At 43.7% G+C, this 144,179-nt stretch overlaps 2 protein-coding genes, 1 non-coding gene and 1 pseudogene across 3 annotated transcripts; 2 read left to right on the forward strand and 2 right to left on the reverse strand.

Moving 5' to 3' along the window:
• Positions 1 to 15,114: 15,114 nt before the first annotated feature.
• LOC123586410 lies at positions 15,115 to 17,491 on the reverse strand (annotated as a pseudogene).
• A 17,452-nt stretch (positions 17,492 to 34,943) lies between these two features.
• Positions 34,944 to 36,206, forward strand: CLDN23 (claudin 23). Its single transcript, XM_045455621.1, has one exon. It carries the CDS (start codon positions 35,217 to 35,219, stop codon positions 36,090 to 36,092), a length of 876 nt encoding a protein of 291 aa, XP_045311577.1. The 5' UTR covers positions 34,944 to 35,216; the 3' UTR covers positions 36,093 to 36,206.
• Positions 36,207 to 44,135: 7,929 nt separating this feature from the next.
• On the reverse strand, positions 44,136 to 88,793 carry LOC123586418 (low-density lipoprotein receptor-related protein 2-like). Its single transcript, XM_045455647.1, has 33 exons — positions 88,611 to 88,793; positions 85,739 to 85,852; positions 83,720 to 83,839; positions 83,090 to 83,329; positions 82,107 to 82,220; positions 80,751 to 80,870; positions 79,493 to 79,618; positions 78,712 to 78,915; positions 77,849 to 78,017; positions 77,381 to 77,549; positions 75,997 to 76,222; positions 75,065 to 75,190; positions 72,991 to 73,215; positions 67,279 to 67,590; positions 66,455 to 66,667; positions 65,031 to 65,225; positions 63,777 to 63,992; positions 61,773 to 62,011; positions 59,820 to 59,949; positions 59,419 to 59,603; positions 57,993 to 58,179; positions 57,198 to 57,416; positions 56,620 to 56,803; positions 54,992 to 55,193; positions 54,741 to 54,905; positions 54,364 to 54,564; positions 52,365 to 52,914; positions 51,818 to 51,943; positions 50,607 to 50,717; positions 49,079 to 49,315; positions 46,743 to 47,220; positions 45,017 to 45,125; positions 44,136 to 44,297 (listed from the first exon to the last, which is right to left on the reverse strand). Exons 1-33 carry the CDS (start codon positions 88,684 to 88,686, stop codon positions 44,271 to 44,273), a joined length of 6,315 nt encoding a protein of 2,104 aa, XP_045311603.1. The 5' UTR covers positions 88,687 to 88,793; the 3' UTR covers positions 44,136 to 44,270.
• A 10,751-nt stretch (positions 88,794 to 99,544) lies between these two features.
• On the forward strand, positions 99,545 to 99,651 carry LOC123596539. Its single transcript, XR_006711715.1, has one exon. It is a non-coding gene; the product is annotated as a U6 spliceosomal RNA (small nuclear RNA).
• The last annotated feature ends 44,528 nt before the right edge of the window (positions 99,652 to 144,179 follow it).

The following is a 144,179-nucleotide window of genomic DNA, read 5'->3' on the forward strand; positions in this document are numbered from 1 at the left end:
AGGGCAAAACTAAGGGTACTAGCATGAGGAGTCTCCTCCAAGAAAATAGTGCAGCAAGATCATCCTACAAGGAAGACTACCTGTGAACACAGAGCTCTAGCAAACAGCTGTTTAGTACCTCATGCATAAACATGAGCAGAATGCAGGGATCACTAGACATTTGAGGAAATCATATAAAATAAAATACAAAGACTTAAACAAATCTGTATTTTTTAAACTTTTTTAATGCTTATTTATTTTTGAGAGACAGAGCACAAGCTGGGAAGGGGCAGAGAGAGAGGGAGACACAGAATTCCAAGCAGGCTCCAGGTTCTGAGCTGTCAGCACAGAGCCTGACATGGGGCTCGAACTCACAAACCATGAGATCATGGCCTGAGCGGAAGTCAGACACTTAACCAACTGAGCCACCCAGGCATCCCACACACCTGTATTTTAAAGGAACTTAGAGGAAGCAAAGTTTAGATGGGGGTAAGAAAAAAGTATTTAATTAATATGAATATTCTCAGAGAGAGAAGACAATATATTGGATCCATAAAGAAAGAATGGATGATATACAAAATGAGCATTTGGGACACATAATTGATTTCATTCATATAATAGAGTTATATAAGGCAATGAGACTGAATAATTATTACTGTGTATTGTGATGAATCTCACAAACATGATGTTGAATAAAAGAAGCCAGACACACAAAAAAGTATATATTCTGTGATTCCACCTATATAATGTTCACCAAAAAAGTCGACAGTGATAAAAGCCAGCATGATGGTTACTCTTTAGAGAGAAGGTGTGGAGAAAGTCTTCAGTTTCTAATACAAAAATAAAAATAAAACAGGTTTTATACAAAGGATGGGGAATCACATTGATACTGAATTTCTCAACAGCGACTGAAAGGTAGAAGATAATAAAGCGATGCCCTCAAATTTCTGAAGGAAAGTGACCTCCGTATCCTGCTAAGTTATCAATTAATTGTGAAGTCACACTAAAGATATTTTCGAACATACAAAGTCTTTAAAGATTTACCTTCCTTTTACCTTTTTTTCAGGCAAGCAACCAGAAGCTCTCAGAAGCTAGATACACCAGAAATATGCCCAGGAAAAGGGATACAAGAAATCCAGGAAATAGATGCACCAATGGAAGAAAAAAGCAATGGTAAGTCCCCAGATGGCAGCCAAGAAGAAGCTTAAGGTGACAGGTATGCAGCAAGCCTAGAGAGCTAGCATACAGTGATGTCCTCGTGATTAACTGACAGAATATAGAGAGGGGAGATTTACACAATTAGGGAAAGTTTAAGATTAAGTATATGTATGTTAGATATGTACTATTGTATATACATTTTTTAGTTGTTTATGTATATTGTAACTAATATATTATGCACATTATGGAACAAAGTATAAATCAGACAGGGTGAAAGAAAAATGAATATACATAAGAATTCTCTTATTTTCTTCCCTTACCCTAGTCAGGATCTGACACCACCCACTGCACCCTTAACACGAGGGATAACTTTCTTGTATTGGTTGGTCAGATTAGCTGGGGGAGATGGGACCTTGAGGAAATAGGTCATGAGAAAGGTCAACATTGACAACTGGGAGAGAAGATCAAACACTGGTAGGGTCTTGCCGGGCACCACAAGCGGGGTTCTGGGTGGCCCCCACCAGCAAAAGGAGATCACCGTCCTCCATTGCCTGATAGCCAGCGTCTTGGCTGGTTGCGCCATATATTTGCTTTTTGTCTGTTTGTGTGTGTGTGTGTGTGTGTGTGTGTGTGTGTGTGTGTGTGTGTGTCTTTCAGGCAGCAGGCAAAATCTGTCCTTTTGACTCCATCTTGAGTGGAATTCCTCTCAAAAGGTGTGGCTTGAGCATCAGAGAATCATAAACTCTTGGGAAAAGCAATTGCCTTTAAGACCATCTCAGTTATAGATCTCAGTTTACCAGTGAGAATAATTTATACTTCAGAATCTTGCTTATGTCTAGTTCTAAATCCACTTAACATAGCTACATTTTATGAATGCCCAAATGAAGGTACGAAAAGCAAATATAAAGAATTTTTTTTTAATTTTTAAGTAATCTCCACACCCAACGTGGGGCTGGAATTTACAATCCTGAGATTAAGAGTCACATGCTCGGGGCGCCTGGGTGGCGCAGTCGGTTAAGCGTCCGACTTCAGCCAGGTCACGATCTCGCGGTCCGTGAGTTCGAGCCCCGCGTCGGGCTCTGGGCTGATGGCTCAGGGCCTGGAGCCTGTTTCTGATTCTGTGTCTCCCTCTCTCTCTGCCCCTCCCCCGTTCATGCTCTGTCTCTCTCTGTCCCAAAAATAAATAAAAAAAAAACGTTGGAAAAAAAAAAAAAAAAAAGAGTCACATGCTCTACCGACTGAGCCAGACAGGTGCCCCACATATATGAAGAAATCTGCTGTGTGTTTAATTTCTTGTCCTAATTGTCTCCCACTGCCTACCCATGCCACCAACTCTCCTGTTTGCCACTGTCCAGGATACAAGGTTTCTCCTATCCATGAGTCTGCAGTTCCTATATAGGCTCTGGGCCTGAGCTGGGTGGGTTCTTCAGAAAACATCCTCTGAAATATGTCTGAAGAGCTTCACAGAGTCTTTGTTATCTAGTAAATAGGCCAAAAATCTGACTGCAGGCACGTTTTCCTTTTTTGTTCCATCAAAGGAAAATAGAAATGAAGACTTTTTATAAGTGCTTATGTCTCATTAGGATATTTTTAAAGTAAATAGCTTTAGTTATAAATGTTACAGGCAATCTGCCTAAAACAGAGGTATATTTAAGTGGCTAGATTTAATAAATTCCAGTTTACAAATTGAACTCATTGACCATAATTGCTTGCAGCAGTTGGCCCTAAACAAAGAGATTAGCATAATTGCGATTGCAACTCCTATTAGCATTTATAAATATGATTAGAGCCAAGCATTGGGCTGAGTTGGAAAGATTCCACTGAAATTTCTCTCATGAAGACATGAGAAGCACATGTTCTCCACCAGGAGGCAGCATCATGATTAGGGGATGGGTCGGTTTGTGACCTTTAACCTCTCCATTTCCCACTTTCTCATCAGCAAAACACTGTGATTATTCAGTATGCACTGGAAAAGAGTACTGGTTGAGAAATTCCACTCAAGATGGAGTCAAAAGGACAGATTTTTGCCTGCTGCCTGAAAGACACACACACACACACACACAGACAAAAAGCAAATATATGGCGCAACCAGCCAAGATGCTGGCTATCAGGCAATGGAGGACGGTGATCTCTGAAAGACAGGAAATGCATTCAGAGAGCTCTGCAATTGCCCCAGCTTACTACCTTGAGAGAGCTTTTAAGCTTCAGCCTAGGAGGGGGAGCCCAAAGGAAGGCAGAGCCTGGTGGATTCCTGGAGATGAAAAGATGCAGACGAGAATCCAGGGAGACCAGGCAGCTAGAATGTACAGAATACCAGACAGGAGACCGTGGCACCAAGAGAGAATGCTGGAGATCTGGAGGGGGTCCCCTCGAAGATTCAGCAGAGTTCTCACCATTACACACATGCGAACATACTACCCGATGCCAGAGGAAGAAAGAATATGATAGGATCAGGTAAAGGCACCTGGCATCCCCAAAGGGCCAAGAACATAGCCTGTTCCTGCAGTCGGCCGAGAAAAAAATCAGACGTTTCAGGACACTGGGCAGAGTACCCCTGAAGGTTGTGCCTCAGTAGTGAGAAATATTTAGACCCGACCAAACACTGACTCAGATCCACCTCATAAATCAGAAAGTAGATCTGAAGAGCTCAAACTGTTTCTAAGTAATTTAATGGCATCCCAGAGCAAAGCTCAAGAAGGGCTATAGGAAAACAAAATATCTCGCATCCAAAGAAAGTAATGACACAATGGCTGGCATCCAATCAAAAACTGCCAGACATTCAAAGTATAAGGAAAATGTAACCCATAATGGGAATAATCCATCAAAACTGACGCAGAACTGACATAGATATTAGATTAGCTATTAGACAAGAATATTAAAAGTTATTATAACTGTGATTAAGATATTAACAAAGTTAAGTAGACATAAAGAATGTTTTCAGAAAAGCACACCCAAATTGAACTACAGATGAAAACTGCAATATCTGAAATGTTGAACTGATGGAATTAATAGATAAAACATTGCATAAGAAGACATTAGTAAGCTTGGAAACATGGCAATAGCAACTATGCAAAATAAAACCCCCCAAAAAAAAATCTGAAAAAAAAATTAAGAGTATCAAGTGGCTTAAGGTATGTGTAATTGGAGTTGCCAAAGGAAAGCAGAGAGAAAGAGAGTTGATGGGACAAATATTTGAAGAAATAAGACCAAAAATATTCTCGATTAAACTTGTGAACCAATGTCTTTATTCCTATTTTTTGCCATCTTTTGGATTGATTTTTTGTATGTGTGCTTCCTGTATCTTGGTGTCTTGTCTTTTTTCATATGGATAGAGGTTTTTGTAGTTCTTCATTTGTCAGGTAATTTTGTTTCTCATCCTGAAAGTTTTAAGTATTATGCTACGAGGCGATCTTATTGATATCTGCTAGTTTGACAATACTTAGAATTCCAGGCTCCTCCCCAATGTGCCTGCTGACTTATTTTTCAGAGTTCCCAAATAGCTGTTCTTGTATTCTGTCCAGGTTTTATAGTTGAGTTTAGTAGAAAATAAAGGGAGATGTGTGTTAATTTCACATGATCCATAGACTTCTATAATAGGTCCCAAGATTCCTACCCCAATGTAGATGCCCTTTATAATCTCCCCCACCCCTTGACTATGAGCAGGATTCATAAATATGATGGAATATCACTCCCATGAGTAATATTTTATGATTTTTTGAATTTTGGTGTAGTCCCGTAATTCTTTGTATTTCTTTTTTAAGTAAACTCTGGGCCCAACATGGGGCTTGAACTCACAACCCCAAGATCAAGAGTCACATGCTCTACTGACTGAGCTATCCAGGGTCTCAGATTATGTTACTTTATGGCAGTAGGGATCTTGCAAATGTAATTAAGGTCCCTAATCAGTTGACTTTAAATGAATCAAAAGAGACGATTAGATCAGGATGTTCCTGATCTAATTAGAAGAGCACTTAAAAGTTGTCAAAGAGATTCAAAGCCAGATAGATTCTCTGGCTAACCTTGAAGATGCAGGTAGAATGTGGCTGAATTCTGCAGCTGCAAGGATATGAATTCTGCCAACAGCCATATGAACTTGAAAGAAGACTTCAAGCCTCAGATGAGACCTCAACCCCAGCCGAAACTTTAATTGCAGTCTTGTGAGACCCTGAACAGAGAACTCCGTTGAGCCCTGCTTGGATTTGTGACTTACAGAAACTGTGACACAGTCCATAGCTTGCTTTAAGCCTCCGTGTTTGCCATCATTGTTACACTGCAAATATCTAACATACTTTCTCTTACCTGGAACAGCGTTGGAAACGAAGTGTAGGTACAAATGTTACTCTAAAAGTGCTGATTATTTCTCAATATGTTTGTTTGGTTTTCAATATGTTTGTTTGTTTGTTTGTTTGTTTGTTTTTTAACAAAGCTCTTTGTTGGATTTTCCTTTCTCTGAATTCCCGGTATAGTATTAGAGGGATATCTCTACATTTCAGGTCTTTCTGGCAGAGTTCTATGTGGCAACTCATCTCTGTGCAATCAGAAGCTGCTTTATTACTTTTGTTTCCTTGGCACCTCTCGGTTCATCAAGTTCACCGAGTTTTAGGCAAGAAAAGTTAATTTTACTGTATGACTTTATTAATTATTACATCCCCAACAGGGACAAATAGCGAGCCTGGTATAATTAGTAACCTAGAAGAAGTAACCGTTTATAGCCATCCATCAGATAGGCCAAGTGAAAGTCACCATGAACTGACAGGTTCCCCCGCTCCCCAAATTTGACAGTTGTCAAAAGAAAGCATGATCTCCTGGTGAGAGATGAGTCATGTCATACCCATCTAATCCACATATGGGAACATGGGACACATAGAAGCAAGAGAGCCTATCTTTTGAGAAAAACCAAAAAACGAAAAACCTCTACTCACATATTTGGAAAACACTAAATACAAACAAGCCCCTCTTAGAGATTCACAACACTTAATAAAGTCAATCCAGGTTTGTACAGTAAAGAAACCTATTTAAGTTAGTTTATGCCAGAATTTCCCAAACTTATTAGCTATGTATCCTGTCCAGGTTTTGTAGTTGAGTTCGCTGGGGGGCAAACGGGTGCGTGTTTAATTCCCATGGCAGACAGAATCATTTCTTTGGCACACCTATGAATCCCTAGAAATTCAAACTTTTTTGCACGGGAAATGTGGATCTACAGATTTCATTTAATTGTGTGTTTATTTATCCTGTCCCCCTCTTTCTGATGATATTCCACACTAGGCCAAGTGTTGATAACATGTGAATTGATGAGAAAAATTCCCAGCATAACTACTCTCAAATAGAAATTGCCACCCCAACCTCACCTCAAGCTGACGTAAAGCACTAAATGCTCCTGAGATAAAACGCATCCTCTGTGACTCAGAAATTTCAGGCATCACTGATCAGTCATGACTTATCACACCAAATTCAACAGACATCGGTTCAGCACCTACTTTGTGCTAGGCTCAGTGCATTTACTGGCATGCCAGCAGCACGTTGGCTTTGCAAGTTCACAGAAGATGTAGCCGTAACTCAGCCCTCAGAGGCTTTTGGGGGAAAGAAAATGAGCAGCCAGGCTTGAAGGTGACATTCAGCCCCAGTACAGAGAACCTCAAGCAAGATAGTGGGGTGAGAGTTGCCCTGACTGCCCAAACAGGGCCCTGGATGGGACTGGATGGGATAGAGAACTCGTGCCCAAAGAGCAAAGCCAACTTATGGCAGATACTAGGTTACACCAACCCCTGAAGGAAATTTCTTCAAATTAAGAGGGGGAGAAAAAAAGAATAGGAAAGAGAGAACGGAAAGAATAAATTACTTTCCATTTTGCATTGATTCCAAGATGCGCATTTTTTTCATACATTAACATCTCTACAGCTTGACATTGGAATGTATCTTCTGATCCAAAACATCTTACAATTGCTGTCCTCCGGTGTCAACGTGACTTGCATGTGCCAACTCGTTCACAGCTGTTGCTGTTGTCATCACGTCAGTGGGATTATGTGTATTGTTGGTACTACATGTGCAGGGCTTAATTGTCGTGTAAAATGTCTTCAGAAAGATTACACCACGATTCGGTCCCGAAAGGAAAACTTACGAGGCGACAGAGCAGTGAGGCATATGTTTGTTATTTGTGAAGTGAATGTTCATTACAGAAGAAATGCTTGCAGTTCCGTTATTTCTTGCAAAACCAACCGAGTGCTTTACACTTGCCACGGAGACTGTGGTCCACGATCGAGCAGCATCACCTGGGAGGTCGTTAGAAATGCCGAATCTTTGGCTCTACCCTAAACCTACTGAATCGGGAGCTGGGTTAGAGCAAAATCCCCAGGTGACTGCGCGTCAGAGTTTGAGAACTGCTTTAAAGGACATAATGTGAAGCTAAATTACACTGAATTATTGAGATGCATGCAAAGTAATGCTCATCGAAAGCCAAGCAGCGCAGCTGAAGACGGGGAGACTGTCAGGTGGTGCAGAATCGATGAAAGAAATTTCAACACGAGAGGCCCATGTGACCATTTCGCTCACAGGCAGGGCTGTCATGAAGACACAGTGTCACAGCCTCGGCAGTTTTTTTTCTCTCTTTGAGGTACATAAAGGAATGATATGACTTAAAATGGAGGGCATTTTAGATTCGATTAAAGGTGGCAAGGAACGCTTCTCCAGGGGCATGTAAGAAATTAACATAAAGGGGCGGCTGAGTCAGTCAAGCCTCCGACTCTTGACTTTGGCTCAGGTCATGATCTTGCGGTTCGCGGACAGTGCAGAGCCTGCTTGGGATTCTCTCTCTCTCCTTCTCTTTCTGCCCCTCCCCCCTCTCAAAATAAATGAAAATAAACTTAAAAAAATTTTTTTAAATTTAAAATAAAGGCATTGCCCTCAGTGAGGGGGAACTAGCAGTCAGCAGAACAGGGATAATGGAACTGGAAATCTGAGAGAATTAAGGACACCAAGAAACTTTTAAGCCCCCTGAGCCTGGCTGGGGGAAGGGAGGGCCTGAGGTCCCTGGGGTGCTGCTGGGCATGAGCCATCCTGTCTGCACGCGGCTGTAGCTGTGGGCTCCAGGGCTGCGAAGGACCCTCCAACCAATGACAGAAATGACATTTGACACCTTAGCCTTTCAAGTAATTTTTATATCCACTAGTTTGTATTTTTTCTTTAATAGCTGTTAGTGTGTTTTATCATCTCGCCGAGTCTCACAGCAATCCCTGGGGAGATGTGGCATGAGCTGGAATTCTGAAGTTTGGGGCGATACTGTCCTTTCCATGGCAGAGATGAGGAAAATGGGTCCACAATTGCCCTGCTGGTAAATAGCAGAACTGGGATTAGAACCTCAGGCTTCTGACTATACTTGGAAAACTCTAACAGGTGGGGTGCCTGGGTGGCTCAGTTGGTTAAACCTCTGACTCTTGGCTTTGGCTCAGGTCATGATCTCATGGTTTGTGAGGTCGAGCCCTGCATCGGGCTCTGCTCTGACACCTCAGAGCCTGCATGGGCTTCTCTCTCTCTCTGCCCCTCCCCTGTTCATGCTGTCTCTGTCTCTCTCAAAATAAATAAATAAAACTTAAAAAAAATTCTAACAGGAAAACAGGTATTATTAGCATTTTGTGCAAGGAAAAAACAGGTCTCCAAAAGTTCAAGGGACTCGCCCACGCATGGCACTGTGACAGTGTGGGGACTACAGCCCAGTTATCCTGGCATCTAACTCGCTGATCTTTCTTCTATTCCTGACTCCTTGGCAAAAGCTGCTTAGTTATTAGTGATTTGAAGAGCTTTCTGTTATGGCTGTAAAGTAAATCGCTTAGCGGCTATGTTAACTTTACTAAAGACAATAGGTATTATTTGAAAATACTGAGGGTAGTCACCAGGGAGGTGTGTCACTCACAGGGACCTTTGAAAGCACTTAGTGCCAGGAGTGTTGTGGGTGCAGAGTTTGCACCTGCCACATCTTTGATCCCCTGCAGCTTCTATGTGGTTTTTGTTTTTAATTTTTGAGAGAGAGAGAGAGAGCATGAGCAGGGTTGGAGCAGAGAGAGAGAGAGAGAGAGAGAGAGAGAGAGGGAGACAGACAGAGGAGCCGAAGCAGGCTCTCTGCTGATAGCAGGGAGCCCAATGTGGGGCTTGAACTCATGAACTACGAGATAAGACGGGAGCCAAAGTCGGATGCTTAATCGACTAAGCCACCTGGCGTATGTATGTATGTAGTATGTATGTATTTGCTTATGGAGGTCCAGTCGCTCTGGAGCCATCTTCTCAAAAGGCTACTTGTAGATCTTCTCTTGATTCTGCACTTTTGTTGAAAATCAGTGGGGTATATTCGTGTGTATCAGTTTCTGCATTCTCTCTCCTCTCGCAGTGATCTATACGTCTATCCCCTGCCCTTACTACAGTTTTGCTTACTGTAGCTATAAAGCGTGTCTCAAATTTAGGTAGGCTGATTCCTCCCACTTTATCCTTTTTCAAAGTTGTTTTCAATATTTTCATTCCTTTTCTGTGTGAATTTTAGAATAATTTTGTCATCTACAAAAGTATCTTGCTAGGATTTTGTTAGGAATTATGTTGAACCTGTAAATCAATTTGGAGATATTCACACCTTTACCAAATTCCATCTTCCAATTTGTGAACACAGTATATCTCTCCATTTATTTCTACCTTTTTTGCCTTTTTTATTAGTACCTGTTGCTTTTCACATACAAGTCTTGTACATATTTTGCTAGATTTCTACCTGTTTTTCTGTCTCTCTCTCTCTCCCTCCTTTTTAGCAAATGGTAAAGTAGTGTGTACTTTAGCAAGTAGCGTGTTTTTAATGCCAGTGCCCCCTTGTTCATCTTTAGTACACAGAGATAAAATTGCTTTTTGTATTGTGATCTTATATCTTGTAGCCTTGCTAAGTACACTCATAAGTTTTAGGAGTATTTTTTAGATGTGGGGAGATTTTCTGTTGGAGATGTTCTAGCACCACGTTGAGTAAGTCATGAAAGCGAACATTCTTGCTTCATTGTTTCTTTCCTTCTGATTTCCCAAGTTTTATCATTTTGTCATTTCTTTCATGTTTGGAGAACTTCCTTCAGCCATTCTCTGAGGGTAAGTCTGAATTTATTTTACAAAAATCAGAGCAGAGGTATAGTCCTTTCTTTACGTATTGTCTGTAGCTCCTTCACCACTCTAGTGGCACAGTTGAGTAATCGGAGGCAATGTTTGTCGAACCCTGTTCCACTCCGTGCATTGGCCCAGATTGCAGACTTTGAGGGCCTCTGTGCAAGGCATTCCATTTCTTCACAGAAATATTCCATGCCCCTAACATTTCTTCCATTCCCACATTTGCCAAGCCGGAAAGTTTCTTGCAACTCCCCGAACACCCCCTATCTTGGAATGGAGGAAGAGAGAGATTACTGCACAATCTCTGCTCAGGTAACCTCACTTCCTGCATCCTGGGGGTCATGCCCGGGCCTCAAAGAGCGCACTCGCTAATCCCCTCTGCGGGGGGCTGACAACTGGTTTCCCAAAGATGTCAGGTCCTCATCTCTGGAACCCACAAAGGTCACCTTATATGGCAAGTCTTTGCAGATGTGATTAAGGACCATGAGATTGAGAGATCTCACGGAGGGATTATCTGGGTGGGCCCTACGTACAAACACACATTTCCGTATTAGAGAGAGGCAGAGAGCGAGTCTGCACACAGAGGAGAAAAAGGCAATGTGACCCTGAAGCAGAGTGGCCTGGAGTGGTGTTGCCACCAGCCGAAGAATGGAGAACAGCCCTGCCAGATTTCAGGCTTCCAGCTTTCAGACTGTAAAGCAATAAACCTCTGTGGTAATTTGTTGTGGCCACTATAGGGGATTAATAAACCCTTCTATGACTTATCTATGCAGAGACTATAGATTACGTTTTTAATGTAAATTGATCTGTTGTCAGCTCAATGAATGAGAGGAGGCAGTCACTGATGTTTCTCCCCGCCATTTTTTTTTTTTTTTTTTTTTTTTTTTTTTACCAACACTCTGCTTCCAGGGTGCAATAGGGAAGTATAGGAAGCTAACACATTCTATGGCATCTTATCCTGAGAGGTTGGTAGGGTTTGTTCTCATTTTTACAGGCGGGGTAGTGGTGGCTCAGAGTTTAAGACACTTAAGTAACAAAAGTGACGAGGCCCCTGAAAGACTTGCGCTGATATTTAGACCGCGATCTCAAGCCATGTCTCAAGGACGACACTCTCTCTCTTTTAAGGAAGCGCACTCCGATATAGGCACAATTGGTACATCACTGCCCATTTTCTTCATCCGTGTCCTCTCCTCCCCAATTTTGTGACAAAAGACTGCATCTTGGTACAGTGCATTTTACTCCCTGAGATTTGCCGACACCTGCTGACAAGTGGAAGAATAGCATAGGGTAAAGAAGGTTTTGTGAAAAGGCGACCGAGCAGCTGTGCAAAGCCAGAGGCCAGAGGTGGACGTAAACTTCACCGAAGAAGGCAATGAAGATAAAAGCAGAGAGCACTAGAAAAGTCACCAGGAGCTCTGAGCCCGCCCACTGGTCTCAGGCCAAGCAGTTAGAGCCACAGGACTCCCAGTTGTGCCAGATAAACACTGTATTACCTGTGGGATGGTCTGACGTGAAGTCTCGGGGTTTCTGTGTCCTGGGCAGCATGGAATAGATGATTAGTTTCTTGCAAGACAAGTATTAAACTCACTGAGTAACCCTGGGCAAATTACTGCAGTCCCTTGCCTCTGCTTTCCTGTAGCACGCATATGAGACACATTCTAGAGTTATCCTAACTAAATTCTTAATGATACAAGGCACGTTTAGATTAAGAACAACCATAGACATAAACATACAAACACCACCCCATTTACAATTGGGTCTAAAGACAACCACTATGTCTGGCTTTTAAGACAATGAAATACCACTTCACTCCATTAGGTGGAGCCAAAAGATCAGTCGAAGCATATCTTGGGCCTTGACAAGTATTTTCCAGCAACAATCATATTTGGTGGGATCAGTGAACAAGGTTTTACGAAGCCCATATCCATCCTCATTTGTAGGCGCCCCACATCGATCATCCTTTTAGGCATAACTTTCGCCTCCACCAAGTCACCCCCTGTATATAGATGGGAGTGCGGACCACCCATGCCTTGCCTCCCTCCTGGTTATTCTCACCAAGTACATCTCTCTCTAATCTCAGCCCTAAAATTGGCAAATCATGGTATCAAAATACCAAAATATTCCACCTCGTAGATGCTACTTCTACCTCAACCGTGGTGACCTAACAGAGTCAATCACTCAATCAAGGAAAGAAACTAATGTTTCTTGAGTACCTGCTATATTTCAGGCATTTTCACATGCCATCCACAGGTGAACGGATAAGCAAATAAGCAATCCGGATAAGCAATAAGTATTCCACATACAGTGGAATACTATTCATAAAAAGGAATGAAATTGTGATAAGTGCTACAACATGGGTGAACCTTGCAAACGTTATGTTCCGTGAAATAAGCTAGACACAGAGAACGAATATTACACGATTTCACTTATAGGAGGTACCTGGAATAGGCAACCTCACAGAGACAGGAAGTAGAAGAGAGGTAACCTGGGATCGGGGTGGGGGGAATTATTGTTTAATTGGTACAGAGTTGTGGCAGGATGACGAGAACTCTGGAGAGAGAGCGGTTGAACAACATTGCGAATGTACTTAATGCCCCTGAATTGTACACTTACGAATGGTTAAAATGATCAATATCATATTATGTATAATAAACACATATATATATTTACACAATTTTTAAAAACGTCTGTTTATGTGCCTACCTCACCTACTAGATTACACCTTCCCAAAGGACCAGATTTCACTCATTTTGAGATCCTCACCCCCTAGCCTAGACCCTAACACGTGGAGACTACAATAAAGGGCAGCATAATAAAAATATACAAAGAGAAGTCAGAGGTTTTAAATTTATTCCCCCAAAATAAAGGACAGGAGGAGACAAATCTACTGAATGCTTACTGTTTATCGGCATTTTAAAAGTTTCACTCATCCCACACAAATGTCATGAGCCTGTCCTCTGTGTATCGTGTAGAATATGGATTTCTCTGTCCGTTCCATGGATCGGAAACATAACATTGTCACACTGTCACATAAAGAGAGAAGTACCACGTATAGTGTCAGATGGAGCTGTATTCTGAGAAGAGGGTAAAATGAGGTAATGGAAAGCGTTGAAATGGGGTGGAAGGCCCTTCCTGCCAGGCACGTCGGGACAGTCTCTGAGCAGGAACCATCGAAGACCTACATCATAAGGAGAGAGCACACGACAGTCTCAGGGAGAGAGTTCCTGCAGAGAAGAGAAGTGCAGAGGTGCTAAGGAAGGAAGAAGCATGACACGTGAGGGAGACAGACCGGTGGCCACTGAAGCTGGGTCTGGATGGATGAGGAGGAAATGCTAAAGATTCAGGTGGAGAACAAGATGGGTGCCGGGTCGTGTCAGAACTACAGGCCAGGCCAAGGACTTCGTATTCCATTCTGGCGGCAGTAAGAGCTACTGGGAGGCTTTAAGCAGGAGAGTGACGTCATCTGATTCTCGCTTTCTGTGTGGATAATGGACTCTCGGGTGACCAGCCACCAGGCAGACACCAGGTGGAGTCATGATGGTGTTTGGCATTACAGTTTTAGCCACGGAGATGATGGGAAGTGGTTGGATTCAAGATACATTCTGGAAGCAACCCTGATACAACTTTGATGGGTCGGACATGGAAAGGGACAGAATGGAGTCCAGGATGGCTTCTAGGTTCTTTCCCCAGCAACTTGATGGAAGGGACACCAATGGAGTCAGAAGAGGAAGACTCGTGGAGGGCGATGAAGACTGGCGGAGGTTCAGTGGGGCTCTGGGTTATGTTAAGGTTGAAGTATCCTATTGACCTCCGGGTGGACGTGGCCACATGTAATTCCCAGGGTAAGGCAACGGACCAAGAGTCGTTAGCATATGCGTGAGATGACCTGATGGCCTAGGCAGGGAGGGGAGGACAGGAGAAGGCTGTTCCCGAGCGGGGGCCTGGAGTACTCTCCCGCTTAGAAGTCCACAAGGAGAAGAAAACTACAGAGACACGAAAAAGGACTGTGCAGTGAGGGGAATTCCAGACAACTGTGAAGTCCTGGAAGCCTGGAGAAACGTGTTGTCAGAAGGGCAGAGCGCTCAGCTGGGAAATGTTGCTCTAAGGACAGAAGGCTGAGCATGAGGTAGCAGATGGAAGTAACTGGTGAACTTCACGGGGGCCGTGCCTGCAGAATTCCAGGGACAGAGAACTGACTGGAGTAGGGTGGGAAAGGACCTGGGTGAGAGCGTAGGTGTGGTGGCAACTCTTTTGAGACTTACCCTGGTAGGAGGCCAAGTCCTGGGCCAGTCTCTGAAAGGAGAGGTGGGTGGGATCAGAGGACGAAAAAAAGATGACGGTGTGTACTGTTCTAGCACAGTTGCCATCGTGTAGTGCATATATCCGTAATGCCGATGTCATTGTCTTCGCTTAATGCACGAGAAAACTCAAAGCAGGAAAGTTTATTTCCCACCCGCCAAAAAAATTTTTTTTAATTGTTTATTTATTTTTGACACAGAGAGAGAGAGACAGAGCATGAGTGGGCTCATGCCCCAGGAGGGGCAGAGAGACAGGGAGACACAGAATCCAAAGCAGGCTCCAGGCTCTGAGCTGTCAGCACAGAGCCCAACGCGGGGCTCGAACTCACAGATCGCGAGATCATGACCTGAGCCGAAGTCGGACACTCAACCAACTGAGCCACCCAGGCGCCCCTACCCGCCAAAATTTTTAAATGAACAAACAGCAAATGCTAGTATTATACAAGACCCAAATTATTTCCTCTAGATCCAGTCACCTCCCATCAAAATACAAAAAAAACAAAGGTTAAGTACCTTTGTTTTCCTGTTTAGCACGATGACACGGTTGAATGCCAAGCAGTGTAAATGGCTGTATTTTTTATATTCCTGTTATTTGTTGACGTGGAACCATTCATTAAATACAGAAAGGTTTTTGTCACATTTTAATCACTACCCCGTGTTTGGTTTACAAGCTGGCAGTCCCCCCCCACCCCCACCTCTAGCTTTACCTCTCAAATCTTTTATAGGAAACAACACAAGTTTTTAAGGCATCAGAAATTTCTTGTTGAAGTCCACCTGGGTGGCTCAGCCGGTTACGCATCTGACTCTTGATCTCAGCTCAGGTCTTGATCTCAGGGTCATGGGTTCAAGCCCCACACTGGGCTCCATTGCTGTCTTAATTCGTAAAAGTAGTGATCTTCATTCCACTCAAGATTTCAAGGCTCACACAGTCAAATGTTGCCTTAAGAGTTATTTATTCGTGTGTTTATATAGCAGCCTCTGTATAGCAGGTACGGTGTTAGATGCAGCAGGAGGTACACACAAGTTCACGGTGCTCCTGCAGAAGTGGGAAGGAGGTGCCTCAGGAGCACCTCTGAGAACGAGCCAGAGAGTCTGCCAAGGCTTCAGTGGCACAGATCGGAACACGTCCTTCCCAGAGAGCCGTGGATCACGTCCACCGCTCCCAAAGGCTAAGCCCAAAACTTCCTGTTGGCATTTGCACCACATAAAGCACCCGGTACTTCTGGCATCATCTGCTTTCTGGGCCATGAGATCCAGCTGGCTTTCTAGGGGACTGGAAACTTTTATTTTACGATCCCCATTATCGATCTCAACTCCGCCAGCTATTTCCTCAAGCAGGGCAGCCTCCTGATCAATGTGGACATCAACATCTTTTTCTGGCAGCGATTTTGTACATAGGAATCGCTTTCTGCACTGCGGCCTTTACCGGAGGGAAATCCTGTTTCTGCAGCGAACGGTCATTCGGAGCGCCGACAGTTGGTACAAACCTGGAGGACCGGGCCATCCAGGATCACCCGGTGCCTGGTTGTATCCTTTACCAGTTTGCCGAGTCTCTGTTTTGCTCCATTCAGCAGGTCTGTAATTAGGTCACCTCTCACTCTGAGGACTTTGAGCCTAGCTTGATTCACTAAATTAGACATCTGAATTTTCGTCTGCTGCTCAGTCTGCTTTTCTTTCTTCTCACAGTAGTCCATCCTTTTCAGTCTTTGGGTTTGCGCAAGACGACCTTTCTCAATGATGAGCTCTTCCTTTGCATCAATTTCTTCTGCTTTCTCATCAGCTTCTTGTTCAATAAAAGCCATCACATGCTTAATCTGCTTCTGCACATCAGCATCGCTGAGGGCCACTGGCTGGAGAAGAGGTTAGAAGGAGGCGGTGGAAGGAAGGGCTAAATGGTTTTAATTTTGGATAACAAACGTAATCGGTCCTTCTTGGGAAAATGCCACAAACTGTCAGTGCTGGAATGCCACCTGACCGTGGCTCCCAGATGGGGTCCCTCTCTGCTGCTGTCCTCTGGTCGGTGCACAGCCCCGATTGCTCCATTCAACCCGCTAGCATGCGTCTCGGTCATACTCAGCAGAGATAGGGTGTGATTGCCAGGAGTGACTTTCCACAACTGCCATTCAGAGACCGATTTCAACCCACGTCCATTTTGCCAACTCTGTCCAAAGCAGCATACAGAGGGCCGGGTTGGTTGGCAATGTGTTTCTGAGGCATTCCCGTGCTGCTCTGGCACCCTGGGGACTTTCTCACTCCCCTGCTCCTTTCTCTGCCTCTGCTCTATCCTGAAGTGTTTTTCTTCCAGCTCAAGTCAAATGGTTGACATTTATAAAGTAAAGATTCTAGGAGGGATACCCTACATAATTCAGGGCCAGCAATGGATGAAATCCCTTGTGTCTTGGTGGGGGATCTGATGCCCAGCGGTAGAGCAGACAGAACGGGCCCCCAGGAGAAGGCAGGCTTCAGAGGCAACCTTAGATTTCTTCACAGAGAAGAAATTCTGCTTCCAAGTGGACTGGAAACGTGATTGATTATTGCTATGGGTTGAATTGTGTCCCCTCCTCGCCCGACAAAAAAAGATATGTTGAAGTCTTAACCCTCAGTATCTCAAAATGTGACCTTCTTTAAAAATAGGGTCCTTGCAGGTGTAATTAACTGCGTTAAGATGAAGTCATACCAGAGAAGGATTGGCCCTTAATGCAATATGACCGGTGCCTTTATAAAAGGTGGGAAATTTGTGCACGGACACACAGGGAGAAAGCCACGTGATGATGGACGTAGAGACTGGAGTCATGCTGTCAGAAGCCGAGGAACACGTGGGGCCACCAGAAGCTGGAAGATGCAAGGAAGGATCCTTCCCTCTGCTTCAGAGAAGGCACAGCCCTGCCAACACATTGACTGCAGACTTCTGGCCTCCAGAACTGTGAGAGAATAGATTTCTGTTGTTTTAAGCCGCCCAGTTTGTGTTACTTTGTCACGGCAGCCGTAGGAAACTAATTAAGAGTTAACTGAAAATTAACAAACTCCAAATGCCAACATTACACAAGAGCGCTACAAGAAATAAAAAAGCTGTGGGGACAGCGGGGAGACCTGCATAGCTCAGTAGATTAAGCGTCCAACTTCAGCTCAGGTCATGATTTCATGGCTCATGAGTTGGAGTCCCAGGGCTCTGGGCTGACAGCTCAGAGCCTCGAGCCTGTTTTAGATTCTGTGTCTCCCTCGCTCTCTGCTCCTCCCTCACTCACGCTGTGTCTCTCTCTGTCTCTGAAAAATGAATAAACCTTAAAAATAATTTTTAAAAAAATCTGGGGGGTAGGGGGTGTTCATAAGCTAGCGTCACGCTATCCTTGTATTTCTTATTCTAGGGAAATGTTAAGAATATACTACTTTGCCACTTTTCTTCACTGGGCCTATTTACCAATTCAGATGGGAAAATGGACTTTTGCAGTTGTGGGGTCACCTGAGCCTTTGCTCCAAACTCTGGGAACCAAAAAGGACTCGTGTAGAGTCTGAGGGGCTTTGGTTTTCCTAAGAAATAAAACTTGAGCTAAACCGAACCATACAACAGATCAAGTCTGACACGCTTATAAAGAACATGGCTCTCTATCACGACATAAAATTGCTGAATGACAAACTCAAGCTGTGATTTTTCTCAGTGGATTTTTTCACTTTGTCTTGCAGGTGGGTGATGGGTGACGGTGGCAGAACAGGTTCTACAGAAATGTCTGGCATCCCTTGTTCCCAAGCTTTGAAGCCTCTGCCAAATACATAGAGACGTCACATTTAACATCCTGTTACAAAGGCGTAGAATGAGTGGGTGTGAGCTAAGGATTTAGCGCCGGACTGGCACACGGGTAGGCACCCAGAAAATGGGAGCCATTGTTCTTTCTTCATGAAAGATATATAATCTCAATTTTATAAGAGGCCGAAATTCACCAAACTCTTTAACCGTGCCTATAATCTGCAATTCTACTGCCTGAATAATAAAGTTTTGGTGTATCTCTTTGTTTCAGGGATCAACGAATGGGGATGAAAATGCTATCACTTGCTCTTAGCCAAAAGGCCGAGAAGCGATGAAAATGCTATCAATCTGAGCTCCCAATGCTTCAAGGAGACACCTAAAGAAGAGGAGAGTTAAGTTTTTCTGTCCCACTGCCTCCCAGAGGTGGTAGTTGACCAACCCTGCAGAACACAGATGGGAAAGATGTCCCATACTCTTACCCTCTAAGTGGAAGATTGGAAAAGAATATCGAGAGAGGGAAAAGAAGTGGATACATACGAGCTATGGGTGTAAAGGTAAAAACAGAGCAAGGGAGATAGGAAAACTGACGGCTCTATACTCTTCAAAATATATATATATAGTTTATATATATATAGTTTATATATATATAGTTTATATATATAGTTTACATATATATATAGTTTATATATATATAGTTTATATATATATAGTTTATATATATATATATAGTTTATATATATATATAGTATATATATATATATATATATATATATATATATATATATAGTTACATTAGTCACTTTTATTTGCAAGTGAATTGACCTGCTATTTTGTTCCATTTCACTTTAAATATTAGGGGCACCTGGGTGGCTCAGTCAGTTGAGCGACCGACTTCAGCTCAGGTCACGACCTCACAGCTAGTGAGTTCGAGCCCCGCGTCGGGCTCTGTGCTGACAGCTCAGAGCCCGGAGCCTGCTTCTGATTCTGTGTCTCCCTCTCTTTCTGCCCCTAACCCACTCACATTCTGTCTCTGTCTCTCTCAAAAATAAATAAACATTAAAAAAACTGTGTAATTTTATTGTTGTATACAGAAAGCAACACTAAAAACCTAGGGGACTATAAGTTGACAGCGAGATCACCCGAACAGGTGAAGGAAAGTCTGAAGAGGTTGGCAGACCTAAGGGGTACTGAGCTGGCTGGAACCAAAGGCATCACACCTCAGCCTGATCCCTGTTAGATCTCTGAGTCATCTATGGAATCTTTTTCTTTTTTAATTCATTTTTTAAAAATTTTAACTCCAATACACTTAACCTACAGTGTTATATTAGTTTCAGGTGTAAAATGCAGGCTCCAAGAATTCTCTACGTGACTCTGCTCATCTGGGAGGTGCACCCTGAATCCCTTTCACTTATTTCGTCTCTTTTTTCTTTGCTTGTTTTGTTTCTTAAATTCTGCCTATGAGTGAAGTCATATGGTATTTGTCTTTCTCTGACTGATTATTTCACCTAGCATTTTACTCTCTAGCTCCATCCACGTTATTGCGAGTGGCAAGGTTTCATTCTTTTTTATGGCTGAATAATATTCCCTTACGTATATATGCCACCTCGTCTTTATCCATTCATGTATCAGTGGTCACTTGGGCTGCTTCCGTAATTTGGGTCTTGTAAATAATGTTGCTATAAACATAGGGGTGTGTGTAGTCTTTTGAATTAGTGTTTTTGTATTTTTTGCTCAATACCCAGCAATGCAATACTGGATTGTTGGGTACCTCTATGTTTTAACATTTTGAGAAATCTCCATACCATTTTCCACAGTGGCTGCACCAGTTTGCATTCCCAACAAGAGTGCAAGAGGGTTCTTTTTTCTCCACATCCTCACCAACACTTGGTTTTTCTTTGTGTTTTTTATTTTATTATTTTTTTAATGTTTATTTTTGAGAGAGAGAGAGAGAGCGAGAGAGCAGGGGAGGGGCAGAGAGAGAGGGAGACACAGAATCTGAAGCAGGCTCCGGGCTCTGAGCTGTCAGCACAGAGCCCAACACGGGGCTCAAACCCACCAACCTCGAGATCGTGACCTGAGTTGCAGTTGGACGCTTAACCGACTGAGCCACCCAGGCGCCCCCATATTTTTTTATTTTAGCCATTCTGACAGGCGTGAGGTGATAGCTCACTGTAGTTTAGCTTGCATTTCCCTAATGATGAATGATGTTGAGCATATAGAATCTTTTTTTTTTTTTAACCTCCAAAGTCTCCAAAGGCAAATTTACCCACACCCACATCTCAAGCCCTGGCCGTCTTCCTTCACCAACACCCCAGCATCGAGTCCCCATCTTAACTCTTGGACGTGGCTTTCACCATTCACCCAGACACCAGGCTAAGCATCACCCTCACCCTTCCCCCACCACGTTAATTTTGCTTTTCTCTTCTCCAGTACGATCGCTTCTGTCCCAAGTCTGACACCTATCACCTGCAGCATTACAAAATCAGCCTCCTAGCCAGTCTCTCTGCCGTGTTCCCTCGGTCCTGCTGGCAAGATGGCTCAAAACTAAGTCAGGCATTCCCTTTCCAGCCGCGGTACTTTTCTTGCCTGCAGAATGAAGACTACGCCCCTCAGATGGCAGCTTCTTCCAGAAGACATCTTAGCTGCTGCTGCTCATGAGATCACACGTGCACACATTTACACCAACACACATTCACTGATTCTCAAGAACCACTCCATGGTCTTGCGCCTGCCGGTTCCTCTGCCTGACACCCTTTCCCCTTTACCTGCCCGAAGTCTCATCTTCCAAGGACCGGTTCACTGTGTGTCCTCTCACTGGCTTCCCTCAGGCCACCCCCTGCCCCCTCCCCTCTAGGAAGGGGGCTCACGGCCCTGCGTGACAGGTAGGCATTGTTCCTCCTGAGGACCCCACGCGGTACCAGACAGAATCAGTGTGTGCGCCTTGGGATGGCGGTGGCCTGGGGTGGATTATGCCACTAAAGAAAGTCCAAGAAACAAGAGAACATCGTTTTCAAGTGACAAGCATGGAAGCAAACGAAATGAATAAGGAAAGAGTCACTGAAATGAGAAGAAAGAAGTATGTGGGACAATGGGCACATACGTTCAGCTCACCAAATGAGATGAGATGGTGTCACGTCCTTCGTTGTTTTCAAGTGGCTTGACATGACATTCTGTCCAATTTGACTTTAAGCACTGGAATAGTACAACATATCCTTTAAAAAAAAAGAGAGAGCCATTTATTTCCATATTCACCAGGAGCTGGTAATTGGTCCGGTGCTCAGAAAAGAACCTGATTCCCTTGATACGGCCAACAGTTCAACTTCTGAATGAGGATGTGGGTTGAGTAAAAAGAAGAACAATGTTTGATACATTTTTTCCTTTTTATCTGCAGGAATAAACAGATTAGCTAGACTATAGATTGGAATTTTATTGATTTTTTTTTTCAACATTTATTTATTTTTGGGACAGAGAGAGACAGAGCATGAACAAGGGAGGGGCAGAGAGAGGGAGACACAGAATCGGAAACAGGCTCCAGGCTCCGAGCCATCAGCCCAGAGCCCGACGCGGGGCTCGAACTCACGGACCGCGAGATCGTGACCTGGCTGAAGTCGGACGCTTAACCGACTGCGCCACCCAGGCGCCCCTATAGATTGGAATTTTAAAACTCCCAGGAAACACATTTCCTTAGTTACATATCTAGACAATGAGAAACCCTTGACACTGGGCCACATTCCAAACAGTGATGTTCAGACGCACTGCAAGGAAGTTCAAGGGCATGCTTTGATGACAAAGAGGAATGTGCTGAAGCAGATAGGGGGCGAATTTATAAGGTTCTCCTCTTCTGCCCAGCAGGAAATCCATCTGTTCATTTCCCAAGGGCACATCATCTCCAAAAGTCATGCTGGGAATTATGTTCACCTGTCCCTTAGGACAAAGTTAATCAGCAGTGAAATTTATGTCTTATTGAAGAGAGAACAGCAGAAAAGAGACCAAGTGTAAATCCTGAACCCCTAACAAAATATTACAAGAGTTGTCCTTTTAACTTTACAGGCCCTGGCTGGAACTTTTTGCCAAAGGGATGGTGAAGAGGTAGCTGCAAGTAGGATTCTTGGGGGGAAGTCAATCCAAAGTGGGTTGGAAGAACGAGGCCTGCAACAAGCAGGTAATAGCCCCAGTTTGTTCTCATCTCTCTCTATCCATGCCCTGGGCAATCCCTTCCCACACTCACTCTGGCCTTGCCCGTGTGACTTGACAAAAGCGAGCAGAGACTTGCAGAGTACTGGTGCATTAGAGCGGCCCCCTCTTGCTGCCGGAACCCCAGAACCACACACAAAGTGCCCCTGGCAGCCTCCAAGATGCCGAAAGACCCTAAGGACAGGCCAGGCTGTGTGGACACCTCAGCTGCCCCAGCAGCCCCCAGCCCCCATGTCAGAGGGTAAGGCCAGCAGAAGCGTCACCCAGCCAAGCCACAGAATGAAGAGAAATAATAAGTTATTGTTGTAAGCCATGGATTCTTGATGTACTCTTTATGCAGCCAAAGCCCACTGATTCAGTACTTTCAGGCTTGAAGATAGAAATCATGCTGTACGTAAGTGCAGATTAGTCATAATTCAGTTATATGTGAATGGAAAACTCATTGTCAGATTCTCTAAAGTCTACAGATGGATTTTAAAGTAGCCAAATCTCTCACCAGGATGTCATTTCTTACCAATGTCCTCCCTTACTTTTACCTGCCTTATCATGCAGTTCAAAATTCAAATACTTTATAGGTCTCCCTTAAGGAACTTCCTCTTCTCCTAACCATTTATAGATAAGAACTCTTGCCTCCAGGAGGTGAGTTTTATTGCCCCCACAATAAGCAATAAGCAACGTGTTACAGGTGATGTGACTAACAAGTGGCACAGCCGGGGCTTCTAAATCCTGTGTCATTGCTTCCCCTGGGAATCTTCCAGCTGACCAATCCCCCAGTCAGCCCCCTCTCAAAGGGATCAGTGCGTGTTCCCCCAGCCAAAGTGGGGGCACCTTTTCCAGTTAATTAAGACTGTTATTTACCACACAGCCAGAAGCCATTCGGAATATCGTGATGAGTATTGTTCATGAATTGCACTCTAGTAAAACCAAATGCCCAAGAAATTTTAAATACATTTAAATCAAAACACAAACAACATGTGGCTGGGGTTTGATAATAGCATAGGGCATCAACTGACCATCTTTCTAGCGATCATGCAGAAAGATTCCAATTCTGATGGGGTCATTTTCTTTTGATTCACTGCCTTCCTCATTCTACCGACTGTATCTTATGTATCCTCAACAAAGTGCTATTCCAATTTAGAATTTACATTTGTAGTCTCCAATTATATAGCAACATTCTACTTTAGAAATGCTCTATTACATTTTCAGTGACCAAGAAAAAATATTTTTATTATTATTTTTAAATTTTTTAAAAAAACATTTATTCATTTTAGAGAGATCTTGAGCAGGGAGAGGCAGAGACAGAAGGAGACACAGAATCTGAAGCAGGCTCTAGGCTCTGAGCTGTCAACAGAGAGCCCAACGTGGGGCTCAAACCTTCGAGCCATGAGATCGTGACCTGAGCCAAAGTCAGACAGTTAACCTACTGAGCCACCCAGGTGCCCTGAGAAAAAATATTTTTAATCAGCTTTAGAGTTCTGTATCAAAATTAGACTGAACCAACTTCTAAGATTTTTTATGTAACTCCTTCTGCAAAACTAACTGAATTTTAAAAGTGTCTAGGTTTTCAACACTTGCATTGGACTTACAGAATGACTAACTCGAGTCTAAAGACAAATGGAGCAGGGGCTAAGGATTTGGGTTATCGTTAATGCTACATTGGTTTGTGGACTGGACACACTTTTTTTTAAATGTTTATTTTTGAGAGAGAGAGAGAGAGAGTGTGTGAGCAGGGAAGGAGCAGAGAGAGAAGGAGACACAGAATCCAAAGCAGGCTCCAGGCTCTGAGCTGTCAGCACGGAGCCCGACGCGGGGCTTGAACTCAACGAGCTGCAAGATCATGACCCCAACTGAAGTCGGACGCTCAACCGACTGAGCCACCCAGGAGCCCCTAAACACACTTGTTTTAATGCCACTGCCTCATGTGTTGGCTCTTGACCTTATATTCCGTAGCTGGAATTAGAGAGATAGATATACCTAGAGAACTAGATGCACCTAAATGCCACCTTTTGTTTCGAGTCACTACCACGTCATCACTGTGAGCACACTACTTCCTCTCTGTTACGCTCTGGAGACTTACAGGTTCCCTTCTTTATTATATTTTTGAAATGCTCCGGGCGCCTGGGTGGCGCAGTCGGTTAAGCGTCCGACTTCAGCCAGGTCACGATCTCGCGTTCCGGGAGTTCGAGCCCCGCATCGGGCTCTGTGCTGACAGCTCAGAGCCTGGAGCCTGTTTCCGATTCTGTGTCTCCCTCTCTCTCTGCCCCTCCCCCGTTCATGCTCTGTCTCTCTCTCTGTCCCAAAAATAAATAAACGTTGAAAAAAAAAAATTAAAAAAAAAAAAAAAGAAATGCTAGGGAAGGAGTATCATGGGGTTCAATCTCTACGATCACCCAGATACAGATGAATCTAGTCTCATCGATGTTAATAAAAAATACTATTTTAAACTGCCTAGTATATGTTACATATATTATGAAGGTTCGTTAACTCATTCATCTTTGTAACACTCCGGTTGAGTAGGAGCTAATCGCTCCATTTTATACTTGGAGAAAAAAGTTAAGACCCTGAGAGCCGAATGTGCCCAAAGGCAAACGAAGCATGGCCGAGCCAGGCTTACACTCACGTCTGTTCAGTGTCAGAGCTGGCACTGACTGTCTTCACTCTATAGGTCTGAAAGTCGCTTCTCCTCTCCACACCTCTGAATCCACATCAGGAAAATAAGAAGATTGGAGCCCACCTTCTCATGGCCCTTCCAGCCCCAACAAGTGTTTCTTTGGACACACCATGGTAGGCTCGTCCATTTCCCCCTTGTTGGGTTTTGTCCGGGTCAAGAACTGAAGTGTACCTGCTCTGTTGTTAACATGATGTGTTGTTATTGATCCAGGTGAACCGAAAAGTTGATAAAATGCCTGACCGATGACATCCAACTTCACAGACAACTGACAAGTTTTACAAGTTTAACAGGTTCTGTTTTGAATGGCTTCTACCAAATGGAGGTGGAGGAGAATGTTGGCCTGATGGGAAAATGAACTTTTTCTCAAAAGCTCATGCTCAGAAATTGTTCTGTGTTACAGCATTCATTTTCTAGCTCCTGAGCTAACCAAATCCCATGCAAACCAGAGGTGAGCAATACACATTTCTGCACCTTTCTCAACGATGTGCATGTGAAATTACTATTCACATGTCAGTGATACATAACCTCTCTGTTCCTCATACTCAAGTTGCCTCAGTGAAATTCACCCCATCTCTGTCTGTTGATGTGAAACATAACTGTGAAAAGGAGCAAGATAGGACACAGAACTTTCCAGGGCGGTCTAGAGTGTTTTCTCCTTTTAGCAGTGAGTGGCAGAGAACAGAAATACAGACAAGAGAGTTTGCCAAATTTATTAACTTTTACTTTATGCATATAAATTAAATCCTATGGAATGGGGCAACAGTTCCTTTTAAAGCACTATAGCTTTGATATCTTTAGGCTAAAACTTCCCCTTGAATCTAGGGGCGCCTGGGTGGCTCGGTTGGTTGAGCTTCCGACTTCGGCTCAGGTCATGATCTCACGGTTTGTGGGTCTAAGCCCCACGTCGGGCTCTGTGCTGACACTTCGGAGCCTGGAGCTTGCTTCAGATTCTGTGTCTCCTTCTCTCTCTGCCCCCCCCCCCCCTGCTCACACTCTGCCTCTCTGTCTCTCAAAAATGAATAAATGTTAAAAAAAAAGATTAAAAAAAATTTTTAAAAACTTCCCCTTTAATTTAAACTTCCTAATTGAAGCTTAATGTCCAGCAGTATACAGTTTTTGCCTGTTACTGGGTTTAAGGGACTTCCCACACGTATTTAGACATAAAATAATATGGTAAACAAAACATTGAGTCATTCATAGACTTGTACTATCTGCTTAGCAACCATAGGAAGTGTATTCAGAGATCCAGGAAGAAAAAGAGAGAATGTGTTTCTTACTATTTGTAAGCATACAACATTGACTACAGTTACAGCCATGATATTATTAAAAATGACCTTCCAAAAGAAGAAATAATGTAAAAATAGGAAAATGGGATATAAGGTCATCTGTTTACCAATCTACACTATAGTTACCAAATATATTCTGGAAGTTCAAAGTGAAGTTCGAATGTAAATTTTGAGGCTCATGACTGATTTAAGTGTTGAATTTTGCCCTTGCTGTTTGTCACTATGTAAAGAGTGCTTCTATATCATGCATAAACATGAAAAACACTTGGAAATATAGAAAAATAGCACCCAATTTTCTTCCTGAAATAAGTGCATATCATTTCTTGTGTGTGCATTTCTGGGAACAACTGAACGTCACGTCACAATAGAATTCAGCTTTATTTTTCATCTAAGAGTAGGTCTAGTTGTGGCCATTTTAAAAGATGGTGCATTCACAATTATGGAAGAGATGTTTGTGTCAGAAGAATGCGCAACTTGACTTTCAAAGTCCGAAAAATGGAGAAACTTAACTGACTGTAAACTTGCAAAAGTTGAGTTTTTCAAATTGGGTTGGGGTGCCTGGGTGGCTCAGTTGGTTGAGCATCCAACTCTTGGTTTCTGCTTAGGTCATGACCTCATGGTTCATGGGTTCTAGCCTCTTGTTGGGCTTTGTGCTGGCAGTTGGAGCCTGCCTGGGATCCTTTCTCTCCCTCTCTCTGCCTCTCTCCTGCTTGTGCCCTATCTCTCTCAAAATAAATAAGTAAACTTTTTTAAACTCTAAAAAATAAAATAAATAAAATAAATTCTACAGAAAGGAAAAATTGAAAATGTATAAAATCTCAAAGAAAATAAAAAGCAATAGTAAATCACACCTCTTCAAGAACAGTTAATATTTTAGTGTATCTCCTTCTACTATTTTCCAATACACGTATATATCTTTTTAACCTAATTGGTTTCATATTGCAATTTGATTTTATAATGTGTTTATTATAAAGGGTACTACAGTGGACATCCTTATAGCTACATCTTCCCACATCCTTAGTTTATTTCCTTGAAGCAAATACCTAGAATGTTAATTGATAAATCATTGAGACAGCACACATCTAAGTCTTTAAAAAAAACAAACTGCAACATCACCTCTGCAAAAATTCACTATTTACTTTCCCTTCGGTAATGACTTTTTCCCCAACTCTAGCCAAGATTGGGTAGTATTTTTCCCCTTAACATTTCCAGCTCAAGAAGAGAAAACTGGGGACACCTGGGTGGCTCAGTTGGTTAAGCATCTGACTTCAGCTCAGGTCATGGTCTCAAGGTTCTTGAGTTCGAGGCCCACATCAGGCTCTGTGCCAACAGCTCAGAGCCTGGAGCCTGCTTCAGATTCTGTGTCTCCCTCTCTCTCTCTGCCCCTCTCCCGCTCATTCTCTGTCTCTCTCTCCTTCAAAATAAACATTAAAATTTTTTTTTTTTTTAAAAAGAAGAGAAAACTGGCTTCCCCATGTTTGGTTTTGGATTTATGTGAATAAAAGAGTCATTTAATTGATCACTTTTTAATTCTTATTTTATTTTATTTTTTTAGAGAGAGATGGAAAGTGTGAATGGGGGAGAGGGGCAGAGAGAGAGAATCCTGAGCACTCCACACTCAGCGCAGAGACCGATGCCACAACCATGAGATCATGACCTGGAGTCGAAATCAAGAGTCAGACGCCCAAACGACTGAGCCATTCAGGTGCCCCTAACTGAACACTTTTGACTATACTTATAGGTGTTTATTTACTTCTATGACTGTGCATTTTCTTTGCCCAGTTTTCACAGGGGTATTAAGTGTTCCTATTGACTTGCCATATAGACGTAAAATGTCGACTACTCTTCTGCTACAAAAACTGAAAAAAAATGTGTCCAAATTTTGAGGCATTACTAAAGTTAAAATGTTAAGCTTCCATACAGTTAAGTCTGCCAAGCCTTTTCTCTATAATTGCCATCTTTGATGTTTTGCTTAGAAAGCCTTTGCACAGCCTATACATTTAATCCCCTACTTCCTTCCACTTCTTTCAGAATTCCTTTTTGTATGTAACAATATGGTCCACCTAAACTTGTTTTCCTTGGTTCTCTATGTATTTTGTGATGCAGACATACGTCTTTTTTCTTCTCCCAAAACTCAGGGGTTGCCACAACACAATTGAATTTTCATGCCTTTCTCTATAAGTTGAAATTCCACCTTATCAAATTATAAGTTTATATATAAGTAGGATCTGTGTTTTTTACTATATTTTATACTTTATTTAAAAAAATTTTTAATGTTTCTTTATTTTGAGAGAGACATGGAGTGAGAGCGGGTGAGGGGCAGAGAGAGAAGGAGACACAGAATCCGAAGCAGGCTCTAGGCCCCGAGATGTCAGCACAGAGCCCAACGTGGGGCTCGAACTCACAGACTGTGAGATCATGACCGGAGCTAAAGTCAGATGCTTAACGGACTGAGCCACACAGGCACCCCTTGACTATTTTTATTAATCTGTCTTCCTATTCTAGTACTACATTCACACTTGAATTATTAATTAGACCTTTATAGCACATTTAACAGCCAGCATGCATGCACTTTACATTTTGCTCTTTCAGAAATTTCTTAATGTATTTCATTCATTTATATTTCCAAATGAGCTTTGCAATTACCTATTCAGTCTTAGCATGACTTTTTATTGGATTTGCACAGAATCTTTACATGAATTTGGAAAGCATCACTATCATTATAGTTCTCGGTTTTTCCATTTAGGAGTTTGCCATGGTTGTTAATTTTTGCACATGCACACACACACGTGTGCACACATACATGAACTTGTAAATAAGAAAATACCCAATCTCAAAATGAAAACTATGTCAAAGACCTACAGGAGTCTAGTCCATGGCATGGCAAATATGTTTGCTCTGCAGTAGACAGGAATGGACAGGGTTGAAGAGAAGCAGGCTGTGTAAGATAGCAAATGGCAACTGGGTCCTGGGAACACCCCACCCATACCATGCAGCCTTATCTTTGTAAAGCAGCATCCTAATGCTAAGCCAAGAAAGGTTTGGAGCCCTCAGAAGATAAAACTTAAGCAAGCTTTTTTTCCTATGTGGCATGATACCCCAGAATGCCTTCTGATACATATGAGAGGGATGGAAAATAGATTCATGCTTTTGTTTGTTTTTGTGAGAGAGAGCATGAGTAGGGGAGGGGCAGAGAGAGAGGGAGAGACAGAATCCCAAGCAGACTCCACGCCCAGCAGGGGTGCAAACGTGGGGCTTGATCTCATGACCATGAGATCATGACCTGAGCCAAAATCAAAAGTCAGACACTTAACCAACTGAGCCACTCAGGGCCTCCAATTCTTGCTTTAGGTAGGTAGTCACCATACAGAGTGAAATAGGATAGATTAGAAGTGATATACCATCATAGGAGCCTTATTCACAAAAGCCAAAAGGTGGACACAACCCAAATGTCTATTGACAGGTGACTAGATACACAAAAGGTGGCATACACATACAATGAAATATTAACTCAGCTTTTAAAAAGAAAGAAAACTCTGGAGGCACCTGGGTGACTCCATCAGTTAAGCATCTGTCTCTTTATTTCCACTCACCTTGTGATCTGGCGGTTCATGGGATCAAGCCCCAAATCAAGCCCTGCTTGGGATTCTCTCTCTCTGCCCCTCCCCCACTCACGCTCACTCACACTCTCTCTGTGCCCCCCCAAATAAATAAATAAAGTTTTAAAAATCAACAAAAAGAAAGAAAATCCTGATGGATGAACCTTGAGGACATTATGCTAAGAGAAATAAGTCAGTTATGAAAAGACAAATAGTGTAGAATTCCTAAGGTGCACAGAGTAGTCAAATTCACAGATTTTTTTTTTAAGTGATGAATGCTGTAACCTCCATATGTGTTATAGTGTGGGAATTTTATGAAACTTCTTTCATCTATGTAGTACACATTTATTGAGTACCTACTGTGAGCTAGGCAGTATCCTCGGTGCTGAGATACAGCCACGGCCAAGTGTAGCGAGGTTCCTAGTGTTTGGATCCTCCAATGCAATGGGAGAAACACAGACTATAAACAGGTCAATACATAATTAATTTGAAAAGTTTTGGTAGTGATAAGTTCCACAAAGAAAACAAATCTGGGTTATGTGATACTGAGCTGACTGGGCACCACTTTAAATGAGACACCAAAAGTTATATATTTTTTACAACTTTGGGCACAAAGGCTAGAAAAATCACTGTTGGGCTAGTTGCCAACAAGGTAAGCTGATGCTAATATCAAAGGGACCCAGTTCAGCTCAGGCTGTTTTAATGCTGTTTTACAATAGAGAATGATTATAATTTAATTTTTGATCAGTTATTTTTTATTCTATAACCTACTGAAGTGGATTGGCCGTTGAAAGACTAGTGACAGTGTTTAGGGCCTTCGTCTGTGGGAGTAAAGTATAAGGACCTTGTATAGGGACTCTGAGGACACCTCTGGGAACCTCTTGGCCTGCTGAAGTCTGTAACGTGACTTCCAAGATAAGGCACTGCAGAAGACTGGGATTTTGTACTAGTTGTTATCTGTGAGCCACTCTGTGAAGGCCGACAGAACACCTAGCCTTAGTCCCTTTAGAATTAATGGCTGGGAACTCACTATTCATCTGGAAACCTAGGGCACTGTAAATAGAGTCTTGTCTTACCATAGGGCCCGTCTTCAGAAAAGAAAGCTATTATAGGGTCTGGGGATCAGCTTACACTGACAGGTACTAATCTTAGCAATAATTCATTCCATGCCACGATTCGTGCTTTGTGTCTCACTCAGCCTTACGGTGAACTTTGGAGCCCACAGAACAAAGAACTCAGGTCTATAATCAGATACTACACTAAGTGCTATCATTTCTTTCTCTTATTATCATAGAGAGTTACCCCCACAGGGCTCCACTTCATCGTCCTAAATACCTGGAGCTATCCTATATTTCCTTGTTTTCTATGCTGAGGATTAGTAAGCATTCAAGCAACAAACAAGCAAATTTCTTTGCGGAGATGCGTTGACAACCTGTTTTGGCCAGACAGTCATCTGTAAGAGCAGTCTGTGGATACGATGTCTAAGAGTGCAGGACAGAAGGAGATACAATTGATTTGTGAAGTGGATACGGTAGCCAGGCTCTAAGATGGATTTCAGGGCAGAACAGAACAAGAGGAAAATGACCCCTGCCCTCAAAGAATTTACAACCTAGCTAGACAACCAGGTGATTCAAGTAATGAGGAATTGTGGCAGGTGCTATAATAGAAAAGGGTGTATGGCAGGACCCAATAGGAAAAGTTAACTCAATCCAGGAGACTGAGAAGCCCTCCCAGGAAAAATAGCATTTAAGCAAAGGTCTGAAGGGTACCTTGGGGTTGGGAAAGGGCAGGCAGGACTCTAGGAAAAGAAAACAGAAGAGGCAAAGATCTTGGGACAAAAGGGAACACAATGCTTTGGAAAAGAACGGGGTAAAAATCCAGTTTTGGGGGGTAATGGTGTGAGGAGGAGATAGGGAGAAGGGAGACGGGTAGGAGTGGGTAGCTGGGGCTGCATTGTAGATGGCATTAAAAGGGGTTAATTTAGGCACAAGATTCAGCTTTGAAGGCCGGTGTGGCTAAGAGAAAGGGAGAGAGGAAGCACGGGTGTAGGAAACGAGTTAGAAGCCAGTTTAAGGGAAGATGGGAGAACGTCACAGGCTTAGGTAGAGGTAGTGGGAAAGGCGGAGGAATGGAAGGGCAGGAGACAGATATAGGAGGCAGAACATACCGACTCTGGCCCTCCCAGGTCACACAGCCTGGACTTCATTCAATCCACACAGGAATCTACATGAGAAGGTGATTCAGATCCCATAAAGTCTTTATGAAGTCTCTTTGCTGTCCTATACAACAAAAAGTTAGGTTCCAAGGTAAAGGCAAACTGTGAAATGCATTCAACAGAAAAAATATCCTCTCAGAGCTGAAAAGGATTTCAATTGTGGTTTTTGTTTTTTGTTTTCTTTTTGGCTGCACTGGCTTTGTGCCCTGTACTTCCCTAAGCCTAAGAACTCTGTGGGGCTTGTAAACACAAATGTCATCACATTACCCAGAGGAGTCCCATTCAGTGGGAATCTGTGTTTTCCGCAAGTGATGTCCACAGGTGATCTTTAGTTCAGACAAATTAGGGAGCTGCTGGGCCATGGGAGACGTGCTATATTCTCTTGTATGTGGTCTTTATTATTGGACTCCACTTACACAAAACTCTAGAAAATGCAAACCAATCTATAGAGACAGAAAGCAGATCAGTGGTTGCCTGGAAATAGGGGTGGCAGGCAGAGATGCGAGGGAGGAGTACCAAGGGCAGAAAGAAACTTCTGTTCGTAGTGGATAGGTTTGCCATCTTGATTAGGGTGATGGTTTCACAGGTGTGTGTACATGTTGAAATCAAGGCTGGGGCAATATTCTTGCAGGTATTGGGTGTCCTGATTCCAACACCTGTATCTGGAGGGGCAAGGATGCCTTGTTGGTATATCTAGCCGACCCACAAATCTCAGACAGGAATGATTTTACCAGTGAAAGAGTATTAGTAACAGGAACTATGTTCATCATCAAAGTCTCTGATTGGAGACTGGAGACAAACATAGGTAAATAGCTGAAGACAGCTGAAGTGTGTATATTCTGGAGTGTGACTTTGACTCAAGGCTCTCTAATGTCATCTAATCACCGTTAGAGCAACTGAGAAGGTGGGAGCAATCAAACTGTGCATCAAAGGATGAATGGATAAACCAAATGGGGCATATGGATACAGTGCGATATTATTTAGCCATACAAAGGAAGGAAATTCTGGTACGTGCTACGACATGGATGAATCGTAAGGACATTATCCTAAGTGAAATGGGCCAATCATAAATACTATATGATTTCACTCATATGAAGTGTCTCTCGTACTCAAATTCACAGGGACAGAAAGTGGGATGGTGGTTGCCGGGGCTGGAAGCCTGAGGACCGGTGGTGGGATGAGTAGTTTTCAGCCAATGGGTAGAGTTTCAGTGTGGGAAGATGAAAAAGTTCAAGAGATGGTTGGTGGTGAGAGCAACATAACAGTCTGAATGAACTTAATGTCGACGGGCCGTGTACTTAAAAATGGTTAAGATGGTAAATTCCATGCCATGTGTATTTTACCACAACTTAAAAAATACTTAAAGTTTCTTTATTTTGAGAGAGAGAGATCAGAGGGGAGCAAAGAGAGAGGGAGAGAGAGAACCCCACGCAGGCTCCTCACTGTCAGTGCAGAGCCTGACGCGGGGCTCAATCTCGTGAACCAGGAGATCACGACCTGAGCCAAACCAAGCATCAGCTGCTTAACCGACAGAGCCATCCAGGTGCCCCTAAAAAAATTTTTAAGACATGAGACGTGATTCCTTTCCCTGGTATTATCCACACTAGAATGCTCAAAATTGTTTCAAATCAACACTTAACTTTGATTCTTAGAAGTTTTAATTTTAACCAAGTATAAAGCTAGTGCACTTCCATTGTAAGAAATAGGGGAACTGAGAAAAACATTAAGAAGAATTTTTAGTAAAATGTAAGATCATGACTCTCACACAAATATAAAATGAACAGGTGTCAAAGATGTTGTTTACTTTATTATTAGTAAGAGAAGAAGTATGTTACATTGACAGGTAAACAGCTAACATGAATTTACAAATTGGTCAGTATCGACTAGGCAATAATCACTTAGGTTCTACTGACACAAACTTACTTGCATTAGGACCCTGTGGTAGATACAACTGAAAAGTGTGCTAGACAGGACACCCAGTAGCACCCTTCCCTTGTTTGGTCTCTTCAAAATCTTCCACGGGGCTAAAACAACAACATCAACATCATCATCATCATCATCCTCCTCCTCCAACTCCTCCTCCTCCTCCTCCTCCTCCTCCTCCTCCTCCTTTGGAAACCCTCATCCCAGGAAAACACTCCCTTTGATTCTTTTCAGTCAAACTTAAACCGGAGCATGAAGCTTTTACGAAGCACACTGAACAAGTGTTATTAAGCAAATGAAGTGCCTTCCCTGACGGCCTACTCGACCGGACCCTCCGTGCGCACCTGCCAGCGCCTCTCCCGAAGGGCAGGGAGCGATGGCGCCGCCCACTCGGCCTCGAGCGCCCGAAAGGCAACGGCCCAAAACTTGGAGCTGACACCGGACCCCGCCGGGAGCGGAGCGGGGAGAGGCTGGCTGCGCAGGGCCCTCGGGCGGGAACGGGAGAGACTCTGGCGAACCCAGATCGGCCGCGAAGGAGGGCAGCGGCGCGGCCACCGAGCCTGGTGGGGCCGTCCGGGCGGCGCCGCCTCTTCCCTCCCCCGCGCTAGGCCGGCGGGGCCGCGGAGCCGCGCGAGGAGCAGGGGCGGGGCGACCTTTGCTCCGTCCCCGGAGACTGCGGGGCGGGGTGTCGGCGCCGCCAGGAGCCGGCCGCGCGCGAGGTTCCCCGCCGCCTCCCGCTCGCACCCCCTCCGCCCCTCCCACCGGGACCTGCTTGGCCGCGGCGGCCGCCTCCGGGCGTCCGCACCTCGGCCCTCGGTTTCGGTCAGACCCGCCCGCTAGCTGGTTTCGATTGGGGACGGGAGGCCGGAGCGGCCGGGACGCGCGGAGGGAAGCAGAAGCGAGCCGCGGAGTGGGGACGGTCCGGCGCCGGAGACAAAGGGCGCACGGGAAGGAGCGGGGCGCCCGCGCTCGCTTCGGGGGCCGGAGCCGGGGGCGCAGGGGCGGCCAAGGAGGCAGGTGCGGGCCCCGGGATGCGGACGCCGGTGGTGATGACGCTGGGCATGGTGCTTGCGCCCTGCGGGCTGCTACTCAACCTGACGGCCACGCTGGCGCCCGGCTGGAGGCTGGTGAAGGGCTTCCTCAACCAGCCCGTGGACTTGGAGCTGTACCAGGGCCTGTGGGACATATGCCGCGAGCAGACCAGCCGCGAGCGCCAGTGCGGCCAGCCCGACGTGTGGGGCTACTTCGAGGCCGAGCTCGTGCTCGTGGCGCGGGGACTCATGGTCACGTCGCTGGCCGCCACGGCCCTGGGGCTGCTGCTGGCGTCGCTCGGCGTGCGCTGCTGGCAGGAGCGGCCGCGCTTCGCTCTGGCCGGCCTCTCGGGCGTGGTGCTCTTCGCCGCCGGCCTCCTCAGCCTCATCCCGGTCTCCTGGTACAACCACTTCTTGGAGGACCGCACCGTCCTGCCCGCCGACGCCAGCCCGGTCACGGTGCACGTCAGCTACAGCCTGGTGCTGGGCTACCTGGGCAGTTGCCTGCTGCTGCTGGGCGGCTTCTCGCTGGCGCTCAGCTTCGCGCCCTGGTGCGAGGAGCGCTGCCGCAGCTGCCGCAAGGCGCCCCCTGGCAGCCCGCGCCGCGGCAGCATCAGCACCGTGCACGTCGACTGGCCCGAGCCCGCGCTCGCGCCCGCCATCAAGTACTACAGCGACGGCCAGCACCTGCCGCGGCCCGCCGACCTCGGCGCCGCCCGCAAGCCCAGGGTCGGCTTCCCCATGCCGCGGCCTCGGCCCAGCGCCTACACCAACCAGGTGGACGTGCTCCGCGGGGAGAGGGCCGACACCCCCGACGCCTCCTTGCCGAGCACCGGGTGCTGCCAAGGCTCGCTGCCCTGCGACTCCGACCTGTAGACGGCGGCCCCCCTACCTGCTCTGGCCAGGCTCTGCCCGGACAGAGGACTCGCTCCACCACGTCCAGCCTTGAACTTGTCTGTTACCTTGTAGCCGGAAACACCTGGCTCAGAGTCTGAACTCGGACACGTTCCTGTAACCGGTTTGGAGGGTGATGCTCCTTTCTTGTGGCCAAAGTAGACTCCTTGGACAATTAGTTCAGGGTTTGTTTGGTTTTCTTTTTGTAGAGTTTAGTCTTCCTCTCCGAGGGATCAGGGTCCTCATATGGAGTGACGCGTTTTTCATACTTTAAGCTGAAGGAGATATAGAAAGGGTGCTTTTGCCTCGTGTTGACGTGGGACAATAACAAAACGTCAAAATCAGCAAACAGAGGCCCCAAAACCCTGTTTTAACACCTCGAAACAGTATCCGGAAATACCAGTGAACCTTACATCAATATAATTTTTTTTTCTGCTGTATATAATGTATTCTTATGCAAACTCTCAAGAGACCAATATACTGGCTATGTTTGAACGAAGCTCTTAAAATAAATGTAGAGCCATGCAAATACCGGCAGTTTTTGTGGCTTTCATGGAATAACTTGTTTAACTCATATTTACATTTCTTCAAGTATGCATAGGATTTGTCTTTATTACTTTTTTTTTTTTTGGTGGTCACTGCAGAGTTTCTGTATTAGAAGCCAGGTGGGATTGAACAGACTAACCTTATATTGCTCTATTCCTTGGCTACCTCACCCTGGACTTAGAGGACCATAAATTAAATATTTGGTACCAAGTGGAATCTGTTAATCACATCGGATTAAGGAACATGGCATACATCTCTCATTTATGAATAAAAGCTGAAAACAAGAGTTTCAGTATATTCCCTCAAGCTGTTTTGTCTCCAGTACAACCTTTAGGAGTTTAATCATTCATTGCTAACAATTTCCTGGCTGCTTAAGCACTGTTTCTGAAATCTAGCACTCAGATCTTTGCCCCTCTTAGCATAGGATTACTAAAAGGAGCCAAACCCCCCCCCCCACCACCACCACCACCACCACACACACACTAAATCCCTGATTGCTTTATTTTCAGGTTCGGGCTGGTTTCTGGGCAAAGCCAGGTCTATTGTTGAAAAAACTAGAAGCACCAGTTTCCGACACGAAGTGAGCCTAGAAATCTTTTCCTTTCGTAACAGCGGTGCCTAAAATCACAGGTAGGCTGCGAAGTGTTCCATGAGGGAGACTAAATCTCCAACAGGGCCGGCTCTCATTTCAAGCTGTTGATTTAAGGGTGCCTTTTATTGAGCCGAATCTCATCTTTAAAAGTTACCCTTGGCATCCAATCCAGAGGTAGGAATGTTCAGTTCAGTAGTGAACTGGTAACAGAGAGCTGTACCGTAAGTAACTAAACGGCACCTGCTGCTTATTAGCAGTGGAAAGGATAATATAAATTCGCTTCCTTTGCCATTTTGTACCAGAATCACCTGTTTTTTGAGATCAAGCCTTAAAGTGCAGGCGTATCGTTTGGTGACCTCTTTCAAATGCAAATTCTCATTGAGTAGGTCTGGAGTGAGGCCTGGAACTGATTTCCTAAGGAGCTCCCAGGAGGTGCCAGAGCTGATGGGAGGCCCCCACTTGGGGCTGCAAAGGCTTTCGTTGGGACTGTGCCTGGCTCAAATTGCAATCCTTCCCAACTGGCAGCACAGAATCAGACCTTTGAGAGCTTGCCCCCTAGGAGAGCTAGGGCACTTGCTCCGGGGAACGGGGCCCAGATGGAGAAAAGGCAACACTGCTTTCTCAGCTAACACCTCAAAAGGCAGGGATTAAGGGCCTGGGAAATCAGGACCTAGCAGACAACAAACATAAAGATACTGGGTTTCTAGCAAGTATTGAATTCACTGAATCCTGCCTGCATAATAATTCCAAATATTTCTTAGAGAAGCCTGAGTGGAAACAAAACTAGTGTTTTGTATGTTTTCACTTTTCCTCCCTGCCCAATTATTCTCCTGTGGCTTGTATTCAAAACAGTTCCCTTCTGGTGATTGAGACTTTGTTTTCAAGAATTAGAGCTCCATTTTTGCCCTAGCACAGAAATGAAACCAAAACTGCTTTTAAAAATGCAAACTGGCTTTTGCTATAAAAATATTCAAGAAAGCCTGGAAAGGCACTCCTGCATCGGGCTGGGATCTGTTTGGAGACACACGGGTCATTCTGTGCCACAGCAGCATAAACGGACAATGGCTTTGACACACAAGACGCTGGACCAGGCTGGAGCCTCAGGAGTGGCTGTTGTGGGCCTGAACTTCCTATGGACTAGCCAGGCGATCTCCCCGCAGGGAAGACACTAATGGGGAACAGCACAGCTGCTCTGCCTCAAGCCTCCCCCTCCCCCACCACCATGTACCAACACAGCTTGTTCTGAATAATCCCAATCACATACAAAGTATGTGTCCCCAGTTACTGGCTGAAGTCTTCTCAAGATTACTCCAATTATGCCTGGAGGGCGGGGAAACACGTGGAAGTGGAGGAGATACTGCGTTAACAGGCTTCCGGCTCTACCTGTTCTGCAGTGAGGCTCTTCTGGGAGCATGCCCTCACTAAGGAGGGGTGAGGTTTTAGCACACAAGCTGTCGAGCCTTTATGGAGGCTGTTGGAGGGCCGCAGCGATGCTTTGCAAACCACTCTCCACTGCATAGATCGCCCAACTGATAGATTTGGGGATGCCTGTCACCTCGTCAGCACCTTTGTGAACACTTTGGAAAACCACCGTTCCAGGCTCTGCGTTTGTGGAACTTACACACTCTAGCAGGAGAGCTGTGTACAAGGAAAATGAATAACAGACCAGAGCCAAGGGCTGGGGGAAAAGAAGAGTGGGATTTTAGGAAAGGCAGCCAGGAAGGGGGTGATGGCTTGACCGGAGAATGGAAAGAAGGGAGAGGGGAACGTTGCAGGCCGAGAGAACAGTGATGGCGCACCAGTCCAGGCACCAGGGTGGTTTGCTTCTGTCTCACTCCAGAACAATCTGCTAAGGACAGGAAGAAGCAGGAGGTACCTTTGAGCAAGCCTTGGGAAATCATGCCCTCTCCCTGTTGTCAGGTTAACTGCTTCTCTAGGAGGGAATACAGTCTGGAACAAACGCAGTCTTTTACAGAACGTTGTCCGAATCAAGGGGCACCTGGGGGGCTCCGTCGGTTAAGCGGCTCACTTGGTTTCAGCTCAAATCAAGAACTCATGTTTTGTGAGCTCAAGCCCTGCGTCGGGCTCTGCACTCACAAAATGTGTTCAGAATCAAATACAATTCAATTTGTGACTAACTGGTGAGAAACATCCTGTTCTGTTGATGTATATAGATAGCCCACAACGCAGCAGGCAGAGAAAGGCATTCGAATCTCAGGGCCGCATCACATCCCCAGGGTTCTGGATCTTACCCCTGTATCTTCAGTCCCATCTTCTTAAAATGAAGACCTGTCAATCATGTCTTTAAAAGCCTCAGGATGTTCCTTATGTGTCATCCACTCTTAGCTTAAATGCCATTCATGGCTTGGCTAAGGCCTGTGTTTTTTCATAGTTTTCCCCTGTCCCATCGCACCCTAAATGGCTGCTCTCCCCCATCAGCTTCAAGGTGTCCTATTTGAACACATCATCCACATGTTCAAGTGTGTCATTTTCTTGGGGCACTTTCCTGTTTCACCTCTAAATTGAAGGTAAGGGCATGGTTTCTATGCATGTTTATAGTCCCAGAATGGGTACTAACACTTGTTTAGGGCCTGTTAGCAATTTATTAAGTTAGGACTGCCTGGGTGGCTCAGTTGGTTGAGCGTCTCACTTCAGCTCAGGTCATTATCTTGCGGTGCATGAGTTCGAGCCCTGCATTGGGCTCTGTCCTGACAGCTCAGAGCCTGGAGCCTGCTTTGGATTCTGTGTCTCCCTCTCTGTTCCTCCTCTGCTCACAATCTCGCCATCATTATTCCAAATGAAAGCTTGTGTGAGGGGCCAGGGAGGAAAAAACAAAAACAAAAACACAACTTGTGTGCAATTCTCATCCAGTCTTCCCTATGACCTCCACCCACATTCCTCTCTCCTCACACTGCAAGCAGTGAAATGAGCCCCTCCAGTAAATCTCCATTACACAGGACTGAACACAGGAAAACAAGGGCTTTGGTCCAAATCAAGGAAGATACAGACAAGGCGTTTTGGAGTGGGGGTGGGCGTAGGGCCTGGGAGAGGCAGCGCTGACTAGGGAGAGGAGGTGTTGGTGTGTGGAGAGGAGGGCTTAAACCTTGAGGTAGACACAGTTCTACAGCACTCTTGTCCCACCGGCCTGCCCAACACGTGTGACAGGGAGGCGGGCGCCGCTGGGGGGTTTTGGGGTAACGGTGGGGTTTGGAGCTGATGGCCAAGAAAGAATTCTTGAACATGTCTTTGGTGCAAAAAGGTGATTTTATTAAAGCACAGGGACAGGGCCTGTGACAGAGCTGCATGGGGGTTGTGAAGAGTGACTGGTTATATGCTATGGAGTTGGGAGGTAAAGTCAAAAGGAAGTTTCTTAGAAGGATTTCCATATGCTAAAGACTCACATTACTGGAGGCCTTGCTATTGTCAAGCTAAGGTCAGTTTTTTTTCCCCCTCTAGCAAAGCATTATGATTAAGACCTAAGAAATGGTATAGTCTGTATTTGCCTCAAGTATTTGTCAATGGGCTGCAGGTTATGAGGAAATTTAACTTAACCTTCCAGTTCCTTCTTGCCTTTTTTCCCCCCATCATTATGGAGGGGAGGGTGATGTTGGGGCTCCAGGAAGCTGAGTCTGTAGGTTTCTGAAGATTAGGCTATGGATAAGATTGCCTTTTTCTTATAATTTACTAAGATATTTGTGAACTGATGGAGACTCAGATCCTGCATGACTATGCTCTCTATCAGGTAACCATTGGCTTTCTTTCCTTTCCTTTGTTCTTGGGCAGGCAGGGGTCCCTGAGGAATATCCCACATAGCCCACCTGGGGGACGGGTGTGCTAGCTTGTGCTTGGCCCTCCGCTTGTCTTATGCTCCCTCATCACAGCCACATTCATAAAACAGCGTGAGGTCCAGGCACAGAGCCAGGCAGGGCAGGCCAACTCACCGGTGAGGAGCACCTCTGCCATTCAACATGGCCACCACCGCTCTCCCCCAACCACCTTGGCTCCCAATCGTGCCAGTGCCCCCCAAAGAGCTGCCATTCATCACAGGGCTGAGAGTCCCGGCAGTTTTACTAGAATTTGGGGGTGGGGGGTGGCTGGCATATGCTTCCTAATAACGTAAAGAACCTGCCCTTGCTGGACTTCCTAATAACGTAAGCAACCTGCCCTTGCTGGACTTTGGCTTTCTTGTCTGTATCTGTACAACGGGGAAGAATGGATTCGATGTGATCAGAGGGCCTTTCTAAATTTAGTATCTTGAGAGTGAAAGGTAAGAGTTAGGTGCAGTGAAGAAGAGAAAAATAAGTAAACAGTGAAGGCTTAGGAAGCTCATTGACCTGTAAATTGCCTGATGGCAACTAACTCCATGTTCTGGCTCTTGGTTTCTCTTGAATTTCAGAAGGCTTTCAGCAGTTTAAATAGTAGGAACTCGATGGATCCCTCCCATTATCAATGATCCCCCATTTATTTCCTAAAGAGAGTATACAGTGTTTAACTGCTGGCTATAAACATAAAAGGTCAAGTTTTGCATAGGGCTCCTTGACTCTAAAGCATGAACCAGTTAACTTTGGTAAAGCTCCTTGGTCTCTCCAGAAGAGAACCCAAACCTCCCAACAGATTATAGATGTTGAATTCCTATAAGGAAATTCAAATTTTATATCTGCCACGGGGTTTACTACTCCAGCTCTTTACGTGGAGAAAAAATTAAGAAATTAACACCTAATACAGAGACCATCACAAAAGGCGGCTCTTAGAGTTAATATGCCATTGCTCCAAACAGGTAAGATTATGAAACTGATATAATTAAACCCAATTCTGGGGATAGGGATGGTTAGGAATTGTTCACCTTATGAATGGGTACTTAACATTTATACTTAAGTCTTTCCGGTTAAAAGGACATTCAGATGTGTCTTGTAAACTCTTAATTATAGGGAAAGCGTAACAGGATGTGTTGAACTAGATTCAAGTGGCATAATACTTAGACACACATTCATAGGGGAACAAAGAGAAAAGACATAACTGAGCCAGGGCAGAAGGTGGAGGGAAGGGGTGCATCCACGGACACACAGATTTGGCTGCAGTCAGCAACCCTTTTCCCCACGAAGAGGAAATGGAGGTCCTATCTGGGATCTAGCCTGGAAGCGAGGCCCGCAGGTTAGAAGGTGCGGCCAGGAGTTGCACTCTAGTGGACAGCTTGCAGAAGTAGGAAGTAGACGGAGCTGGCCAGAACACGAGCCTTGGAAGTCCCATGGAGGCTTGAGGTCCACAGGAGGTGAAGGCGACGGCTTAAGTGTGTCCAGGCAAAGTGTTAATACTGCCACAGGTCATCCGTGCATGGTTTCAAACCAGATTCTTGTGTGGCATTTTTACTCACTTTTGCACAGAGAGGCAGAGCCTTGCCAATGGCCAACTTGGCAGTGAGATGGTTCTCGGGAGAGGTAGCAAGAGAAATCTAAGATTCCCTCTGTGGATGAGAGAGGTCTCAGGCACTTTGGTGCTGAAATGGTTTTTGCCAAATACAGCTAAACACCCGATCAACTTAATGCTGCTCTGTGCGTCTCCCAGGATCAGGAAAGGCGGAGCCCACAGTGGTTGTTTATTTGGTCAAGTACTTGGGAATTTTTATACTTGACTGCAAAGCACAGTCTGTTTTACGTACCACACTCACAGTAAGAAGCCCAGGACTTCTCTTTATGCTCGGTGGCCTATACAAACCCATTTTGTAAGAAACTAAACTAAACATTTCTCAGTCTCTAGTGTGCAGGCATTTTTGTATTTTCATGGGATGTTCGATTGGCCTGAGAGAGGTTCTGTTAACCCCCTTGTTATCACTGGGGAAACAGTTTCATGATTAAGTGATTTGCCCAAGGTTGCTATTGAATTTTAGACAATACTGCAGTTACCCGTCTCCCATCACTGATACAGTGCCCTTGATACCTTACATAAGTGTGAAGGAAGATGTCATCTCGAAGGCAAGCGGAAGTATTAGTGGTCCAAGGGACTTTGGGATCTAAGTAGCATCTACATGTTTCCCCGGCAGGCAAGAGCTGTTTGAAATGCATCCTGGTCCACACCTGTAACTCTGTGTTGAGAACAGTTTCCACCCACTTTACTTCAGGAAGCCTTAGACAAATCGTCTGGTCGCATTTCTACATCTGTGAAGTAGATTCACCTGTACAGTTGATTCTTGAGCAAACAGAGGTTGGGGTGCCCTCCCCCGGCAGTAGAGAATCCACATATAACTGGGCTCCCTCAAGACTTAACAGCCTCTTGTTGACCAGAAGCCTTACCCATAACAGTCAATTAACATATTTTGTACATTGTATGTTTTATATGCTGTAACCTGACAAAATAAGCTAGAAAAAAGAGTTACTAAGAAAATCATAAGAGAAAACACCTTCACAATATTGTACTTATTGGAAAAATCTGCACCTAAGTGGACGCATAAGTGCAGTTCAAACCTGTGTTGTTCAAGAGTCAACTGTACTTGGTTTTAGAGTCAAATGAGAGCATTAACGGTTTTTATAAATTTTCAACAAAAGCGAGTGCTAAGTTTGTAGGTATCAGAGAGTGGTAAAGAACTAATACTTGAACGCTTGCTACACTGCAGAAACTTGACCTTTACCTGAAAGGTAAAGATTCGAGAGAGATCATTCCCGTTTGCAAGACTGAGAAACCGGTTCAGAGCAATTAACTACACCTCAAAGTTAGTGACAGAGAGAAGATTCAAATTCAGAACCTCTGACTAGAACTGGGGCCAGGCACACGGGGATTAGAAAGTTTCTGTGAACAAGCCACGACCTAAATCACTTGGGGCCTGTACTGACGTCCACCCCCGCTGGTGATGAGTCTGCCAACACCCACTAACAAAACCAGATGAACTCTCCCAATTTTAAAGAGCAGTTATTTTAATAAATTACCATTTTAGCACATGCAGTTACAGTAAGTTGCAGATGTTAAAACAGCACACAATACAATGTATAAACCATTTTTATTGAGATGTTCCAGCTCCTGTATTCATCAGGTTAGTCAGTTTGTAAAGTTAACAGTTCCTGTTGAAAAAGAGACTTGAAGTTAGAGAATACCCACTATAGTAGTTTTGTGGCAGGGGTTGCGGGGAGGGGGAGTTAAGATTTTATTTGTAAGTAATCTCTGCACCCAACATGGGACTCAAACTCACATCCCCGAGATCAAGAGTCATATGCCCCACTGATTGAGCCAGCCAGGTGTCCCTTAATATATATATATATATTTTTTTTAATTAATTATTTTTAAGTAAGTTCTACACCCAATGTGGGGCTTGCACTCATGACCTTGAGATTAGGAGTCACGTGCTTTACTGACTGAGCCAGCCAGGCGCCCAAGAATACTCACTATGTTAAAACCAAGCAAAACACAGAGGTGGTCAAACAACAAAGATGTTAGCAGAGCTCACAGAGGGATGTAAATTGTAGGGGTAACTCCAGCTAACTCTAATGACATCCCACCCCACCATATGACTGAGCTCCTTGTGGAAGTTCACCAAAAGCTGAACGTCTAGATTACTATTTCATGCATATTTCACTTCAGTTTGAACTAGAGATTGAACAGAGTCTAAACATAAACAAGGGACTGGACATCCATTTGACACACATAATGGCATCATTCACCAATTACAAAAAGCTCTGTAACTTACCACTGCCTAGTTTTGCCCAGCTAGGATTTTTGAGAAGGGACCTTCTTTCACTGTACCCCACAATCTGTTTTCCCCAAAGACACTTCCCAGGCATACCTGCTCGTCATAGGCTTCATTGACAAAAGTCTCACTATTCATTAGATTTTCCTCTTCTTGGCCATTTTCATTATGGTGGGTCAGATTTCTTGATGCTGCTGTACTATTTCTAAAAATCAAAGAAACAGTCATCAGAGTTGTTCCTGGAGATTGAAGCTGGGATCGGGCTATGATTAGAAAGGGCCAACTCATCCCCTATCAAACAAAGGCTATCATTATGGAAATGATGTTCTATTTTGTCTTTTGAATGAATCAAATGATCTAGAATGGGCAATACTTGAGTCAATTGTGATTTGTTACCAGGCATTCACTTAATTTCCAAAATAATACATCTTCTCAACTGGGGGAAACTAGGTAATTGGGGTCAATGAGAGGTCAGACATAGGTGACTTAAGAAAGCAGATTAATGGAGCACTTGGGTAGCTCAGTGGGTTAAGCATCCAGCTTTGGCTCAGGTCATGATCTCATGGCTTGTGGGTTCAAAACCTGTGGCCCTGCACTGGGCTCTGTGCTGATGGCTCAGAGCCTGGAGCCTGCTTCAGATTCTGTCTCCCTCTCTCTCTGACCCTCCCCCACTCATGCCCTATCTCTCTCAAAAATAAACATTAAAAAAAATTTTTTTAAGTAAACATTTTTTTAAAAAAGCCAATTAATGTGGTAGAAAGACCTGAGGTGACCATCAGTATCCCAAGGGTAGAATTTCAGTCTGTTTTAACATTAGTAAGCTATTAGCCAGTGTTACCTTGGGCAAAGATACACCATTTCTCCTGGCCTTCTCTTCATTGTGTGAATGCTGGACAGAGACATAACTTTTAAAACTTTCCTTCTCTCCATATTTTTTGATACACAGGCTGCTTAATGTCTCGGCCCAGTATGTGTAACCTAATCAGTTTCTTCAGTTTCTATAACTTCCTATACTTAAGCCGATTTTGTCATCCTTTCTACCCTTAGCCAGCAATTTGTTATCCTTATTTGTTTCTTTAATCCTGTGACTCTCTTGCTTTTAGGCAAAACTTTTTGTTTGCTTTAAATCTTTCTGGAATTGATTTCACCTCCTGTTAGGGGCTGAGTTGCGTCCTGTCCAAATTCAAATGTTGAAGTCCTAATCCCCAAGCACCCCAAGAGAGTCTTTAAAGAGGTAATTATGCTAAAGTGAGGTCATTAGTTTCGGCCCCAATGCAATATGACTGGTGTCCTGATAAGAAGAGATTAGGACACAGACATGTAGAGGGAAGACCATGTGAAGACACAGGGAGAAGTCTGCATCCATAATTCAAGGAGAAACCAACTCCACGGACACATGGATCTCACACTTCCAGCCTCCAGAACTGAGAAAGTAAATTTGTTAAGACACCCAGTCTGGCAAACTAACACACCTCTGAATTTGCCTCCAAACAATCATTGGCACTAACTCTGCCTCGTTGGTAAAGAATCCCATCACTCCATCCCTGAGATTATTATGCCACTAATGGCTGTTGAGGGCAGTCTTACCTCCATCAGTGCCTCATACATCCCTTACAATCTCATTTGCCCCAGGTCTGACTCAAAGACGTCGCCTCTGTTGTTTTTCTGTAGGTCATCTAACAGGTGAGGGCTGCTTCATCACCCAAATCCTTTCTCAGAGGACAGGCTTCTAGGATGGAGCCATACCTCCGACCCCATTAATCTTATTTTATAAGCCTTCTTGGGAATAAACTCTCCCGTGAGGACATTAATAACTGCTCACCTTTTTAATTTGTGTTCTTTTCTGAAATAGACAAATGCTCCCAGAGCTACCAGGACAACTGATAAGGCAATGGTTACGCCGAGGGCGATGTGGCCAGGGGCGGGTCCACGTGCTGGCTCTTCACAGAACTCTCCACCATATTCCATCAGACAGCTGCACTTTCTTAGCTCTCCTACCACCGTACAGACTCCCCGCCCATTACAGTAGTCGGTGCTACACGGCAGATGTTTTGCCCTCTGTGAGTCCTTGGGATGAACAGGCTCGCCTTTTCCCTTGGTCTCTGAGGTCTTGCTTTCTCTAGCAGAAATTGGAGGGATGGGTGTTTTTCTGAGAGGATAATTCATCCCTTCTGGCCCCGGATATCTAGCCTTGGGAGACTCAGTAGCTTGGAGAGGTAGCTCAGCTTTTAGGGTCCACCTTTTACCGGCCTCTGCATTTTTCGATGTTGGTGCTGAATGGGTTTTATCTGGATAGGTACCTACAAAAACAGGTAGGAGTGTGGGTATATACACATGTGTCAGTTGAGAACTATTTCAGAAGAGCAAGAATTCCAGAAGACTTAACCAGAGAAGTCTGAACTTATCATTACCATAACCTTTGGACAGAAAATTAAAAACATACAAAAACCTGCATATGGTAAGGCACTTAAAATGTTTGGTTTCAGGAGCAGCCTATCATACTAATCTATTTATAAATGACGGTGTGCCCACTTTTAGCCAAGGTAGACCACCTCCATGACCAAAATGTTTTATTCTATAAGGAATAGTGTGGTGGATCTAAATGGTAAATCTCTAGAAAGATTTTTAAGATGTAAGTTTATCTGTAAACATGATTTTTTTTTTTTGAGCCCAAGTAAACTGTTGGCTTAGCGAGATCTACTAGCTGCAAATATTGGATTGGACTTGGTGGCAGTGGTGGGCACGAGAGGGTGGGCAACAGGGCGCTTCTCACCAACAGTCTGAAAGTTGGGTTTGCGTTGAAGACGTTTCACCATATTCTCCATCCCTGTGGGCACAAGCATTATTCCACACGAAACTGCTAAAGACCAGACTCCTGGGAGGGAAGACAGCAGCACCTGCTGTGTCTGCCTTAGCTGGTGTTACAGGCGTGTTTCCGCTCCTGGGCAGTTTAGGGTCTTTGACAGTTGGGTATATCCAGAGGAAGCCAGTCTAGCTTTATGTGCCCAATACCATCCCCTCCAAAGAAGCTTCATGTGAAAGTCAGGGTGAAATACTGATTGAGGAGTAGAGCCAACGCTTTGTCATCAGGACGGGAGACAGGAGAGTGTATGTTAGGTTTCCGGTTTAGTTTTAAACCCAGATGGTGAGGGCGATGCATTTCTCACTCACTGACGTGTGTGCTTGAGTCACTGTAACACAGGCATTTTGTAAAACCATTCTCATTAACTAGACCATAGAATCAACTCTGGGAGTCAAAACCTATTAACTTTCCAATTTAAGATGAATTGATTAGGGATAACAACTGGTATTCCATCTAGTCAGCTTTCAGGAAGATGAAGGTTTAAATTGAGCAATAAGAACCCTTGGCTATAAGACTCCTTTTCCAGTTTGTTTTCTTACTAGTTATGATGGGTTTCAGTGCTGAGCTCACTGTTTCTTCAATTCTACAGCTCACGTGACTTGAATACCATTGGAGCCAAAGCTGTAGATTTGAGGATAGTGACTGCCACAGAATTAGATATCACAGTCGCTTAGCTGACTGGCCAGGACAACAACTTTCCATGAAGGCCCTATGTGGCAGCAGCATTTCTGTAACGACCATCTACCAGCTAGCATTTAAGAACTAACATGACAACAGTATGTACTAAGATGGCGGCTTTATTTGCATGCTCTTGTATTCCTTAACTCTTTGACATAGAAAAGTGCTTTTTCCACATTAACAGTGGGGAACTGAACCAAGACAGGTCAAATCATTTGCCCAACCTCCTCCTCCTGGGCTATGCTCACTATGTGATCAATTTTAAATGCACAGAATCAAATCTAGATTGAATGAATGTTCTTTCAGACAACATACAAACTGTCGGACTCCTTGCAGCTACCATAATGCCTGTTCTAAAACTGAATGGGAGGACACATTAGCTTTCCAGAAGGTGTCTATATAATTTGATATCCAATTTCCCATAGAAGTTTTATGTTGTTGTTCAGTTTAAAAGTGCCTGTAATAACAAAGCTATGGTCTAGAGGATAAAAGCTTGAGGGATACTACAGAATTAGATATTAAGAATTAGATTGAGATATTAAGAATTATTTTATTAAATATTGAAAGTATGTCATGCGTGGTGATGAACAGTGGGGTCCTGGATAGGAATTACTCACAGCCCATTTCATCAGATCCATCCAGACAGTCAATATGACCATCACAAACTTGCTTCATGGAAATGCACTTCTGACCATCCTGACAGGATTGTGATGGCTCAGAGCACTGGACAGCTTTAACACATCTGCTTATGTTAGCCAAGTAGTACCCACTGGGACATTTACAAGTTGGTCCTTCAGGGTTTGGCAAACAGATATGGCTGCACCCTCCGTTGTCCTTTGAGCAGCTGTTACTACCTGTAGATCCCCCCCCCCCAAAAAAAAAAAAAACATTGATTTAGATGGTTTCAGAAGGGTCTTCTGCAGACGTTCTACAGACTATCAGAGTTATGGGACCCAGATGTTTTTTTCCAGAGTAGATAGCTTTTTAGTTTAACTCCTTTTGGTCAACCAGGTGCTGAGTGTTTGGTGATTCTTCTTCATGGATAATGATGACTTCAGAAGGCTAAGAGTTCAGGCAAGTGAGAAGCTTAAGAAAAATTGCGCTGAACTCTGGCCCATCCAAGACCCCCTTGTGAGTTCTCCTTTTTCCCTCACATCAAGCACCCAACAATAACACTAGAAGGGCCTTAGAAATAAAGCTGTCTTTAGATGAAAACATGAAGGCTGTGGTGTCTATTCTCCCTCTGTAAGATTCTGAGTAGAAGTCAGCCATTTATAGCTGATCGTGGTTTTGCAAGGCTTAGATCTTAAGCTTTAACCTCTAGTAAGGTTTTATTTTGAGATATTCCAGGAATAGTAGACTAGGTATGTATATAGTGCAGATAAAACTTGCTTCAGGAGTGACAGGGACCCTTCTGCTGCTTCTCAGACCTAAGCCACAGATTATTATCACTTGGGTGACCATTAATCCACACTGAAGAATTCTGAAAAGGTTCTCTCTGGAAAGCCTTCAGAAGTTTAAGCATGACTAACACCAGTTTTAGTCATGTTTAGCTTTCCAAAGCAAAGCAATGGGGCAGCAATCACTTAAGACCAAAATACTCAATATACACGGCAGTGGTAGATGTGGTTAACTATTCGAGCTCACATTGTTGGTGTTAATCTCAACTAGGAAAAGACTTTTATCTATTACTATTTTAACTAAGTCCATCATCACTGTACCCAAACACTGGAGGAAAGAAAACATCTGGGCGCCCCCAGGTTGGTATTCCAAGGATTAGTTAACACCACAAGTAGATACAAGTGACAACAAGTAGAATAAAGACCAGTTCCACTGCAGAGATAAAAGACAATTCCCATTTTACCACAGATGTAATTCCATCCACGATAGAACCCAAGTATACCAAACCCCAGCCCAATATACTTACCACTGTGTTTTATCTCCTCAATAAGTAACAGGACTAGTTATGCAGAACTATACTGCATAGAACTTCATAAAGACAAGAGAGTTATGCAGATCCACAAGAATTTGCCAAAGTAATTTAATGGGAAACACAGAGTTATTTCAAGGAGATATTGTGGGATGGAAGGTCCCCTTCGTGGGGGAACCACGGCAGGCTTCAGTGCTGTCATAATTTTTGCTTACCCTGTTGACTAAGTTTGCTGGAAACTTTTAAATCTACAATCTTCTGGTCTGTTTGGAACCACCGGTTTTCAGAAAGTTCTGCCTTGCTGTACCAAACTTTAGTGATTTGGGCTGAAACAAAAGCCAGTGAAATATCATGAAGAAAAGCAAATTTTAAATTTTTTTTTTAAGAAAAGCACATTACTTCTAAGACAACTTCCTGTGCAAAAGAAATTGCTCAGTGTGGAAACTGTCGCCCATCTGCATCAACTCCAGTTGAGTAACAAGAGTTTTACCAGAGAGACAGGTGTTTTTCTAAATCTTGTTTCTGGGAAGAAATTTAAGATAAATAAAAACAGTTCTATGCCTTCCTGCAAAATAAAGTCAGGTGTAAATTATGTTGAGCACATTCGTACACATCCTGATATACAAAGACAGAAAATTAGGACATGAGACATTTAAATATAGCCCATGCGAATAATGGGTAATGATTTTAAACACTGTTCTAAAACATTTCTGAAAATGGTTTTCTGCGATAAGCATCACCAGGGGATCTTACAACAGAAAGCAAAGATCTCACTACATACCTAATAAATTAGCATCTCTGGGGTAGGATCTGAAAACTCGTTTTTGCAGTTGTGATGTGGCCAGCCCAAGTGGTCAATGGACCAGCACTGGGAAATTATAAAAGAGACAGCTTTTAAATAGCGTTTTCCAGTTTTACCAAATCTGGATGCTAGCCAGAAACGACATACTGGAACACTGTGGTTTAGGACAGTCGCTTTAAATTCTAGAAATTCCCTGCAAGTGCAGAATGTTCTGTAATTCGCTTAGTACCTCCATGCATATTTAGTCAAGTGAGTCATGTACTGTCCTCATTTTACAGGTAAGGTGTTATAGCTACCAAGCAGCATAGCAGTTATACTACCTGGTTCCAATTCCTGGCCCAGTTCTCTCTGTACCATATCACAATGTCCTCTAAGGCAGAGAGCTTTTAATGAAAGCCAGAAATTTCAGGTAGAACAGGACTAAGCCTGTTCGTATATAAAGAATAATATTTTTTCACATAAAAGCTTCCCCAAGTCATAGAATCTCTGTTACATATACACGTTAGATTAGAGAAGTTGCTTAACTATTCTTCCAGAAGAAAGACCCTACCAAAGATCAATGGTAAGCATTAACAGATTTGCTTTAGAGATCCAGGAGTAAATTCAGATCACAAAGACACCCACCATCATCAACTGTTGTCCAGAACATCATGCCTTGGCCATATGTAAAGAGGTTAAGGCCCTCAATTCCTCTGCGGTCTACTCTGTATCTAGAGCCATCTTGTTGAATACTTTCTATGAGTCCTCTCCCTAGGAAGAGAGGCTTAGTTAATCTCACTTAGCCTAAACAACCATACTCTATCCTGTAGCTCTTTGGGTCTTGTCCTGCCTCCCCTCCAGGAGGATATGATCTACCATGCATTTTCTGAAGGACAGCTCTCCTTCATTCACTCCAACAGAGATACACCACGATTTGCTCGTGCACATTTGTTAAGTTCTTGATTTTATTCCTTCACAAAGGGGCAACTGCATGATTCTGGGGCCTATTACTTTCTACTCAGAATGGGGAATCATTGTGTTTGTTTGGAAGGTGGTACAGAATATATAAACTCAGACCTAAATGCTATTTGAAGGTCCTCATGGCTGAAACCAGAAAGCAGGACATCACTATTTCACTCTGGCCAAAGAGTCCTTCGGACTCACATTTAGGGCATAGGTTATAATTGCTTACCAGTGTCAGCCCAGTACACTCGGGTCCCCGAATCCGAAAAGGTCAGGCCTGCAGGGACCTGGGATTTCTGCCACAGCACCTTCCTCCTGCTGCCGTCCATGGAGGCACATTCAATGCTGGACCCACGCCCACCATCCTCCTGGGAACCCAGGTCCACAAAGCACATGACTGCAGAGGGTGGGTGGAGCACAACAGAGGCAGGATGGTAGAGGTTTTCACTGAACAGGACAGTGGGACACTGACCTTCTGAGGAAGCTACATTGATGTGGGGATTCTCACTGTCAATCCAATATATGTTTCCACTCAACCAGTCCACAGCAAAGTCGATCACGGTCCCCTCCACGGATAGGATTTTCCTCCAAGAGAGTTTTCCAGATTCTTTGAGCCTCAGTAGCCTGATATCACCATTATCCAACTCTGAAAGGTAGAGAGCCTTTTCTTGGACTAGGTAGTCCAAGGATGCAAGCTGGTTCACAGTGGCAAAGGGAAGTATCCTATGTTCTGGTAAAGTTGGCTGTCCTAGTAACGCTTCTAGATTTTTCAGATAAATCTGTGGGGAAAAAATTAGGTGGATGGCACCAGCTGAATCTAGTGTCATTCTTCACCTTGATTTTGCATTAATGTCACGCTGCTTGGAACATATGAGAGTTTGAACTTATCTTCTAAAAACCGATAGCAGTTATTTTTCTCCCTTCATGGAGCTTTAAGCACTTAAAAGTCCTTGAATCCACGGGTTTTAAAGAGGTACTCCTTCATTAAATGCCCTCCCCTTTATTTTGTAAATTTTTGAACTATAATTGACCTATGACATTTGTGTAAGTTTAAGGTGTCCAAGGTGTTGATTTGATACATTTATATATGAAAGCCCCTCTCCATTAAATGAGACTCCACTATTAATATCTTACTGAAACTGAAGTCAGTCTTTCACCCCAACATTTTTCATTTTCATCAGCTTCTTTGAGAGAGAGACAAAGAGTATGTGTGTGCACACACACAAGGGGCAGAGAGAGACAGAGAGAATCCCAAGCAGGCTCCACGCTACCAGTGTAGAGCTTCTTGTGGGGCTCGATCTTGTTACAAACCGTGAGATCATGACCTGAGCTGAAATCAAGAATCTGATGCTTAACCAACTGAGCCACTCAGGTACCCCTCAACATTCGTCACTTTAAAGTACCAAAGTTGACAAATCGTCTCTATAGGACAGAAGTTAGAAGTGACTTGTTTGTTGGTACCTCCTATGATTTAAGAAAAGTTCCCTCACAAAATGTACTCCCCCACCCACTCACCCTCCCCCACCAGGCTAGAACCCAGCTGAGCTGCTTGTATTTAGAATTATTCCACACCACCGGTGAGATGCTTAGACAACTAAACGAGATTAATCCCACTCTCAGATCCCTCACCTGTGTTCTGATGTGCTATTTCTTAAGAAGTGGTCTTCACTTCATAGCCTCTTTATTTTGGTCTTTATTTTGGTCATGATAGCTCCCAACACACAGTGAATGCTAGAATTTAAATTGTATTTGAAGAATATCCCAAGGGGGTGGGGGTCGTGCCTGACTGGCTTGGTTGGTAGAGCATGTGACTCTTGACCTCAGGGTTGTGAGTTTGAGCCCCAGATGAAGTGCAGAGACTAAGGAATAAAAAATTTAGGGGAGCCTGGATGACTCAGTCGGTTAAGCATCCAACTTTGGCTCAGGATATGATCTCGCAGTTCATGAGTTTGAGTCCCACAATGGGGCTCTGTGCTGACAGCTCAGAGCCTGGAGCCTGCTTCGATTCTGTGTCTCCCTCTCTCTCCCCCCCCCCCCCCCCGCTTGTACTCTCTCTCTCTCTCTTGCTCTCTCTCAGAAATAAAAAAACACTAAATAAAAAAAGAAAAAATTAGAAAAAAAAAAGAACATTCCAAGGGCAAGGGCCCCTACTATGTATAACTTGCAAATTACTCGGTCTGAAATGGACTGCGGCCCAGGCCCAGACACGTAAGGCTGTGGAACAGTACCTGCATGATAACTGTGGGCAACACAAGGAACATAAATGCAGACTCCTCGAGTGGAACGCAGGTGGTGCCATCGTCTGCGAGCAGGAGTCCAACTGGGCAACGACAGCTTCCCTTGGGGCGTGGGCTCAGAAGGCACAGGTGAGAACATCCAGCGTCCAGACAAGGATTGGTAGACTTGGGCTGGAGCACTTCATGCATGATCTGGAAGAAAGCAGCCAGATGTTACTACGCATCACCGAATCCTTACAAATAGCTAATGAGTAAATCTTGCTTTCTAATCATGACAGAAGGATGTCACTAGTTTGTACTTGGGAAGTTCATACATATGGCCTTTTTAGGGAGACTGGGGGGCAAACTTTGAAGAGTACACTGTAGACCTTGAGTCCGTACGGCTGTTCAGAACGCTTGATGAGGACAGCCCTGTCCTTGCCTGTTGTCTTCTTCATGCGTTGTACAGTTCTCGTCTTCATCTCAGACCAGAAGACTTCATCTTCAAACACAGTGACCGAAAAGGGGCTCTTGATTCGAGTTAGCTGCAGCATCTAAAATGGTGGTGATGAGGTTTCTGGGATGAGTTTTATACAAGGCATAAGACATTACATACAGCCTAACACCAAGGGACACTTACAGTAATACCAGTGCCATCTAGATTAGCAGAGCCAATACAGTGAAATTTGTCATCAGACCAGAATATCTTCCAGCTAAACTGGTCAAGTGCTATGCTGGTTGGCGAGCCAAGACCTTGATCGATGAGTACTTTTCTGCTGCTACCATCCATCCCAGCTTGTTCTATTTGAGGTTCTCCTCCAATTTCAGACCAGTACATTAACCTATGCAGATGAAAGTCAGCTTTAAAGTATTACCTCACAGAAAATATTGATTCATTCCTTAAAACACTGATCTCTAGCCCAATTATTTTTTTTCCTCAAACTTGGTCTATTCCTTATGTGAAATTGTGAAGTGGTTGGGGCGCCTGGGTGGCTCAGTTGGTTGAGCGTCCGGCTTCGGCTCAGGTCACGATCTCACAGTTTGTGGGTTCGAGCCCGCATCGGGTTCTGTGCTGACAGTTCAGAGCCTGGAGCCTCCTTCGGATTCTGTCTCCCTCTCTCTCTGCCCCTCCCCAGCTCACGCTCTGTCTCTCTCTGTCTCTCAAAAATGAACAAATGTTGGGGTGCCTGGGTGGCTCAGTCGATTAAGTGTCCAACTTCAGCTCAGGTCATGATCTCACAGTTTGTGGGTTCGAGCTCTGCGTCGGGCTCTGTGCTGACAGCTCAGAGCCCGGAGCCTGCTTCGGATTCTGTGTCTCCCTCTCTCTCTGCTCCTCCCCCCCTCATGCTCTGTCTCTCCTTCAAAAATAAATAAAAACATTTTTAAAAATTAAAAAAAAATTATGACATGGTAAAAGAAAGTTTCCCTTGAAATTTTACAGTGCTTGTTTATTCATTACTTGGAGATAAAATATCATAACAGCTATAGAAGCAGCCAAGGAATACCTTAGTTCTGGGCCTGGAAAACAGGGAACCTGCTGATCTTCTCTGGGCGAGAAAGTAGGCTAGTTCTATGGGAAGATGTGTGCCTTAGACCTTATTCTTAGTCACAATTGAAGCCATTAGATGCATCAGGAACTATTGCCAATTTCCTGAGGACCATGTTAACAGATTCCTGGTTGAAGGTGTTGAAAGGGTGAGAAAAGCAGAGGGTCCCCGATATGGGTCACCTTTGGATCCTAAGTTTTGCTCTATCTTGTTCTTACATTTGATACACACATGGCCATCCCAGTGAAGGTTTGGCTCTGACAGATACAAAACATGGTCTCTAAGTTCTTGGCCCTTTCCACAGAGAAAGGACTCTGGATGGAAGAACCTAGATTCAAGCCCAACACATAATTATTTCCTCCACTAATACCAAGCACATCAGTATAAATTAAACACTATCCCTAGTTCCATTCTCCTTCCTCCTGCCATTTAAAGCCATAAAATAATATACCTCTGAATGGAGCATTATTTTAGCAGAAGAAAGTGTAAGTGGGCCAGCAAGTGAGCATACTTATATCTCACTTCACTGAAATAAAGGACTTTTACCAGAAACTTTTACGATTACCATGTGTATGGTTGACCCACATCACCATAAGATCTAAAGTCAAGTCAGATAGGTTTTTACTCACTCATTCTGTGTTGGGTAAACACAACCAAGGTAGAACTAAGGAGGAATGACAAACCTAAAGGACCTCACTGGCGTTGTGATCCCCGGACTCACCCGTTTAGGGGATCTAAAGCCAAAGACTGTGGTTGAGTCATGTCATCATCCAGGACAATCGTGTGCTCAGATTTTCCTCTCCAGACGGCAGTCAGCCGAATTGCCAAAATCTGGCCAGCTGTCCCATCCACCCAGTACAGATTCCTTCCGATCCAGTCGACTACTATACAGTCTGACCTTATCCCTGAAGAGAGGAAGCCATTCAACATGTGAATCGAGGTTAAATTACAGCCTTTACTGGGTTTTGGCTCCTAGGCTTCAGGCTTGAATGTCATGTTAATTCATTTTCCTACGAGTACCTGCATCCCCATCAGAGCAATCTTTAAAATACTCCCAAGTTCTATTCCTAGAGGAAGACGGCCATTAGAAATAATGGCCTCTGGCTGACAGTTTGGCCCCCACTGTCTTCTGGGGTGACAACGCATCTTTCTATTTCCAGCCAATTAGCAGGCTTTGATCTCTTTTAGTGAAGAAGATTTAATGAAATCAGGGTTTAGAATGTTAATGGCCACTCATTTTATTTTTCACGCTATATGTAATTCACAAGGACAGCATGAAGTCTGTGCAAAGGGACATACCTTTCACCATGGTCCCTTTCTTCTTGGTGTCCATACTTATCCACTTAATACTTTCCGTACCGACATCCGTCCAGAAGACCTTCTGCCCCACTAAGTCATAGTCAATAGAGAAAATCATCATGTTCTTGTCTACGGTTGCCAGAATATCTTCCTTCAAGCTCCTCAAGCCATAGAGGAGTAGGCTGAACTGAATTGCCACAAGCAGGATTGGTTCGGTACCTGCCAAATTAGAACCGCTTTCAGCACGGCCTTAAGGAGTTTGATTGCTGAACCCAGCATGGGCTAAGGAATAAGAGAACAAAGTGGTCTTTGCCTTCTCACTGCCAGGGCTGGGACACCAGCCAGCTGGTATGTAAGTAGTTCTCCCCTCGATGTTATTAAACTTGAGCTAATACCCACAGTTCAAAGATACTCAGAAGAAAGGCATGGCTAGCGTAAACTGAAAGCAATATTTCTAACTAAGGATTTGTTCATAGTGGGCAGGAACAAAGTGCCTATTGGAACTTTTGACACTCATTCTAACTTCAGGTAAGGCTGACCGGTGGCGACAGAAGCCGGAGTTGTGGTTCTGTTACAAGGATGCCTTACCTGTAGACACCTTCAGACTCCAACCCAACCTAAATGGCTACATATAAAAAGGGGGCTTGGGGACCGTGCTAGTCCTGCTCTGCAGACAGAAAGCAGGCAGGGGCATTTAGGACTTGAGAAAGGAGATTTGCACTTGTTATTCCTGGAAAATTTAGAAGCTCAAAGCTCCTGATCCGGGGCTGAGGAGATATCCGGGCTCCAGTTTACCTGCTGCTTTACAGGTATGGCCATCAGGCTCCAGGGAGTAGCCAGGGTGACAGGTGCAGCCATAGGAGCCCTCCGTGTTGACACAGGTCTGACTGCAAGGCTGACCACCTGGCTTCTGGCACTCATCCACGTCCTTGCAGACTTGGCCGCTGCTCTCCAGCTCAAAGCCTCGCTCACAAGCACACACCTGAATGAGTTTCAAAAACATGAAGACTTCCTGAAGACATCGATACATAACATTGATGAAAAGGCCTCACCTTGCTATTAAAAGCACATGGTGATACACTCAATTTCAACAGCTGAAAACAAAAAAGTTCTTAGAACCAGCTTCATTTAAAATTTTAATGTTTATGTATTCTTGAGAGAGAGAGAGGGAGGGAGAGGGAGAATATGAGCTGGGGAGGGACAGAGAGTGAGGGAATCTCACGCAGGCTCCACACTATCAGCACAGAGCCCAGAGCAGGGCTCGATCTTACAAACTGTGAGATCATGACCAGAGCTGAGATCAAGAGTCCGACGCTTAATTAACTGAGTCACCCAGGTGCCCCAGAACCAACTTCATTTTAAATATAGTCATTCTCGGGGCGCCTGGGTGGCTCAGTTGGTTGAGCATCCGACTTCTGCTCAGGTCATGATCTCACGGTTTGTGAGTTCGAGCCCTGCATCAGGCTCTGTGCTGACAGCTCGGAGCCTGGAGCCTGCTTCGGATTCTGTGTCTCCTTCTCTCTCTGCCCCTCCCCAACTTGTGTTCTGTCTCTCTGTCTCTCAAACAATAAGTGTAAAAAAAATTTTTTTTAATATAGTCATTCTCTGTCTTATCAACCTTGCTGCATACCTCACACCCTTGCCACCACCATGGTTCCTGAATCAACAAAGGGGTCCAAGTTCAGTCCATGACACCCCAGAACCCCAGTAGAATCAGTAAGAGGCATGGAGACTTAACTGGCAGACCGGCAGTCTGCCAACAGAGAGAGACATTACTATGATGGGACATCAGAATACCGTTTTCTTCTACTTGCCCATCAGAGTCAGGCAAGTTCATGATGTTCGGCCAACTACTAATGCCAGACCAGAGCACGGGCCGTGGCTCTCCTCAGTTTAAGGGCAGGTCACATCCAAATACACACATGGAAGGGACTTCCTTCAAAACTTCTGGCTCAGTCCCACATGTCCCCCTGAGCTCACAGCTCGCAGGCAGTGGAGTTTCTGCAGGCTGGGTGTTACGGTTCCAGGAGACACGACATGGGGAAGGAGCTCAACGGGATTCCCTAGGAGCTGGGAAGGACTCAGAGGATGGGTCGGGGCAGCTCTGCCACATGAGACTTAGAGCCTCCCGAGCAGTCAGGGACAGCCTGAGTGAGCACGTCGCCCCCTTTCGCTAAACCAAGTCTATGGCTGCTGGAGAAGAGTAGCTGGACGAACTCACAGGCCCGTGCGGGGACTGGTAGCAGGCGTGGGAACACCGCGCTCCGCTGCATGCTGGCCACGCGCACTGTCCGCCTTCGTCGGAGCCGTCGGGACAGTGCTCCTTCCCGTCACACACCAGGCGGAGGTCGAGGCAGGCACGGGAGCCGCACTGGAACTCAGAACTCTGGCACTTCTCGGGGGGGCCTGGAGAGGAGGACTTTCTACTTTTATAGTCCGCCCCCGACCCCCGAACACCCCTCCTGCAGCAATGACGTGCCATCAAGACGCCTCCATTCTGGAAAGGGGGTGGATGTCAGCGCCCTCACCACTTGCTTGTGGAGCTGGCTTCTCACACCAAGAGGAGGCCGGCAGCCGGTGCCCCTGAGGCCTGCCCCCCTCAACCGGAGCCCCTGCACTTACACCCGGCCTCGTCACTGCCGTCCCCGCAGTCTCTCTGCCCGTCGCAGCGCCACGCGTCAGGCACGCACCGCTCCCCGCTGGCACAGGACCACTGCCTGGAACCACAGCGAAGCTCCTCGGGGTCACAGTCCTGCGGAGACAGTGGCTCCGTCAGCGACACCTGCATTCAGAGCCCAGGAAGCAGTTCTCGGAGGGAGAACAGGCCTGGGTTACTAGGCAACGCTCAGGTCCCCTCTGCAATGAGGCCAGAGAAAGCCCCAAAACTCAGAGAAATGCTCTCAGTAGCCAGAGTTTAGGTGAGGAGTTCTAGGTAAACTGAACCTGGGCGGAAGTGGGAAGAAGGGTCTTAGTTTAAGAAACCTCAGAATGGGAACACCTGGGTGGCTCAGCCAGTCAAGTGTCTGACTTCAGCTCCAGTCAAGATCTCTTGGTTCATGAATCTGAGCCCCTCGTCGAGCTCTGTGCTGACATCTCGGAGCCTGGAGCCTGTTTCGGATTCTGTGTCTCCCTCTCTCTCTGCCCCTCCCCCGCTCATGCTCTGTCTCTCTCTCAAATATAAACATCAAAAAAATTTTTAAGTAAAAGAAAGAAACATAAGAATGTGCTCTAGAAACTTTCTTTAGATTGTTTTACCATATCAAACCCACACCCTAGCATGTTAAAAGTTATAGCACCAATTTGCACCTAATCTGACTTGGACACTCAGATCTGGGACAAGAGGGGAGGGGACATCTGTACGCCTGCTGTAGCCCCAAACCTTCAGATGCATTCTCAGCCCCTTGGGTACCAGCAGCCACATCTTCCACACATTTGACAGATGAGGGAAAAAACACTCAGGAGTAAGTACTTTTCTTAAGGTCCAACACAAGCCGTAGGATTCTAGCCAGGCTGCACCTCACATACAACATGGCAGCCTCAGTGCCCCTCATGGTGACAGGTGAGCGGAGCTTCTGAGTGGGACACTTAAGCCACAGCCATTAAGACCGAACATTTGAAAACCTACAATAAAAACCTCCTAAACATTTTTGTTTCAACGGGAGATCTTCTCACTTTGGACACTTCAATGTAGTTACGAGTAACTTTCTGAGCAGTAAGGAGGAGAGCCTTCTCTGTTCTTGTATTTTCTCAAGCTTTCTAGAGGGAAGCACATATTCCTGTTGTGAGGAGAAATCTGTTCTTCTAAGCTGCTTTTTTTTTAAATCTTTTTTTTTTTTTTAAAGCACATTTTTTTTTTAATTTCTTTTTTCAACGTTTATTTATTTTTGGGACAGAGAGAGACAGAGCATGAACGGGGGAGGGGCAGAGAGAGAGAGACACAGAATCAGAAACAGGCTCCAGGCTCTGAGCCATCAGCCCAGAGCCTGACGCGGGGCTCGAACTCACGGACCGCGAGATCGTGACCTGGCTGAAGTCGGACGCTTAACCGACTGCGCCACCCAGGCGCCCCTTAAATCTTTTTTAATGTTTATTTATTTTTGAGAGAGAGAAAGAGCATGAGCAGGGGAGGGGCAGTGAGAGAGGGAGACACAGAATGCGAGGCAGGCTCCAGGCTCTGAGCTGTCAGCACAGAGCCCGACGAGGGGCTCAGATTCATGAACCAAGAGATCTTGACTTGAGCCAAAGTCAGACACTTAACCGACTGAGCCACCCAGGCACCCCTAAGTTTTTTTTTACTGTTTGTTTGTTTGTTTATTTAGGGTGGGTGAGGGGCAGACAGAAAGTGGCAGGGTGGGCGGGGGGAAGAGAGAGAGAGAGAGAGAGAGAGAGAGAGAGAGAGAGAGAGAGAGTCAGTCTAAAGCAGGCTCCATGCTGTCAGCACAGAGCCCAACATGGGGCTCAAACTTACTAATGGTGAGATCATGATCTGAGCCAAAATTAAGAGTCTGACGCTTAACCGACTGAGCCACACAGGTGCCCCGAGGAATCTGTTTTTTCTGAAGAAGGGTACACTACCTTCTCGTCGGTTCCATCTTCACAGTCTACGTCACGGTCACATAGCCACTCTGCTGACACACACTCTCCACTCCTCCGGCACCTCACCTCCCCTGACGGGCACCGCGGAGGCAAATCAACAGGACAGCCCTCTTCGTCGGAGTGGTCCAGGCAGTCTTGATTGCCATCACAGCGCAGAAAATTAGATATGCACTGGCCGCTCTTGCATCGAAATTCAGGTGTGCTGCATTTTGCATGAACTGGAAAATAGAACTTTAGGTAAGAACTCAGCCAGAGGTGGAAGCAGTTTGATGGCAAAAGAAATGGTCTGAAGACTCTTCAGCCTCCTGCTGTCACCTTGGGAACTAAACCCTGGCCCTCAAAGGTGGTTCGAGCAGTGTTAGGTCAGAAAAGGCCTACTAAGCTTGCCCGGAAAAATCCTGTCTTGGAGAACAAGGGCTAGAGGACAGGGAAAGAGACATGTGGAAGGACACTGGGATAGGCTGGGGAGGAAGACTCTCCTGCAGGACCTTAATGTCATCCATGAGAAGAGAAAGTCTCTCACAACATCCAACATACCCTACATGTTCTGTTCATGGGCTCCATTCCTCCAGACAGAAGTTGCTTGGTCCAAGAAAAAAGGTCAGACAGATCCCAGGCAAAACCACAAATATGTATTGAAAAGTAAATGATACCTTGGGTTCTTCCTCCTAATGTTCTTCTCATAAGCACGAATACAGTCATATCATCTGGCTACCCAGTCACCTCCACATTCAAATCCATCATGGTACCTCGACCAGCTCCCTCTTCTGCCCACTTCAATTTCTCCAAAATCTCTCTTCTACCCTATTCCCAAAAAATGATAAAGGTTTTTGGAACAAGTCATTGGGAAGACTAAAAAGAAAGATCGTGTAACCCACAAAAAAGAGGGGAAAGTGGTAACACCTGTAGATGAGGATAGCCCATCACATGAGAAGACCTAGGATCAAAATTAAAATCTTCAAGGAGGGAGATTCTAGCTCAAGAAATGTGCTGTCAAGTAGACTGGTTTCCCACTAATGGGAATCTTGTCCCTCCAACTTGGAACCTTCCGTCCTAGTCTGTTAACTTTGTGGTAAGTACAGTCCATCTTTGTTATTTGCAGATTATTTGCACATTCGCCTACTTGCCAAAATTTGTAACACCCTTCCTAAATCTGTGCTCCCACACTTTTTTGGTCATCTGAGGATACACATACACGGGGCACCTGGATGGTTCAGCCGGTTAGATGTCCGACTCTTGGTTTCGACTCAGGTCATGATCTCGCGGTTTCACAGGCTCAAGACAAGCATCGGGCTCTGCACTGACAGCTCAGAGCCCGTTTGGGATTTTCTCTCTCCCTCTTCTCCACCCCTCCCCCACTCACACAGTCTCTGTTTTTCTCAAAATAAGTGAATACACTTAAGAAAAAAAAGATGCACATATATAGCAGCAAAACATTTGTGTTGTCTAATGCACATTTCCAGTTGCGATCAAACAAGGCGATGCTCTGCCTTCTTGTTTTGGTCCTTACACTGGAAACAAGTGTCCTTTCTGCAGTCTGTTTAGGGCCATACTTCCCACATTTTTGTATTTTTGGTGATTTTGCTGTTTAAATAGGCCCCCAAGTATAGTGCAGAAAGGCTGTCTAGCATTCATGAGTGCAAGAAGCCTTACAGAGAAAATATATGTATGAGATAAGCTTTGCTCAGGCATGAGTTAAAATGCTGTTGGCTCTGACTTCAGTGTTAATGAGTCAACAATATATTATCTAGGGGTCTCTAAACAGCAATACTCCTAAAACAAGGTTACACATGGATTGGTTGACAAAAATATTATCGCGCTAGATTTCTCCGAAACCTCACCCTGCATTTTTTTCTATGAGCAATGATGTGATACCTGCTTATTCAGTGTTTGTGGCAACTTTATAGAATGTAACTATCACAGATAAGGAGAATCAACCGTAATGCATTTTCAAACACTCCAAGGGAGCCATATGGCACTTACTACATCCTTGTTCGTCTTTCCTGTCAGAACAGTCTGGGTTGCCATCACACAGCCAGCTCTTAGGGATACAGCGGGTCTTGTTGTCACAACGCAAAGAACAATCTTCAGTGGGCTCCCAGCAGTCCAGCTCATCGGACCCATCAGAGCACTGCTGAGCCCCGTCGCAGTGGTACTTGCCCTCAATGCACTGGTTTCTGTTCAGACACTGGAAGACTCCTAAAATGGAAAGGACTGGAGGCTCTCATCATATACTCAGTCATACTGAAGACTTAAAATTAGATTAACTCGGGGTGCCTGGGTGGCTCAGTCGGTTGAGCGCCAGACTCTCAGTTTCGGCTCCTATCATGATCTCACGGTTTACGGGTTCGAGCCCGGCATCAGTCTCTGCGCGGACAGCATGGAGCCTGCTTGCGGTTCTCTCTGTCCTTCTCTCTCTGCCCAACCCTCGCTCTTGTTCTTTCTCTCTCTCAAAATAAGTAAACATTTCAAAAAATAAATAATATAAAATTAGATGAACTCCCCCTCATCCTGGAGTTTGCATCCTATTTGTGTGAGCTTTAGGGCTTATCTAATCCATGAGCAAGCTTTAGTAAAGTACTCAGGCCAATTATATTAACAAGCTGAACTAAGTTGTTTCATAAGCGCTCATATTGGTTTGGTTACTTTATTTATTTATTTATTTATTTTTAATTTTTTTTTAACATTTTATTTACTTTTGAGACAGAGAGAGACAGAGCATGAACGGGGGAGGGGCAGAGAGAGGGGGAGACACAGAATGGAAGCAGGCTCCAGGCTCTGAGCCATCAGCCCAGAGCCCGACGCAGGGCTCGAACTCACTGACAGTGAGATCGCGACCTGAGCCGAAGTGGGACGCTCAACCGACTGAGCCACCCAGGCGCCCCTGGTTTGGTTACTTTAAACACTTGTTGGGACACTCCAAATCTGTTACAAGTGGTCTATTTAGGTCACTTTATGGCTCAGCCTTTCTAAAGGCAAATCCTGGAACACTTATGCAAATATGAGGAAGCAAGGAAGCACCAGTTAAATTACACCCAGTAGAACATTTGCCTTCAATGTGATAAAACGGATACTGGTAGAATCCACATTCTGACAGACTCTGACCTTTATTGATGACAATTTATCTAAGAAAGCAAAGTGTGATTAGAATATAAACATGGTACCTCATAGCATGTGCCCGGCCGGAGTGGCATCATATGCCTGGCACAAAGGACTAGACAGGAAACCGTGACAAACCTGGTCTGTTGCAGAAGTGGGAACAGTTCCCTTCATCCGAGCCATCCTGACAGTCCCGTTTGCCATCGCAGAGGTACTCCTGAGAGACGCATTCCTCCCCGTTCTGACAGGGGACAGAGGATTGGGGGCAAAGCAGAGGGGGCGCCGGAAGAAGGGCAGGGGGGCCGTTTGTGGCTGCCCCTTCCAACTCAGGATCTAGAATAAACAGTTGCTTCAGGAAATCAGTCCCTGAGGTTTCAGCAACAGAGATGTGCTCCCATTGTCCCCCTCCTCCAAAACCACGTCACGGTGGGGCCGTGCCATTTCTCCACCTCATCGGGACAAGCAGGGAGATGGACTCAAAGCCTAGATCCTTAGATTAGATGTGCTGCGTTGGCCCATCGTCTAATGGCTTCAAATTTCGGCAAACTGTTTTCTCCTTTCAGGCCTACCAACTTTTTTTCACTGCCTGATGCCATATGCTAGGAATAAAAAATAAAGTTTCAGCCAGACTTGTTCTGTCTGGCTCCCTGCTATAGCGTCTTGTGATCTGGGACAGGGACCAGCATAATGTGGACACTCCTTTGTCGTGATGTTTCAGTTTCACTTCTAAAAGTTACCAGTTAGTACGTTCAACAACTAGCACAGCAACCTAACAGATCAGTTTGTAGGATAATCAAAGTTGGATTTCTACCAAAACGTTAACCTTTTCTCGGCACACTTTATTCCCTAAGAGATAGGTTCCTATGCCTCATGTTTCTCAGCCTTGAAAATCAGGCTAAACGAACCAATGAATCAAAAGGTGAGGCAGTTCAGACAGAAGAGGGAGAGGAGAGATCTCTATGGAGTGGGCACATCGAGGACAGAATGAGTCTGCCCTCCTTGTTTCTACCCTTCCTTTGGACTTCTGGCCACTCTGGCTGACAAAGCCCCCTGAATTCTGTGATAGGATTTCTTCTTTTTCTGCCGCAAGATCCAGGATCAGATTTTTGGGCTCCAGGCCAAAGGCATAGGTGAAAAGAGAAAGGTAAGCCAGCCTTAAGCAGGACAATATGAACTACAGGTACAGCTTCAACAGCAGGAAAGAACCGCTTCTCCTCGTACCCACAGCCCCAGAGCAGCTTTGCACAGGATGCTCCGCAAGATGTTGCTGCCTGGAGGAAGGGGGTTCCTTGGTAAAACCTGTCTGGGAAAGTGGTTTAGAACAAATTAAATGGATCTCTTTACGGCCAGAGGTTTATTATGCATTTGCTCGGGGGTCTTGGGTCATTTAGCAAATTTTAAGAAACGTGTCAGCTTCTTACTCTTCCAGGAGAGGGAAGTTAGGAGAAGGCCTGCTGACCTGTGGGTCGGGACAACTGCCAATATAAGATTCCTCTGAAAACACACTGACAAGAGGCGGGTAAAGTGGATTTCAGAGAATGACCCCACACAGGAAGACTCGCCTGAAACCTGCTGATTCTCTGCCAGGATGATCATTTTCCTTACGTCTGGCTCTTTTGACACGGACAAGGGCTCTGGCATCCTCCTGTTCCACAGCAGTAGAGCTCCTCTGTGCACGGTCACCAGGTAGGGCTCGTGGGCCGCTATAATGCCGTCACTCCAGGCCTTGTTCAAAGCGTATGTTCTATTTTTTAGGAGGCTCAGACTTTGCAACCCTAAGGAAGAGTCAAGTTCTTACCAGCTGACGGAGAACATGCAACCTGTGATGGCAGGGGCAAGGGGGGTCATGGGCACCACTCCACTGAGGTTCAATGACCCCAACTGAAAATAAGTCCAAGGAAAGTGTTCAAAGCTCCAGGAAAGTGAGATCTGCTACGTGGAAGCATCAGGTGTGGTTTTGCTGCCTCGCATGCGGTCTGTGAACACGCTCAGGCACCAGCTGCTGGAGATGGGTTCTGGGTGAGCGGACCGTCAACAGCCGCGAGGCAGAGGCTGTATCTGGTGTCAAGTGTAGCTGAAGCATCTCTGCTCCATTTGCAACGGAAGTTGGGTTCTGTTACTTCCACTCACGGGAACAGAAACAGATTCTGGACAAAAAGCTATTAAGCATATTAGCTCTGAAGTTTACTACCTTTCAAGTCAAGAATCCAGACTTACAAATGGAACCAAGTGTGAGGTAAGTGACACGGGTCCCAGCTTTGCCTATGAGAGTCAGAATCTGAGCCTGGGTCTAGCCAGTTCTAAGAATCCTTGTGCTGAGACAAGATTCTCCCGCCACCTCCCGTCCCAAGCTTCTTCCAACTGTGCTGCTTAGTGTTGCACTTACCTGACCCTTTGGTAGTCCAGAGGATGCTAGACGAGCCAAGGTCTAAGGCCATATGGGTGTCGGCCGTCCAGGTGCCCATCCAGACTTCCTGTCTGCTTTTGCCATCAAGGGTCATACTTTGCAGATGTTTCCCACTCTCTACCCAGTAGATCACCCTCTTTGGCCAGTTGAGAAGAAGATGCAGTATAATGCTGCCTGTCCTGTAAAGGGTATGTGTGTCTGGGCCAGTAATGTTGGTCTTCTGAATAGCACTTCTGTCACAGGGCAGCCAGTACAAGTCCCCAGTGGATACGTCCACATTTGCTGAGCAGACTGTAAGGAGGAGAAGGAACTTCCATTAGAAAGGACACTCAAATACACTCATGCATGGTCTTAAGTTTTGAGTTAAGGATGGACTCAACTAGAAACAATTAGGATGCAAAGACTGGTTCCTAACAAGCCTACATGACTCATTCATCTGAGTCCCATCATACCTATCCTGGATCCAGCACCTTGTCTGTAGCACCAGCTCATGTGACCCTTACAACCAGCTGCTAAGGGAGAGATTCACCACCTTTCAGGAGTTAGAGATCTACGTGGCAACGCTGACACTTGAATGCAGGTCTGCAACTTTGGATTCACATCCCTCTTCATCGGTTAAGTATGAAAATCAATCAATTACATGTCAAGTGCCTAGGACTGAGATTGCTGTGGGAAAGCAGAGACTGAGTAAAGGGAAACCACAACGGTGGTATCAAAGGTCATTCATGGGATGGACACATCGGGAGGTGACCCACAGCCAGAAGACACAGACATGATAGGCACCAAGTATATGAAAGCCACAAAGCGTTAGCTTCTAAGCGTGACAGCTGGGCACGACCCTACGAAGCACTCCCTGCTCCCATTCCGCTCACCATAGCTGGACAATTGGGTCTAAGCTACATAGTTCCTACTACTGGGCTGCAGTATAGCATAAAAGTTAGGAGCAGTATCAGGCTAGCGAGTCAGATCGCCTTGTTTGAAACACGTTCCAAAATAAGGTGCCCGTTAATTTTTGTGCCTCAGTTTCCACAAATGCATGGTAGGGACACTGCTTCTCTCAGTGTTGAGGATTAGAGTTAGTATGCATAAAGCTTAGGACAGTGTCCAGTATTTTATTATTTTTTTAAGGTATTTATTTTTGGGAGAGGGCAAGCAGGTGAGGGGCAGAGAGAGGAAGACGGAGGATCGGAAGCGGGCTCTGCACTGACAGGCTGACAGCAGCAAGACAAATGTGGGGCTCGAACCCAAGAACAGTGAGATCATGACCTGAGTTGAAGTCAGACACTCAACCAACCGGACCACGCAGGTGCCCCACTGTGTCAGGTATTTTCTAGCGCTGTGCCGGAGCTAGTTTGCACGAGCCTGTAACGGCCAGTTGTTAAATTCAGGGATGCTGCAAATTTGCTGTCCAGTACGGTCATTATTGAAACTAAATTACGTAAGCCTACTTGTATTTGAAACAAAACTAAAACACTCATCACTTACTTTCCCGCGTTTTGTTACTGCACACCGGCGTTAAGGGACATCACATTGGTAGCTTGAAATCTGGCACCGTGGGAGTATTTTCAAGCAGAGAAATTGGCAAACGCTGCACATCAGGGCTTTGTGTTAGGTTTTGTTTTCTAGTCCAGGGACTGACAAACAACGGCCCTTGGGCGGATTCCAGCCTGCAATCTGTTTTCATAAAATTCGGTGGAGCACACCATGGTCATTCTACAGTACATGTTTTCGGCTGGTTGGGCATTCTACTGTTGTATCTTTTCAGATACAACTGGCCTTTCAGAGGAAGAGGTTGAAAACCCCTGGTCTGGGCTGAAGTAGCGGAGAAAGATGCTAATATTGCAAATTAAACTTACATGTGTCACATCTACAGCCATTACCTTTTAAATACCACAAAAATTGGGAAGATATTTTTCTAGTCCTTGAAAACTATTATCCAATTCCACACATAAGTCCTTTGTGTCAATAAACTAATTCCAATTAGTCCCCATTGCTACACTTTTCACTTGTTTACAGAAACACATAGCAAACAACACTTCAGTAGGACTATATTCACTCAACGATGGCATCGACATCTTTGCCAAATCAGATAGCAATCAAGCATTTATTCACAGTTGGATTGTGTTAAATCCCGATTGAATTGCAACTATAAACTGCTTTTTTTATTTCTGAGCTCTTGAATCTGTAGCCAATCTGAAAATCGTGTGGCTATATGAAATTTACAGTAAAGAATGTCTATTTTATTATTTGTAAATAATGTCACATCCTTTATGCCAGCTTTATTAGAAACATATATAATGTATATATGAACATATCCCCCAACCTCCAGAAAGCTGGTTCTTAATATAATATCCGGTGGTATGCTGGGATATATTTAAGAACTCAATTGTTAGGACTCCTGGGTGGCTCAGTCAGTTAAGCGTCCAACTTTGGCTCTGGTCATGATCTCAAGGTTCGTGAGTTCAAGCCCCACGTCAGGCTCTGTGCTGACAGTTCAGAGCCTGGAACCTGCTTCAGATGCTGTGTCTCCCTCTCTCTCTCCCCCTCCCTGCTCACCCACTGTCTCTCAAAAATGAACAAACGTTAAAAAAATTTTTTTAAAAAAGAACTCAAATGTTAACTACCAGGAAGGTTGAGAAACAGACAAGGCATGGAACTGGGGCGTGGTACCAGAATGGTGAAGCCAGTACCCACAGGCTTAACGTGTGTTAGTTTTTCCCACTTCCTGGGTGTTAGGGTAGGAGCAGCGTATCTTAATATCCCTCACATTTTCTTTTCTTAAGTTTATTTATTTATATTTAGAGGGGGGAGGGAGAGGGGACAGAGAGAGAGAGAGAGAATATCCCAAGGAGGCTCTGTGCTGTCGGCACAGAGTCTGACTCAGGGCTCCCAGTCACAAACTGTGAGATCATGACCTAAGCCAAAATCAAGAGTTGGACACTTAACTGACTAAGCTACCCAGGCACCCTTATTCCTCATGTTTTCATGAGGAGAAACTGGCGTAGAATTGTCCCCATGTTCCTTAAGTCTCACTCCAGGAAAGAAGGGACTTAAGGTTGGCCAGTTAGCAAGAACAGACTGGCCACACCCGGTTCAGCTTCGCTCTTCTCTGTCGGGCTCTGACGTCTGCACAGAAGATACGCTCTCTCTGGCATGAGATTCAAGTGGTGCCGTGCAGATTCAAGGTTGAGTGTCCAGTTGCCAGGACCACGGAATGTTCTTTGAGCGATTCTACATAGGTTCTTAAAGACACACACTCTTTCCTAAAAGAGGATATTGAAGCCCTCCCATTTTTTTATTAGCAATCTCAACTGTATTTACCAGCTTCGCTTCTCAGTAGGACAGGATTAACACATTCAAAAGAAAATACTGATGTTAGTATACTTTGATGTGAGGATAAGCTGGAGGCTGGGTCGTGAGGAGTCCTGGAGATCTGTAAACAGGCCTTGAGATGTAGTAACCAGCCCTTTCCCTGCTGTGAATGGCCTGCCTGGCTTTGTCAAGCTTTCAGCCATCATACACGAAAAACACACCCCTGTTCTCCAGATACACGTGGGGTTTCCCTACACCAAGCAATTCTGCAACACGAGAACGTCCTACAATTCAGGGGCGCTTGGGGGTGTCTCAGTCGGTTGAGTGTCCGACTCTTGGTTTCGGCTCAGGTCATGATCTCACAGTTTTGTGGATTCGGGTGCCGCGTCGGGCTCTGCGCTGACAGTGTTGAGCCTGCTTGAGATTCTCTTTCTCTCCCTCTTTCTCTGCCTCTCCCCCACCCACATTCTCTCAAAATATAAATAAACTTAAATTGTAGGACATTCTTAAAAAATGTTTTTAATTCAGTTCTGACACCATCTACCTGCAGTTGGCATCAGACCCCGCAGGGTAAGGGTTCTGTCCCAATACTGCCCCCACTTCTGATGCCAACCATAAGTACAGGTTGTCCCCGGACTCTGAGCCAATGGCCCTAAATCGGGGTTCCCACAACCCCCTCGAATTTGATCATTTGCCAAATGGCTCACAGAACTGAGGGAAACACACTTACTGGTTTAGCGCATATAGGATACAAATGAACAGCCAGGTGAAGAGATTCACAGGGCCACATCCGAAGGGCCCACAAGCAGGAGCTTCTGTTCCCATGGACCTGAGGTTTGCCTCCCTTCCGGCACACAGGTGGAGGCTTCATCACATAGACATGACTGAGCACCGATTCCATTTCTAGCCCCCCCTCCCCTCTCCGGAGAATGGGGAGTAGGGCTGAGAGGTCTAAGCTTCTGGTCATGGCTTGGTCTTTCTGGTTAACAGCCTCCCAGGGTCAGTGATAAGGGTTTTAAAGTTTTTCTGGCCCTAAGTCGTGGAAATGGACCTTAAATTCAATTTTGCATTGTTGGCTCATTCAAGCCAAAGCTATTCCTCTCGCCCAGGAAACCCCAAAGGACCTAGGAGCTCTGTGTCAGAGCTATCACTCAGGAAGTTACAAAGCTCTGTGCCAGTAACCAGGGTCAGATATGTGTATTTTTTTCCTATTATTTCAGAGCCACCTACCCCAAGGACTCAGTATTCCACACGAGAACCCAGCTCAAGTGAAACTGCCAGTCTCCTAAAATTCCTTGATATAATCATTATAACACTGAAACCTATTAGCTAAGATTAGCCAGTGGAGCAAAGGTGGCATTTTTAATTAAATGGGAAGAAATGTAAGGCCACAAGTTTCCTCAGACAGCCATCAGCTGTATTGCAAGATCACTGCCCGCTTCACTTTTTCCTGAAAGTTCTCCAGGGCAGGTACCGGAAGTTGCAAGGCACCAGGCACTGTGCTTGCCCTCAGGACTCAGCAGAGTCCACTGCTCTGAAGGACGTCCCGGGAGCACGTCTTTTAGGACAGCACTGCTTGTAGTAAAGCTTATTGTTGGTACTCACAGTACGCAGGGAACATCCGGAAATCACATTACTCACCCTACAGCTCTAGCCTCAGTTCCTTTTTATAAAGTAGATGTTTGCCGTTAGGCAGAGCACAGGGCACTAAGCTTGGGGTATAGCACCCAGGAGTGGGAGAGAAGAGAAAGTATATATTACCACGGTAAGAAAATATCTTGCTAGTCCTCTCAGAAATCTGCATTGCAAATCACTTCTAAATTAGTGCAAGAAAAGAATCTGCATTGCAAAACTGAAGGATTTGAGGTCTATTTCTGTCCTGCCCAAACTTAAGGCCAGGAAAATAGAATCTCAAAAAACTTACCACTGACCCCAGGATTTGCCAAATCATGGTAGCCTTTTAACAGTCTGCACAGCTCTCCTAAGCGTAAGGGTAGCTCTGATACTTCATATGTAAGTTAGTTTAAAACCATTCTTTCGGAGGTGCCTGGGTGGCTCGGTTGGTTGAGCATTGACTTGCTCAGGTCATGATCTCACGGTTCGTGGGTTCGAGCCCCGCATCGGGCTCTGTGCTGGCAGCTCAGAGACCGGAGGCTGCTTCAGATTCTGTGTCTCCCTCTCTCTCTCTCTCTGCCCCTCCCCTGCTCTCGCTCTGTCTCTCAAAAACAAACACAAAAAATAAAAATAAAAAAATTCTTTGGCATTAAGACGGATTCAGATCAGGAATAGGTACCTTTTTTTTTTTTTTTTTTTTTTGGCTCTACTTAATTTTAGAGCCAGAAAATAAAGGGAAAAAGCCAAAATAGCCACCCAACTTACCTGTACGCTCTGTCCAAATCTCTCGCTTTTCTCCCGAATAGCCAGTTGAGAAGAACAGACGTCCCTGGGCATTTGTCCAGTAGATGAGGTTTCTTTTCCAGTCAATATCCAGTAAATAGATGTTCCTAGGATGCTCTTGAACCAGGGTTCGCTCTATAGCAGTTCCCATAAAACCAACTTTCAACAAGTAGAGACGTTTGCCAGAAGAAAACACCACCTTTAACTCTACCAAGGGAAAGAGGAGATTTACTGTTTGGCCATTTGCTAGGTAAGCCCAAATGCTCCCTTCTTGAGCAATCCCTCCAGCTGAGGTACACCTAGAAAGGGGTCTTATCAAATTCGCTTCTGAGGCACACATACAACCCAAATGCCCTAGCTTCCTTAGAGAAGGAGCCATTTGGGCAAATGAAGTGCTGATCAGCTTTCCCAAGGCACAAACCCTTTGGATTTTCTGCTGAAAGGTCCACACAGAAACAGGAGGATTAGGGCTGGGGTGGTGCCCCATTTCATTCAGTAATGTCCTCGAATCCTTGCTCGTGGCACTCAAGTCTCAGTAGAAAGAATTTTAAATTCAATTGCCCACTTAAAGAAAAGTTACTTGGGAACTTAACTGGATATATAATGTTCAAAGTACGATTTAAGCTCAAGTCCTGAGTTTGGCACAATAGTGTATTATATACACCATGAGTGCATTCAGTGGCTACCCCTGAGAATTGTGTTCTTTAAAAGTAGTTAGAACGTGAACATACTCATAGCATTTTTTTAAAATTTTTTTTATTAGTTTTCTTTATTTTTGAGAGGCAGAGAGAGAGAGATCGCGAGTGGGGGAAGGGCAGGGAGAGAGGGAGACACAGAATCCGAAGCAGGCTCCAGGCTCTGAGCTGTCAGCACAGAGCCCGATGCAGGGCCTGAACTCACGGACCATGAGATCATAACCTGGAGCTGAAGTCGGATGCTCAACCGATTGAGCCACCCAGGCGCCCCCACCATGTGTTCTTAAAGTCTCAATGTTCTTTAGGAAAAAGTAACTTGGATAGAGGGGTTCAATGGAGCATGTAGCCTTAATATTTCAAAGACAAAACCAGCAGGAAGACTTTACATTAACAATATTGACATAGACTCTCTGCTCACAAACAGAAGCCAGAACACATAATAGTTATAAGACTATGGAGGATTACTTTTCTTATACAACTTAAATTTTCTGGTAAAACTGAGTGGTGTACGCTATGTTTTTCTAGTTTAAAATCAATCAAACCCAAATACCCACGGATGGATGAATGGATAAACCAAATGTAGTACAGATAAAATGGATTGTTATCCAGCCTTAAAAAGAAATTCTGGGGGCACCTGGGTGGCTAAGCGTCCGACTTCGGTTCGGGTCATGATCTCGTGGCTCGTGAGTTCGAGCCCTGCATCAGGCTTTGTGCTAACAGCTCCGAGCCTGGAGCCCGCTTGGGATTTTGTGTCTCCCTCTCTCACGCGCTCTCTCTCTCTATCTCTCTCTCTGCCCCTACCCTGCTCACGCTTTCTCCTTCAAAAATAAACAAACACTAAAAAAAAATTTTTTTTAAATTCTAACCCCTATTACAACATGTATGAACCTCAAAGGTATTATGCTAAGTGAAATAAGCCAGCAACGAAAGGGAAAATACTGTATGATTCCACTTAATGAGGTTCCTCAAGTAGTCAAATTCATATGGACCGAAGGTAGAATGGTCGTCCAGGGGCAGGCAGAGGAGGAGAGGAAGGGGGAGTTATTGTTAAATGGGTACAAAATTTCAGTGTAGGAAGATGAAGACGTTCTGGAAATGGATGGTGGTGATGGCTGCACAAAAATATGAACGTGCCTAATGCTACTGAACTGTACACTTAGAAGTGGTTAAAATAGGAAGTTCTAGGTTATGGACTTTTAACACAACTGAAAAAACTAATCAAGACCTTTGAGAGCGAAACTTAACCAAAGTAAGGTTGTCAGTGCAAAAGTGATTGATCCCAAAACGGAAGCCACGTTATTTCCAGGCCTACCATGGAATGTGACTCCCAGAGCCAAACCCATTTCACCCAGCAGACTTACCACTACATGTACCAGAAGGTAAAAGAAACATTCCCTCTGGACAAACACACTTATAGCCCTTGGGATGGATGGGGGACAGGAGACATAAGTGGCTACAAGAGCCTGGAGCACATTCTGGGTATCTGCCTGTTGTCAAAGAGAAATAGGTTAGATACAATTTCAGAATTCTCCATATACTAGTTCAAAACTGAAGACTCAAGGGGAATTAAATTAGTTTTGCCTTAAGAGGAATCCCAGCATCCTTGTTTCCTTCTAGGTTAGGCATGCTGACCTTTAAACTCCCACGATCCCCTTTCAGATACTGGCAATTACTTATCCATGTTAAGCTCAAGCCAATAAAGCTTCAACCACCAGCATCTTCTCCCCCCAGAGGTAAGGCAAAATGCTGCCTAGTTCGCTTATAGGAAGACTCCTTTAGAAGTAAATAGTGGTCTAAGTTCTCTACTTTGCTTAGTCTCTCAGACACAGTAAGAACCATTATCTGAGTTGAATCTGACATATAATTGCTGATTGACAAAAGTTTTTAACTCCTACTCTTCTATAAATGGGATACTGGGCTTTCTTCAACTTTCTATCAAGAGCATAAAACTTTAAGGTCAACGACAATTAACGTGTCTGTGAGTAAGCTATTGTAGCCCTTATGTGAATAGCTTATTACCCCGTTTCATGTATTTCAGACTTCAAGAATCTGGTTACTACATTGGACTTGGACAAAGCACAAGGTACATGCTTGGAAGGAGTTTCCCAGAAAAGGATTTTGTTCATTTTCTCTTATTTAGAAGTCCTATAGAATTCTGGAATAAAACCCAGAACATTTTCCCTGCCTAAAAAAGTAGCAAGTTCCAAGAGCAGACCAAGGTAGTAATTTAGGCCATTTCTGTTTAGTGTACATTCTGATGCATTAGCATTTCAAAAGCAAGTCCTTGACATACCCTTGGGCTGCTGGGATTTGTGCAGGACAGAGAAAGCAGATATGGAAGCATTCAGCAGCACCACTCTCTCCTTTGGGGTATGGGGTGAAGTGCGAAACAGCCGTATTTTATTTGCCCAGAAGAAAGAGTTCTCAAATACAGCTAGTCCTATTGGATTGTCACCTTCCAAGAAGATCTCAGGAAAGGTGTGCCTCCCACTGCCGTCCACGTTTACCGTCTCTATGGACTAAAGGGTTAGAGTCATGAGAGCAGTGTACCGTTAGCAAGAGATGCCAAGGTCAGTGCACCTCTTTCATGCACACTGATTAACATCTTCATGAGCTATCAACTTGACAGAGATGAAATCATCTTAGGATTCACGGAAGGTAATGCCAAACCCAGTGGTGCAACTGCATCTTGCACAAACCGGGTCACAGATAAGTTACAATAGTTACTTGTACAACACATTGTCTGCATCCAAACGTTGTGCCAAGTTCTTTCCCTACATTTTCCAATTGTCTTTTGAAGAAAAACATTTTAGCTGTTTTCAGAGAGGGCAATGGGAGCCCAAAGAGGTGCCATAAATTGCCAAAATCACAGCTGATGTGATAGGCTTAAAAATATGATTCCCCAGGGCACCTGGCTGGCTCTGTTGGTACAGCATGAAACTCTTGATCTCAGGATTGGGCCACACACTGGGTGTTGAGATTACTTAAAAAAAAAAAAAAATTGATGTCTTTAAAAAAAATGACTCCTAAGCCTATGCTTTTGGCTACTGTGTCATATTGGTCTGTCAGTTTGATGCTTCCAAAAATGAGATTACACAAACTGTAATATTAAGACCTCAAAATAGGAATATAAGTAAGTACTAAGTACTTAACTATGTTATTTCAAGGAGGTGGTCTGCCATCTTTACATCCTAGGCATGACATAGAATATGCCCTATACTACCAGTGCCAAGTTTGACTGTAGTATTTAAGAAAGTCACAATAGGGGCACCTGGGTGGCTCAGTTGGTTAAGTGACTCTTGATTTCAGCTCAGATCGTGATCTCACGGTCATGGGACCAAGCCCTGCATCAGACACCACACTGAGCATGGAGCCTGCTTGGGATTCTCTCTCCCCCACTCTCTCTGCCCCTCCCCATTCCCTCTCTCTCTTTTCAATAAACCTAAGAAAAAAAAAAAAAAAAAAAAGGAAGTCACGCCAAGTCTCCCAACCTATGTTGATATCGTCAGACTCTACCTAAAGATACTGTGCAATCCTAGCTTGCTTCTCTCCTTTTTCACAGCCAGAAATATTTCACAGTGTTGATCCAAGACCAAAGAGAACTTTGCAGTCACCCACAGTCATACCAAGACCCAGGTTTAACGGTTTATCGTCTCTCCCGGACCTATTTCCAGTACCTCTTTATAGTCACTGATCCAGTAGAGCCTGCCGGTCATGTGGTCGAGTGTCAGTCCTACAGGCTCCTCCATGTTTACAGCTGCGAGCACCTTCCTATCCGAGCCATCCATCCCTGCAGTCTCAATAGTTCTCATGCCCTTCTCACCACGATTTACCCAATACAAGGACCTGAGAAAAGTAAAAGGGGCAAGGTGTTAACAGCCCCCTCCACTGAATAGCCAGGCCCCCTTAGCTCTCTTGTACAGGCCCAGATCACCACACTGCTAAGAATGCAGGAGATTTCTGCCCTCAGACTCAACAGACTGAAAAGTTGGGCCTCATAACATTCGATTTAGGCTTTAAACTCAAGATTTTTTTTTTTTTTTTTTGGAGCAAATAGGTTGAAAAAGTTGAAGTGTTCTCTTATCAACTTAAACTTCTAAGATAACCAATGATTTGGGATATAGTCTCAAAGAAACACTACTTACTTCTTTGTGGGAAACACGATGAGCTGCTCTGGCACCAGATCCTTTTCCAAGATTTTGACATAGCCTCTGCCATCACTTAAACCAGCACAGATGACCCTTGCGAAGCTGCTCGCCCAATACAACTGTCCCGTGAACCAGTCCAAAGAGACACTGTTCACCGTTTTAAGTTCTAGGGATACAGGAGACAGTGTTCTGTTCCCACAGATTTGGACCGAACTTGTCTACATGTTCTGATTTCAAGCTGCACAATGAGGCAAATAGGACACAGGGAAGGAGGGCCAGAGATGTGCTATGTCCAATATGCAGTGTGCAGCAGGGAAAGAGAAAGATCTTAGCAGAAACATAACCAAGAAATTGAAGAGAATGCAACCTCAGTTTGGGGCACTATCTATTACGGAAGTCTCAGGTGCATTGTTAGGAACTGTACCTCTTAACCGCTCGCAGAGGATTTCTGGGCACCCAGGACAATGCTAAGCACTTCCGCACATGTACCAACTCTGGTTTAACCCCCACGCTTACCCAATGAAGCAAGTGCTATTCCCTTCATCTTACAGACGGTGGTTCAAAGGAGTTAGCAACTTGCTCAAAGTCACATACCTAGTAATAGAGTGGAGACAAACCTTGGCCTGAGCCCACATCCCCAAACTTTCTGGACTACTTAATAGGGACTTCATTCTCCAGGTAGACTCTACCAAAGCTCCCAAGGAGCCAAATTAGATAGTCTTATCTCAAATTGGGACTGTACAAACTCTCATGATTCCCAAGGAAGTCACAGAAGATGTCCAGATGAGTAACACAGGCTGCTTATGCTCTGTTGATGTGGCTTTAAGAAGCTATAGGGTTCTTCACATCAAGAAATATACCTGGATAGAGAAGAACCGAGTTTGGCTTCCCAAGGACAAACACATTTAAGATTCCATCCACCCAAAAGTACATGCTTCTCTCAAGATCATATGCAACGGAAGTAGGCCTCGATTTTATAGGTACAAGAGGTTCGTAGATGCCTGTTCTTCGATCCAGGACACCAAGTTCTCGATCTGCTGCTATAAGAATTTTAACAGCATCATCTGTAATAGAATTGGAAAAGGAGTGGTGACACATTCCTTTGAAACTTTCTTTCATGCCATTCTCTTTAACCAAAGAAGCTGTCCCTGCTGAAATGCACTTACCCTGAAGTCTGGACTCAGGAGTGTCCAGAGGAGATCTAGGGGACCACCTTAAGTCTTAATTCCTCCTCTAAACTCCAACACATTCAAACTAATCTTTGGAATCTCTTGGCCCATTTGATTTCAGATTCAGCCCTTCCCCCAACCCTAAACAGACGTTCTCTCTATGCCTCATACACAGAAGCCAAATAAATGAACTGTCCCATCCTTAAAGAAACACAGGCCCAGTTAAGATTTTATCAGTGGGGTCTCTGGAGCCCCTAGGTGTATAGCCTAGAGAATACGTCATTTTAAAGACACTTAATAGCAACTGAAACTCAAATTGGCCAAGGAATGTTGTCATAGCAGCTTCTTTGTGGAAAGAATAAAGTCTTCTCTAATACTAGACCCTAAAGGGAATCACCCATAGTATTTCTATCTATAATTACTGCTAAGGGCACAGCAAGAGCTAGGCTTTACTTAGGGTCTCCAAGCTCACCTGTAACTCGGCAACTGGTACCATTGTAGAGCTGGTGACCTTGAATACATTCACAGGAGTAAGAGCCTGGTGTGTTGTGACACAGCTGGCCACAAGGACTGTAGGCCTTGGAGCACTCATCTAGATCTAATGAGAGACAGTCGTAAGTCAGAGATGACCAAGGAGCAATCCCTTGAGTATTTTTGTTCCTTTGAGCTACTTTTCAGACGCTCGCTGGACATGTATTATGTGGAAACCACTGCACTGGGTGCTGGGACAGACAGTCCCTGCCTCTGTTGAACTGCCATCCACATAAGTGCAATTCAGCAGAAACATCAATATAGAGACCCCAGAAGATGGATCTAGGTTACCCTAACAACATTCTTGGGGGTGTTGCTGATTCAGAATGAATGGTAAGATGTGGAAAAACAAAGACTTGTGCACTGCTCGTGGGAAAAATGAAATGGGCCGCCCCTGTGGAAAATAGTTGGATGGTTCCTCAAGTTAAACAGACTTGACCACAGGATACAACGATTCCACTTCTGACATAGACCCAAGAGTATTGAAAGCAGGGATTCAGACATCTGCACACCAATGTCCGTAGCATTGTCCACAATCGCCAAAAGGTAGAAACCGTGAAAGTGTCCGTCAACAGATGGATAAACAAAATGAGACATATACACACAATGAAATATTATTTGGACTTAAGATTTTGGGGGGCCTGGGTGGCTCAGTTAAGTGCCTGACTCTTGGTTTTAGCTCATGTCATGATCTCACCATTTGTGAGATCAGGCCCCACATCGGGCTCTGCATGGACAGCACAGAGCCTGCTTGGGATTCTCTCTCTCCCCTACTCTCTCTCTCTCGCTCTCTACCCCTCCCCCACTCATGTTCGCTCTCAAAATAAACTTAAAAAAAAAAGAGAGAGATTCTGACACATGCTAGGACATGGATGAACCTTAACAACATGCTAAGTGAAATAAGCCAGACACACAAGGACATTTACCACATGATCGTATTTAGATGCAGGACTAGAACAGGCCAATTCATAGAGACAGGAAGTCGATAGAGGTTTCCAGGGATTGTGGACAGAGTTATTATGTCACAGGTATGGAGAGTTGCTGTTGGGAGGATGACAAAGTTCTGGAGATGGACAGTGGTGATGTTTGCACATGCTGAGGCCACTGGAGCATACACTTAATGATTAAGATGGTGTATTTTATATCATATCCATCATCCTGCAATAAAAACTTTGAAGATGAGCCAAATGAACGCTGACCTGCACAGCTCTGAGCGTCCGGCTGTAATTGCCACCCGGCTCCACACGAACACTGGACTCCCCAGTATGTGTCCCTGCACTGCCCCTCACAGCCCCCGTTGGCCAGAGAGCAGTTTTTACCTGGTAGAGACAGGACAGCAGTCAGGACGGCTTAACACGGTGCAGATCAAACATTTCATAAACCGTTGTGTTACAAACCCCCACACTGTGTAAGGGCCATATGACTGTTTTGACCCTGCTCCCTGACCTAGGAATGTGGAGGCTTTGGGAAAAGACCAGAAGACAGGGAAAGTTAGGAAACTTGGAGCAGGGGAAAGGAATTTTTAGGTGGACAGTCGGACAATTTCAAATGTTGGCATATTATTCCGCCCACAGAGGGGCCAACAACCTCTTCCTTAATTTCTCCAGAAATGTGGGTGGTCAGGACCCTTGCCTCAGGAAGCTTTATAGCAATTTATTAATTTCAGTGAATTATCTACACAGGACGAGAAGCCTGTGCTTTGTCCCACTGTTTATGCTTTTACGATCTTACTTGTTCCTTTAGTAGAAAGCTGCTTTCACAGCCTTTAGCAGCACTAAAGAGGTTTCATTATACACATCTAATACCAGATTTGAGGGGGAAATAAGACAGATGACAAAGTGCCTGGGGTCAGGTGCCCCCTCTCCCTCCACAACAACTTGAATCAACAGTGATTTTTATAGTGAGAACTGCAAGGTATTAAAGTTTGAGAGGCGCCTGAATAGCTCAGTCGGTTAAGCATCTGACTTCAGGTCACGATCTCACAGTTCATGAGTCTGAGCCCCACATCAGGTTCTCTGCTGTCAGTGTAGAACCCGTTTTGATCCTCTGTCCCCCTCTCTTTGCCCCTGCCCCGCTCTTGCTCTGTCAAAAACAAGTAAACATTCAAAAAAAAAAAAAGTTTGAGTTGCTTCCCTCAGTTCTTTCCATCCTCACCAGGAAACAGTCTTCCTAAGTCTTTCTTCAGTTAAATCCTTAGAGAATTCACCATATGGTCCTGAACACACGATGTGCTTCTCTGTAGCAAAGTATGCGTTACTCCAGAATTTTAGGAGCCATGTGGTTTGGGGTATTTAGCTAGTCTATTTCCCTAAAGCCATAACAGGAGAAGAACTCTCAAAGTTTCATGGCGCAAGTAACATTGGCTCAAACTCGGGAGACCAAAACCAAGGCTTGGAACCTGTAACCTGGGATGGAGCCATCACTGAAGGATTAATAGGTGTTTTAGTCCACACGTTCCCAGAGTGTAGACCCTTATGACTACCAAGCAGCACTGGCTTACTTGGTCCGGTTCTCCCCACCCCTGCATCGGGCCAACCCAGCAACGGGGTCCTCACCGCATGTGGCGGGCTCATCGGTACCATCTGCGCAGTCTGCTTCCCCGTCACACATCAGGGATTCCAGGATGCATTTCCCTTCGTCACACCTCACAGTGCCTTCTGGACAGGAAGCTGTGGAGGCAGGAAAGCATTCTTTTCTGACAGCACTTGGGGGAAGGGGTGATAGAAACACTTATTACAGTAAGATGGCCGCAGTATTTCTAGAACCCAAAGCAAGTCTAGGTAGGAAAGGACGTTGTGTCATTTGAAGCAGGGTTTTCAGGCAACTGGGACTTAAGACTTGATAACAAGGATGTTATGCCACTTGGGCACTGGACTGAAAGAATATTGAATTTGAATTCAATTAGCATTAAGTAGTTCCAATTGAAATGGTGTTACAGTGAGTTAACACGCGCCCTAAAGGAAGACTCTTCTTAAGCCAGTTTAAACATTACAAAAATGTTAGAATCTGAATATATTCAATACTGCAGATTTAATTCTGAAAAGATTGAAGTAGGATTGGGATTTACTGAGAATTTGGAGTTTCTACCACATTGTTGGGGGTGGGGGGGGAGGGTGTAGAGAAAAGGAACGTAATACTCATCAAGTGCTTCGTAAGGCAGGGCAGTGGGGGGGAATCCTCTTTTAATGACAAATTTTCCTCTCCCGTCTTCACTACACCAGGACGGGAGGCACCTGTTAGGAGACTGCCTTCATAAGCCGGTGCTCGGGTGTTCTGTGCATCGGCCACGTTGAGCAGTGGAAACATTCGAGGCAATGCTCAGAGCGTCCACCACAGAGCTATTATTTGAGCACTGCTTTAGGTTTCCATGGATAACTAAATCTCGGTTATTGCTAGGAAACATCCTGTTTTTAGATATAGGATGGAAGTCTCGGTCACAGGAATGAAACACAGCTTGCAGAAAGCAGCCCACATAGCACAGCCTTCCCCCTTACACGAAAGGCCAAGGCCGGGGAGGTGAGCGGGGCGGGGGACTCACCACAGGCTTCCTCATCGGAGGAGTCACCGCAGTCATTGACGCCGTTGCACTTCCAGCTATCCATGACACACACCTTGTTCCTGCACTGCCACTGCCCGGCCAGGCAACGGTTCCGGGAGCACGGTGCTTCGTCAAGCCCGTCGCCGCAGTCCTTATGCACGTCACAGAGCTCCCAAGCATCACGACACCGAGAATTTCCCGGACACTGGATTTTTCGGCCAGGACATGCTGTTGGTATCTCTGTCAAAGGCAGATGTGGGCTCAGGGGGGCAGCACCCCTGAACTACAGGCTTGCTTATTCAGGTATTTATGGTCTGCTCGTGGATTTGGTCTATAGAAAACCCAGAACTGAAAGGGATGGTGGCGATTAGCGGTGTGGCCCCAACTTTGTATACTCAAGTTCATCCCAGAGGAGCTTAAAAAGGCAACGGAGGCAAGAATCTTTTAGGTAATTTTGCAAAAATGCAGAAGTGGATAAAACGTCCCCTCTAATAACGGAGACCATATCTGGAGTGAGCCCGTGTGGCATAAGGCTGTTTAGTGACTTGTGTGTTACGCTCAATCCTGTGGAGGTTCCTCGATGCCGCAGATACAGAGAATACGTGTGAAGATACACGAAGTTGTACGTACCACAGTTAACCTCATCGGAGCCATCCAAGCAGTCTCCGGTACCATCACAGAGCCAGCTAATAGAAATACATTTCCCGTCATCACACTGCCAGGCCTGAGGATGTCCACTGCATACTTCCTCTGCAGGCCAGGGGCGGTATTCGGGGGGCAGAAAGGAAGAGGTGTTTGTCAGGGCACACGCAGCTTTTAAATTTGGGTTTCGTATTAAGTCTTGTCATTGGCAAAAGAATAATTAATTCGTGATTCGCCACTGAGTCGATCCTGAACTTGCCTGTCCTTTTCAGGTTATCCTTAAGAACACATTGTACCCCAGCCTCAGGAGTAATCACCTAGCAGCCCGATAAAGCTTATGCTCCCCAACATGCTTCTAGAACACAGTTGTCCAGTAAAGCCTGTTGTGACTACAGAAGAGTGTTTTGGACCTATGCTGCCCAAAATGGTAGTCACCAGTCTCCTGTAGCTGTGGAGCGACTGTAATGTGACTTGTATGATAAAGGAACTGTATTTATTTAAATAAATTTAAATCTTCACATGCGGGGGACACCCGGGTGGCTCAGTCAGTTAAGCATCCGACTCTTGATTTTGGCTCAGGTCCTGATCTTGTAGTTCGTGAGTTCAAGCCCTGCATCGGGCTCCACACTGACAGTGTGGAACCTGCTTGGGATTCTCTCTCTCTCTCTCTCTCTCTCTCTCTCTCTCTCTCTTTTCCCCTCCCGCACTCACTCACTCTCTCATGCTCTCTCTCGCTCTCAAAATAAACTTAAAAAAAATCTTCACGTGTGGCTAATGGCCACTGTAGTGGACAGTACAGTTTTACAAGTTCGCTTCTTCAAACCCCTTTGGTGTTTGAGACTGTATCAAGAACTCAGGGGGCGCCTGGGTGGCGCAGTCTGTTAAGCGTCCGACTTCAGCCAGGTCACGATCTCGCGGTCCGTGAGTTCGAGCCCCGCATCAGGCTCTGGGCTGATGGCTCAGAGCCTGGAGCCTGTTTCCGATTCTGTGTCTCCCTCTCTCTCTGCCCCTCCCCCGTTCATGCTCTGTCTCTCTCTGTCCCCCCAAAAAAAAAATAAATAAACGTTGAAAAAAAAAATTAAAAAAAAAAAAAGAACTCAGACAACCTGGAGACTGTTAGTTTAGGGTTTAATTAGATCTTCAAATACTTCGAAGTATGCCTTTGGGCAAGTAAACCTGGAGAAGTGGGGTGAAGTATATGGGGGAGCAGAGCACAAGGCATTGATGCAAGTATGAAATTTAATTCTAACTTGCCCTATTACAGGTTTTCACACCAAAGGTTTCACATTAAATTAGTTACAGTAAGTGACCAGTCCAGGAATGTGCATGTGGGGTACAGAAAAGGAATACAGCACTCTCCAAGTTCTTTGCGGGCTGGGGGGGAGTTCCTCTTTTAATGAGGAATTTTTTTTCCCTCCATATTTACCGCACAGGGATGAGAGGCATCTGTTAAGAGGCTCTCCTCATATATAGGTGTTCAGGTGTCCCTTCTGGGGCTGGGAGCACTCTTAGTACAGAGCCGTTTGAGCTTTTTTTTCAGGAAGACATTTACCAAGTAGCTAACTTGGCTTCTATTGGTTTTGTAGTTTTCTTTACACTCAATTTGTAAAGATATCTTTTAGTTGAACAAAATCCCTAAGCAAAGCTGAACTAACTTACTGTATATATTTACAAGTAATTGTGTGCGCTGAGGTCTGCCAAGGTTTCCTATACAGGAATCTGTATGATTGCAGTTTCAGGAACTGCCACATGCTTCAGCCAGAATTTAAGGCGAGAAGCCAGACTTTTGCTGGTTTTTCTATCCCAACCAGCCCTCCACACTCATTTCGATAATAATGCTACCAACACCTACATCCCTAGGTTTACCGACTGAAAGCCTGCAACAATCCAGAAGGCCCAACATTTCCGGATACCCCCTAAGAGGGAAAACCACCAAACCTGGCAACGTCAGCCAGGCACACAGCCCAAGGGGCCATCTAGGAGTCCAGACACGGGGAGGCCGCTCACCACACTGCTCATCAGTTCCGTCGGGGCACTCTCGCTGTCCGTTGCAGAGCCAGGCCACGGGAATGCACCTTTCCCCACAGGCAGCTTGCCTCGTCATGTTGCACCTCACTTGGTCTGCGTTGGATGAAAAAAAGCAAATCCGTGAGAGTTCCTGGTTACGTTGGCTACAAGGGAGCACCTTTTCACGGTAAGCTGCCGTCAAGAGGTCATTCAGAAGGCCTTCCGTCAACGCATACTCAGGAAGACACTTGGGGGAATTCAGTATCATAAAATCGCATATGACTTCTGCAGTCGTTACTACATCGGAAATAGTTCTTCAGGTGGTATAAAGTTGGGGAACTGCCATCGCCTGTCCCCATTAGAATAAGGGGCTGGTGTGCACTCTGCTCAAAGAGACACAGGCACTGCTTTTGCTCCAGTTCCGTCTTAAACACTCAGTATGAATAGTTGCACATTTAGAAGTCCAAGCTCAAAGACAGCACTCTAGTTTACTTTTAAGCATGTGCAGACACATCTGAAAATTAGATTAGCATTGCGGGTCCCTACATACCATCTTGATAAGAATGCCTCTCATAGGCTGGTTATAAGCATTTGTTAAGTCTTCAGTTATTTGCAGGAGATTGATTTACACTCTTAGTTTTGTTCAAGTTACGAACTTGTGTTTGTCAACCTTGAATGATTAATGGTCAAAAATCAGCCTGTTATAGAATGTGGTCCCCAGAGGGAGGCTCCAGGAAGGCCTGATTATACTTAGTTTATTATGCTGTCATAACTTTGAAAAAGAAAGAGCCAGCCTTTGGTTCCTAGAAAAGATGAGCCACATGGCCCATACTAGAAGCCTCTGCAAGATGCACTGAAAACCCTGTGCAGTCCTACTCCCTAGGACAATTTCAATATGGAACGGAAAGTGGTGCAAAGTTGTGTAATGGAAGTTGACAACAGAAGGTCGTTGTGTAGACCACAGCTTCTTTGTTAAGGGACCATTTCATAGCCTTACTTGTATCCCTCTAACATAGCGATTTTAGCATAGCTACTCAAGGTATGGTTTTTTTTTTAAAGCTGGCTTGCAAAAAATATTTTAATGAAATACTTAGAAAGTATCGGTTACTAATGGGTAGCTAACAACTTTGCCAATGACTCACATACCATCCAGGCAATCTTACTTAGCTTAACCCAAACCACTGAGAGCAAGTGATGTTACCAACCGCTAATATGGGAGCACAGACTCAGCTGTCAGACTACACAGGTTGGCATTTCAGTGAAACCGCTTACTAACAATAGGACCTTGGGAGAGTTACTTCCTCTCTTTGGATCTCGGTTTTCTGGTCTATAGAAGGAGACTACTAAATAAGTGATCAGAAGAGGAAGAGTCAGAGATGAAACGACCACAAAGCCACTTGGCACAGTATACCCACCATATAAATCTTCATAAAGTATTAACTCTTTTGCTGCCTCTTCCAGCAGATCCTTCCAGAAGGATCCCAGTTAGGGGTTCAGTCAGCCCTCAGAGACTCATACTGCCAGGTGAGTCACACCTTGAACAATATGGTGCTCTGGTGCTTCTCAGTTTCGAGACCATGTGTGCATCGAGATTCTACACATCTACAGATGCATCTCAAAACATTACTTTTCACTTACGTAGACGCTTGCTGTGAATGAATACGACACTTATTAATATTTTTACTTCTATATTAATTTTAGGGTAGCTTTCTCATAGTCTGTCAATACACAAAGTACAATGATCCCATGCTATTCTAAAACAGACATCCTAAAGAGGTCTTCATGCCAGAGGGCCTTGGTAACCACTGCTTAGTAAAAAACCCAAGTAACTTAAAACGTTCTCCAGGAGTGGTACAAAAAGACCACCCAGAGCAAAGGCTTCTCATCCCTGCAGAGATGCTCTGCCAGGTTAGGCAAAAATCTTGTGGGTGAGAATCCCTCCTGGAAGACAGAGAACTCAGTTAAGTGGTACCTCCTCCGAACTAGTTAACAGCACCTTGACCAGGAGTCTGCGCGAGTTAAAACGACCAGCCTTCAATCTATGAGGGCCAGTAACCAGGACCTGTCAAGAGATCAGCATGCCCGCAGGCCGGGTGGTTTGACAAACGCTGGGCACCTCCTACACCTGGCTAAGCCACCAACCAGTCGCCCAGCCAGCCACCATCTGGGAACTGTGGGTGTCTCAGTCACCCTGGGACACGGATTCGGCTCTCCTCTGCCTTGGGGTCTGCCTAAACCCGAGAGGTATCAACAAGTGCTGCAGGAAGTCGCTTCCTTACTGCACCTCCGGCCCAAGCCCGGTCCCCCACTCCACCCCCGCCCCGGGGGGAGGGGGTGGTGCTGTTTCCGGAGGGACTTAACCTCTTCCCCAGGCCCCGGGCCTCCACCAGGCTAAATCTGCTGCCTGGGGAACCCTGAGCGAGGGTCCCATCAGAGACCAGGGCTGCAAAGCGGATCCCACTTGGCCACGACACGGCGAGGGGGGGGAATTGGAGGTGGGGAGAAGAAGGTGCGCCCTGCACTCAGTGTGCAGAGAGCTCGCTCCCACACGCCTGGGGTGGGATGAAGGAAAGACGCCGAGTTTGACCCCTGTGCCCACCGCCTCTTCCACCCACTGGGCAGGCGGGGAAGGAGGAAAGGGCAGAGAAGCAGGGGGCCACGCGACTCAGCCGGCGGCCCCTCCAGAAGGCCGGACCTCACCCTCCTCTGTGGAAGGTCACTGCAGAAGCGGGGGGGGGGGGGGGGGGGGGTGCTTCGCGCACACCAGCGAGGGTGCCCCAAGCTCTCTTCCCGCCCCTACAGCGCCTCGCAGCCCGCCACCCCTGCACGCTGCCGTCCCTTCCAGGACGCCCTGCGGCGCGACCCCACTCACCGGTCCCGGAGCCCGCGAGGCCGCCCAGCGCGGCCAGCACCGGCGGCAGGAGCACAAGGAGCGCCCGGAGCCCCATGGCGGGGAGGGGACAGGGCGCCTCAGGGCCGGAGTCGCGCTCGCGGGAGGAGACCGCTGGCGGGAGGAGCGCAGGCTGCTCCCGGGGCGGGCTTTCTTCCGCTCGCGCCGCTCATTGGGGATGACGACGGCGGGGGCGTGGGGAGCACCGCCGCGGCCGGCCCCCGGGGAGGCGCTGCCCCGGACCGAGCCGGGCTGCGGGCAGGACGGCGCCCGCCTCCCCGCGGGGTCTCCTCTCCGGCAGCGGGACAGCGGCCACTCCGCTACCTCGGGCCCTGGCCTCCGCCACGCTCGGGGGCCAAGTGGGACTGCTCAGCCGCGCTTAACTGCGGGGTTCGAGAACTCTTATGGGCACAGGAATCACCTAGAAATCTTACTCGGCAGACTCTGATCCCGGAGGTGTGGGGCGGGGGCCTGAGAGCCTCTAACAGAATGATCGTCAGGTGACGCCTTGGTCCTCAGACCTCACTTTGAAACAGCAAACTGAGGACAGCACGGCGGCCGCGGGGCTCGGGAGCCCTTCTCTGCGAGGACTCCCCGCTCTCTGCCTCCTGTCTTCCCAGCGCCCCCGGCCAGAGCCGGGCCCTCCTGCGAGGGGTCTGTACTGACAGCGAGGAGGGGTGGGTCGTCTTGGCCGGCGGTCAGAGTCACAGCACAAAAGCCCCGAGAAACATCATACCGCTTTCTGTGTGTGTCCCCCGCAGGAGTGGAATTACTTTCCTAAACAATGGGACGGGGACGTGGATCTGGTGGCTCCAAGCCAGAGTCCAACATAATCCCTGTAGGGTCATAGACTTACAGGACTGGGAGAATTTGGAGGTCGTTTTATCCAAATGCTGCCAAAGGGGAGTGAGATGATGGATTAAAAAATAAATAAATAAATAAATGAGGGGCGCCTGGGTGGCGCAGTCGGTTAAGCGTCCGACTTCAGCCAGGTCGCGATCTCGCGGTCCGTGAGTTCGAGCCCCGCGTCGGGCTCTGGGCTGATGGCTCAGAGCCTGGAGCCTGTTTCCGATTCTGTGTCTCCCTCTCTCTCTGCCCCTCCCCCGTTCATGCTCTGTCTCTCTCTGTCCCCAAAATAAATAAACGTTGAAAAAAAAAATTAAAAAAAAATGAGAGCTGGTGACACATTAGCAAAGCCATAGAGCACCCTCCCTTCCCCTTACTAAGCTGTGGCATTCCTTCTTTCCAGTACACCAGGAGACGTGAGTGTCAGATTCTTGGAGAGAACACACCAGCGGAGTTAGAATTTAGAATGTAAAACCGGCAAGGAACATTTATAGCGTTGGGAAGGGCAAGGCAGCAATAAAACACCAGGAAAAAAAAAAATAGAAACAGAAAACTGAATTGCAAAGTGCCTTCTTAGATTTTATTTGCAACACAGTACTCCAACAGCTTTCTTTTAAATCATACCTCTCTTCATGTTCACTGCTGGCCCCATCAAATCACACTTGGAAGATATCGGAATGCCATATGCTCTGAAGTTTTCTTTAAATTCGTTGTGTGCTCTGATTGCATAAGCCGCTTAAAAGGACCCTTCCGTGCTTAACAAAAACCTCCTAAGATATCATAATGATTTCTGCTGAAATGTTGTTGCTTTGGAACCAGATTCTATCAGATGTTTAATGGCATTCGGAGACACAATAGAGCAACTCAGAGTTTTAAGAATATAGACGCGTTTTCCTCCCAGAGAGGCACCGAAGCCGGTGGTCAGAAGCTGGAATTGCAGTGTGGTAGACCTGGGTTCGAATCTCAGCTAAATGAGGCTATACGTGGATGTAAATGGCAGCTGTATTGTTAGGCAACAGTCAGCGTGGGCTCTTTTTAACCCATACAGGCTGAGAAAGCCATAGACATGGGTGACAGAAGTAAGAATTTCAGTAGCATTTATATTTGGCTTTAAATCCTTGTATTCTGACTCATTCTTGCTTGGTGACATGTGTGGTCCCACGGTCCTCTGTCTCTCCCCACATTTCACGTCTTCAATCTGTTCTGTCAGCCTGTGGGTGAGCAGAATGATGCCCCCTCCCACACACACACCACCTGAAAAAGGTAAATTCTAATTCCCAGAACCTGTAAATTGTGATTTACTGTTGTTTGGGTTGCAGGATATGAAGAAAATCTGGCCTCACACAGATATGTGCTGCCTACAAAAGAAGTAACAGTCTTTTCAAAGGATATCTAAATGTAGACGTTCTTCTCTGGGTTGTTGTTTTTTTAATGTTTATTTTTTATTTTTTAAAGAGAGAAGGAGAGAAAGAATCCCAAGCAGGCTCCACACTGACAGCAGGGAGCTCGTTGACAGGGCTTGAGCTCATGAACTGCAAGATCATGACCTGAGCTGAAGTCGGACGCTCAACCGAGCCACCCAGGCGCCCCAATATTCTTCTTTGATATTGTAATTTTCTTCCTCCTACAAAATATAGGTCCTGGCTCCCAGTACCTCAGAATGTGACCTTATTTGGAAATAGGGTCTATGCAGATTTACTCAAGTCCAGGTGAGGGCATTAGAGTGGGCCCTAATCCGATATGACTGGAATCCTCGTAAGAGAGAACTGTGGACACAGACATTAGAGAAGAAGACGGTGTGAAGAGACACGGGGAGAAGGCCATGTGATGATGGCAGCAGAAATAGGACTTATGCTACTCAAGCCAAGGAGCACCTGAAGCTACCAGAAGCTGGAAGAGGAATGGACCTTTCTGCTACAGCTTTCGGAGGGAGCATGGACCCCTTGATCGCAAACTCCTGGCCTCCAGAACTGTGAGGCAATAAATCTCTGTTCTTCCAAGCAACCCAGTTGCTGGTAGTTTGCCATGTCAGCCCTAGGAAATTGGTGTAGATACGAAGACCAAAATGGTCTTAAGCATCGTCATTTCTTAAAGGGTAATTGCAGTGTGGAATCTGAAACCATGTGAGTGACCGTTTCATACTGTTCTTATTAAAATCCACCAGCCTATTTTATACTTTGAATGGATCTTTCACCCATGCATGACTTTGTAACACCGTGCACTAATCATTTGGAAAATACGGGCTCGTTAAGTTATGCTGATAGTCCAAATGTTGACTGTTCCTATCATACAGTAGTTTAAAACTCACATTTGTCGCGGCGCCTGGGTGGCTCAGTCGGTTGAGCGTCCGACTTCGGCTCAGGTCATGATCTCGAAGTCCGTGAGTGCAAGCCCCATGTCGGGCTCTGTGGTGACAGCTCAGAGCCTGGAGCCTGTTTCGGATTCTGTGTCTCCCTCTCCCTCTGCCCCTCCCCTGCTCGTGCTCTGTGTCTCTCTCAAAAATAAAATAAACATTAAAAAAATCACATTTGTTAACATCACTACTGATATCATCCGTAAAGATTTTGACTATTGAGAAGATAGTATGCTCCTGTTGGTGGACTCACGTTTTCAAATATTGTAATTCTCCCTTGAAAGCTCAAATTATATCATTGGCAACAAATACAGTCAGTTGTTTTCCTTGAAGTGACACAAATGCACCATTCGTTTCTGAGGAACATGTTGCCAAGTACCCAAGTCTGAATAAACAGATGTTTATCATCACAAAATGGCGTTTAGCGAGAAGCATGACTGGTTACGCTTGCAACTCAGGCAACTGCACAGGTGCTTGCCTCTTCTAAGTCGGGTGGGCAGCAGAAGGGCCTCGTGCAAACTTGCCATTTAGTAACAGAATATTTAAAAGCCATATACTACAAGGCTAAAATAATAAAATTAATAATTTTTACTGCACAAAGTACATTTTTAAGTTTTTTTAAGGCATATTTTAAAACTACAAGTATGTGGCAATGAAGAATAACTGACTACTAGTATGGTTTGGTGCCACCACCCTGATTCATGGTAAGGAGCCAGGGGTTTTACCACCACTGGTTTTTGTTTGTATATTTACCCTCAGGGCAAATGTCAACACAACAAAAAAAAGCAAATATTCTTTTAAAAATAGTTTTGACCTCGGAGGCCCACTGGTATCCATAGACCATCTTAGAAAGGAAAGATCTCATATCCACCATATGTAAAGAGCTTTTACAACTCAATAATAAGAAGCAAAATGACCAGATTTTTTAACTGGTCAAATGTTTGAACAGTCACCTCACAAAAGTAGATATATGGCTGGCCGATAATACCTAAGGAGATTTCTCTCTTTTTTTTTTCTTATAGAGATTTGTAAACTTGAAATTGTCAGAGGAATACAAATGAGAACAAATTAGGTAGACCCAGCTTTACAAGCTGAAATTTAAAAACAACAACTCGATAATACCAAGTCAGGATGTGGAGCAACTAGAACTCTCTTTCATTGCTGGGAAGTGTGTAAAACACAACAACCGGTTTAGGAAAACCATTTGGCAGCTTCTTATAAAATTAAACATCTACTTAATATATGACCCAGTGATCCCTCTCCTAGTTGTTTAACAAAGAGAAGTGAAAACGTGTGTTCGTACAAAGACTTTTACGTGAATTTTATAGCAGCTTTATTTCCTCTAGCCCCAAGTTATACCAATGCAGATATTTATCAACAGTGCATCGACAGTGTGTCAAATATGTCCACACAATGGAAAACCATTCAGTAACAAAAAAGGACAAACTACTGGTAGGTCCAACAACATGGATAATTCTCAAACCATTGTATTAAGGAAAAAAGACTGGCGCAGAAGAGTACATATCGTATGATTCCATTTATATGAAGGTCTGGAGCAGGAAAACTAAGCAATAGAATTCAGACCACTGGTTGACTGGGGCTGGTGACAGGGACTGAAAAGGCATAAAAGGAAACTTTTGGAGGTGATCGTGTGTGGGACGGCCATTCTACAGGTGTGTTCATTTGTTAGACCTCATTAGATCATGAGGACATTTTATTGTAAACTATAGCTCAATAGATGCTTTTTTTTTTTTTTTAAGTGTTAGGCTCAGGCATTTCTTTTTTTTTTTACTGAGTCTAGTTTGCTTTTAAAGGCAAACTAATTTAGGAGCTATTAAAACTACTACTGATCAAAGAAAAATATGGAAATAACTCCAATTTATCTTATGAAATTTGTATAATTTTAACACTTCCCAGCAGACATATTGCATATGAAAGTGGAGGTTAAAAGTCTAAACACATTAAGGTAAATTATATCAAGTAGTTCAAAAAACATAATACTGAATAACAAGTACAGTTTATTTTGGTAAGGCAAAGTTCATTTATTATTAGGAAATCTTTAATATCATTAATTACCTCAACAATTAAAGGGTTAATATTATATTATCCATATGATTTGGAAATTTATGCTCAAAACCTTCGGTGAAATTCAGCAGCCATTCCTATAAGACGGGAAAGCACTGTACAATAAAATGTATCATAAAAGAAAGAAAAAATTTTGTATACCAATGCTGCTATACCCAGAAAACTTAATAATCACTAAGTTAAACTAAAATTAGTAAGAAAATTTGCTAACATGGGTGGAAAAATACAACAGTGTCTTCTCTTTAGGAAAGCACAAAAGCAACGGAAATGTAAATATAAAAAAAATTTTAATAATAAAATCTATAAAATACTTAGAATAAAAAAGGCGTAGGACATATGTTGGATTATACAAACTTACCAGATTTTATTAATATTAAATACAATATATAGTAGGGGTTGCTGGGTGGCTCAGTCGGTTAAGCATCTGACTTCGGCTCATGTCACAATCTCAAGGTTCTACGTGTCACATTTGAGATACTAAGAGAAGCCCGGATAGCTGATAAAACAGTATTTCTAGGTGTGTCCGTGAGGATGTTTCTGGAAGAGACTCACATTTGAAGCGGTGGACTGAGTAAAGACCACCCTCGTCAATGTGGCCTGACATTGTCCAATCCATGGAGGACTCTGATAAGAACAAAAATATAGAGGAAGTTGTGAATTCTCTTCCTTCCTTCCACATATCTGTATCAATATCTCCATTTGTACATCCTATTAGTTCTGTTTCTTTGGAGAACCTTGACTAATCCATCAGTGTCATGAAACGAATAGATGTCATCCTGAAGTTGAACCTTATATGTGAAACTGAAATCTGGACTTCAGCTCCTGGGCCTCTAGAGTTCTATCGGGTAATTTTTTGGCATCTTCAAGATTCTGCCTAGAAAAATCTTATATTTTTATACATATCTTACCAGGAGATTTGCATTTATGGTTATACCCCCAAATTTCAACCCATGTAAAGAAAACAAGACAGAAGAATTATGTGATATAATATGCAATGCTGAACTCTTACGATTGGGATCTATTCTGCAGTCATTCGGAAACTTCATATTTTCACTGGGTTTGTTTTGAAATTCAACATGTAGTGACAATGAACCAATATCTTAGTAACCAGTGTCTTGCATATAGGAGATACACAATAAATATTGAATCACGTTGAGCAGCTGTTAATGATTGCTCTGCTCTTAAGGTTTTTTTTCTTATTTTTGACTTTCTAAATTAATGCCTCGGCCTTCTGATCAGATCTAGAAAATAAAGGTTGTTTTATGAAAGGTAACGTGCTTTATGAATTTAGTTGGCTAATATTAATACTGCACTCGTTCTCAGCTCTGATTGATTTGAAGAAAAGAACTGTTAAGAAATGAAACGCAGTTCCCCATGCAGTAAGCTCCATAATTTGATGGGGCATCAAGCACTGAAGATTCAAAATAATGTAAGAGGTATGTCCTACAATTTACAGCAGTGGTAACAGACCCGCAAACCAACGATTATAATACAGTATGATAAATGCAATAGAGGAACACACAGGTATGTCTTAGACACAAAGAGGAGACTGGGGTTGGCCAGGGATAGACACAATCAGGGCAGGCTTCAGAGAGGTCATGATGTTGAGTTAATTTTTTTTTTAATGTTTATTTATTTTTGAGAGAGAGAGAGACAGAGAGACAGAGAGCAAGGGCGAATGGGGAGGGGCAGAGAAAGAGGGAGACACAGAATCCGAAGCAGGCTTTAGGCTCTGAGCTGTCAGCACAGAGCCTGATGCGGGGCTCAAACCTACAAACCATGAGATCATGACCTGAACCAAAATCAGAAGCTTAACTGACTGAGCTACCCAGGCACCATAATATTGAGCTAATTTTTAAAAGACGTGCTACGGGGCGCCTGGGTGGCACAGTCGGTTGGGCGTCCGACTTCAGCCAGGTCACGATCTCGCGGTCCGTGAGTTCGAGCCCCGCGTCAGGCTCTGGGCTGATGGCTCAGAGCCTGGAGCCTGTTTCCGATTCTGTGTCTCCCTCTCTCTCTGCCCCTCCCCCGTTCATGCTTTGTCTCTCTCTGTCCCAAAAATAAATAAACGTTGAAAAAAAAAAAAAAAAGACGTGCTATTATATGTGTGTAGAACATTCCAGCCAGACAGAGTAGACCTAATGAAGGTGCCAAGGTGTGTTTTAAGAAATTCCCGTTAATCCAGAGTTGCTGGAGTGAAGGCTTCTCCCGAGGCGGTGGCTGGCTAGGAAGCTGGACAGATAGGCAGGTCCCAATCATGAGGCGCCTGGTGAGCTACGCTGAAGAAAGTTCTGGGGAACTTTTGGACATCCGAGTAGGCGTATGAAGATTCAAACTAGGCCCAGGCTGAGCCATCAAGAGGTAAAGAGGAGATCGGGCTGGGTGTAAGGGACCTGTAGGTATGGCCCTTCTAGGAGTTCTAACTAGTTGGAGCAGTGGTTCAGCAATGGGAAGTAAGAAACCAGACACATCCTGCTTCCTTCTCACTAACCCCAGGAGTAGGGTAGAGCCGCCATAAACAGAATCTGCCAGGAAAGGAATGGTCTGGAGGCAAGGATGGGCAACAACCTTTATTTCAAAATCCGTTGGCCATAGGTTCTTCTGTAACATTCATGTTCATAATTAGGATCTCAAAGAACCTTTTGAATTCTCCAAAATATATAGAAATGTAGTGACAAGGCAAAGGACTTGGAGTGAGCAGACCTGAATATTACTATAAAGCAATATTTTGTTGATTTTTTTTTTGTGCCACTTACGACCTGAGCCCCTTCTTAAGAGCACCAGAATCTCCTTGTAGAGACTCACGTCATCCCTGCTGTGGGGGCATCTTGGTAGGAGCCCAGCCCCTGCCTCCCACTAATTCCCGGTGTCAGATTCATTCTCTGTCCTCCCCAGTAAGGGAGCTGGCATGTAACCCAAGCTTGGCTGATTCATCTCCCGTGGGACTTTGAATTTGGAGCCAGCAACATTCCCAATCTCGAGGGAAAGCATTTAGGCTTTCTCCATTATATAAGATGTTCGCTATGGGGTTTTTTTTTTTTTTTAGATGCCCTTTAACAGGTTGAGAAAGTTCCTTCTATTCCTGTTTTGTTCAGTATTTTTTTTTTATCATGAAAGGGAGTTGAATTTTGTCAAGTGCTGTTTTTTAAGTCTATCGAGATGATCATGTGGTTTTTATCCTATTTTCTACTAATATGATATATCATATTGATCTATTTTTAGATGTTAAACCAATGGTTTGGGTTGATCTCAGCCCATTAGCAGGGATGCTATCAGGTAGGAACGCCTGGGACGCTCACCTGGGCCTGTACTATGCCCTGCAGCCCCCCACAGACACTTCCAGATGCATGCTGTGCCTGGATTGGTCCTTGTGGTTCTTATTATGATTACAATGGGGTAAATTGCTACAAGGCTTTATGCCAATGATTGATATTAAAATGTATTTGGTGTCACATGTATTTTATTTTCTAACTGCGAGATTTGCTAATTTACGTATGTTTAAGCCTAGTGAATCGGCATTCGTGAGCTGATTCACCAATACCTTATTTTCTGCCAAGCTGGGTAGCAGAGAACTGTGTGGGTGTCCATGCGTGTCTCAAACACTTAAAAGGAATAAATGTTGAATGATGACGTGCCAAGAGATATTATCCTGGAAAGATTTCATGAAAGAGGTGGAATTTAAGCAGCCATTTGAAAGAAAAAAAGAAACACACTACAGAGGATCATTTATGTAGCAAGCGAGATCTATGTTAATTTCCCTAACTGTTGATTTGGCGCTTTTGCAAGCTGAACCGCTTTGGAAGCACCCATCTGTCTGAGTCTAAATACCAGAGGATCACCTTTCCCGAAGAACCTCCCTCGCTGGTGTCCATCTGGGCCATCTGAGTAACAGATTGCTAATGCAACCTGGTTTGACAGGAGCTATTTTGAAAATGGCTGTGCTTGTCTCATCCAAGGTGACGACCTACTTCTCCACCAATGACTGTAACCATGTTTCTTGGGTCCTTCACCCCTTGCCCAAATTTGTGTCATTTATTATTTCAATTTAAAATGTTGCACTTTTCCAGGGCACCTGGGTAGCTCAGTCGGTTGAGCGGCTGACTCTTGATTTCGGCTCAGGCCATGATCCCAGCAGGGTCATGGGACTGAGCCCCACGAGCCCGCTTAAGAGTCTTTCTCACCCCTCTATCCCTCTCCCCCATTCACTTTCTTTCCTTCTCTCTCTAAAAAAGGTAAAAATAAAACAATAAAATGTTGCATTTTCCATTTCTCGAGAGTCATTATAATGTTATCGTCACTGGTAAAAATGAGTCATCTTAACTCCTTTTGCTGTGTCTCTCCAAAGAGCACATCCCGGGGACTCAACCTGGAGACACAGGGTGTCAAAGATCTTGAAGTTACCGAGAAGGAGAAAATAGTAAGTACCTTACTGGCATTTCATTTATAGCATTATTAGTCTTTATTTTAAAAATAGTGGCAAATGACAGCGTGAAATCATCACAAGCAGGGACCACAAAAGGTACAGATATAGCAGGACTTCAGAGCTGCAGTCGAATATTTGGGGGCAGTGTCTGTTCCAGTATGTTCTGTTTACATATTAAGTTTCTAACAAGAAAAGCATTCGTTAGTGAATTTCCTCTGTACCGTACTAACAGTTTCCTTGTCGCTTCAATCAGGTGTTCACCAGGTCAAGTAAGTCCTCCTATTCTACCTGCTTGTCCCTCTCACATCGCGCCCCCCCCCCATATGCCCCCTGTCCGCACCCCGGCTCCAGCCCCTGGCCCTCTCACATGCCCTTCTCAGCGGCCTGTGCTCAATGTCTGTGCTCAGCACCAGCGTGTTGGAAGCCGGCTATGTCTCGGCAGAGGCTGCTCTCCGACGTGGCCATGAGCAGTCTGGTGTTCCACGCAATGACAAACAGATCTTTGTGTATCAGAGATTTTCTTTCTCTGTTTCTTTGTACCAACTATTGCAAGAGCATGACTAAGAGAAAGCTAAAGCGGTCTGATTTCGTTAGACTTTTGAAAAGTGTGGCTTGATATTTCATTGACTGGATTTTTTTTCTTCCCTGCTCCCTCCCTTTCTTTCCTTCTTTCCTTTTTTATCTTTTGTGGCGGTGGTGGGTTTTGTTATCTTGATTTGGTTCTGGTTTAGGTTTGTCCTGGCAACAGTTGAAGATCACACTCATTTGTTGATAGAACAACAATAAAATTTACTGCCCAGGAAGATCTGGGCAGTGAACTGGGGAAAGAAAGCAGCGGTCTAGAGATGAAGGGATCGAATTCTTCCCTTGGCCATGCTACGGATTCGCTCTATGACATGTATTAAGCTTTGGAGCCCCTCTGGACTTCGTGTACAAAATCAGATGGTGGAAACTGATTCTCTTCCAGATCTTTCTTGACTTCAGCATTCTATGAATTGAAAACCAGATTGTCACAAACATCTGAAAACACTCCCGAAAACCTGTAAGAAAGGGATTTTGAGAAAATGGCAGGTTAACTGTACATTTCCAGACCCTCCAATCTCCCACCCCCTCGCTAAGGCCGCCCAACAACTGAGAAAAGTATGACGTGACAGCAGGTGTCCATGGCTGGGGCATCATCTTTTTAATGCTTTAAAATATAGACAGATTGTGCTCACTTCGGCAGCACATATCCTAAAATTGGACGGACACAGAGAAGATTAGCGTGGCCCCTGCAAAAGGATGACACACAAGTTTGTGAAGCCTTTCATATTTTTTACGTATATACAATGGAATACTGCTCAGCGATGAAAAATAACGAAATCTTGTCATTTGCAACAACGTGGATGGAACTAGAGTGTATTCTGCTAAGCAAAATAAGTCAGAGGAAGACAGATATCACATGATTTCACTCCTATATGGAATTTGAGAAACAAAACAGATGAACATAGGGGAAGGGAAGGAGAAGTGAGATAAACACAGAGAGGAAGGCAAACCATAAGAGACTTAAATACAGAGAACAAACTGAGGGTTGATGGGGGTGGGAGGTGGGTTAAATGGGTGATGGGCACTAAGGAGGGCACTTGTTGGGATGAGTACTGGGTGTCATACGTAAGAGATAAATCACTGGGTTCTACTCCTGAAGCCAATACCACACGTACGTTAACTAACTTGCATATAAAATAAAATAAAATAAAATAAAATAAAATAAAATAAAGACAGGGATCTTCCCACCGCAAAAACAGCAAAGTCCCCCCTCCACTGTCAGACTAATTCGCCAACTCATTCACCATTTCCTGCCAGTTCACCGCTTGCCATGGTTTTTAACAGCCTGACTTTGGTCCTGCCCACGAGCGGGCGGGAAGTGAGGCAGGGCGGGCAGGCTGCCTAAGAACAGGTGGTTTCTTTTGAAGTAGAACCAGCAGACAAGACCGGGGAAAATTTTAATAAGTACATAAAAATAACTTTGGAGATGTAATTGGAGCCAAAAGAAGACTTTCAGAAGTTCAAATTCTGATTTACAAATTTAAATGTATTTAAATATATTTTTATTTTGGAGAGAGAGCCAGAGAGGGGCAGAGAGAGAGGGAGACAGAGAATCCCAAGCAGGTTCCCTGCTTTCCATCCAATCTCTGCGCAAAGTGTGAGAGAGGGAGGCAGAGATTGGATGCGGGGCTGGATCGGAAGACCCTGAGGTCATGACCTAAAGTGAAATCAAGAGTCAGACACTCAACCAACTGAGCCACCCGGGTGCCCCTGATTTATAAACTTAGAAATTCAGCAGACATGGGGCATCCAGGTGGCTCAGTTAAGCATCCAACTCCTGATTCAGCTCAGGTCATGATCTCAGGTCCGGGGGTTCGAGCCCCACATGTGGCTCTGAGCTAACAGTGCGGAGCTTGCTTAGGATTTTCTCTCTCTCCCTCTTTCTGTGTCCCTTCCCTACTCATACTCTGTCTGTTTCTCTCTCTCTCTCTCTCTCAAAATAAATAAATAAACATGAAAAAAATATATAAACAGCAGACATGAGAAGTACAGTGGTCAATGCTGAGAGCTGAACTGGGATTTGGGGAGAAGAAAGGGAAAGAGTAGCTGAGTACACTGAACAAAATACAAAGTCACAGAAAATATGAACGAAGAGATAAGAATGAACCTGGCCTAGGGATTTATTATGTGAATAATAGAGTTTCTGAGGGAGAAAAAGCACTGGATGGAGAAAAAGTAATGCTTGTATAAGCATGTAAGAAAACTTCCCTAAGCCAAAGAGAGACTATTTTCTGTTACAAGGTGCTCGCCAGTTCCCAGGCAAAATGAGAACAGACATATATCTGGCCATACATCATTGAAATTTCTGAACCCTGAGAATGGAGAAAACACATTTCAGACAGACAAAACGGTACTTGCATAAAAAGAGAATCTAGGCTAGCACCAAATGTCTCATTTGCAGGCTTGGGGTAGAAAAGGGCTGTGATCTGGGAACTGTGCACAGAGGCATACATTCAGATGTGAGGGCAAAAGAGGGGTATTTTGGGTCGTTCAAGAATTCAGAAATATATCACCCTTATTCCATTACCAAGGAAACTACACGACACTCCAATAAAAGGAAAAATTAATTCAATTCCAAGACTTCGCAACAGGGGGGGAAGAGCAGAAATACCAAAAAATTGTGACAAGCATACATGTACCTACAAAATGTATAATTTAAATTGATAAGGCATAATGCAAATGAGTACAAACAATATATATTGTTGTGCCCTCTCTCTCTCCTCCTTCCTTCTTTTTTCTTCAAGCATGTATTTATATCAATATGAACTGATAGACTCTTACTTTACCCTTTTTGTTATAATACAACATTACTTTAAAAAAATGTTCTTGCTCGAATTGTTCTTACGTGTGTACAGGAAGGAAGGAGGGAGGGAGGAAGGGAGAAAGGAAGGAAGGGAGAACCAAGAAAGAATCCAAGTACCTTACAGTAACACAGCATTTGCCTATATTGCCTCATTTGGGGGCATTGGTAGGGGGTCAAGAATTGAAAATAAATCTTGAGGGGCACCTGGGTGGCTTAGTCAGTTAAGCCTCCAATTTAGGCTCAGGTCATGATCTCACGGTCTGTGAGTTCCAGCCCCACATGGGGCTCTGTGCCGACAGCTTGGAGCCTGGAGCCTGCTTCGGATTCTGTGTCTCCCTCTCTCTCTGACCCTCCCCCACTCACGCTCTGTCTCTCACTCCTTCACAAATAAATAAACATTAAAAAATAAATTAATTAAAAAAAGAAAAGAAATCCCGAACGCTTTTTAGCGATTTGCTTACTTTAGCAGCATGGACAAAGTAATTCTGAAACTACTGTAGCTGTATGGGAACTGAGGAAATGACTACACCTGCTGATATTGTTGGAAGCCTAGTTCTCACGGCGGAGGAAGGACACACAAATCTGACTCCCGCTGCCAAATCTGAGACGATTCAAGCGTCAAAATAATTAAGTACAGTTCTGAATTACAAGCCATTGAAAACCTAGGGATTAATCAGTCTGTGCCCATAGATTAGGTAGATAGATCGATAGATAGATAGATAGATTAGATAGAATTAGGGCTCTCCTTCCAGCTGAATGTCAAGTGCTCACTGGTAAATGTGTAGGGTGTGATAGAGCTGGAAAAATCGCTACTTTGCGAACAGCATGAGGAATGACTGGATCGGGCAAGAATCACCAGTGGATGATAAATCTAGGGGGGGGTTTCGATCGGCAGCAGGAGGGCTGCATGACAATAAGGTATATCACTCCAGACTGCTTATTAGTTGCAAGGGAGAGAAAGGAAAACCATAATGATAGAGTGGAGAATCAGTCAACAGCCTGCGTAGGTGATCAAAATTCACATCAGCAGTGGAGGGCAGGTAGATGTTGTGTGAGGGCACACGAGGTAAACTGAGGAAGACACAGCTCACTTGTTGAGAATGAGATGAGGGTGCGTGACCTGAATCGATCATGACTGAATAATCAGAAAAGCACAGAACAACATGATAACATAGAAACAACATCATATATTTTTAAATGTCAGGGGAAACTGTACTCTTATAAAACGTGAATCTCTTCCAAAGAAGACACCCAGATGGCCAACAGACACATGAAAAGATGCTAAACATCACTCGTCGTCAAGGAAATACAAATCAAAACCACAGTGAGGGGTCACCTCACACCTGGCAGAATGGTTAAAACCAAAACACAAGAAACAAGTGTTGGCTAGGATGTGGAGCAAAGGGAACCTTCGTGCCCTGTTGGTGGGAATGCAAACCAGTGCAGCCACTGTGGAAGACAGTGTGGAGGATTCCTCAAAAAATTAAAAACAGAATTACAACATGATCCCGTAATCCATTATTGGGTGTTTACCCAAAGAAAATGAAAACACGAATCCCAAAAGACATATGCACCCCTATGTTTACTGCAGAATTATTTACAATAGCCAAGGCATGGAAGCAACCCAAGTGCCCATCTGTAAGTAAATGGATAAGGAAGAGGCTGTGTGTGTATACATATATTTACTATATATATATATATATATATATATATATATATACATATACATACATACACACATATATATACACACACACATATACATATACACACACACATATATATAGACATACATACATATAGGAATATTACTCAGCCATGAAAAAGAATGACATCTTGCCATTTGCAACAACAGGGATGGACCCAGAAGGTATATAGTTGAGTGAAATAAGTCAGACAGAGAAAGACAAATATCATAAAATTTCACACATATGTGGAATTTAAGAAGTAAAACAAATGAACAAAGGTAAAACAACATAAACCAAAAAACCCCAGACTCAAATACAAAGAGCAAACTGGTCGTTACCAGAGGGGAGGTGGGTGGGGGGATGGATAAAATAGGTGATTAAGAGCACATTTATCATGATGAGCACTGAGTAATGTATACAATTGTTGAAATTGATATAACCCTGAACATTGATTACCCTTCAATTAAAAAAAATGTGAATGCCATGACATACCAAGAAAGGCTGTAGAGATTTCCAGACCAAAGGAGGCTAAAGAGGCACAACCAAAAGTGACACTTAGCCTCAGACATGGCCTTTCGCTGGAGGGTGGGACTGCCATAAAAAGCATTATTAGGTCAACGGACAAAAATATTAACTCTACATTAAATTAAATTATTATAACAAAATGTCTAAAATTATAATTATACTATGGAAATTATAAGAGAATATCACTCTTCTTAGGAAGTACACACAAAGTGTTTAGGGATAAGAGTAGCTATTCCGGGGGGGCACTGGGTGGCTCAGTCAGTTAAGCGTCTGACTTTGGCTCAGGTCGTGATCTCACAGTTCATGAGTTTGAGCCCCACATCAGGCTCTGTGCTGACAGCTCGGAGCCTGGAGCCTGCTTTGGATTCTGTGTCTCCCTCTCTCTCTGCCCCTCCCGCACTTGCACTCTGTCTCTCTCTGACTCTCAAAAATAAATAAATGTAAAAATAATTTTTTAAGAGTAGATATAAGGGTATATATGTAACTTACCCTGAGAAGATATAATTACATCTGTGTGTGTGTGTGTGTGTGTGTGTGTGTGTGTGTGCATAGAAAGTAAATAGAGGTTAGAGGAAATTGGGGTAAAATGTTAATAGGTAAGTCTGACAAAGAACATTGTAGATGTCCTTTGTACTAGTTTTGTTTTTCTAATCGTATAATTGTTTTCAAAAAAAGTCAGCGTAAAGAATCCACAACGACGAATTCTAATTTTACGAACAAGATAGAAGGGTCAGGAATGGGAGAATGAATACATAAGAAAGCAAAAGTATTCCTAATGTCCCAATTAGGTTGGTAGGGAGGACAAGAATGATGTTAAATCTTTAGAGGGTCAAGGGGACTCTGTGATTCCAGCACACTGATGGAGATTTCCAACTTTAAGGAGGAGGCAAAACATAAGAGCTATATAGTAAAAGATGTATCGCTTGAGACAAAGCAGGGCGGGGAAAAGAACTTAAAAAATGAATGTCTTGATTAACCCAGAAGAAATGTGAAAAGAGGAAAAGCATGAACAACAATATATTTAATAAATGGTTAAATATAAAGTAAGAAGGAAGGTAGGAAATCATACTATCAGAATGGATGTGAAGGGGTTGAAATTCAGTATCAGATGCTAGGACTCTCAGACTGGGTTAAGAAATAATATCAAGCCATATGCTCTTTACAAAACACATATTTTAAATTCTTCCTGGAAAATTTGAAAGTTAAGGGACAGGTAAATATAAATCAGGCATATGCAAACCAAATAGTATCCAGCGAAAGGAAATTCAAAAGCAATCATTTTGATATTGGCTGGAGGAGAGCCACACGGGTTTGCAAACGATGAGGGATCATTTTAACCCTCTCCATCTTCTGTCTACACTTTGGAAGGATGGCATTGTTTCCTTAGCAACCCACTTGAAAGGGAGAGCTTGCTCCCCCATGAATAACATCAATGATGGCTGTCACAGGCCATAATTTGGAAGCTCTCTCTTTAAATGTTGAACTTAACCTAATGAGGTCCTATTCCTGAAGACATTCGGATTTTTTTTTTTTTTTTTTTTTTTTAACAGAAAGAAATACAAATGCCTGATTTAGGGGGAGTTTGTACTAGTGAACTCATATCTTCATTCACGCTGAAGAACAGACAAGATGGCGTCAAATGATGTTGAATCCACTAACATTACGGATGCTAAAAACTTCCAGGCATTCTTTGTTAAGTCGCTACAAAGTGAGTAGTGGACCCCCTTCCGGACAGTCCCAGGAAAGGCTTTGTGGACGAACTTCTTTCTCCACGCCTGAGTTTCTGCTGCCACCTACAGTCCAGTCTGGGCACAGCACTTTGCCCTTCGTGCTATTTTTCACAGTTGCCACAAGATCCCTTAAACATTGTATTTGCTGACTCTTGCACAATGGGTATGGTCTGTATCCAGGCCAGGACCTGCAGACATACATCTACGTGTCAGGGAGAAAAATGATACAATTAATTCGTACCAGGAACAGCTTCCCCTTGCGGGGCCCTGAGATGATCTCTGAGTCACACATGCCAGCATTAACATTCTCACCCAGGAAATTCCACTTCGTCAACGCTCACCCCTGCTTCTCCCCTCCTGGATTAGCCGGAGGTTGAGATGAGGCCCCACCCAGCCCACACTGTCACTCCAGTGGAAATAAGAATGATAATATTCACAAGAAACACCAGCATTTCTTTCACGCTTCCTGTGTGCCAAGGCACCTTGCCTGTGTATGACCCCATTTATTCTTCATGATACGATAAGAGAGTCATTCTTATCCCCCCCCCCTTTTTATGGACGGGGAAACAAATCAAGGCTCAGAAAAATCAAGTTGCTTGTCCAAAAAACTAATAGAATTAACAAGTGGTAAGCCCCAGGTTTAAACCCAAATCTGTGGTTCGAAGTCAACAATTCTCAGGGTTCCTGGGTGGCTCAGTTGGTTAAGCGTCTGACTCTTGATTTTGGCTCAGGTTATGATCTCAGGGTCTTGAATTCGAGTCCCACGTTGAGCTCTGTGCTGGCAGCGTGGAGCCTGCTTGGGATTCTCTCTCTCTCTCTCTCTCCTCTCTCTGCCCCTCCCCACCTCCCTCTCTCTCTCTCAAAATAAATAAATAAACTTTAAAAACAACTCTTTAAACTATGACATGCTTGATTTGCTCAAGTATATGGGAAGACCCCCCCCCCCCACAGGTATCTTTTGGGAGTGTCCCATTCCCAAAAACTCTAGAGCAACTGAGCACATGAAATTGCTAAGTTCTTGAAAAGTCAAATGAGTAAAATGGCCATATTAGGTGAGCACGCTAGCTTCAGTGAGCTGTTCACCTGGTAAAAGAGATTGCCGCACCTCCCTTCCTCCCTCCTTTCCTTCCTTCCTTCCTTCCTTCCTTCCTTCCTTCCTTCCTTCCTTCCTTCCTTCCTCCCCCCATTCATTCATGTCAACAGGTCCCTGGAGCTGTGTGGGCCACATAAACAAACCAAACTACGATACAATGTAGTAGTTTCACCAACAGGGGTGCTCGGGGCACACGGGGCACAGTATGAGGCACCCATCATCTGCCCACATTCATCTCGAGTCAATTACTGCTTTTCCTTCTTCACATACCTTCTTCATGAAAACTGAGACTTCCTCAAACTACAAACAATGTGTCCAAGGACGAGGCAAACCTTTCTTTTCATTGCTATTGGTTTCAGTTCACATTTTTCTTAACTTTTTCCACTTAAATTCTCTAACTTGAAATGTGTTCATTTGATCACATCACACATCATCAAGGGAATTTTCAGGGCAGTTTTTCCCTTGCTTGGCTTTACCCTATCTTCTCCCTCCCCTGTGCTCCTCAGGACGGTCCCCATTTGTCAGGGTAACACATATTACAAATATTACATTTTTGCTCTGTGTTTATATATTCATATGTGGACATATAAATACCTATGCACTGGGGGGGGGGGGGAAGAAAAGCCAAGAAAAAAAAGCTTTTTTCTGTGCATACCTATAACATGTTCAAAGCTATTGTTTGGTTGTTACCTTTCACTCGTTCGGTATCCATACACTCTTTCAGCTGGAAGGTTCCAGAACCCACCTGATTCAACTCCTGCCTGATGAGTGACTCTACCTCAGATTATTCTCCCCTTAAAGATCTTCCAGACCAAAGGCTCAGTTGTGACCCCGGGCAGATGAAAAAATATTTCTGTTTTGTCTTCTGGGGGCAGATACAATGTTCTCTTACATGTAAGTAACACCTTTCCCCACTTGTTTTAAAACCATTTTACAGAGTATGTATTTGTTAGATACTCTGTTTCTCAAATCCTTAAAAGTTATGTGAGAAAACAAAACCTGCCCTAAAGGAGTAAGTACTGATGATACCAGGGGGAATTTAAGGAATGGTGAGAAAACAGGCACTAAAGTCTCACCAAGTGCTCTCAAGCCCCAGCCCGGCAGCCGCAGGCTGTGTGGCATTGGGCAAGCCAGTTCCCCTCTCTGCGCCTCTGTGCAAACATTACAAACTTTTTGTTTTAATTATTGAGATGATATATGCAAAGCATTTAGCAAAAGCCAAGACTTTGGCATTAGTGATAGATTTTTTAAATTAATTAATTAATTAATTAATTGGGTGGGGGTTGGTAGAATTGTACTTTAATGTGTCTCTGTTCACTAGCAGAACAGGAATTTTCCAATGGTACTTCTATTTTCCTGAATGAAATGATTTATTTGTTTATTAAAGCTATAATTCTGTAAGCCACATAAGATTCCAAGATTAAAAAGTCCTAAGGATATACCACACATTGATAAACTATAGGTTTATTTAATTTATTTTTTCTAATTTTATTTTTTATTTTTTAAAACTTACATCCAAATTAGTTAGCATATAGTACAACAATGATTTCAGGAGTAGATTCCTTAGTGCCCCTTACCCATTTGCCCATCCCCCCTCCTACAACCTCTCCAGTAACCCTCTGTTCTCCATATTTATGAGTCTCTTCTGTTTTGTCCCCCTGCCTATTTTTATATTATTTTTGTTTCCTTTCCCTTATGATCATCTGTTTTGTCTCTTAAAGTCCTCATATGAATGAACTCATATGATTTTCGCCTTTCTCTGACTAATTTCACTTAGCATAATACCCTCTAGTTCCATCCACGTAGTTGCAAATGGCAAGATTTCATTCTTTTTGATTGCCAAGTAATTCTCCATTGTATATATACACCACATCTTCTTTATCCATTCATCCATCGATGGACATTTGGGCTCTTTCCATTCTTTGGCTGTTGTTGATAGTGCTGCTATAAACATGGGGTTGCATGTGTCCCTTCAAAACCACACATCTGTATCCCGTGGATAAATGCTTAGTAGTGCAATTGCTGGGTCGTAGGGTAGTTCTATTTTTAGTTTTTTGAGGAACCTCCATACTGTTTTCCAGAGTGGCTGCACCAGCTTGCATTCCCACCAACAATGCAAAAGAGATCCTCTTTCTCCGCATCCTCACCAACATCTGTTGTTGCCTGAGTTGTTCATGTTAGCCATTCTGACAGGGGTAAGGTGATATCTCATGGTGGTTTTGATTTGTATTTCCCTAATGATGAGTGATGTTGAGCATTTTTTCATGTGTCAGTTGGCCATCTGGATGTCTTCTTTAGAGTAGTGTCTATTCATGTCCTTTGCCCATTTCTTCACTGGATTATTGGTTTTTTGGGTGTTGAATTTGATGAGTTCTTTATAGATTTTGGATACTAACCCTTTATCTGATATGTCATTTGCAAATATCTCCTCCCATTCTGTCGGTTGCCTTTTAGTTTTGCTGATTGTTTCCTTCGCTGTGCAGAAGCTTTTTATTTTGATGAGGTCCCAGTAGTTCATTTTTGCTTTTGTTTCCCTTGCCTCCAGAGACGTGTTGAGTAAGAAGTTGCTGCGGCCAAGATCAAAGAGGTTTTTGCCTGCTTTCTCCTTGAGGATTTTGATGGCTTCCTGTCTTACATTGAGGTCTTTCATCCATTTTGAGTTTATTTTTGTGTATGGGGTAAGCAAGTGGTCCAGGTTCATTCTTCGGCATGTTGCTGTCCAGTTTTCCCAGAACCACTTGCTGAAGAGACTGTCTTTATTCCATTGGATATTCTTTCCTGTTTGGTCAAAGATTAGTTGGCCATAGGTTTGTGGGTCCATTTCTGGGTTCTCTATTCTGTTCCATTGATCTGAGTGTCTGTTCTTTTGCCAGTACCATACTGTCTTGATGATTCGTTGTAGTATAGCTTGAAGTCCGGGATTGTGATGCCGCCTGCTTTGGTTTTCTTTTTCAAGATTGCTTTGGCTATTTGGGGTCTTTTCTGGTTCCATACGAATTTTAGGATTATTTGTTCTAGCTCTGTGAAGAATGCTGTTGTTATTTTGATAGGGATCGCGTTGAATATGTAGATTCCTTTGGGTAGTACCGACATTTTAACAATATTTGTTCTTCCTATGCAGGAGCATGGAATCATTTTCCATTTTTTTGTGTCTTCTTCAATTACTTTCATAAGCTTTCTATAGTTTTCAGTGTATAGATTTTTCACCTCTTTGGTTAGATTTATTCCTAGGTATTTTAAGGTTTTTTTGTGCAACTGTGAATGGGATTGATTCCTTGATTTCCCTTTGTCATTTCATTGTTGGTGTATAGGAATGCAACCGATTTCTGTGCGTTGATTTTATATCCTGCAACTTTGCTGAATTCGTGAATCAATTCTAGCAGTTTTTTGGTGGAATCTTTTGGGTTTTCCTTATAGAGTATAGTGTCATCTGCGAAGAGTCGAAGTGTGACCTCCTCCTGGCCAATTTGGATGCCTTTTATTTCTTTGTGTTGTCTGATTGCAGAGGCTAAGACTTCCAATACTGTTGAATAACAGTGGCGAGAGTGGACATCCCTGTCTCGTTCCTGACCTTAGGGGGAAAGCTCTCAGTTTTTCCCCGTTGAAGATGATATTAGCGCTGGGTCGTTCATATATGGCTTTTATGATCTCGAGGTATGCTCCTTCTATCCCTACTTTCTTGAGGGTTTTTTTTATCAAGAAAGGATGCTGTATTTTGTCAAATGCTTTCTCTGCATCTGTTGAGAGGATCATGTGGTTCTTTTCCTTTATTTTATGATGAATCACATTAATTATTTTGCAGATATTGAACCAGCCCTGCATCCCAGGTGTAAATCCCGCTTGGTCGTGGTGAATAATTTTTTTAATGTATTGTTGGATCTGGTTGGCTAATATCTTGTTGAGGATTTTTGCATCCATGTTCATCAGGGAAATTGGTCTATCGTTCTCCTTTTTAGTGGGGTCTCTGTCTGGTTTTGGAATCAAGGTAATGCTGGATTCATAGAAAGAGTTTGGAAATTTTCCTTCTGTTTCTATTTTTTGGTACAGTTTCAAGAGAATAGGTGTTAACTCTTTCTTAAATGTTTGGTAGAATTCCCCTGGAAAGCCATCTGGCCCTGGACTCTAGTTTTTTGGCAGATTTTTGATTACTAATTCGATTTCCTTACTGGTTATGGGTCTGTTCAAATTTTCTATTTCTTCCTGTTTCAGTTTTGGTAGTGTATATGTTTCCAGGAATTTGTCCATTTCTTCCAGATTACCCATTTTATCGGCATATAATTGCTCATAATATTCTCTTATTATTGTTTTTCTTTCTGCTGTGTTGGTTGTGATCTCTCCTCTTTCATTCTTGATTTTATTTCTTTGGGTCCTTTCCTTTTTCTTTTTGATTAAATTGGCTAGTGGTTTATCAATTTTGTTAATTCTTTCAAAGAACCAGCTTCTGGTTTCATTGATCTGTTCTGTTTTTTTTTTTTTTTTTTTTTTGGTTTTTGTTTTTTTGTTTGTTTGTTTGCTTGTTTGTTTGTTTGTTTTGGTTTCGATAGCATTAATTTCTGCTCTAATCCTTATCATTTCCTGTCTTCTGCTGGTTTGGGGTTTTATTTGCTGTCCTTTTTCCGGCTCCTTAAGGCGTAAGTTTAGGTTGTGTATCTGAGATCTTTCTTCCTTCTTTAGGAAGGCCTGGATTGCTATATACTTTCCTCTTATGACCACCTTTGCTGCATCCCAGAGGTTTTGTGTTGTGGTGTTATCATTTTCATTGACTTTCATATACTTTTTATTTTCCTCTTTAATTGCTTGGTTAGCCCATTCATTCTTTAGTAGGATGTGCTTCAGTCTCCAAGTATTTGTTACCTTTCCAAATTTTTTCTTTTGGTTGATTTCGAGTTTCATAGCGTTGTGGTCTGAAAATATGCACGGTATGATCTCAATCTTTTTGAACTTGCTGAGGGTTGATTTGTGTCCCAGTATATGGTCTATTCTGGAGAACGTTCCATGTGCACTGGAGAAGAATGTATATTCTGCTGCTTTAGGATGAAATGTTCTGAATATACCTGTGAAGTCCATCTGGTCCAGTGTGTCATTCAAAGCCATTGTTTCTTTGTTGATTTTTTGATTAGATGATCTGTCCGTTGCTGTGAATGGGGTGTTGAAGTCTCCTACTATTATGGTATTATGATTGATGAGTTTCTTTATGTTTGTGATTAATTGATTTATATATTTGGGTGCTTCCACATTTGGCGCATAAATGTTTACAATTGTTAGGTCTTGTTGGTGGATAGACCCTTGATTATGATATAATGCCCTTCTGCATCTCTTGATACAGTCTTTATTTTAAAGTCTAGATTGTCTGATGTAAGTATGGCTACTCCAGCTTTCCTCTGTTGACCATTAGCATGATACATGGTTCTCCATCCCCTTATTTTCAATCTGAAGGTGTTTTTAGGTCTAAAGTGGGTCTCTTGTAAACAGCATATAGATGCATCTTGTTTTCTTATCCATTCTCTTACCCCATGTCTTTTGATTGTACCATTGAGTCCATTGACGTTTAGAGTGAGTACTGAAAGATATGAATTTATTGCCATTATGGTGCTTGTAGAGTTGGAGTTCTGGTGGTGTTCTCTGGTCCTTTCTAATCTTTGTTGTTTTTGGTATTTATATATGTATATTCATCTTTTCTCCCCTCAGAGAGTCCCCCTTAAAATTTCTTGCAGGGCTGTTTCAGTGGTCACAAACTCCTTTAATTTTTTTGTTTGTCTGGGAAACTTTTTATCTCTCCTATTTTGAATGACAGGCCTGCTGGATAAAGAATTCTTGGCTGCATATTTTTCTGATTCAGCACATTGAATATATCCTGCCACTCCTTTCTGGCCTGCCAAGTTTCTGTGGATAGGTCTGCTGCAAACCTGATCTGTCTTCCCTTGTAGGTTAAGGACTTTTTTTCCCTTGCTGCTTGCATGATTCTCTCCTTGCCTGAGTATTTTGTGAATTTGACTATGATATATATGCCTTGTTGATGCTCGGTTTTTGTTGGATCTAATGGGGGTCCTCTGTGCTTCCTGGATTTTGATGCCTGTGTCTTTCCCCAGGTTAGGAAAGTTTTCTGCTATGATTTGCTCATATAATCCTTCTACCCCTATTTCTCTCTCTTCCTCTTCTGGGACCTCTATGATTCTGATGTTGTTCCTTTTTAGAGTCACTGATTTCTCTTAGTCTTAAATCGTGCTTTTTTGCCTTAATCTCCCTCTTTTTTTCTGCTTCATTATTCTCTATAAGTTTGTCCTCTATTTCACTGATTCTCTGTTCTGCCTCATCCATCCTTGCTGCTGCAGCATATATCTGTGATTGCAACTCAGTTAAAGCATTTTTTATTTCATTATGGCTATTTTTTTTACTTCTTTTGTCTCTGCAGAAAGGGATTCTAATCTATTTTTGACTCCAGCTAGTATTCTTATTGTCGTGATTTTAAATTCTGGTTCAGACATCTTGCTTGTATCTCTGTTGGTTAAATCCCTGGCTGTCGTTTCTTCGTGCTCTTTCTTTTGGGGTGAATTGCTTTGTTTTGTCATTTTGAAGGGAGAAAGGAATTAATGAGGTAGAAAAATTGAAATTAATTTTTTAACATTTATTTATTATTGAGAGACAGAGAGACACAGAGTGTGAGCAGGGCAGGGGGCAGAGAGAGGAGGAGACACAGAATTGGAAGCAGGTTCCAGGCTCTGAGCTGTCGGCACAGAGCCCGACATGGGGCTCGAACTCACAAACTGTGAGATCGTGACCTGAGCTGAAGCTTGTCGCCTAACCAACTGAGCCACCCAGGTACCCCGAAAAACTGAAATAAAAAAAAAATTGAAATTAAAAAATATTAAAATTAAGAATTAAAAACACACCCACACACAAAAACTCAATAGATGATGCTAGAATCTAGGTATGTTTTGGTCTGGGTGTTGAAAGTGGTTTGACAGATTAGAGGGAAAAAAGGGGGGAGGGAGAAAAAAAAAGGATATTGTTTGAGAATTTGAAAAAATGAATACACTGAACTACGTAGACTAAAATGAGATGATGGGTAAAATAGAATTTGAAAAAATACACACAAAAGTAAAGAATATAGTAGAGAAAAATTAAAGACAAATATTTTTAATGAAAAGTAAAAACAAATATGATTTTTTTTCTTTTTCTTTATTTAAGGAAAAAGCAAAGAAATGAAAAAGAGAAAAAAAAGAAATCTTTTGAAAATTTGAAAAAGTGAATACACTGTAGTAGACTAAAATAAAATGATGGAAGTAAAATAGAATTTGAAAACATTTACGTAAAAGCAAAAAATATAGTAAAAATTAAATAAAAATATTTTAAATAGAAATTGAAATAAAAATGAAGTTTTTCTCTTTCTGCATTCAAGAAAAAGAAAAAAAGAGGGGCGCCTGGGTGGCACAGTCGGTTAAGCGTCCGACTTCAGCCAGGTCACGATCTCGCGGTCCGTGAGTTCGAGCCCCGCGTCGGGCTCTGGGCTGATGGCTCAGAGCCTGGAGCCTGTTTCCGATTCTGTGTCTCCCTCTCTCTGCCCCTCCCCCGTTCATGCTCTGTCTCTCTCTGTCCCAAAAATAAATAAACGTTGAAAAAAAAAATTAAAAAAAAAAAAAAAAGAAAAAGAAAAGAAAAAAAGAAAAAAAGAAAGAGAAAGAAAAAAGGAAATTGTTTGAAAATTTGAAAAGGTGAACACACTGAAGTAGACTAAAATAAAATGATGGAAGTAAAATAGAATTTGAAAAAATTTACACAAAAGTAAAAAATATAGTGATAAAAATTAAAGAAAAATATTTTTAATAAAAATTGAAATAAAAATGAATTTTTTCTCTTTCTGTATTCAAGAAAAAGAAAAGTGTAAAAGAGAAAAAGAAAAAAAAAGAAAGAAAATTGAATAGATGGACCTGCTAACAGATTGAAGTAGGACTAAAATTGCTTTGTTTTCCCCTAGAAGCAGGTGGTGAGACTTGTGTTCTTGAAGAGGGAAGTTGGCCCAGTTGGGCGGGGCTTGGTGTAATGGCTTCGCTCTCCACTAGATGGCGCTGCTAGCCTACTAGGGTGGAGCGTTTCCACGCTCGTAGGTGCGTAGTGCATATGCGCGTATGCGCATGCGCGGGAGCGGTGGAAAATGGGACCACCCAGCTACGCAGTCTGTTCCCCGGGATCAGCAGTCGCGAACCGGTCCTCCGTCTTCAGCTCTCGTCCACTCCCTGCTTTTCCACTCTCCGTGACCAGGCCCCAGGCAGTACCTCTCTACCGAGTTTTGCCTCAAATGCGGCTGTTTTCCCCGGCCCCTTACTTCCAAAGGACTGCGGCTTTGACACGTTCCGCCCCTTTGCGGGAGGGTCTCACCGAGCAATGGCCGAATGAGCAATGGCCAAATCTCGGCTGTACCCAGGAACGCTTGCTGGACCCTGCTGCTGCCGGTGCCCCGAGACAGGCCAGGTGCCAGCCCATCCCAGAAAAAGTTCGTGAGACAGTGTAGCTGCAGCGTTTCAGGGATGATGGAAAATCACAACACACACCTGGCACCAGGCTTCACCCTTAAAGACCTTGTTCCAGCCCCAGCGAATGTGGCCGCCTTCCAGGGTCTGCTGGGACCCGGTGGCTTCAACAGTCTTTACCAAGTGTCCTTCCAGCAGTGGAACCGCTTTTCCCCGTGTGGCCCGAGAACCTCCCGGACCCCACTCTGTTCCTGGGGATTCGCCCTTCCCACCAGAGCACCACCAGGTATGGAGCTGCGGAGTTGCAGCCTTTGCCCTCCCCTTGTTTACAGTCTTAATGGAATTTAAACCCTTTCCTTTCTCCTTTCTCCTGTCTCCTTTTTTAGTTTAGTCCCTGTGGCTGTTTCCAATTTTCCACTTTCTCTCCAGCTGCTTTTGGAGAGGGGTGCTTTTCCCATGTCCCCCCCCCCCCCCCCCCCCCCCCCGTCTCCTCTCTCTGCTTGCAGAAGCACCTCCCTTCCTGCTCCTTCTCTCTCCCCAAGTCCACCTCTCTGCGCCGCCTACCTGCTGAATTTTGTGGTTCACGTTGTGCAGATTGTTGTGTTAATCCTCCAATCGGTTTTCTAGGTGTGTCTATAGGTTTATTTTTATTTTCATTTTTTTCTAAATATGGAATACTTTATTTTCTTTAATTTTTTAGTTTTTAATTTTTTTTTTTAAATTTAAATCCAAGTCAGTTAACATATGGTGTAATAATAATTTCAGGAATAAAATTTAGTGATGCATCTATTACATATAACACCCAGTGCTCATTCTACAAAGCGCCCTCCTTAATGCCCATCACCCCTTTAGCCCTTCTCCCCCACCCAACACCCCTCCAGCAGCCCTCAGTTTGTTCTCTTGTACTTAAGAGTCTCTTATGGTTTGCCTCCCTCTCTGTTTTTATCTTACTTTTCCTTCCCTTCCCTATATTCATCTGTTGAGTTTCTCAAATTCCACATATGAGTGAAATCACATGATACTTGTCTTTCTCTGATTTCGCCGAGTAGAACACCTCTAGTTCCATGCATGTTGTTGCAAATGGCAAGATTTCATTCTTTTTGATCGCCGAGTAATACTCCGTTGTATAGACACACCACATCTTCTTTATCCATTCATCAGTCAATGGACATTTGGGCTCTTTCCATACTTGGGCTGTTGTCGATAGTGCTGCTATAAACATGGGGGTGCATGTGCCCCTTTGAATCAGCATGCCTGTACCCTTTGGATAAATACCTAGTAGTGCAATTGCTGGGTCATAGGGTAGTTCTATTTTTAATTTTTTGAGGAACCTCCATACTGTTTTCCAGAGCGGCTGCACCAGCTTGGTTTCCCACCAGAAGTGAAAAAGGGTCCCCCTTTCTCCGTATCCTCGCCAACATCTGTTGTTGCCTGAGTTGTTAATGTCAGCCATTCTGACAGGTGTGAGGTGGTATCTCATTGTGGTTTTGATTTGTATTTGCCTGATGATGAGTGACGTGGAGCATTTTTTCATGTGTCGGTGGGCCATCTGGATGCCTTCTTTGGAGAAGTGTCTGTTCATGTCTTTTGCCCACTTCTTCACTGAATTATTGGTTTTTTGGGTGTGGAGTTTGATAAGTTTTTTATAGATCTTGGATACTAACCCTTTATGCCATTTGCAAGTATCTTGTCCCATTCTGTAGTGATAGATTTTAGAAGAATACTGCTGACCCATTTTTTTACCCCAGAAGAGATGATCCCCTTAGCTAGACAGAGAGAAGCAGAATGGAGGCAAACATGAAAATGTTGCACGGTGACCCAGAGAATGAGGTTCTAGGTCCACCTCCCACGTCCCCACCTGACCTGTGGGGCATGGGATAACAAAACCTCCAGAGGAGCTAACAGCAGAAGTTGCCTGTATTTTTCCTCCTGGATGGATCCTGGGAAACAGCAGGGCCCCGGGATTCCTTCCCCCAGATGAGGAGAGGCTGCAGCCAGCGTGCAGTCACCATGAGGGCAGCTGAGACAGCTCCCCTGGGGTCCCCCTGCCCCATGGTGGCACTGATGGGCATCACAGCGGCCCAGAGAGGCCTTGAGGCAGAGAAAGGCTGAAGTAAGATCAGCTGCAGATCTTTCCATGGGAAACCAGATGGATATGGCTATGTTCCAGGCGCTGGGAAGCACAGAAGTTCAGAGCCCAGTCGCAATGAGACTCAGCAGAAGGTGCTAATGTGGACACCAGCACTGCCGCCTTGACTCTGGTCCCAGAGTCAGGGCCTCTGGTCTGCAGGCTCCCGGCCTGGTCCCCATGCTCCTGGTCTGCCCCTCACAGTGTACCCCCAGTAAATCCCTTGCTCACAGAATCCTATTTTGGTGTCTACTCCTCAGAGGAGCCCAACTAAACAAGAGTCCTGACCCCACTGTCCCCAAGGGCCAAAAAGGACTTAGGTAGCTTCGTGAAGAACTCAGTCTTGGGGACCAACAGGAAATAGATGCGGCTGGGCTTAGGGTCAGAGAACGAGCGCTCAGACCCGCATGACCAGTGGAGCAAGTATGGCCTGGGCTCTGATTCGGCTGCTCAAGTCAGGGTCCGACTGCTGACCGGGTTAAAGAGGCCGGGCTTTCTGGAACCATCAGCAGGGAGCTTGTTGAAGGGCTTTTGTCCCGAGGACAGAGGACGAAGGAGCCGACAGCAGCTCGGGAGTTTTGCTCTTCAGGCTTTAGCTGTTATTGTGGGATACAAAACCTGATCTACCATCAGATGAATTCCATGCTTTAGCAAGGACTTGAGGAAAGGTATCTGATCGCCGCACAAGCTAAGGCTGATCCTAGAAACACAGAAGACTTGGTGTAATTGCTGCAGAAATACCCAACTTGAAAATCATTTGTATTATAAAAAGGATGCAAGGTTTGGGGCACCTGGGTGACTCAGTCGGTTGAGTGTCCGACTTTGGTTCAAGTCATGATTTCACAGTAGCTCATGAGTTCGAGCCCCACGTCGGGCTCTGTGCTGACAGCCCAGAGTCTGGAGCCTGTTTCAGATTCTATGTCTCCCTCTCTCTTTGCCCCTCCCCTGCTCAAGCTCTGTCTCTGTCTCAGAAATAAATAAACATTAAAAATTTTTTTAAAAAGGGGGGGGTTATCCAGCCATGAGTGGTGGCATCATTGCAAACTTTCATTTCAATAGCCAGGAAACGCTAGGCTAGTTATATCTGCCAGTGCTGGATATTATGTCACTGAAAAAGATTTCTAAACAAATGTGTCTTTCTTGTGACGTGAGACTTTTCAGTTTCATCCATTACATGAATAATTGCTGTTGACAGTTTATACTGACACGTGTTTGAACACTTGTGGGTCGGTAAGATGTTCATTTATTTTATTGCCTCTTTTTGTATCTCATGACTAAAACATCTGTAGCTCTGAGTGTAAATAGTAATTGAGCAGGAACCGCTTCCTGATGTAGAGCGGCGGAATCAGCAGCTTTCCCTCTGATGCTCACCTGTACTGGAAATAAACAGGATTGAGGAAATAAAGTCCAGCATCACAGTCAGGTTTAAATTGGTATCTGAATAAGTTATCAAGAAATCCTAAGAACAGCTGCAAGTTTTTTTTTTTAGAGATGATAATCAAGGTCCCTCCAACGGGTGGAATGAGATGCCAGATTAAAAACAGGAGTAAGTGAAAGTCTGCAAGTTGAGCCAGGAGCCACCCCACCTGACTCCTTTCTCTGCCATGCTCCGTAACATCGGCTCCCAGACTTGTACCCTCCTGGCAGGAAGTGGGGGACATGCATCCTCCTCGGGGAGGTGTGAGCATTGAGATGTCACCCAGTAAAGCAGTACAGCAGTGAGGTCCCTTTCCAGCCAAGCTGCAATAAAGCCCACCAGACACTAAGCTCAGAAGACACACAACTTCTAATCAGCTCGGACGTATGCCCCTCTCATTAATGGCCAGGCACCACTTGCCAGGTATTTGAGGAAAAGAACTAAAACAAATGTAAAAGTAAAGTGAAAAAGACCAAAATAAACAAATGGAAACCAGAAATTTAGAAGAAACAGAGACAGTGTGTGTGAAATAGGTTCTACTTACATAAATGGGGTAGAAAAAAGCTTAGGGTGGAAAGCCACCACAGCGGGGAAGTGCCCGAGGTTAGCGAGATATTGTAATGGGCTCACGAGTGACTTGTTATATCACCTGCAGGAAATTACTTTCCACTGACACTGATACCCTATTGAACTCTGATCACAGACTCCACTTGCCCCCTAGACCCTTTGCTTCTTACACATTCAAGTTGATCATTACTGTCTGATTGTTTTCTCCCTGTTCATGTGTGTAGATCTTGTTTTCTTCATGTTCGCCACATGGGTAATATCTCGTGAGCTCAATAAATAAGGAGACAAGGGGCGCCTGGGGGCTCAGTTGGTTAAGCGTCTGACTTCAGCTCAGGTCATGATCTTGCGGTTCATGGGTTTGAGCCTTGCGTCCAGCTCTGTGCTGACAGCTCAGAGCCTGGAGTCTGCTTCAGATTCTGTGTCTCCCTCTCTCTCTGCCCTTCCCCTACTCATGCTCTGTCTCTCTCTCTGTCTCAAAAATAAATATAAATACATACAAACATACATACATACATACATACAGAGATGAAACCCCTGTTCAAGGCTCTTTTCTCCTTACAGATATTAGACTCTCTCATATTCAATTCTGCATCTGCTCTCTTGCTGGATAAGAGAGAACTCTAGACTCAGAGTCTAAAGAAAATTCCATGGAAATGAATATGCTCAGAGAAATAAGTCAATGTGGCATCTATGAAACAGGGTGAATATAAATCTTTGAAAAGCACAAAGAACAAGAAAAGCCTTGGAAATTAAAAATCTGATAGCCAATATTTTTAAAGAATTGGTAAATGTGTCAAAAATAAATCTCTCAGATGGTTCTTTTAAAAGACAAGAGGAGGGGCGCCTGGGTGGCGCAGTCGGTTAAGCGTCCGACTTCAGCCAGGTCACGATCTCGCGGTCCGTGAGTTCGAGCCCCGCGTCGGGCTCTGGGCTGATGGCTCAGAGCCTGGAGCCTGTTTCCGATTCTGTGTCTCCCTCTCTCTCTGCCCCTCCCCCGTTCATGCTCTGTCTCTCCCCATCTCAAAAATAAATAAAACATTAAAAAAAAAAAAATTTTTTTTAAAAAAAGACAAGAGGAGGTGAGAAGTAAATGAATCAGAGGATCATCACAAGAGGCGCAATGGCCAAATAATCAGAATTCCAAGAGGGAAGGGAGAAAATAGTGCAGAGAGTGTTGTCAAAGACAAACAGAAGAAAACTTCCCCATGCTAAAGACACAGTTCTCCAGGGGCGCCTGGGTGGCGCAGTCGGTTAAGCATCCGACTTCAGCCAGGTCACGATCTCGTGGTCCGTGAGTTCGAGCCCCACGTCAGGCTCTGGGCTGATGGCTCAGAGCCTGGAGCCTGTTTCCGATTCTGTGTCTCCCTCTCTCTCTGCCCCTCCCCCGTTCATGCTCTGTCTCTCTCTGTCCCAAAAATAAATAAACGTTGAAAAAAAAAAATTAAAAAAAAAAAAAAAAAAGACACAGTTCTCCAGATTCTAGACCCACCGAGTGCCTATGACTATAAATAAAGACTCAACAACATATGACACATAGTCCATTAACTTCAGAAAGGGAGATGTAAAAAATCTAAACATTTCTAGAACTATATACAATAAAAAACAGGAATCCAGATGGTGTCAGACTTCTGAATGGCAACCCTGACAGTAAGAAAATAATGGAACAAAGACTTTAAAATTCTAAATGAAAGGGGGTGCCTGGGTGGCTCAGTCAGTTAAGTGTCCAACTCTTGATTTTGGCTCAGGTCATGATCTCATGGTTTGAGAGTTCAAGCCCCACGTCGGGCTCTGTACTGATGGTGTGGAGCCGACTTGGGATTCTCTCTCTCTCTCCCTCTGTCTCTGCTTCCTTCTTTCTCTCTTTCTCTCTCAAAATCAATAACTAAACTTAAAAAAAAATTCTGAATGAAAGTGATTCTTTCAACGCAGAAATCAAGACCCAGCCAAACAATCAAGTTTGAGGCTAAAGGCACCTTCTGTGTTACCTCAGGGAACCTCTTCGAAGGTTCCCACCTACCAAAACAATGGAGAAGTGACATCTGCCTTGCCCAACTCACAGCGTCCTTGTGAAGCCATGAAATCAAAGGAGTTGATTCCATCCACGGAGTACTCATTCTTCTGTAAATCATAAATTCTGGGCCAGTGTCTAATCATGTTTGGATCCTCTAAATTACCCAGGCTGGTGACTTATACATAGTAGATATCAATAAAGAACAAATGAATGAGATCTGTAGAAATACTTTCTAAATGTTGAAACATGGGGCACTATATAATAATAATAATAACAACAAGATAGAAACTTAATATATATAATACTATATTGGAGAAAGGATGGCATAACCATGAAATAGAATATTGTGTATTCATGTGACCTGGGAGAGTGTTCATGCTATAATGCTGTAGTGTTAGAGGACAGTTACAGGTCTGTAGGATGTGACATCTTATATACAGCCATACACCTGCTGTATGTCCCAATTTAATTAACCCAAAAGAAAGAAATTAGCAGAAATGTGGTTACTCCCCGAGGGAGCAGGTAAGAGGTCTTGAGAGGTTTGTCCTGGCCCTTGACTTCCAGCTGAAAGGACTGGCGTCACTCTGTCCAGGCGACTCTGTGAGGGTTGAGAAAATAACTAAGTCTTTGCAGAATCCCTTCCGTCTCATACAGAGGTTAGCATCACCAATCTGTCATAAATACGTGCTGGTAATCTATGTGCTTCCATTTGAAGAAATGCGTATCAACATTGATCTTCGTTGTTCCTGACCCTGGCTCCATAGCCGCAAGGCTGCATCCTGTTCCAGGCCGCAGGTAGAGGCCGTCCCTAGAGGGCCCTCGGTAACGGCTCCGCCTGCTTCTCTCCGTTGCCCCAGGAGGCCTATGTGCCCACCATCTGCCCCTGCTCTGATTCCATCCGTTCCCCGGCTGGTTCGCAAACGGTGTGGACTTGAGACCACCATCACACATCCATATAGTCCTCGGTCTCAGATAGTCAGTCAAAACTATGGAAGAATAGACTAGAAGAAAATAGGATAAAGTTTTCACGGGGACTGCCTTTGAGTCGTGGAAATTCCAGATAAGTTTTTCTTGTGGTTCCTTCATTTTGTGTTCTTCTGATTTGGCTCTATTGCTTTTTCAGTACTGGCTGAAGGCTCTGCAGCCCACAGGCATCGGGCAGAGCAGAGGAAGCCCTTGGCACTGTGGCTCTCACACACTGCCGGGCACAATCAGAAATCATTTGTTCTGTAATCATGGCTTTCACTGTCCACACAGCAAGCTATTTTTTTTTAATGTGCTATGCAAAGATGTTGAATATCTTACCAAATACAACGGGGCATTATTGTTTCTATGAAGTTTTGGTCAGTTAGGACTTTAAGTCCCGGCGAGATAATAGAAAACATATATTGGTCTCTGCCCCTGGTTTCTGGGACAAAGGTCCTGAAACCCTCGTGACTTCCCGGATGAAGGGAGTGTCTTTGTTCTAATGGCTCCTGGCTGGGGGCTGGTCACCAGAAAGACGGAGCCCTGATTAGATGCTTGGGATTGTCAGCCCCGCCCCCCATTCTCTTGAGGAAGGAGAGGGGCTGAAAGCTCAGTGAGTGATTAATTACGCTTGTGCGATGAAGTTTCCGTAAACATCCCAAAAGTGTGAGTTGCAAGGAACTTCCTGGTCGGTAAACACATCCACCTACCGGGAGGGTGACCCCAACTCCATGGAGACCGGGGTTCTTGCGCCCGGGACCCTTCCAGACGCCCTTCTATGTATCTCTTCATTTGGGCGTCCGTTTGTGTCCTTAATCATATCCTTCAATAACCTGGTGAGCAGAAGCAAGCGTTTCCCTGAGTTCTGGGCACTGCTTTGGCAAATTAATTGGACCTGAGAAGGGGGTCATGGGAACCTCCAATTTGTAGCTAAGTTAGACAGAAGTCGCGAGTATGGGGGCCTGCTCCCCGTGATTGGCGTCTGACGGAGGAGGCAGTCAGCATTAGCCTGTGGGGTCTGACACTGTTTCCTGGCAGATGGTGTTAGAACTGAGTTAAATCGTCGGATGCCGAGCTGGTGTGTGCTTCGTGTGGGGGGAAAGGACCCACACATTTGGTGACCAGAAGTGAAGCGCTCCATGTGGGAAGTAAAGGAGGCACACTGGGGTACGGGGGGAGAACCAGAGGCTTTTTTAAAGCGTTCAGCTTCTATTACGGTACAGGTTAATACCATTTTCCAGTAAAATCCGGTGTGCCTCACATCTTTTCAGCTTATGGTGAGGCATAATTCTGAGAAACGGTGGGGCAGTACGATCCCATCTGCTAGCATGTACTGCCCTCTTGGGTGCACGTTTCAAACCAAAAGGAGTTCAGAAATTGAAAAAATAAGGACATGGCCTTCACAAAGCAGAGGAAGGAGTGTGAGAAGAATTGAAAACCTAACAAACTATTTAAAACCAGAATTTTTAGGGGCGCCTGGGTGGCTCAGTCAGTTAAGCGGCCGACTTCCGCTCAGGTCATGATCTCACGGTCCGTGGGTTCGAGCCCCGCGTTGGGCTCTGTGCTGACAGCTCAGAGCCTGGAGCCTGTTTCAGATTCTGTGTCTCCCTCTTTCTCTGACCCTCCCCTGTTCATGCTGTCTCTGTCTCAAAAATAAATAAATGTTAAAAAATTAAAAAAATAAAATCAGGATTTTTAAAAGTTTATTTAGGGGCAGAGAGAGAGAGAGAGAGAGAGAGAGAATCCCAAGCAGGCTCCTGGATATAGTGAGAAGGCTTCGAGCCCCATCAAGCATATGTTCACTTGCTGGAATAAGTCTATAGAAGGTTCATGAGAAAAATTCCCATAGCACCGCTCCTCAATTTCCAGTGCCCGCAAATCCACAATAAAAACATGAATGCTATTCTCAGGATATGGACAATTGATGCTTTTTCAACCATTTGTTTACAAGGTGAATGAGAATAAAAGCAGCTAGGGGCGCCTGGGTGGCTCAGTCTGTTAAGTGTTCGACTTCAGCTCAGGTTCATCTCACAGTTTGTGGGTTTGAGCCCCACATCGGGCTCTGTGCTGACAGCTCGGAGGCAGGAGCCTGCTTCAGATTCTGTGTCTCCCTCTCTCTCCACCCCTCCCCTGCTCACACTCTGTCTCTCTCTCTCTCTCTCTCAAAAATAAACATTAAAAAACTTTTTTTTTTAAAGAATAAAAGCAGCTATTAGAAAGCTTTGCTATTTCTTGATGATCTGTACTGTGCAGTATAAAAACAAAATGCTTATGCAAATAAATGCAGCTTTTCAACACATGCCCCACTCACTCTCAGGCTGTAGCCAAGCCCCCTCACATAGAGAGACTCTGGCAGCATGCATCATTCAAACAGTGACCTCAAGGGGTGCCTGGGTGGGTCAGTCAGTTAAGCGTCTGACTTTTGATTTCTGCTCAGTTCATGATCCCAGGGTTGTGAGATCAAGCCCCACATCAGGTTCTGTGTTGGGTGGGGAGCCTGCTGAAGATTCTCTCTCTCTCCTTCTCTCTGCCCCTACCCTGCTCTCTCTTTCTCTCTCTCTCAAAAATGAAGAATGACCTCAAACTTTTTTACTTGTAAAACAGAACTGGTAAAAAAACTACACACCTTGCACATGGTTAAGCTGATATAGAGACTTCTTCATCACACTTAAATCACTACAAAAGATGTCATTTCTGATGTATTTGTAAATGCTGACTTTTAGAAACAAAACTATCAGTCCTTCTAATATATTCAACAGAATCCAAACAGTCTAGAGATTTAATAACCACCACGAGCCATTTTAAATATGCATGAGCTCCTTTCACAGTAAGACATTTGACATTATTTCTTTTCCTCCTTGTCTCCATTTCATTTCTACCAGAATCGTCTCCTCTGGCAACACTTTTTTAAGCTCGGAACTCTTTTTTTTTCAGCCATGCTTCATATTTCTTGGCCGCAAAGACATATGTATCTCAATAGAAATTTGAATTTTTTGTGTTTGTTTGCAATCATCATAGAACTCTGTTACAGTTTTCTTCCTTTGGATTGATTACCTTTACAACTAGTGGTACATAATTTTAATCAAAGCAACATCTTTCAGGATCTTTCAAATCGTGATAAATATTCAGTATAAGAAGTGAAGACGCATTAGAAGTACATCATTTCATTACGTGAATGGGGCTCTTTTATTGCTAACTTCCTGTAAAAAAAAAAAAAAAAAGACTGAAACGAAGAGAAAGGTCATTGACATAAGTAAATAAGTGGAAATGGTAGCTATGTTGTTACATCCACCTCTTAAAATTCCTCTGCAACGATTCCTCTACACCAGGAACTGCACCCTGATCGATCATATCTTCATTTCCAATCTTCTGTCAGCTGACAAATCAGCTCTTTCATTCTGCTCCTGACTTGCAAAAGCACTTGTTACCCTGACATTACAGTCCAGCAGACACCAATATATAAAACTGTTCTTTTGCTAGTTACCGCAGAGGTTTTTGCGCTGCAGGGCAGAATGGGCTTGGGGGCGGGCGGGATGTGGAAGCAGAGAGGGTGGGAAGGACAGGGCGTGTTGGGAAGAGGCGCCCCCTGGTGGCGTCACACCTCTAATTTTAGACAAAGGGAAGGATTTTAGCACAAAGGGAAGCGACTTATCTGTAAACAAGTGTCTGAAGACGTCTTGCAAGAAACTCTTGTAAAGTTCCCGTGCAAGCTCAGAGCTATCTATACCTCTGTTTGAAGACTACTGATTCGGAACCCTGGCGCTGGAGGATCTTGCTAAGAGTACAGGCTGCTAAGAGAAGCGCTAGTTAGGCAAGGTGCAGAAGGGGCTTGGCAACAGTCCCCTTCCCTCCCTAGGGTCTATTCGTCTCCAAATAAGCTCCTGGATCTCCTGCCTCCAATATGGCCTGGGCGTTTATTTATTATGTTTAATGTAAGGATTTCTAGACTCCGCTCCAGGTCAACTGAACTGGAGTCTTTAGGAAGAGAGACCTAGGAATCTGTTTTTATTTGGAGTGAGCCCTGTGTTTCTTAAGCACAGTAAAGCGGGAGAAATATTCTCGCAGCAATCTAATTTCTATTTTTTCGCATCTTGCTGAAGCATCAGAGGGTATATCCTTAGCTGTATCTTTTGCCTACGGCTGCCTTTACTGAATTTCATCCTATGTCTTAGGATTTGCATAAGTCACACTATTACATCAGTTTATTACATTGTCATAGTGCACATTGAAGTCTCTATCACCCAGTCTCCTACATTATAAGCCTCATTAAGGAATGGAATTTAGAAAGCAGTGCTTAGAAATATAGTTATTTCCCTCGCTGGTCTGGTATGAGATGCAACACATTGCAATGAAAATGTGCTGACCCTGTTTTTTTTCTTTTTGCCCTAACTGCCTGAAGCTCATAAGTTGATTTAAAGTTTAATCACACCAACTACGTTGAACTTCATAATTAAAAAAAGGGATATTCTTTTTTTATTGATCCTGAATTTTTACATCATTTTTTTCCCCAAGTCATTGTCTGGGGGCATTTGGGTGGCTCAGTCCATTGAGCGACTGACTCTTGATTTTGGCTCAGGTCATGATCTCACAGTTTGTGGGATTGAGCCCCAAGTCGGGCTCTGCACTGCTAGTGTGGAGCCTGCTTAGGATTCTCTGTCGCCCTCTCTCTCTGCCCCTCCACTGCTCACACTCTCTCTCTCTCTCAAAATAAATAAATAATAAAACTTTTAAAAAGTCATTGTATATGTTTTTGTAATAAACTATATTCAAACCTAAATCTAAGTATTTTTTAAGGGGCGCTTGGGTGGCTCAGTTGAGCATCTGACTTCAGCTCAGGTCATGATCTCACAGTTGCTGGGTCCAAGCACCCCCTCCATCGGGCTCTGTGCTGACATTGCAGAACATACGTGGGGTTCCCTCCCTCTGCTCTTCTGCTGCTGTCTCTCTCTCAAAAGTAAATAAATAAACATTAAAAAAATAAATATTTTTAAGCACTATTTATTTAAGTAATCTCTACACCCCAGGTGAGGCTCGAACTCACAACCCTGAGATCAAGAATCGCACGCTTTTCCAACTGAGCCAGCCAGATGCCCCTCAAATGTAAATATTTGACAAGACTTTCTGCAAGTAACTTAGGCCAAAGGTTTGATTATTTCCTTTTTATATTTTATTACTTTATTTATATTTATTACTTTATTTTATATTTTATTTTATTTTATTTTAAAGTTATTACTTTTTTGTTTATTAGAATAATATAGGTTAAGTCTATGTAATTTTGGAAAGCCCAAAGTATAAAGAAGAATCAATCCACAATCTTATCATTCGGAAATAGTCACAGTTAATATTTTCTTGCTTTTCTTTCTTTCTTTTTTTTCTGTACATATAGACAGGTTTTTTTGGGGGGTGGGGGGTTGGTTTTGTTTTTACAAAATTGGAATCATACCATACGCTGTGAAGCCTGATTTTTTTTTAACATGATTGTGTCTATCAAAAAGCACTTAACCGTGTCATTAAGTATTCTTGAGAAACATAACCTGATATTTATCTCTTTTTCCAGATCTATCAAAATACATATATATCCTCTGGTTTCTTCTGTTCTATCAATACTGTGATAAGCATATGATAACGCACATCTGATGCTCACCTGTGATTACTTTGAGATTAAACTCCTAGAAGTAAAATTACTAGATTAATAGGTAGGAACATTTAAGTCTTTTGTGATGTTGCACCAATTCACTTCCTAGAAATGCTCCCTGAAATTTGTTTAATTCCCCAAACTCCACAGCAATAAAACCCATCAATTCTCCTTCAACAAACTTCCTTTATCCACTCCTACTGCCCTAGTTCAGGTCCTGCCATCTCTCACCGGGGCTATCAGGAGCCCCTCCTGCCCATGGGTCCATCTCCGATTCTTCTCTTCTCATCTCCCCTCCCCTCCCCTCTCCTCTGCCTCCTCCTCGTCCTCCTTTTTTAATTGGGAAGCTTTTTCTTTTTTAGTATCTTGTTTCCCTTTTGCCCAAATTAGCTTTTCCCCCTCTTTTATGAGTGAAAAGTTGTTCATTCCATGAAACAGAGCTTTCCAGAAGTGGCAAGAGTAGTGAGCAACATTCTTCATCTCTTGTTAAAAACATCCAAGTCCTTCTCTTTATCAGGTGAGGAGCTTGGATGCCCTGTGTGTGTAGGTGGAGAAGAAGCCCACATTTGGCACCCAAAGCCCACACAGCTTGGACAGATAACTCTTGAATTGTGGATCTGACTCTCTTACTTCTTTGCTTAAAAACATTGAAAGGTTACCTAATGTTTGATTACCACCTGGATGAAGTCCACGTTTCCTGCACGGCAATCAAGACCATCAAGATCTGTCCCCCGCCTACTTTCTAGCGTCATTGCTCATTACTTGTGCCTCATGAACATGCTGTTCTGACTCCAGCCAACATGCGCTGTGGGTCTGCTGAAAATTCCCCCCGTCTGTGATCTCATCCCTCCGTTCGCCTTTCCCTATATTCTCTGTCCGGATTTGACACAGACTTCAACGTCAGTTTTCACGCTCCTCCGGGAAGCCCGCCCCAACCCTCTGCTTCGAACCTTCTGCTCTTGTTGTTAACAACCACAGATTCCTGCTTTGCCCAGTGCTCCCACATCCTTGTTTTGCCTCCACCACAAGCCTCGTGAGTCCTCAGCGCAGGGTCTGTGTCTTCTCTACATCCACCTCTCCCAGCCGAGGGGCTGGCACATGTTTATGCTCAAGAGATGTTTGCTGTATTAATGAATTAATACTAAGTGGAAAATGCAAACATGAAGAAGATGGAAAGAATGGTTGGGACACCCCTTCCCCAAATAAGGTTGGTGCTTAACTGCATACACTAAAGAGATCCACGATGGGATGGTCATGACCAAAAGGTAGCCTCCGATCATCTCTATCTGATGACATATGTTTTCTATTATATTAAAATCATGGGACACCTGGGTGACTCAGTCAGCTAAGCATCTGATTTTGGCTCAGGTCACGATCTCACAGTCTGTGGGTTCAAGCCCCGCATGGGGCTCTGTGCTGACAGCTCAGAGCCTAGAGCCTGCTTCAGATTCTGTGTGTGTGTGTGTGTGTATGTCTGTCTGTCTCTCTCTCTCTCTCTCTGCCTCTCTCTCTCTCTCTCTGCCCCTCTCCCGCTCACACTCTGTCTCCCCACCAAATAAATAAATAAAAATTTAAAATAAAATAAAATAATGTACTGAGACAAGGTCCTTGATGGAAATAGCAGGATAATGGGATGAAGGATAGGGCCGTGCCTTTAGTTTTTGGAACCGTAAGCTAGCAAAATGGAATGCGTGAACACCTATTTGCTGAGGACCCTGTAATCCTTCTAGAAAATAGTGACAAGAACTTTGGGATATTTGTCAAAACATTAACCATTCTGATTAATATTTCTAAGCCAAGCCTGGAGATACTCTCCACTACTCCACCGGCAATCTCAGTGAAGGACAAAAAACCTGGTAATTTGTTAGTCAAGTGCCCTTCAGCCCAACGTCTGAGAATTTATCTTAAAGGCCTTCATGTAGGATATTGTAAGCTAAGAGAGTCAAGTTACCCATTGGAAGTCTAATTAATGGCTGAAAATGCTGGTGGGTAAGGAAAGTCAGTCAGGAAGAGCCCAGAGTGCAAAGAGTGCAAGACAGCACCGGGGGGGATAGCAATTGCGCATTGTAACCACCAGGTGGCGGAGCAGAACTCCAAAAATCTCAGCGGTAGAAGGCAAACCCATTCCTTGGCTGTTCTCCCCAAAGAAAAGAAAGTCTTGGAAACGGAAATTTGTCTGGGGGAGTGCTCAGAGTCAGACACCTTTGAGACTGTAACCCAATACCTTACTTTCATCCTTCTTCCAATTTTACACTAAAAAGGAGTTCCATAAAATATATTATCTGATAGAACGGATTCTTGAAAGCCAATTGCTAAATTCTAAAATGAAAATTAGATTTTATAAATTTACAAGTAACTACATTGTATTTAAGCTAAGGTAATAAACACTCAACATTTTTACTGTATCCTAATTCTTTTATTACATGTTACTATTTTCTGTGCCCTTGAGGTTATATACATCTATTGTAGCTCTAGGATACAAACACTATGTAATGGGGTGCACGTCTACATGATATAAATACTATATAATGGGTGCTACTTCATGTCTTTTCCCAACTCCATGTTCAGTGACTTCAGGCTGGTCATTGGAAATTGGCCACTTGGAAACTGGTCCTGGAAATTGGCAAATGCTACAGACCAGCTCTTCAGAGGGCCGGTTGTTAAACATTAGCCAGATACCAGTGTGCAAGGAAAAGGGGAAATGACACATAAATTGTGCCTGGAGGCAGAGGGAAAGGAATTTGGCATTCCAATTTGCCTCTGATAATAATTCAGACACAGCAAAATACAGTAGCTAAAAACTTGTATTCTGTAGTCAGGATTCAGGCTTTGAATCTGTTCTCTGCCACTTATTAGCAGTATACCTTCAGCTCTCGACTCTCAGTGTCTATTTATGTATAATAGTACCTACTTCATAAGGTCATTGTAAGGATTCCATGAATTCGTATGTATAGAAGCCACCTTAATTAGCTGCATGTACTGACTGGCTCTTGCTATTGCTAAAAGGTGATGATGAATTAACACCCACGACAAAATTAATGACCCAAACAACAGAAACACACTTGAATTGTAAAATCCTAAGGCTTGCTACATTTTTACATTTTATTTCCCATCACGATTTAAATTCATTTTCTGGAAAGAGACTAAACACAATGCCAAATTTCAGTACAGAATAATACATGTGTCCTATCATACCTTCCCTTATTTCGGAAGTAAAATCTAAACATCCAGGGTTTAGTTGTACAGGCTTTTATCCTGATTTCTTAAATATTTTGTAAATATCAGAAACTCAGTTGGGTTTTCCCAGAGAGCATACCATTTAACCCAAGAGTGTATTTTAAATTGTTGGAGTCAAACAGAGAGGTTACTCAGAAATTGGGGTCATAGAAACTCCATGTCAAATTCCTCTAACGAGGGGTTAAGAATTTTTCTCCATGTTTGAATGGCCGCAGCCTCTGAGAATAAATTTAGGGAATACTCTCTCCTAATGACAGAAAGGAATGAGAAGAATTTAGAACGATTAGACATGTGATTCTCTTTCCAAAATTACAAACTAAATAAAAGACCCAGCTTTGCGATATGAAGAGCTTGATCAGTTAGGACTGGATTTTTGAGTGATATAAAATTTAGGATGTCTGCTTGCATATTAGCTGTGAAAGCCCTTTCCAGAAGTTCTGGCGAATGTGGGAGTGCCACCTGCCCTCTGAGATCCTGAAGTCTTAACACTTTGCTGCAGAGGAAAACTCAGTGACCCACCAGAGTCACCTCCCAGTTGCAGACACCGGAAAGCTGTTACATAAATGGGTCAGAAACTGTCAAATCGATTGCATAATCCAGACTTTAAAACCCGGATTGCAGAGCCCTCTACTCACGCCTGTCCCTCACACCTGACACTTAGCTAACACTAGTTAGCTAATCAAACTAGTATTTACTGGCTCTCTGTTATTTGTGCCCAACGTTGTGAGAACCGCTGCTTTGAGGTTTATTTTTAAAACTGTAACTAAAGGAAAAAGAATAGTTTTCCAAGACACACAAAAATTAAGAGGGCATGTTCTGCAAATCTGTAATAAATAACAATTCGTGCTAAAAAAAAAATCAATGACACTTTAACCATGTGGACATAGTCCAAGTTCATCACTCTGGGACCCATAGGCCACCAGAAAATGACAGGGTGTTTCTGCACCAGAGTATGCACGTTGCCATTCTCGGAATTCCTTCTGTTACATGATATACTCGTGGCCTCAGGGGACAAACATGTGACATTCTGAGTCATTTGAGACTACAGCTGTCTTACTGTCACAGTCCCATTCAGAACTATTTTGGCACGGCCACAGCTGCTGGGAGGGCCCAGATGGGTGTAACCATGTACGAGGAGAGTAGTGATCTGGCCAAGACAGCTGAACTGACAAGGTGCCATCATGACATCAACAGTCACAGCCCTTGATCACGCTTTTTAAATTTTCAAATATACATTATGTTCCAAAAATAGATACATGCCCATGATTGAATATGTTCAATATATAAAAGCATAAAGGAGATTGCTTTTCTTTTCTTTCCCCCAGCTTTATTGAGATATAGTTGACATACAACATCATGTAAGTTTAAGGTGTACAACATGATGACCTGACACAAGCATAGACTGTAAAATGTTTACCACACTTAGGTTTGTTAGCACACCATTCATCTCACACAGTTGCCTTTGTTGTTGTTGTTATGGTGAGAACATACAAGATCTACTCTCTTAGCAATTTTCAAGTGTACCGTGGACTATCGCTAAGTATAGTAACCATGCTCTACATTCCACGGCCAGAACTTACTTACCTTATAAGCAGAGGTTTGTAAGCTCTGACCAAGATGTTCCCATTTCACCCACCCCCTGGCAACCACTATTTTGCTCTCTGTTTCTATAGGTTCAGTTCTTTTCAAATTCCACATGTAAGTGAAAACATATAGTATTTTTCTTTCTCTGTCTGACTTATTTCACTTAGCATGATGCCCTCAAGGTCCATCCACGAATAGCAGGTTTTCCTTCCCCTTTAAGGCGAAATAATATTCGTATGTGTGTATAATATTCTATTGTGGTGTGTGTATATATATGTATATATATATACATATACACATATATATGTATATATATATATACATATATATGCATATATATATACACAAATACACATATATACCATATATATACACATACACACATACACACACCATATTTTATTTATTCACTCGTCTATCAGTGGATGCTTAGGTTGCTTCTGTGTCTTGATTATTACAAATAATACTGCAATGAACATGGGCAGATACCATTTTGAGTTAGTGTTTTCATTCCCTTTGGATAAATACCCAGAAGTAGAATGGCTAGATCATATGTCAGTTCTATTTCTCATGTTTTGAGGAAACTCCATACTGTTTTCTTACAGTGGCTGCACCAATTCACATTCCCACCAACAGTGCACAAGAGTTGCCTGTTCTCCACATCTTCACCACTATTTGTCCTTTCTTGTCTTTTTGGTAATAGCCATTCTACCAGGTGTGAGGTGATCTCTCACTGTGTTTGGATTTGCATTTCCCTGATGGTGAATGATGTTGGTTATCTTTTCGTGTATGTGTTGGCCAGGCATGTGTCTTCTTTGGGAAAATGTCTGTTCAGGTCCTCTGCCCATTTTTAAACCAGTCTGCTTGTTTTTCACTATTGAGTTGTATGAATTCTTCATATATTTTGGAGTATTAACCCCTTATCAGATATATAATTTGTGAATATTTTCTCCCATTCAGTAGGTTGTCTTTTCATTTTGTTGATGGTCTCTTCTGGTCAGAAGTTTTTTAGATCGATGTAGTCCCGTTTGTTTATTTTCACTTTTGTTTTCTCTGCAAGAAGATTAATTTTAAATGTAATATCCAACCATCTAGATATAAACACTCTTACAACATTTTTTTCAGACATGTTCCTATGTGTTTGTGTGGGGGGAGAGAGAGAGAAAGAGAAGGTAGGCGGGAGGCAGGGAAGAAGGTGAGGGAGGGAGGGAGGAAAGGAGAAAGATGTATTTTCCCCCCCTTACTATCTCTACCACTTATTTTGAAATGGTTTCAGGCTTACAGAAAATTTGCAAAAGTAGTATAAAAATTCCAATATGCTCTTCACCCAGAATCGCCAAATATTAACATTTTATTGTATCTGTCTTCTGTGTCCACCCCCCTTTTGTGTTGCATTTTTCTGAACCATCAGATGGAAAATTGCAAACTGATGTCCCCTGTCCTCTCAATACTTATGCCATATTTCCTAAAAACAAGACCAGTCTTATATATACCCACACAGTCTTAACAAAATCAGAAAATTAACAGTGATGCTCTCATATTATTTAATCTACAGAATTCACCATTGAATTTCACTAATTGCCTCCTTGTTGCTCTTTTAGCAGAAGGGGGAAAAATACAGCCAAGTCCAACATGACTAATAGAATTTAGTCTCTCTGGGGTCTAATCTGGACAATTCTTCAGCCTTTCTTGCTGGCTCTTCAAGATTTTCTTCCTGGACATTTTTGAGGAGTACAGGCCAGTTGGCTCGTAAGAGAGTTTGGAGTTTATCGATGTTTCTTCATAATTAGATCCACACTTACTTCAGCAGGAATGCCACAGAAGTGAGACAGTGTTTGTTCTCAGGACATCAGATTGGAGGCACGTGTGCAGGGTTAACATATTACTGGAGATGTCAATTTTGATATGCCAGTTAAGGATGGGGTCTGCCAACACGTTACTGTAAAGGGTACTATTTTACCCTTTGTAATTAAAAACTGTCTTGTGGAGAGATGACTTTTAATACCATGTAAATATCCTGCTAACCTTGCATTTCTTTTACTAGCTATTGTTACCATCCTGGCCGATTGTTGCTGGAATCGATTATCATTATGGTGCTTATAAATGTTGATAATTCTCTAATTCCGTCGCTCTTCACTTATTAATTTACATCCTACTATAAGGAAATGCTTTTCCTCCTCCTCCTTTATTCACTTATTTATTCAGGATCAGTACTCATGGATTCTCATTTTAATCTTTATTTATTTTGATGCTCATATTGTCTCAGACTTGGTCATTGGGAGCCCCTCAGTCTGGCTGCCATGTCTTCTTGACATGTGCCCAACATCCTTTGAGTATGTCCTCGCTTATCTGCACAGTAAGAAGGTCCAGCCCTAGCATCAGCCAGTTTGCGAAGTATTCTAGGTCCTGTTAGTCAAGAATGACATTTAAAACCCAGATACGGGCACTGAATGTGTTTGTTGCTCCTGAGGTGTCATTGTTGACAGACATCTTAGCAAACAGGAATATGTTTGGGTCCTGAGATTCATGTTCATTTCCAAATCTGTATATTTAATAACCGTGTTTATGCTAACACCTCCAAATCCAATACAACTTTACAGGGTACGTTCTAGCCTTCTCCCTTCATGTATTTGTAACTTTATTCCCTGATGGTGAAAAACCTGGATCCCATTATTTGTTCAGCCTAAGAGCCTCCATAACATAGTTTCAGAATTGCTAACATATACCACTCTGGGCAGGGGAGGCGGATGGTGGGACTCCTAACTAGTCAGTAGTTTTCGTCTTTAGCCTGCGGGTATAAAATCAAATCACTGTCTTTAAAAATTACTTAATTGATTTCCTATGCTCCCTTTTTGTAGGGTTGTTATTTATTTTATTTTATTTTTAATGTTTCATTTATTTATTTTGAGAGAGAGAGAGGGAGAGAGAATGAGTGGGGGAGGATCAGAGTGAGAGAGAGAGAGAGAGAGAGAGAGAGAGGATCCCAAGCAGGCCCTGTGCTGTCAGCGCGGAGCCAGATGTGGGGCTCAAACTCACGAACTGTAAGATCATGACCTGAACTGATATCAAGAGACAGACGTTTAATGGACTCAGCCACCCAGGCGCCCTGGGTTATCACTTATTTCAAATAGCATTAGGATTATTTATGTCTGCTCACGTTCTATTTGCAACTTTTATCCCATAGCCAAATTGACCTATTTATCAATGTGCTTATTTATTTCCTCTTTGAGTATGTGAAGAATAAACATGGTTCTAAAAGTCAAAACGATACAAAAAGCTTACTCAAAAGTGTCACTCTCCTCATCCGTTCTACCCTATTTCACCCATCTACCCTGAAAGATAACCAATCTCATTTATTTCTGGTCTATCCTTCCATTGAATCATAGGATTTTTTAATCTTTTTATTATTTTTAAAATTATTTTTCTTATTTATCTTTGCACCAATAAACAGATAAAATGAATATTTTCTTATTTCTCCACATCTTTGTTACACAAAAGGTAGTAAAATATAGATACTCCTTTGCGCACAGCTTTTTCATTTAATAGCATATTCCAAAAATTACTCTGCAATCAGTCCATTGTGAGATCTTCATTCTTTTTTTTTCTTTTCTTTTCTTTTTTACAGCTCTATTGTGTGCATACGTCATGGTACATTCAACCCCTCTAGTATGCAGGCACTTGGGTTATTTCTAATATTTTAAACAATGCTGTAGTGCCTAACCTTGTGCATATGTATTTTAATTTTGCTGGAGTTCATCTGGAGGATAAATTCTTTTTAAGTGTATTTTACTTTATTTTTAAAATTTGTTTTAAGTTTATTTATTTTGAGAAAGAAAGAGAGACAGTGGGGCTGGGGGGGGGGGCAAGCAGAGAGAGGGAGGGAGAGAGAGAAACCCAAGCAGGCTGTGAGCTGTCAGCACAGAGCACGACAGGGGGCTGGAACTCACAAACCGTATAAAGTCATGACCTAAGCAGAAACCAAGAGTCTGTGGCTTAACTGACTGAGGCACCCAGGCGCCACTGCAGGATAAATTCTTAGAAATGGAATTGCTGGGTCAAAAGGTAGTTTTAAATAGATGATGTAGTTACTAGATATTGCCAGAAACCCCTCCAAGGCACTGTATGGGTTTCCTATTCCCACCTGCAGTGCATGAGCTTGCCTATTTCCCACAGCGTCTTGAATTGAGTTTGTTGTCATACTTCTTAATTTTCGCCAATCCGGTAGGTGGGAAATGGCATTTCAGTGAAGTTGTAATTTGAATTTCCCTAATTACGAGTGGAGTTGAATATTTTTCACGTGTTTAGGCTGTTTGGGATTTTTTTTAAATTAATGATCTTTTGCCTTTTTTCCTATCTAGTTTTTGGTCTTCTTTCCCTTAATTTTAAACAGTTCTTAATATATTGGGGGACATTATTCCTTAATCTGTGATAAATGTTGCAAATATTTTCTCCCAGTTTATCGGGTATATTTTGATTTTGTTCATTGTTTTTGGCAAAAGATTTTATTCTTATCAAAAGATTTTTTTCATATTTTTAAATTTTTTCCTTTGAGTCTTAGAAAACCTTTCCTATATACATAGTATAATAGATTTCACTCCTGCTTTCTTCTAAATTTTTTATTTAAGGTTTATTTATTTTTGAGAGAGAAAGAGAGAGAGAGAGAGAGTGCAAGTGAAAAAGTGGCAGAGAGAAAGGGAGACACAGAATCTGAAACAGTCTCCAGGCCCTGAGCTGTCAGCACAGAGCCCGACGCAGAGTTTGAACCCACGATCAGTAAGGTCATGACCTGAGCCAAAGTCAAAGGCATAACCAGCTGAGCCACCCAGGCACCCCTCTCCTTCTTTCTTCAAGTACTTCATATGATTTGATTTTTTAAAAATTCAGATAATAGATTTCGTGCCCTTTTAAAAAAGCTAACATTATATATGAAGACTTTCTTGTGTTGATAAAAATTATTTGAAAATCTAGATTTAAAATGCTGCACTTTCTTTGAGGGATTGATTATAATTGCTTGATTCATCTTTTATTGTTGGACAGATAGGTAGCTTCTACTTTTTTGATAATCTAAGTAATGCTATAATATACAATATATAATATACAATATATATATATATAAAATATATAATAAAAATAATTTTTATCTTTATATATATCCTTATATATAAATCTTTGAACATGTCTATGATTATTTCCTTAGAATAAATGTCTAGAAAAATATAATGGACGATGTTATGTCAGTTGGCAGGTGACTCAATAAATAAATGATGGTAAACCCACCCCATGGAATACTACTCAGCAATTAAAAAGAACAAGTTACGGGGCGCCTGGGTGGCGCAGTTGGTTAAGCATCCGACGTCAGCCAGGTCACGATCTCGCGGTCCGGGAGTTCGAGCCCCGCGTCGGGCTCTGGGCTGATGGCTCAGAGCCTGGAGCCTGTTTCCGATTCTGTGTCTCCCTCTCTCTCTGCCCCTCCCCCGTTCATGCTCTGTCTCTCTCTGTCCCAAAAATAAAAAAAAGGTTAAAAAAAAAAAGTTTAAAAAAAAAAAAAAAAGAACAAGTTACATGCATGCAACAACATGGATAAATCTCACCATCGTTATGTTGAATGAAAAAATAGAGGCCAAAAGAAAAAAAAGATGATGTAAAGTATTATGTAATTTATATAAAATTCTTGAAAATGTAATTAATCTATAGTGACAGCAAGCACAGCAATGGTTCCTTGTGGATGGAAGTGAAAAGCGCACTAGGCTATAAAGAAATAGATTATAACAGGTTATAAAGGGAATAGATATTACATAGAAACATTGGGGGGACATTTTCTCAAATGATGATAGTTTCATGAGTGTATGTGTATGTCAAACTTATCAAATTATGTCCTTTAAATATGTGCAGTTTATTGTATGCTAATTATACCTCCTTAAAATTGTAAACACGAAAGATATCAGGTCAAGTAGACCAGGAGAAAAAAGATAGCCAGTACTTCAAAGGCCCTTAATACTTACTTAACTGCCAATTCCCTGCCATCTTCTGCTTTACGGAGTAGATGTGTATAACCACCTCTCCATAGTCATTAACGGCAACTTTGCACCTTTAAAAATCTTTGTTTTTTACAAATACCAAAACAATCTAAGTTTGTTCTAAAGTGCATTGCATTAATAATGCAGTTCAACATTTTCACATGTATGCCTGTGACTTGTATTTCTTCTTTTATGAATTGTATAGATTCTTGACCATTTTGTTAAATTTTAATTTTTAAGTAGGCACACATGAGCGGGGGAGGGGCAGAGAGAGGGAGAGAGAGAATTTCAAGCTGACAGTGCAAAGCCCAACATGGGGCTCGATCTCACAAACTGTGAGGTTATGACCTGAACCGAAATCAAGAGTCAGACGTTCAACTGACTGAGCCACCCAGATGCCCCAAGATTTCTTTTCATAATATGCCGTATCTTCATTCATGTATGTTGCAAATATTTCTTTAAATTTGTCTTTTACTTTCTTATTTTGTCTAAGATATTTTTAGTTGGAAAGAGTCTTTAAAAGATGCATGTAATCAAATGTGGTGATTTCCTTCATGGCCCTTATTAGAAAATCGAACCATATTCTGAAGTCAATTCACTCTATTTTCCTAAAGTGTTTAATTTCAATTTTTACACTTAATCTCCTCATTTCCCTCTGGAATTTACTCAGGTGTATGCTAAGAAAAAACAATATCTAGCTTTTTTCCCCCCTCACGAGTAGTATAACATATTTCTTAAGATCATTTTGGTGATATTTCTAAAGAATAAATGGCCATTAAAAAAACCCAGGATTTCTATTCATACTGTCCCAGTTGTCCTATCGGTAAAACAGGTTTAGTAATTTTCACCTCATCATTGTTTTACATATAGAGAACATTAGCTTATGTCTTACTTATGGAGCTGGTTAGTTCTTACATACATGATAAGCATTTTGATTTTTTTTAATGTTTTATTTATTTTTGAGAGACAGAGCATGAGCAGGGAAGGGGCAGAGAGAGAGGGAGACACAGAATCTGAAGCAGGCTTCAGGCTCTGAGCTGTCAGCACAGAGCCTGATGCGGGGCTCAAACCCAAAAGCTGTGAGATCATGACCTAAGCCAAAGTCAGACACTTAACCAACTGAGCCACCCAGGTGCCCCTCTATGAATCCTTTTAACGAGATAGTTGTCCTGGTACATTTAAACTCTGACACAGCTGAACAAATACAATATTCGTGGGTGGAGAAAATTAAGCTTATGCCATTTCTGTTTGGCTTTTAGTCTGTATATAGCTGAACTTCTATCCAGGGAACAGTGATCTTTTTGACTTTCATCCAGAAAGTGCTTTGTAAGTAGCCTCACTATTTTAATACTGTAGGAAATCTTTATAACACTTTATGATCACAGGCATGGATAAACCATTGGCTACATTATGCACTTATAAAGCAGTCACAAAATAGAGACATTGCATCCTTAGCAAGGATTCCCCTTAACATGGCCAGCTTTATTAGCATTTCCAGCCTTGTGGATATTGTTGTTTTTTCTCCCCTCCCAGGAAAACATACACAAACATTTGGAAGAGTCTCTGCAGAGCCTCGCCATGCTAATATCACCAGTGAAGCCTTCTTCTTGAAGGGCTTGTATTTTGGTGGTCTGTCTCACCAGGGGTGCAGTCAGTTTCCTTGTGTGTCTACCGGTATGTCTAACTCCGTTGGATCTGCTATAACAAAATAGCACAGACTGGAGGCTTAGACGTCCCAGATAAAAGTGCTGGTAGATTCATTGTCTGATAAAAGCCTTGTTATGCCCAGAATTCCTGATCCCCAAAGACCACCAGGGAGCCGAGTCCGATGCAAAAGCAAAGAGCCTTTTTTCGAGCTAGCTCAAGCTCAATCCCCTACCTGCACCGATGCAGCGGTGAGATACTGGAGAGAGAGAGGGAGTTTCAAAAGCACAAAGATTTTATAGGGGTCTAGGGGCCGTTGGCGAGGTAATGACTATGGCCTCAGCCGATTGGCTGGGGAAGGGTCGTGGCCTCGGCTGATTGGCTGGGGAAGGGTCGGAGTCCTGTTATGCAGGTCGCAGGGTGTGTTTTCATCAGGGAAGTTTGAACAGGTGAGCGGGAGGTTACTCAAGGGGAGGAGGCGTGGTCTGAGGTTTCTGCAATTTTCCCGGAAAGGGGCCATGTGGGGGACATAGTCACTCAAGGTGGAGGACACAGAACAAGATGGAGTCCGCCGGCGTAGGTCCACTCTTTCAGCCTGCTTCCTGGTCCTTAGATGGCCAGCTTGCTGAGCCTTCACAGGGCAGAGGGGCAAGGGAGCTCTCTGAGGACTTTTTTATAAGGGCACAATCCCATACAGGAGGGCTCTACCCTCATAGCCTAATCACCTCTCTAAGACCCCACCACCTAATACTATCACAGAGGGGGTTAGATTTCAACATATGAATTTTGGGGGGACACAAACATTCAATCTGTAGCATGGCCTCAAAAACGTTTTAACGCTATGGATTCCTTTTTATTTTAAGGCCAATTGGTAGCCCCCCTCCAGGGTGGGGGCCCGTCCATTTGGGAGAGGGTGGGACTTCAGATTTCTTTGGTGTGTACAGAAAGTTTTAAGAGGAGGTAGAAGAGAAGTGGAGTTGGGAGAATTCTGTCCCAGAGAGGAGCAGGGAAAGAGTTCATGGCTGTTGCAGGGCCTCAAAGAGGAGGAATGGTGACGGAGGGACCTACCTCTTAAGGCTTCAGGGATCCTGTGGACTGATTGCAAATCCTGCCTTGTGGGCCAATCCTCCCCCCACCTCCTCCCCCACTTTCACACCATTCAGCAGAAACACACCATCTGATGGAGACAACTGGGGGTGGGGTGTAGGCTCCTCCCTCTCTCTCCATCAGTTATAATACAATGGTTCTCCAAAGATGGGACCCAGGCCAGCAGCACCAGCCTAAGTTGGGATATGCCGACTGTATCAGAAAGCCTTCCCTTGGAGCCCAGCTGTCTAGGTAGAAGAAGCCCTCCAGGTGATTCTGAGCTTACTAAATTTGAAGGACCGGCCTGCTCTTCTATAATTGTATGTTAACTCATCTCTATTCTCAAGACAGAAAGTGCTTTAGGGGCAGAGACAAATGTTTTTACCAATGCCTTTAAAGTACAGAATAGCAAATATGTTTGTTGAAAGAATGAATAAAGCAAAGGGTCTCCTGCACAGTCTTAACTATTTAATAACTGCTTGGTAAATACTTTTGACAGCATCAGACTCAAGGTGGATCTCTAAAGAAGCACAGCCCGTGAATGGCTGAGAAAAATCCCTCCCCTACTGGAGAAATAAAAGACATCTAGCTGTGATAATAAACATTTCTCTAGAAGCCATCTAGGACTCATTTGAGTAAATGTCCTTTTTTTTTTCTAATGGGAAATGGAATGCAGTTTCATTGCCAAACAATTAGAAAATGCAAAGAAAGTATAAAAAAGAAAATACGAATGTATCTCTTACTCCACCTCCTTCTGAGTCTTTTCTATGTACCATTATACTTATCCCCCAATTATAATATTAAAAATAAAAATAAAAATAAATCTTTATACTGGAATGCAACACATGCTCACTCAGAAATATTGGAAAATACAGAACAGCATCACAGAGAAAATCACGTCACCAATAATTCCATCATTCAAAAATGTGAATACCCTGGGGGATCTCCCTCCAGACTCTGTGTGTGTCTTTATGTATGAATTTTAAAACCTGTATATGTTCTATAACCTTCTCCTCTGTGATTAGCACCAGCTTTTCATATGTGATTACCTCCTGTGGCATGTAGTTTACAAAGCACATCCAGGATTAGACGACCTTCCAGGAAAACCCCTGTGCTAGATGTGGCCCAAAGGCCCAAGGCTTGAATCTGCTCTCTGATTTTCCTTAGCACCACTCTGACTTTTTAAAGGATGAGTTAATGTAATGGGCAAAATGCTGGAAGCTTCTTAGAGTCCCAGGCTTTCACCGAATGAGAAGCCTGTTCCAAGAAAAAGTGTGATCACCTGGGCTTTCCTGGACGATGGGGTTGTGTTGGCATCATTCAGCTCTCTTCTGGCGCTTGGGTAACGCTTAGGATTTCAGAACCAAGCAGTCATCCATAAATGCTCATCTTGCTGTGTTTCTTCCTTTTGTCTTCAAGATAATCATTTGAAAATAGGTAGTTACCCCCACCCACCCATCCTGGAACTCTCCACTAAACCCATCTATATGGGCTGGAACACTTGGGATCCTCACCAACAGAAGTGAGTTCTGTGGCTTTGATCTTCTCATTTTCAGTGTATGTGTGGGGGGAAAAGTGTGGTGGTGATGAATGGGGAGACAAGGCAATCTCAGATAAGGGTGGTGGTCATCTAAGGGACACTCACTGATGTTTTGTAATACTGTAATTTCAACGCAAAGGTATTGTGGGTAACTTGCAAAGCAAAGTGTAAAAGAGGAAAGACGATCACCTGTCCTCCCAAATCTCATGTAATCCCTCTTGGCATTTTGTCTTTCAGCTTTTTGTCTGTGCATTTATCTTAATGAGCATTGAAAAACTATTTTCTGTAAAACTTGCAACCTCATTTTTTTTCACTGAAAATTAAAGCAAAAATTTTTGTATGTTATTATAAAACATTCAGAACATATTTTTAATGCCATTTCCCATCATATACTCTCCTGAATCCTTTCCCCATGGTTACTTTAAAATTTTCAAGTTTATTTTAAAGTTTGTTTGTTTATTTTGAAGAGGGGCAGAGGCAGAGGGAGAGAGAGACTCTCAAGCAGCCTCCACACTGTCAGCATGGAGCCCAACTCTGGGCTTGATCCCATGAACCATGAGATCATGACTGAGCTGAAACCAAGAATCGGACGCTTAACTGATTGAGCCAGTGAGATGCCCCTTAAATTGTCATTAAAAAAAAAAATCACCTGGTGCTCATCACACAAGTGTACCCCTTAATCCCCATCACCTATTTCATCAATCCTTCCACCCACCTCCCCTCTGGTAACCACCATTTTGTTCTCTGTAGTTAAGAGTCTGTTTCTTGATTTGTCTTTCTTTTTTCCCCTTTGCTCATTTGTTTGTTTCTTAAATTCCACATATGAGTGAAATCATATGGTATTTGTCTTTCTCTGACTTACTTATTTCACTTACCATTATTATATTCTTGAGCTCCATCCATGTCTTTGCAAATGACAAGATTTCATTCTTTTTGATGGCTGAATAATATTCGTGTGTGCGTGTGTATGTATGTATGGGTGGTATGTATAAAACATCTACTTTATCTGTTCATCAGTCAGTGGAGACTTGGGCTGCTTCCATAATTTGGCTGTTGTAAATAATGCTGCTTTAAACATAGGGGTACATGTTACCCTTTGAATTAGTGTTTTTGTTTCTTT

The sequence above is a fragment of the Leopardus geoffroyi genome, chromosome B1 (assembly GCF_018350155.1).
Source record: "Leopardus geoffroyi isolate Oge1 chromosome B1, O.geoffroyi_Oge1_pat1.0, whole genome shotgun sequence".
NCBI lineage: Eukaryota > Metazoa > Chordata > Mammalia > Carnivora > Felidae > Leopardus > Leopardus geoffroyi.

Bases quoted from the DNA above. Each gene is read 5' to 3' on its own strand.
- LOC123586418 (XM_045455647.1), bottom strand. From the start codon at position 88,686: ATGGGGCTCCGGGCGCTCCTTGTGCTCCTGCCGCCGGTGCTGGCCGCG. The intron at 59,950-61,772 runs GTAGTGTACCCT...CTGTCTCCGCAG, and splicing joins AAGATGGAACCGACGAGAAG to GACTGTGACCCCGAGGAGCT. The intron at 44,298-45,016 runs GTATGCCTGGGA...CTTTTTCAACAG, and splicing joins ATGAAGCCTATGACGAGCAG to GAACTGTTAACTTTACAAAC.
- CLDN23 (XM_045455621.1), top strand. From the start codon at position 35,217: ATGCGGACGCCGGTGGTGATGACGCTGGGCATGGTGCTTGCGCCCTGC.